General features: G+C 37.5%; 4 protein-coding genes and 1 long non-coding RNA gene across 18 annotated transcripts; 2 read left to right on the top strand and 3 right to left on the bottom strand.

Annotated features, from left to right (window-relative positions):
• The first annotated feature begins 55,155 nt into the window (after positions 1 to 55,155).
• On the top strand, positions 55,156 to 59,579 carry LOC107801512 (adenylyl-sulfate kinase 3-like). The gene is made up of 7 exons (XM_016624851.2): positions 55,156 to 55,854; positions 56,494 to 56,634; positions 57,656 to 57,805; positions 57,901 to 58,019; positions 58,119 to 58,203; positions 58,877 to 58,923; positions 59,262 to 59,579. The coding sequence occupies exons 1-7, from the start codon at positions 55,545 to 55,547 to the stop codon at positions 59,358 to 59,360; spliced, it is 951 nt and encodes a 316-aa protein (XP_016480337.2). The 5' UTR covers positions 55,156 to 55,544; the 3' UTR covers positions 59,361 to 59,579.
• Positions 59,580 to 63,182: 3,603 nt separating this feature from the next.
• LOC107801514 (ADP-ribosylation factor-like protein 8a) lies at positions 63,183 to 66,848 on the top strand. Its single transcript, XM_016624853.2, has 6 exons — positions 63,183 to 63,381; positions 65,255 to 65,336; positions 65,448 to 65,480; positions 65,576 to 65,697; positions 66,238 to 66,399; positions 66,607 to 66,848. The coding sequence occupies exons 1-6, from the start codon at positions 63,344 to 63,346 to the stop codon at positions 66,722 to 66,724; spliced, it is 555 nt and encodes a 184-aa protein (XP_016480339.2). The 5' UTR covers positions 63,183 to 63,343; the 3' UTR covers positions 66,725 to 66,848.
• A 435-nt stretch (positions 66,849 to 67,283) lies between these two features.
• Positions 67,284 to 75,595, bottom strand: LOC107801509 (single myb histone 1). Of its 7 annotated transcripts, none has more exons than XM_016624840.2 (7): positions 75,442 to 75,595; positions 74,913 to 75,130; positions 74,452 to 74,684; positions 73,025 to 73,109; positions 70,965 to 71,048; positions 69,548 to 69,894; positions 67,284 to 67,596 (listed from the first exon to the last, which is right to left on the bottom strand). In XM_016624840.2, coding segments are annotated over exons 2-7 (900 nt in total). In that variant the 5' UTR covers positions 75,063 to 75,130; positions 75,442 to 75,595; the 3' UTR covers positions 67,284 to 67,595. The 7 variants fall into 7 exon arrangements, with proteins under 7 accessions (XP_016480326.2, XP_016480327.2, XP_016480328.2 ...); XM_016624841.2 differs by having other exon boundaries at positions 74,913 to 75,125; positions 75,442 to 75,590; XM_016624842.2 differs by having other exon boundaries at positions 74,913 to 75,113; positions 75,442 to 75,582.
• A 12,726-nt stretch (positions 75,596 to 88,321) lies between these two features.
• LOC107801507 (uncharacterized) lies at positions 88,322 to 107,480 on the bottom strand. 6 transcript variants are annotated; one of them, XM_075234327.1, is made up of 12 exons: positions 101,466 to 101,649; positions 100,837 to 100,993; positions 100,699 to 100,763; positions 100,412 to 100,567; positions 98,454 to 98,893; positions 96,597 to 96,782; positions 96,081 to 96,188; positions 95,022 to 95,225; positions 93,078 to 94,948; positions 91,848 to 92,791; positions 90,322 to 90,491; positions 88,322 to 88,833 (listed from the first exon to the last, which is right to left on the bottom strand). In XM_075234327.1, exons 4-10 carry the CDS (start codon positions 100,485 to 100,487, stop codon positions 92,233 to 92,235), a joined length of 3,444 nt encoding a protein of 1,147 aa, XP_075090428.1. In that variant the 5' UTR covers positions 100,488 to 100,567; positions 100,699 to 100,763; positions 100,837 to 100,993; positions 101,466 to 101,649; the 3' UTR covers positions 88,322 to 88,833; positions 90,322 to 90,491; positions 91,848 to 92,232. The 6 variants fall into 6 exon arrangements, with proteins under 6 accessions (XP_075090428.1, XP_075090424.1, XP_075090426.1 ...); XM_075234323.1 differs by lacking the exon at positions 101,466 to 101,649 and having other exon boundaries at positions 98,454 to 98,905; positions 100,837 to 100,954; XM_075234325.1 differs by lacking the exons at positions 100,699 to 100,763; positions 100,837 to 100,993; positions 101,466 to 101,649 and adding an exon at positions 107,363 to 107,480 and having other exon boundaries at positions 98,454 to 98,905.
• A 10,273-nt stretch (positions 107,481 to 117,753) lies between these two features.
• LOC142171549 (uncharacterized) lies at positions 117,754 to 120,288 on the bottom strand. Of its 3 annotated transcripts, none has more exons than XR_012701212.1 (4): positions 119,677 to 120,288; positions 119,172 to 119,353; positions 118,940 to 119,097; positions 117,754 to 118,755 (listed from the first exon to the last, which is right to left on the bottom strand). It is a non-coding gene; the product is annotated as an uncharacterized LOC142171549 (long non-coding RNA). The 3 variants fall into 3 exon arrangements; XR_012701211.1 differs by having other exon boundaries at positions 118,940 to 119,353; positions 119,677 to 119,905; positions 120,006 to 120,287; XR_012701210.1 differs by having other exon boundaries at positions 118,940 to 119,353; positions 119,677 to 120,285.
• Positions 120,289 to 144,179: the final 23,891 nt, after the last annotated feature.

The following is a 144,179-nucleotide window of genomic DNA, read 5'->3' as shown; positions in this document are numbered from 1 at the left end:
ATCGCGAAGAGGAAATTGTAAGTAGTGAGTTTTACCCTTCGCGTTCGCGAAGATATGCACGCGATCGCGGAAGGTAAACTCCCAGTGCACTGCGAACGCAAGGGACAAGCTGCGATCGTGTAGAAGGAAGGAAGGCATAAGCTAGGCATGTCAATTGTGCTACGCGATCGCACAAGTAAGTACGCGATCGCGTAAGGCTGAGAAAAGGTACTCCGCGATCGCATGACCATTTACGCGATCACGTAGAGTTAAAAGTCTGGACAACCAAAATGTGCTTTGCGATCGCGAAGAGTAAAATGAACCTGGGCAAAGTTTTTCTACGCGACCGCGAACGATTTTTCGCTATCGCGATGAATAAAAATCTGAAAAATAGAACTTAAGTTCTGGAAATGGGGTTTTAACCCATTCTCAACTATTTCCAAATTTTAAGCTCGGGTAAGGCGATTCTTGGGCGATTTTCACAGGAAAACATTGGGGTAAGTATTCCTTATCCTATATTGATTATATTTCATGATTCCATACTCGTTTATATCATGAATCCGTGAATTTATGGAAGAAAAATCAAATTTTTATAAAATCTTCCAAAAAAAAATTAAGATTTTGAAGGTCCATTTGATATCAGAATTGGATAATTTTTATATGGTTGAACGCGGAACGGGTGTTCGGATTGCACGAGTTTTTTTGGGATTTGAGACGTGGGTCCTATTTTTGAATATTTAAATGAATTTCAGAATTTTATCCGAAAAAATTAGTAAATTCATATGGATTTAATTCATATGATTCGTATTGAGTATATCGAATTGTTTGTGAATAGATTTAAAGTTTTTGGAGACAAATTTAAAAGGAAAATCCGTGGTCGAGTAATTGATTGGAAATTGCAAAGCGAGGTAAGTGTCGTGGTTAACCTTGACTTGAGGGAATAGAACCCTTAAATTATTTGTTATGTGAAATGCATGTGAACGACGTATAGGCGAGGTGACTAGTGTCTATACATCGTCAAATTAATTGTTTGCCTACTTACTTGAAAATCATAAATTATTTTAAATCATTAATTAATTATTATAATAATTATTTCTCTCCTATTCTTTGTCAAATATTAATCCTTGAATTCTTGCATTAATTGTTACGTGCTATTTGAATTATGTGTCTTAATTGTTATTTTATATTTAACATATTAAATATTAAACTGCCTATTTTCTCTCTTATTTCCATAATAACTTGATATTTGTCATTGTTTGTTTCATAATTAAATCATAATTATTGTATTCTTGTTGTCTTATAATTTTATATTAATTGTTGTATTTATTGAGGAAATTTCTTCTATAAGAATGGTAAATAAATATATATTGGAGGATCGGGTTGCACGTCGCAACAAACTTATTAAAAGTCAATATTTGGGGGATCAGATTGCACGCCGCAACAAACTTATTAAAAGTCAATATTTGGGGGATCGGATTGCACGCCGCAATAGACTTATTTAAAAGTCAATGTTGGGGGATCAGATTGCACGCTGCAACAGACTTATTTAAAAATCTATATATACTTGATTGAAATAAATATATGACAGACTTGATTAAAAGGAATATATTGGGAGAGCGGGTTGCACGCTGCAACAGAATTGAATGCGAATATATTGTTAGAGCGGGTTGCACGCTGCAACGGAATTAATGGAAATGATAATTGGTTATGACTGTTGAATTGGCTTCAATTATTATAAATGAGTTACCTGATTTATTTCTATTATTTGTTGTTGTTACTAATATTGCGTACAAGTTAATGTTAGTGAACCGCCTTAGACTCGTCACTACTTCGTCGAGGTTAGGCTCAGCACTTACCAGTATATGGGGTCGGTTGTACTGATACTACACTCTGCACTTTTTGTGCATATTTTAGAGTTGGTCCCAACAACGTACCATAAACTTGCTCGGATTTCAGCTACTCAGAGGAAACTTGAGGTATAACTGCACGACGTTCGCAGTTCTGAAGTCCCCGTCTACTGTACTTTAGCTGTGTGTTTGTTTCCATACATCTTTATTTTATTCAGACCTTTATTTGTATTATTCTAGAAGCTCGTGCACTTGTGACACAAATTTCGGGATGGTATTTAGACACCGTTGTTTTTAAGGATTATTCACTACATTTTAGACTTTACTTGCGCATTTGTTCTTTGTTATTAATAAATTCAAAAAAAATTATTTTAAAAATGGATAATATTATTCTAACGTTGGCTTTCCTAGCAAGTGAAATGTTAGATGCCATCACAGTCCGAAGGTGGGAATTTCGGATCGTGACACTTCGCATCCCTGTAGCGTCCGAAATCAGTTGCAGAAATAGGAAGGGCAGTGAACTGCCACCATAGCGCCCAAGTGGGCGTCCGCAAGACTCAACCTTTTTAAAGGCAAATTTCGGGAAGAGAGTATTACTTTTATTTTGGACCAAGTCTTGAAGGTTTAGTGAGAAGGGAGATCTCTATACCATTGGTGCCACATTGAGGTGAGTAATTAATAGGTATTTTGATAGATTTGGTTCATCAATATTATCTTCTAATACTCCAACTACATGGAATTCTTAGATTCTTGAAGAATCTCTTAAGTGTATTTTAAGGACAGAAGTCTTGAAATTCTAGGATTTGATAAGGAGGTAATCCTTAACTCCAATCTTATACATTATACTCCATGGACTTAGTAGAGTATATATATGAAGAAAGATTTGTATTTAAGGATCTATTCATGAAATCTTAGAAAACTACTTTTGAAATTAACAAGTTTGCTGGTAGAGAAGATGAATAGTGTTGGGTTTATTTGAATGATGTCATTTTGAGATTCTAATGGAACGTCTAATTTCCATAACATGTTTAATGGATGAATTAGAGTTAAAACTCAAGGATTGGCCTTCAAATGGTGAAATAAGGATATTTGTGAAACTTGTGAAATTGGACCTAAGTGTTAGACACTTAGTTGATTTGGTTCGTGTTGTTGCGATACGTTATTGATGTATGTGAGCTTGTATATGTAGATTATGGATTGTTGATGTCGTTGAGATTTTGGGTAAGATTTGGAAAGTGACTTGAGGTAAGTTGATTAAAACTTACTCTACTTGAGGGATTTTCTCTAAACATATATTTTGACTTGATACATGAGATTGTTCGTAAATGTCTATCCGTACTAATGGGAACAAGCGAGAAAGGATGTCACCATGTGTTTTTGAGACATGGTGCATATGAAGTAGTGTCATATTGTTTTGAAAAATCTTATTTTCAAAAACTTGTTAGCAAATGGCACTTGAGGCAAACGTTATAAGTTTTATAATAAAAGAAATTTATGTTGATGACAAAGAGATTAAACATTTGCGCTCCATTTCTACATTTGTTTTAATAAAATGAGAAATGTAATATTTCTAAAATCTTTATAATCTTACATAGCACTTGTTAAACCTTTAAGGATTTAAATCTCTTTTTTTATTGCTTAATAAAAAATAAAAAAGGATACTCATTTGATTTGTTCAAACAATTTGGATTGACTATAAATGTCATGATGTGTGAAAATAGATACTTTGAGGCTACTTAACTATGAATTTATTTTTGGAGTATCGAATATTTTTGCAGTTACTTGTATTCATTGAGATTGACTTTGAATATATTGTGTTCGTCATCATGAAACTACACGTGCCGGTGTAGGATTAAATGATCAATTTATGGTATAGACTATGGTAGAGCATCCTCATTGAAAGGATGTTATTTGTGCTATCACTAGCATTACTGAGTTGATTCGTACGACACTGCAATAAGGCGACCTGAGCAAGTAGGGTATATGATACTTGCCGCTAGGTGCATAACCTAGTTGACCTTCTTGTATTAGTGATGGTATAGTACTTTCGGTGAAAGGTAAAATATGATTTTGTTATGCATAGGCTTAATGAGCCGAAAGTGATTTCAAATGACTTAATAAAGTTGAAATAGTTTTGCATGATTTTTTAGAATCATCGGTTGATATAAGTATTTAAAAGTTTGTATCATGTTTTATATTTTACTAGTCTTTTTATTTAAAATAATAAAGTATGAACTAGTGTAAGGGTTTATCACTTTATATAAAGTGTTGGTTGTATATGTTTTGTAAAGCCTTGTCCATGAACTCGAGTTAGAGAGAGTCTATGATACTTATTGAGTACCATGGTGGTGTACTCAACCCTCAGGGCCCCCTCTTCAGGGTCCTGCTTTCTTTACATGTTTTCAGGATGAGGTGTGACATGTGATGGGTCGATGAGGCTAGGTTGACTCTCTTTCCAAGGTATATAGTAAGGCACCATTTTTATTTCGTAGAAGTTGTCGTGTTAATCTTACTTTCTTCTGGTTGGGATTTGCCCCAAGTATTTATTCTATCCTTGCGTCATATAGATTCCATAGAAAATTGTCATTAATTTGGATTGTAATTGAGAGTTATTCATATTGCATGCATGAAAGAAAGGTTGCCATCTTTATGTAAATTCAATTATTGAAATATGAAGGATATTTGTGTAAACAACTATTTTTCTTAAAAATTATGCAATGCATTATAATTTTAAAGTCCCTTAATGCTTGCATTACTAACTCATGCATTACTAATACACCTTATTCCGCACTATTCTTATACACCCTACCAAACGACCCCTTACTGTATTGATGCGTGTCCTGTATCCACTTTATGATATAGTAGTTAAGTGCAAGCAGTATGTATACAGCCTAGTTTAATGAATACATCAATATTTAATGTGTTAGGAAACTTAATAGAAAATTGTCATTAATTTGGATTGTAATTGAGAGTTATTCATATTGCATGCATGAAAGAAAGGTTGCCATCTTTATGTAAATTCAATTATTGAAAATGGTGGATTTAAAGATTATGTTTCATGTATGGTCTTAATTATTTAAAATAATTGTGTTTTCTAAAAAGCTTATGCATGAATCTATTAGGCATATAGATGGGTATTCTTGTATGGGTTGGTCCACTCGGGTTGAGTAGTATGCCGGGTGCCGGTCACATAGTTTTGGGTCGTGACAATATGCATGTCTTGTATCCACTTTATGATACAGTAGTTAAGTGCAATAGTATGTTGCCAATGTAAATACATACATACATACATACATACATACATATGCATACAATCAATGTATACATCATTTCAAGTATCAAAATACAAAATATTTAACAAAATAAACAAACATGAAAGGGCGAAATCAAAATCACAGCATTGACGTTGAATACAATGCTTTGTTTTTTTTGTTAAACGTCCGAAAAAATCTTCTAATTATGGCATGATAATGAGACATGCTTGAATTGATATCGTTTAGGAGTGATGCACACTAATTTATTGCTCTTTCCGTTATTATACAAGTGTACTCCCTATTTATTAGGCGAATTCCCTGACTGTATTTATAAATACAGAAGCGCGAATACATCGAATACAACCGGGTAATTAAAAAGAACGATCTACATCATAAATTTTAATGATGCGTATTTGAATTTATTTTTTTGAGATATTTTAGGAGTGATACACACTAATTAATTCCTCTTTCCGTTATTAAACAGCTGGACTCTCTATTTATTAGGTGAATTCCCCGACTATATTCATGTATACAGTCGCGCGAATATAGTCAGATAGTGTAATGACCCGGCCGGTCGTTTTGTGTATTACAACCCCGTCTCCCTATTTACTGCTCAAATTGTGCTTTTCGGTTGTTATTTGACTTGCCGAGGTAATTGGTTCGAGTCCGGTGAGGTTTTGGAATGATTTGGAACACTTAGTTCCAAGATTTAGAACTTAAGGTGAAAATGGTGACAAGATATTGACTTATGTGTAACGACCCCGGAAAATATTTGCTAAGGAAATTAAGGTTTCGTGGTGCCGAACTCGCAAGCTCGCCGCAACTCGGATCTTTTGGGAGCCGATGAGTAAAGGAAATTTTTTGCAGGAAAAATGTCATTTCCGCGGCCCACTATGCGGTCGCAGAATCATTCTGCAGACCGCATAATGGCCGTAGAGTGAATCAGAAGTGGGGCATGTTTGGAGGAAAGTCTGCGGCGCATTATGCGACAACAGACCAGTTCTGCGGTACATTATGCGACCGCAGAACATGTCTGCAGACCGCATAACAGTCGCAGACTGAAACAGTGTTACCCAGTTCTGAAGAGCCTTTTTGCGACCCATTATGCAGGCCGCAAAAGCATTATGCGACCACAAAGTGTGTTTCAGGGCTTCTTTTTCTAGTTTTATAAACCCGACCCCATTCTTATAAAACACTATTAGGGGTCATTTTGAATGGTTTTATTTGATATTTTAGAGAGAGGTGAGAGAATCTTAGAGAGATAAAGTGAAGACCTAGCCATTTATCTATCAATTCTTGTTCAAGGTTTGAAGATTTCACAAAGATCTTGCTAGGGTTTCAAAAAGGTAAGAAGTTCTAACCCTAGTCTTCAATTTTGATTTTGGATAAAGATGGGTGATTGGGAGTATGATTCTTGGGAGTATGATTCTTGGGTGTAAGAGTATTATCTACCAATAAGGGTTGTGGAAAGATTATTGAGTTCAAAAGGGTAAAGATTGGGTTGACAATGGTAGAAATCTTCAAAGACTTTAATTGAAGATTTGAGGGTCGAGTTGATGTCGGAATTTGGTAAAATTTGTATGTTTGGATGGGCATTCATAGTTTGTAATTTTTGTCTGGTTTCTACGATTTTTGAGTGTAATTTCGAATTTTATTATAAAATTAGTATTTTCATATGGAATTAATTCTTATAATTTGAATTGATTGAATCGAATTAATTGTGACTAGATTCGAGGCGTTCAGAGGCCGATTCGCGAGGCAAAGACTTATTGGAATAAAAAATTACTAGATTGAGGTAAGTAACAATTCTAAATTTGGTCCTGAAGGTTTGAAACCCCGGATTATGTGTTATGTGGTCGGTTTTGAAGTGACGCACATGCTAGGTGACGGGCGTGTGAGCGTGCACCGTAAGAATTATGACTTGGTCAAATTCGATGGAACTGTGTAGTTGAATAATCTGTTATTATCTGTACATTCTCCATGTAGTAGAGAAATTGAACTATAAATCATGTTTAGATAATGTGTTGGCACTATAGGGACCCACAATGGTCGTGTACATGTTGAATTATCTGCTAAATTATTTTCTTGTACTCAGTCACAGTTTACCTGTTTATTTTATCTGAGTCTCTATTGTTCATTATTGATGTATTATATCATTGTTGTTTGGGCTGATTTTCATGATTATTGAGATCCCGAGAGACTGGAGTGATTTATGACTGAGTGAGGCCGAGGGCATGATTGTGAGATATTATACTACATCACGTGAGTTGTCCGTGCGGATCCAGATATTATATTATAGCACGTGAGTTGTCCGCGCAGATCCAAATATTGATACTATAACATGTGAGTTGTTCGTGCGAATTATAGCGCTTGGGTTGAAGGAGCCCATCCGGAGTCTGTACATACCCCCAGTGAGCACATGTACCTACTGAGTACGAGTGTTGAGTGAATGGAATGGCTGAGTGACTATGGTCCTAAGAGGATGCATTTGATTTCATTATTATTGTACTACAATTGTCATATATCACTGTGTTGGAAATTTCTGAAAGATATTATCTCCTGATTCAGTTGAACGTGATATGAAATTACTGTTTGTGCCTTAATTATTAAACTTACAAGCATGCCTACTTTCTTATGTTGCAAATTACTGTAATTGGACTTAGTTGTGAAGCTCGTCACTACTTTCACTTCTTTATTTAGTATTGTTACTTGCTGAGTTGGTTATACTCATACTACACCCTGCACCTCGTGTGCAGATCTAGGTACTTCTGGACACGACGATTGCTAGTTCTTGAAGTTTGATCTATTGGTGATTATCGAGGTAACTGCTTGGCGTCCGCAAACCTTGACTCTCTTTCCTTTCAGTTTTTGTACTGTTCTACATTTTTAGACAGTGTTTTTAGTAGTCAGACTTTGTTATCATCTAGATGCTCATGTACTCAGTGACACCGAATTTTTGGAATGTATCTTATGTCAGTAATTTATGAGACTTTTCTATGGAAATTCAAATGTTATGATTTCTAACTTAAGAGAAAATATGGTTTATTGAGGTTGTCACCTTGCCTAGTATTGAGATAGGCGAAATCATGACATGGTAGGATTTTGGATCATGACACGTTGGTATCATAGCTTAGGTTACATAGGTCTCACGAGTCATGAGTAGGTTTAGTAGAGTCTTGCGGATCAGTACAGAGACGTATGTACTTACCTTTGATAGGCTACCGAACCCTTAGGAAAATTTCACTTTCTTGTATTCGGTCGTGCGGACTTGTTGATTCCGAAAAACTAAAATTTTGTTATTCTATTCTCTCACAGATGGTGAGAACATGTATTATCAGATCGTACGGTCAGCCACCAGTGCCACCAGTTAGGACCGCGAGAGGTCGGGGCCGTGGTAGAGGTGGGGACCGAGGTAGAGGTCGAGGTGTCGCTCGTACAACAGTTGGAGCAGCACCTGTAGCATCACCAGTTGCTCCATCTCAGGAGAAAATTCTAGATATAGTTGAGCCATCGGGACTAACTCAGGAACCAGTTGTACCCATTGAGATTCCAGGCCTACATGAGGCTTTGGCTCAAATATTGACAGTTTGCACTGGCCTTGCTCAGGTAGTTTCGTCTCAGGCCGCACCAGCCACTTCTCAGTCCAGGGGAGGTATTCATAACCATATTGATCGTACTCGAGAGCAGGTAGTGCAGGGACTTCAGATATCTGGGGCACTACCAGCCCAACCGATTGCAGCTGCTTAGGCCCTGGTAGTACCCATTATGGTAGATGATGAGCAGAGGAGACTTGAGAGATTTGGGAGGATTCGACCTCCATCATTTAGCGGTGCTGAGTCAGAGGATACTCAGGGTTTTCTGTATGAGTGCCAGCGGATGCTTCGGACATTGGGTATTTTGGAGACCAATGGGGTCTCGTTCACTACTTTTCAGTTTTCTGGGGCTGCCCTCAGATGGTGGGAGGCTTATGAGAGGCGCAGGCCGATCGGTGCAGTACCACTTACATGTCAGGAGTTCTCTATTATGTTTTTGGAGAAGTTCATGCCTCATTCTCATAGGGAGGAGCTGCGCAAACAGTTTGAGCAGCTTCAGTAGGATGGCATGTCTGTGACCCAGTACGAGATGAGGTTTTCTGAGTTGGCTCGTCATGCAGTTTGGTTGGTTCCCACTGATAGGGAGAGGATTAGGAGGTTGATGGCCTCACGTATCCGCTACGGTTGTTTATGACTAGAGAAAGGGTATCTGGTGCCACTTTTGACGAGATGGTTGACATTGCTCGGCAGATAGAGATGGTCCGTAGCCAGGAACGTGGTGAGAGGGAGTCCAAGAGGCCTCGAGGTTCGGGCGGTTTTGGTGGGATACCTTCTGGGAGACAGTCCTACCACAACATGGGTCACCCTTATAGGCCCGCTCAAATGACTCATCTAACTCATCGTGGTGCATCATCTAGCCACGGTTCTTACAGTGCTCACTTAGGCCAGTATTCATTCAGTGTACTACCAGCACAAAGTTCTCATCATGCCTTGTCCGTTCAGGCTTCGACATGTAATTCCTCGGGTTATCAGGAGTAACAGTTTCGTCAGAGGAGGGGTTGTTTCGAGTGTAGAGAATTTGGTAATTTCAAGAGAGATTGTCCTAGGTTGTTGAGTGGGGCTCCACAACAGAGTTCTCGTCCGACAGCACCAGCACCAGAAGTTACACCACCCGCTCAGCCAGCTCGTAGTGGGGCTCAGCCAGTTAGGGGTCTCCCAAGAGGGGGAGGCCGATCAGGTGGCGGTCAGGCTCGATGCTATGCTTTTCCTGCCAGGCCAGATGTAGTTGCCTCAGATGCAATGATCACATGTATTGTCTTAGTGTGCCACAAGGAGGAATCTATATTATTTGACCCTGGTTCTACTTATTCGTATGTATCATCGTAATTTACTCATTATATGGATATGCCCCGTGAGTCCTTAGTTTACCATGTTCGTGTATCTACACTGGTGGGCGATACTATTATTGTGGACCATGTGTATCTGTCGTGTGGTAACTATTGGGGGACAAGAGACTAGAGTTGATATCTTATTGCTTAGTATGGTTGATTTCGATGTAATACTGGGTATGGATTGGGTGTCCCCATGTCATGCTATTCTGGACTGTCACGCAAAAACCGTGACGTTGGCAATGCCGGGGTTGCCAAAGGTCGAATGGAGATGTTCTCTAGATTATGTTCCCTGTAGGATAATTTCTTATTTGAAGGCCCAACGTACGGTGTGGAAGGGGTGTTTTTCTTATTTGGCCTTTGTGAGAGATGTTGATGCAGATACTCCTATTATTGATTCAGTATTGGTAGTGTGAGACTTTCCGGATGTATTTTCTGCAGACCTTCCGGGTATGCCACCCGACAGGGATATTGATTTCGGTATTGACTTGGTGTCGGGCACACAACCCATTTCTATTCCTCCGTATCGTATGACACCAGTTGAATTGAAAGAGCAACTTCAGGAACTTCTTGATAAGGGGTTTATTAGGCCTAGTATGTCGCCTTGGGGTGCACCGGTTCTATTTGTAAAAAAGAAAGATGGTACTATGCGGATGTGTATCGATTACAGGCAACTAAACAAAGTTACAATCAAGAATAATTATCCTTTACCGCGTATTGATGATTTATTTGACCAGTTATATGGAGGAAAGTTATTCTCCAAAATTGATTTGAGATCAGGGTATCACCAATTGAAAATTCAGGATTCGAATATTCTAAAGACGACATTCAGGATTCGTTACAAAGGCTGCGAGATGATAGACTATATGCCAAATTCTCTAAGTGTGAGTTCTGGCTTAGTTCAGTGGCATTCTTGGGACACATAGTATCCAGTGAAGGAATTAAGGTAGATCCGAAAAAGATAGAGGCAGTTTAGAGTTGGCCCAGGCCATCTTTAGCTACTGAGATTTGAAGTTTTCTCGGCTTGGCCGATTATTATCATTGCTTTGTGGAGGGTTTCTCGTCTATTGCATCGCCTATGACTAAATTGTCCCAGAAAAGTGCTCTGTTCATATGGTCGGATGAATATGAAGAGAGCTTTCAGAAGCTCAAGATAACTCTGACAACAACCCTAATATTGGCGTTGCCTACAGGTTCAAGGTCTTATACTGTGAATTGTGATGCGTCGTATATTGGTATCGGTACCGTGTTGATGCAAGACGGTAGGGTGATTGCCTATACGTCCAGACAATCAAAGGTACATGAGAAGAATTATCCGATCTACGACCTTGAGTTAGCAACTATTGTTCATGCCTTGAAGATTTGGCGGCATTATTTGTATGGTGTCCATTGTGAGATTTATACCGATCACCGAAGTCTACAACATCTGTTTAAACAGAAGGATCTTAATTTGAGGCATCATAGGTGGTTGGAGTTGCTTAAGGATTATGATATCACCATTCTCTATCATCCCGGAAAGGCCAATGTGGTGGCCGATGCCTTGAGTCGTAAGGCGAAAAGTTTGGACAACTTAGCATACTTACCGGTAGTAGAGAGGCCTTTACCCTTGGATGTTCAGGCCTTGGCCTACCAGTTTGTCAGATTGGATATTTATGAGCCTAGTCAAATTTTGGCTTGCGTGGTTTCTCAGTCTTTTCATTATGATCGTATAAAAGAACGACAATATGATGACCCCCATCTGGTTGTCCTTAAGGACACGGTTCAGCACGATAATGCCAAGGAAGTCACTATTGGGGATAACATTGAATTACGGATGCAGGGGAGGCTATGTGTGCCTAATGTAGATAGTTTGCATGAGTTGATTCTCCGGGAGGCTTATAGTTGGCGGTACTCAATTCATCCAAGCGTCACGAAGATGTATCAGGATTTGAGACAATACTATTGGTGGAGGCGAATTGTCAACAGGTGAAGTACGAACATCAGAGACCGGGCGGATTACTTCAGAGACTTGAAATTCCGAAGTGGGAATGTGAGCGTATTACCATGGACTTCGCAGTTGGGCTCCTACGGAATTTGAGAAAGTTTGATGCTGTTTGGGTGATTGTAGATTGGTTGACCAAGTTCGCGCATTTTATTCCAGTTGGTACTACTTATTCTTTGAAGCGGTTGACTGAGATTTATATCTGCGAGATTGTTCATCTACACGGTGTCCTAGTGTCCATAATTTCACATCGGGATACACAATTTACATTACAATTTTGGAGGGCAGTACAACGAGAATTATGAACATAGGTTCAGCTGAGTATAACATTTCACCCTCAGACGGACGGACAATACGAGCGCACTATTCAGATACTGGAAGATATGCTACGCGCTTGTGTTATAGATTTTGGAGGTTCATGGGATCAATTTCTGCCATTGGTAGAGTTTGCTTATAATAACAGCTACCAAACGAGCATTCAGATAGCTCCATATGAGGCTTTATATTGGAGACGATGTCGGTCTCCGGTGGGTTGGTTTGAGACGGGTGAGACTAGGCTATTTGGTACTGATTTGGTTCAGGATACACTGGAGAAGGTTAAATTGATTCAGGAGCGGCTTCGCACGGCGCAGTCTAGACAGAAGAGTTATGACGACCAAAAGGTCCGTGATGTTGCTTACATGGTGGGGGAGAAGGTTTTGCTCAAGATTTTGCCCATGAAGGGTGTGTTGAGGTTCGGTAAGAAATGCAAGTTGAGCCCTCGGTATATTGGGCCATTTGAGGTGCTTAAGAATATTGGAGATGTGGCTTATGAACTTGCATTGCCACCTAGTCTATCAAGTGTTTATCCAGTGTTTCATGTATCTATGCTTCCGAAAGTATGTCGGGGATCCGTCTCATGTTTTGGATTTCAGCACAATGCAGTTGGATGGTAATTTGATTTATGATGTGGAGCCGGTGACCATTTTAGACTGGCAGGTTCGAAAGTTGAGATCAAAAAACATAACTTCAGTGAAAGTGTAGTGGAGAGGCCAACCAATCGGAGAAGCTACTTGGGAGACTGAGCGGGAGATGTGGAGCAAATATCCATACCTATTTGAGACTCCATGTATAATTCTAAACCCGTTCGAGGACGAACGCTTGTTTAAGAGGGGGAGAATATAACGACCCGATTGGTCGTTTCGAGTATTACAACCCCGTCTCCTCATTTACTACTCAAATTGTGCTTTTCAGTTGTTATTTGACTTGCCGGGGTAATTGGTTTGGGTCCGGTGAGGTTTTGGAATGATTTGGAGCACTTAGTTCCAAGGTTTAGAACTTAAGTTGAAAGGGTGACCGAATGTTGACTTATGTGTAACGACCCCAGAAAAATTTTGCTAAGAAAATTAAGGTTTGGTGGTGCCGAACTCGCAAGCTCGCCGCGGCTCGGACCTTTTAGGTTGAACAATGCGCCGATGAGTAAAGGAAATTTTTTGTCGGAAAAGTGTCATTTCTTCGGCCCACTATGCGGTCGCAGAATCACTCTACCGACCGCAGAGTGAATCAGAAGTGGGGCATGTTTGGAGGAAGGTTTGCGGCGCATTATGCTACTACAGACTAGTTCTGCGATGTATTATGCGATCGCAAAACAGGTCTGCAGACCGCATAATGGCGGCATACTGAAACAGTGTTGCCCAGTTCCGGAGGGCCTTTTGCGACCCATTATGCGGGCCGCAGGAGCATTATGTGGTCGCATATGCGACTGCAGAGTGTGTTTCAGGGTTTCTTTTTTCTTTTTAGTTTTATAAACCCGACCCCATTCTTATAAAACACTATTAGGGGTTATTTTGAATGGTTTCATTTGATATTTTAGATATAGGTGAGAGCATCTTAGAGAAAGAAAGTGAAGACCTAGCCATTTGTCTATCAATTCTTGTTCAAGGTTTGAAGATTTCACAAGGATCTTGCTAGGGCTTTAAAGAGGTAAAAAGTTCTAACCCTAGTCTTCAATTTTGATTTTGGGTAAAGATGGGTTATTGGGAGTATGATTCTTGGGTGTAAGAGTATTATTTATACATACACGTACCAATAAGGTTTGTGGAAAGATTATTGAGTTCAAATGGGTAAAGATTGGGTTGAAAATTGTAGTAATCTTCAAAGACTTTAATTGAAGATTTGAGGGTCGAGTTGATGTCGGAATTTGGTGAAATTTATATGGTTGGACTCGTGGTTTGATGGGCATTCATAGTTTGTAATTTTTTCCGGGTTCTGAGGCATGGGCCCCACGAGCGATGTTTGAGTACAATTTCGAATTTTGTTGAAAAATTAGTATTTTCATATGGAATTAATTCCTATAATTTGAATTGATTGAATAGAATTAATTGTGACTAGATTCGAGGCGTTCAGAGGCAATGGCTTATTGGAATAAAGAATTGCTCGAATTGAGGTAAGTTACAGTTCTAAATTTGATCCTGAAGGTATGAAACCTAGGATTATGTATTATGTGGTCGGTTTTGAGGTGACACACATGCTAGTTGATGGACGTGTGGGCATGCACCGTAGGAATTGTGACTTGGTCAAATTTCATGAAACTGTGTAGTTGAATAATCTGTTGTTATCTGTACATTCTTCATGTAGTAGAGAAATTAAACCACAAATCATGTTTAGATTATGTGTTGGCACTGTAGGGACCTACAAAGGTCGTGTAAATATTGAATTATCTGCTAAATTATTTTTTTGTACTCGGTCACAGTTCTTATTTATTTTATCTCAGTCTCTATTGTTCATTATTGATGCATTATATCATTGTTGTTTGGGCTGGTTTACATGATTATTGAGAGCCCGAGAGATTGGAGAGATTTATGACTGAGTGAGGCTGAGGGCCTCATTGTGAGATATATACTATAGCACGTGAGTTGTCCGTGCGGATTCAGATATTATACTATAGCACGTGAGTTGTCTGTGAGGATCAAGATATTATACTACAACACGTGAGTTGTCCGTGCGGATCCAGATATTGATACTATAACACGTGAGTTATCTGTGCAACACGTGAGTTGTCTGTGCGTATTATAGCACTTGGGTTAAAGGAGTCCCTCCGGAGTCTGTACAAACCCCAGTGAGCGTAGACACCAACTGAGTGCGAGTGTTGAGTGCTGAGTGAATGGAATTGCTGAGTGACTATGGTCCTGAGAGGATGCATTTGATTTCATTCTTATTGTACTACAATTGTCATATATCACTATGTTGGAAATTTTTGAAAGATATTATCTCCTGTTTTAGTTGAACTTGATATGAAATTACTGTTTGGGCCTTAATTGTTAAACTTACAAGCATGCCTACTTTCTTATGTTGCAAATTACTGTAATTGGACTTAGTTGTGAAGCTCGTCACTACTTTTACCTCTTTATTTAGTATTGTTACTTGCTGAGTTGGTTATACTCATACTACACCCTGCACCTCGTGTGCAGATCCAGGTACTTCTGGACACGACGATTGCTAGTTCTTGAAGTTTTATCTATTGGTGATTATCGAGGTAATTGCTTGGCGTCCGCAAACCTTGACTCTCTTTCCTTTCAGTTTTTGTACTGTTCTACATTTTTAGACAGTATTTTTAGCAGTCAGACTTTGTTATCATCTAGATGCTCATGTACTCAGTGACACTGGGTTTTGAGAATGTATCTTATGTCAATAATTTATGAGACTTTTCTATGGAAATTCAAATATTATGATTTCAGACTTAAGAGAAAATGTGGTTTATTGAGGTTGTCGGCTTGCCTAGTATTGAGATAGGCGCCATCAAGACAAGTTATGATTTTGGGTCGTAATAGATAGCAACGCGATATTAGCTATAGGAAGTAAATATATATATGGTAATTATAAAAAGTTAATAGCCACTAAATTATAGTAATTTAGGAAGTAAATATGTATGATAATTATAAAAAGTTAATAGCCACTAAACTATACTGAAAAGATCTGATCGACCTAAATTTTATCCTTCCTCTGTAACACACTTCCTGAATAATTATTCTAGTAATCTGACCAGCCTGCCTCTGCTTGCCTCGAAAAAATCTCATATTCCTTTCTTGCCAAATAAAATAGACACTTTCAACCATTGCCATTCTATATTTTTATTATTATAGTCGCACTATAACATTTGCCTTGACAGATTGCCCAGGCAATTCCATTATTTCATTTCGTGGACTTCCTTTGAATGCTTTACCACTTGTGCATCTTTTCGCACACTTCAGCAACATAAACACAACTAAAGAACATGTTCAATACTTTCCTCTTTTACATTGCACAATAAATATACTAAGTTATTTGTCACATGTTCAATACTTTCCTCTTTTACATTGCACAATAAATATACTAAGTTATTTGTCATTCTACGTCTTGCCAATTTATTCCTTGTGCTAAGTTCCCCATATATCCCTAAACACAGATGAATCTCCATTTTGGTGCTCCACTATTGTAGCATACGATTTTATTTCAAGGCATTTTTGTGAAATTACCTCACTTTATGGTATAGTTTCGGAATAGAGAAGATCCTCCTCGCATTACTTCGTCTTTGTAGCACTATTAAAATTATTTATAGTGATGTGCTATAGTATGTATTTCTTTTCAAAATAGATATTAGTTATTTATGTACATGAGAAAGTAATTTTTTGGTCAAAAGTCATACAACCCCTTAAACTTGTTAGAATTTTTGTCTTGAATACATTATCTAATAGCATGTTTGGCAACACTTCTAAAATAGGCTTATTTTGAGAATTGCTTTTCTCAAAAGTATTTTTTGTTTGCCCTAAAATGATACAGTTGAATTTGTAACGTGATTTATAAACACGTGAATTAATTTGATCCAGAAATATAAAATAAGTAAGAACAAAAATAAGATTATAAAGTAACTTAAAGAAATACAAGTTTGGTTGTATGATGAGCCTCTTCGGGAGTGATAATAAGAACAATGTGAGGAACAAAAGAAAGCATGTAATTTTATAAAATAATAGCAAGTTACACCCTTTGAGTATAACTGATTTTTTGTGTCCTACAATGGATATTGATTCTCCTATTTATACCTATATTTAGGGAGACAAGATTCCCAAATCAAGCTCCTCTTGAATGAGAAAAAAACTGTCATTGATAGATGCATAACGATTGGCTATTAATACAGAGTTTCTTCGTAACAAATTCTCATTGAATGTGTCTTTCTCAACTGATATCTTTCTTTCAAATCTTTGTTATCGGTTCTCATGCCTTCAGAATTTACACAGTACCGAACTTATGTTTGTGTTGGATGTCAACTATTAGCTGACTCATATATTACCTGTCTCTAGTTATACATGTTACCTTGTCATTCATCTACATGTCGCTAACCAATTTTATCCCATACAAATAGTCCCCCTTCTTTTCGGTGACAATACTTTAGTGTTACTGGGTAGTAGATAAAACTTTTTTCCTTAGCAGGTAAGTTTCTGAATAGTTTCTGACACTTGAAAGAACGCACGTCTGTTTGCATTTAATGATCCGGACACGTGTTATCCCATTATTTGGCAAATATGTTTGTCAGTTTTCAAGGTAATCATGATTATGAATTATGCCTCTTATAAGCTTCTCCACTACTCTTCAATTTTACTTTTCACTTTTACAAACTCCTCTTCTTCTTTGAATTTCCTTAGAACCCTACTGCAAATTCACATTCTTCTCAGTAAATTTTTCTTACTAAAATTTCTTACCATCATGTTTTCTAATATCGTTATCCTCGGAAACTCTGATCATCTCTTTGGTGGTGGCCCTAAAAAGAACAAAACAAAGGAAATTGATGCCGAATCCGAACCTCCTACCATTAACACCATCATACCCCTTCAACTTAACACCCAGTCAGCCCTTCAAGTCCAAAAAGAACCTGCTAATCCCAAAAGCGACAGACACTGGCTTGTTCGCAGGTATCCTTCTTCCATTCATCTTTCTAGCATTCTCGTCATGAAGGAAGATTGCGATTGGAATAACATTGAAATCTTCGCCCCCAATAAAGTAGAAAGGATCACCTTTTACAAACCAGGGTTCATGTATGTTTATACATACTCTTTCACTTTGGTATTGAGTCAAGGAATTGACCCCATAATTTTAGAATTCTATCATTATTACCAAATCTGTTTGGCTCAAGTAAACCCATTAGTATGGCATACGGTGGCTTGCCTTCGAAAGCTGTGCTCTGAGACTAGGGAAACCCTAACTCTCGCACACTTGATAAACTTCTATTCTCCTAAGATCTTCTGAAGAGGTGTGCTAAAGCTCAGCAAATGCAGCCACCACACCCTTCTTACCACTGTTGATCTGAAAACGTTTGTGGTTTGATGGAATGGTTTGTTATCATTGCTACCAGAGACATTCTTCCGAAAACAACACTTACCATTCCTGAATCTTGAAATTTTACTCGTAAGTCTTTGGATATCGTTTCCTTATTGCATTAAAAAAAACTTCCTTCTTTGCTAATTTTTATTTTTTCTTCTCCAGCTACCAATTGGGAACCACCATCGGTCAAAAACCTGGCCTAATGGGTGCAAATTATTCTAGATATTTCCACACCGGACTCTCAAAAGTGGAAGGAAATGGCCCTCAGATTTGGGTGGAAAGGCAAAAACCATGGGAAGTAAAAATTCTTTCTTTTTCCCTTTCAAACATTCAACATGACTTATAATCAATTTGTTGACTCTTTTTTTCAATACATAGGCCTTCCAAAAGGATCTTCTGTTTGCCCTGCCATTGAGGTTTATGATGACCTAGAGGAAGCCCACCATCAATTACAAAATCTCCTCAACCGAAAGAAGGCTCGTGAAAATGCTTTTTCTTCCGGTGAAGGCTCCTCCTCCCGGAGTCCCCAGCCCAAGAACAAGAACTCCAAAATAATATGTACCTCCATGACTAGGACTCGGGAGAAGACTTTAACTGAAGAAGCACAAGCCAAACCAGTCACAGTGGTTCTTGATAATGAAGGAACCGATGATAAAGCAGCTCCTCTTCAAAGAAGAAAAATATCTTCATCAGATCAACCAGATGCTCAACCGGGAGAGCTTTAAACACTATTCCTAGAAGAAGTTTAAGGACTTTTCTCAGAAATAGAAATCATTGAAAATGTCGAGTCTCACTTTCGGGCTCCTGTTGATGTTTCGGTTCAGAGGGGTTCTACCCCTGAGGTACCTCCACCATCAAATTCTGAGCTAGCTTCTACCGCAACACCTTTTACACTAGCTGCCACCTCTCCATCGTCATCACCCACTCAAAACCCTAATGGAAAATAGAGTGTCATTTTAACAGTTTCAAATGAGTGCCACATACGTTTCAAGCCGGTGGAGGTTGTCACTACCTGAAGCAGCTAGCCACGGAAAAATATTAGAGAAAATTAGACTTTCTTTCTGCTGAGTGTTTGATAAACAACAACATGCACTGTTCGGCTCAAGTTTCAATCTAACCTTCTTATCTTCCCTTTTTATTTGTTAGACTAAACTTTAATAACCTTAGCTTTAACCTCTTTAGGCTAACTTTCTTGCTTCCGATGGCCTGCAAAAGTTGAATTTGGATAAAGAGGAATGTACTATGGAACGAAATCAACTTCAGGCTGGATGGAATCAACTTGTCAAGCGTCTCCCGGTGCTAGAAGCAAATGTTGCTCAAATATGAGAGCTTGAAGCTTGATTATAGAAATCCAAGAAAGATAGAATGGCCCACAACCAAAAAGCTGATCAATTACATGAATATCTTAAGGAGGCAAAGGCCAAGGGGGATGAACTGCATGACGTCGTCACTGCTGCGGCCGGGCATGAATCTGCTTTTATGGATCACATCAGCAACTTAAAAAATTACTTATGCTTGAAAACCAAAGAGGCTAACGTCACCGAGGATAAAAGAGCCAAAATGGAAGAAAGGCTTAGAAGGGCCATGTAGCAAAACCAGCTTTATGCAATAACCAATACTGAAATTGATTCCAATATTAGCATTGTAAAAGCTGAAAATGATAAGCTTCAATCCAAAATCGAGAAACTTTGAGCTAAACTCCAAGATCAAGAAGATTCTTTCCTCCTTGAGAAAACACATGCAATTTATCATACGAGGACAAAAACTTTAGACGAGGCCAAAAAAAGCATTGCAAACATTGATGATCGCATTGCCAAAGCTCGTGGATTAGAGACAACCGCTCGAGAACTCCCTGCTCAGCTCGTAGCTTCAGATTCTTCGAACACTAGCTCCGAGTACTCGGGAACCGAAGGTGAATCTGAAGAAGAAGAATATAAGGATGAAGGCCTTCTCTTGAAAAGGAAAACGAAGATTTTTCTCTCCCTTATGGCTTTGGCACCAAAAATAGTTGATGTATATATTTTTATTTTCCTTTTGTAATTATGCCAAAACATCTTTTTTGAGTTTTGCATTTAAGTAATGAAAGAAATTTTTTGCTTAAGTATTGTGCAAGAAATATTCTTTTTTATTTAATTGACAAAGATCGAGAATTCTTTTTACATACGATAACGTTTGATCCCAGGCATTCACACTTCCATAATATACCCTTTGACTATGAAGGTTTCATAAGAGAGGACCCTTATATTTATGGTGTTATTGAAGAAGACGTTTCATGTTCATTCTGGCACAAGTATTTAAAGTTTTAACTAACTTTCAAACGAAAAATAATTTAACATATCATATGGACAATAAATAAGATAAAAATAAAAAGGTTTTGATTTATTCCTTCCATATTTAAAAGTACATTTACATAAATAATCATTTGTTTAAGTAAATACAGCTGCCAATGCATGCAACTAACTTGTATAACTCATGTCTACGGGGCAAATCATGCAGTCCCCAATTCTGATAAAATTATTTTGCCCCCGGTTCTAAAAGTGGTGGTATTTGTGACACTTTTAATGCTCTACTATGTTATAGTTCCTCCAGTGTTCGGATGCTAAGTATGAGAATTCGAAACCGGAGATCTTGTTATCATTGATGATCCTTTCTCGTAGTATACTTTGCGTTGATGCCTCATTAAAAACCTACCAGAAAAATTCAATTGGGACAAAAACTGATCGTAGGGAAAAACAGTGCAACATATACTTTCATAATTAACAAGGATCTTCAGCAGTAATACCTTTTGAAGTGACTTACATTCTAATTGCTTGGCAATTTAACTCCGTCTTGATTCTCTAATTGATAAGAACCTTTATCGGTTATAGCTGAAATTCGGTAAGATCCTTCCCATGTTGGTCTCATCTTTCCGGCATTAACTGCCTGAGTATTTTGAGTTACTTTTCTTAAAACCAGTCTCCAACTTTGAAATATCGAAGATTTTCTCCGCGGTTGTAATATCTTTCCATTCTTTATTTTTGTGCCACCATTCTCATATACGCCATATTTAGATGTTCTTTGACAGATCCAACTTAATCAACATTGCTTCATTACTCGCCTCCTTATTTATCTGAGAATACCTTATAGTCGGTTCTCCAATTTCCACCGGGATCAAAGCTTTTGCACCGTATACAAGTGAAAATGGAGTTTCACTAGTGCTTGATTTTGTTGATGTTCGATATGCCCATAACATACATGGTTGCTCATCTAGCCAATTTCCTTTAGCTTCTTCTAACTTTTTTTTGGAATTTTGAATTATTATATTGTTGGTCGACTCTGCTTGTCCATTAGCACTTGGATGGTATGGATAAGATGTATTTCGTTTGATCTTCAATCTTTCCAAAAACTTTGTGACTTTGGAACCTATAAATTGCGGTCCATTTTCACAAGCAATTTATTTTGGTACTCCAAACCGATAGATGATGTGATCCCATATGAAATCAATCACTTCACACTCTCTAATATTTGTATAAGCATCAACTTTAACCCATTTAGTGAAATAGTCAGTCAAAACCAAAAGAAATTTTACTTGCCCGGGACCTTGTGGTAAAGGACCAACTATGTCCATCCCCCATTTCATGAATGGCCATGGTGATACCACTGAATGCAAAAGTTTCATCGGTTGATGCACTAACTGTGCATGACGTTGACATTTATCATATTTTTGTACAAATACCTTCGCATCTTTCTCCATCCGGGGCCAATAGTAACCAACCCTTATTAATTTAAGAACTAACAAGTCTGCACCAGAGTGGTTCCCGCACACTTACTCATGAACTTCTCTCATCATGCAGTCAGCCTCTGATGTCCCTAAACATCGAGCCAATGGTCCTTGAAAAGATCTCCTATAAAATTGACCATCAACAAGACAATAACGAGCAACTTTAGTCTTTAGTGCCCGGGATGCTTTTGGATATTCATGCAATTTGCCATGCCTTAAATATCCTATAAACTAATTTCTCCAATCCCAAATTAGGTTGGTTGAGTTATCTTCACAATATCCATCCACGTCCACTACCAAATACAACAATTTAATGAAGGCACCAGAATCAGTTTTTTTCATTTATGTGGATGACCCCAAATTGGCCAATGTGTCTGCCTCCATATTTTCTTCTCTCAAAATATGGATGATCGAGCATTCATTGAATCGGGAAAGCAATACTTGGACCTTATTCAAGTATTGATTCATGTGCCCCTCCTTGGTATTGAAAATTCCATACACCTGGTTCATTACCAGTTGGGAGTCGCACATTATTTCAATTACCTCGAAGCCTAGTTGCAGAGCTAATTCAAGTCCTGCAACCAAAGCCTCGTACTCGGCTCCATTGTTAGTTAATGGTATAGTTCTAATGGCATGTCTCAGGGTTTCTCCCGAGGAGTGATTAATACTATCCCGAGACTAGACCATTTTATGTTGGAAGCTCCATCTGTAAAGAAGATCCAAACACCTGATACAGTTCCTGATACCAACACTACTTCCTTAGCAGCTAAAGGCATCAATCCTGGACTAAATTCATCCACAAACTCAGCCAAAACTTGTGACTTGATCGCAATCCTAGGTTTGTATTCAATGTCGAATTCACAAACTTCGACTGTCCATTTAGCCAATCGACTCGATAATTCAGGTTTATGATGGACATTCCTCAAGGGAAAAGTTATCACAATGGTTGTGGGATGACATTGAAAATAAGGCCTAAGCTTTCGAGATGCGACTACGAAAGCTATGGCCAACTTTTCAAGGTGCGGATAACGTGTTTCCGCTCCAGATAAAATTTTACTAACATAGTAAACAGGAAATTACATACCTTCCTCCTCTTGAATTAGAACAATGCTTACCGCTACTTCTGAAACCGCTAAATAAATTAACAACAACTCACCTTCCTTCAGTTTTGACAACAACGGAGGGATAAACAAGTACCTTTTTAGGTATTTCAATTCTTGTTGGAATTTTGGAGTCCATACGAAATTATTATTCTTTTTCAAAAGCGAGAAGAAATGATGGAATTTCTACGATGATCTTGATATAAACCTGCTTAAAGCTGCTAACCTACCAATCAACTTCTGCACTTCATTCGCACTTGTCAAGTGGTCCGGAATATACTTGATGGCTTTTATCTTATTCGGGTTTACCTCAATTCCTCTTTGAGAGACCAAGAATCCCAATTTTTTTCCAGAACCAACTCCAAAAGCGCATTTTTCCGGGTTGAGCATCATGTTGTACTTTCTTAGGATATCAAACGTCTCATGTAAATGAATCAAATGATCTCATGCATTTACGGGATTAACCAATATGTCATCAATATACACCTCCATTGGCTTACTAATTTGTTGTACAAATATTTTATTAACAAGCCTCTGGTAAGTGGCTCCGGTATTCTTAAGCCCGAAAGGCATCACATTATAGTAGTATGTGTCAAAATTTATGACAAACGAGATTTTTTCTTAATCTTCTAAGGGCATCCTAATTTTATTACACCCATAATATGCATCAATAAAACTCATTAACTCATGCTCGGTCGTAGCATCAATCATTTGATCAATGTTTGGCAAGGGGAAAGAGTTCTTAAGGCATGCCTTATTCAAATCTTTATAATCTACACACATTCTAAATTTATTCTTCTTATTTGTTACTACCACTAAACATTAGCTAACCAATCGGGGTAATTTACCTCTTGAATTTAACCTATATTTAGTAACAAGGTTACCTCTTCTTTGATAAATATGTTTCTAGCATCTGCCATCAATCGTTTCTTATTCCTTACCGTAGGGAAGTTAGGATCCAAACTCAGCTTGTGGACAATCACTTCCAATGGAATACCTGTCATATCTAAGTGAGACCATGCAAAACTATCAAAGATAGCTTGTAGAAAATCTATAATTTTTAATCTAAGTTTGGGACTCAACCTCATTCCTAAACGAAATTTCCTTTGTAAGAACTCTGTGAACAAGGCCACTTGTTCGAGATCTCCAGCGGTTGATTTAGTCGCATCTGTTTCCTCTAGTACCTGAAAAGACCTCGGTACCTGATAAAAATCTGATGACTCCCTTTTTTCATTATCTTCAATCAGGGTGGAAGAGGGCACCGACTCCTGTAATTGCTATCTGCTTATTTATTTTCTCTTGATACTGGACAAGGTCAATGCGTTCATCTCTCTTGCAGTCGGTTGATCTCATCTTATCTGCATGACTCCCTTTGGTGTGGGAAATTTCAGAAATTGATGATAAGTTGACGATACAACCTTCATTTCATATATCCAAGGCCTTCCGAGGATCACATTATATCCCATGTCACCATTTATCACTTCGAACAAAGTGGTCTTCGTTACGCCTTCGGCATGTGTGGGAAGTAAAATCTCTCTTCGGTTCGTTACACTTGTTAAGTTGAACCCGAGTAAAAACTTTGTTGCCGGAACTATATTTTTGGTTAACTTTGCTTGCTCTAAAACTCTCTATTGTATGATATTGACTGAACTACCTAGATCAACCAACACACGTTTAATTTTAAAATCTAAGACATTAAGAGATATTACCAGAGCATCGTTGTGAGGTAAAAGAAGTCCATCAGCATCATCTTATGTGAAAGTGATATTATCTTTTGAAGCTTCTTGGATCCTTTTGCCATGAGTTACCGATATCTTTGTCTTCTTTTCTGCTGAAAATGTCACCCCGTTTACCTTGTCACCACCAAAAACCGTGTTTATCGTTATACGAGGTGACCCTACAGCTGGTTTAGATAGCTCCCAAGTGTTTTGATTTTTCCCATAATTATTTTTGGCCTGATCACTTAGAATTTCTCTAAGGTGACCATTCTTCAGCAACACTGCAACCTCTTCACGAAGGCATCGTCAGTCCCCAGTGTTGTGACCATATGTTCCATGGAACTCACATCATAGATTAGGATCCCTTTGACTAGGATCTGATTGAATAGATTTTGAAAACCTAGCCTCCTTAATGTTTCCTATAGCCGACGCCAACTCTACTAAACTAATGTTAAAGATGTAGTCGGATAACTAGGGATACACTGTATCTTGGGACCCCAATGCTTCTTTATCCTGTAAAGTTTTGCTACTCCGACCACTATCCATTCTTCTATCGGAAGCAAACTTATGCGATGAATGAAAATCTTTACTTCCCTGCCCATCGACCCTTTTATAAGGCTAAAAGTAACCTCTGGAAGATCTCCGATCTGCATCAACATTAGCTTTAAACCGTTCATGATTCTGATCATGATTATGTCCTTTGGAAGACACAGAGGAACTCATTTGATCATCTTCAATTCTAATCTTTGACTCATAGCGATTGTGGACATCTGCCCATGTGGTTGCCTGAAATTCTAACAAGCTTTCCTTCAATTCATCAGAGCTCAATGGGTTGAGACCCTTTGTAAATGCTTCAGCTTCCCACTCATCGGGTACTGCCGGCAATAACATCCTTTCCTTCTAAAACGGGATCACAGACTCTTGCAATAGTTCAGATTCTCCTTAGGCTATTATGAATATGTATGCCTTACTTGCATGTAATTTTCTTGCCCCAACATGAGCTTTAATAGAAGAATCTACAAGCATTTTAAAAGAATCAATGGAATGCTCAGGGAAAAAATAATACCAAGTTAAACTACCTTCGTTGGGGTTTCACCTATTTTTTTCAACAAGACAGATTCTATCTCGTGTTGGGGCAAGCCATTTCCCATTACAGCTGGCTGGGTCCAAACGCACACGTAAGTATACACGGTCAAAAAGTAATAAAATAATGAGAAAGTATCATTCCCACGAGAATTTATGATCAACTATTGTCCAATCTAAACTATTTATAAATTTATTGCTCAAGTGGCTGTGAAGAAAATGGTTGCATAAAATAAGATCGCAAGTAGAGCAAACAAACACTTAGATAGAATTCAATGAGATGGAAATATTCCAGAGTTATGTGATTAATGTCTCTCATATTGCATTCTTCCAATTGATTTAATCACTTGATTTATCTATTTGTTGATTAGCAGGGTTTATTTTGCTCGCGAAGTTCTTTCGATATTTCGCTCGCCTATTCAAGCCAACCTAAGACTATATGTCTATAAAATCAGAATTAACAAGAACTCATGTGTATTTCCTGCAAAAATAACCAAGTAAGGCAACTAGAATATGTGTATCCTAGTCGCGAATCTATTCTTCGATTCCCGGATTTAAGAACTTACTCTATTCAATCTTATATGCAATCTATAGTTCTCACTTTCAAGTACAACTTTAGATTCATCGGTAGTACTCTATTGTTAGATACACAATAGAATAATTAAGTGCAACATTGAATAAACAAATTAATATGATAAAATCAAGTAATATTATCAACCGTCAAACTACAATAGTCAATAACAACCCATAACCCCAGAATAATGAGGTTTTTAGCCACTCATGTTCATTACAATACTCAAAATATTATTTTTAAACATAAAAGCTATGAACCTAGATTGAAGATGGAAGAATGATGAATTCTGTGCTCTGTTCGTGTTCCTTTGCTTTTGCTTGCCTCCAAAATTTACCTCCCTTCACTAATCACGTTTATGGGATATTTATAAGTTAGGGTCGGAGTCCCCAAGACTAAATCCAAGTAGGAAATATTTAATGCACGGACTAGGAAAGGACCAGGCCTTAGAGCTCACGAGTCCTAGTGTGCAGCGCACCCTGGAGTGGGCGACGCCTATTGTATCGACCAGTGTATCACGCCTAGTGTTCTTTTTGTGTATCTTTGGCATCCTTGTGTGCAACCTTTACGGATTTCCCACCTCCAACGCTCCTACGCATAAAAATGTCACAACTAAGCTCAAATGTCGTACATTTGATCATTAAAACATTAAAATGTAAGATAAGAAATGCACTAAAAATATACATTTATATCCAAACATCACTACCCCACACTTAAATGTTGCTCGTCCTCGATTCAACCAATAGATTACATTATTCTTGAGCACTTTACATTTACACAATCGAAGCACACTACAACAATGATCGCGGTTGATTGTAACAATTAAGCTAGAGCATATGCAATTACCAACAATTCCCTTTCTTATGCCATTCTCTAAAGGAATTATTCACAACTAAGACAACATGCTCATAACAATCCTATCCTAAAAATTGACTCAATATCACAATGCACTCATGGCTTGAACACTCAACATCGTAGAAAAGTCTAATAACGTCACATATCCCTCGTGAAACCATGTGCCCTCAAAATACGAATAAGAGAGTAAGTTGAATCCACACATTCTAATCTCATGATCAAATATAATTTAAAGACTTACATATAACGAAGAAAATTTCTCACTCTCACAAAGAAGTCACATGCATACAATTGGTAGCATAGGCTTGTCCTTTACATAAATCTCTACTAATGTAGGCTCGCTCGATCTAAAATCAATTAGGACTTTTTATGATTGTAATGTGGGCTAAGGGCCGAGTAGGCTATTTTTAGGATTAGTGATTCACCATCCTAAATACTTTAACTCATCACATAATAAACTTAAAGCGCAAATTCTTCAATCCACTTCAATTTCACAAACAAGATCACTCCCCAAAAATATTCCCTCTTTCTTTAAGCACTATTTTACTTATACCCCACTAGCAAGAACAAGTCAACCATTTATTCACCTGGATTTTTCCTTCTATTTTTTTTTTCTTCAGATTCTTCTTCTTTTTTTTCTTTTTCAATTTTCGCTAGTGGTGTATTATTTTACAAAATAAGTGCACATTTCTTTCTTTCATTGGTTCCACTCGAAATCCATCCCACATTTATTCCTTACTTCTTCTAGCGTTCATTTCACATTTAAAGTGCTTTCAGAGCTAACAAGATCAAAATAATGTCAATTAAGAATAAAAGGGATATTTGCTAGTGATGTGGGTGCCAAATAAAAGTCTATAGGTTCAAATGGGTTTACTAGGGATATATTTTATTTGTGGTAAGCATTAAGCTCAAATGGATCAAAGAAAGCCTAAAATCATTCTTCAAATCGAGCATCACCTCAAATTTTGCTTCACCTCACATATTGGCCAAGTTCTAGACTCAATTACAAAAAACATGGACTACACAAAATCTCACTTCACACATGGCACATGACTCACTAAGGACTGTCTTATTCTGACTCTCAAACTATGCGAGTATTCACAGAGCCACATGATATTAAGCATTAAGCACAAAGTGAATACAAGTCGAGCAAAAGAGACATAGGCATCACAAGACATGCTATCCAATATATAAAGGCATCATGCTTAATTTCAAAACATAGGGAAGATACTCCACATTTCAAAACCTAAATATGCTACAATCAAACAAGATAAGGGCGTCTAGCAATTACATCATTCTTCCTCCTTTTATTTTCTATATCCCAATTTACTCTAAAAATAAAAACTACTACCCGATTCAAATTACATCCCATAAAAAATAACCAAGGCACAAAGAAAAATCACGGGGGATTATTACTACCTAATGGAAAATAAAAGATATGTTTTTGGATTTTTCTGTTTTTCAAATTTCTTTTGTTAGACTTTAATCCCTCAAGAAAATTTTCTAAGAGATCCATCGTCGGGAAAAGTCTAAATTTTCTAATAATTTTTTTTTCTGTATTTTATAATTTTTTTTATTACTTAATGCCAAATAGAAAACAAAATTCTCAATAAAAATAAGAAACTAACAAATACTAATATATTAATGTACAGTCCACAGAGAATTTCCCACCCCACACTTAAAGTATGCAATGTCCTCAGTGCATATAAAAGCAATTAAAACTCAGAAGGGTGGTAAGAAAACTCCCTGGTCATTCTTCGTGATCATCCTTATCTTCTCAACATGTGGTCGTAATGACCCCACCCTCAAGATCCCAACACACGACCCTTCAACCAAATTAAGGTTACTCGGACATCACCTTTCACAATTTAAGCACGTTAGCATCGTACTCTGGCTGCGGTGAGCCACCCCACACTTACAATTTCATATTAATTAATCTTACAATCTACTAGTGTATCAATCTTGAAGACTCGGGATCCATTTGGGACAAATCTTGCCTTTGAGGCATGCTAACAATACTTAGCGTGCACTAGTTAGATGTAAGCTCTTGAATGGGTGAGGTATTGCCTCACTCTCCTAAATCAGCTTGGGATTTTGAGTGTAAACACTCATGTAATTAACAATCATGTTCCTATGGGGTTCATGGGTGTGTGTGTGCTAGTGTAGGAATGGGTGAACTGAGGACAAAAGAAGAGAAAGTGAAAACTTACCTGGGCGCCGCGAGCTTGGACGCGAGGTCCACTATGCTGCAGAGTGGGCGAAGCCCAGTGTGGGGCGAGATCCAAGCCTAGCGACGCCTAGCGTGGGGCGAGCTTGACCATGTGATGGGCTGGGCGACACCTAGCTTATGGAGATATCCTTCGTGGTTTGAAATCCGTTATCAACTTATTTGACCTCCCATCATGCTCCCGTACCTATTCAAACACTAAAACTCAACCAAAAACGCGTTAGTACCTAAAGACCAAAAGAAGAATCTAATTAAGCTAAATAAACTATGAATTGGGTTACCTCCCATGAAGCGCCTTAGTTAATGTCATGGCATGACGTTTACAACATCACAATGGGTTGCCTCCCATGAAGCACCCAAATAGTGTTTAACTCTTTGCTCTTTGACAAAAAAATGTGTCACCATGTACGAGATCCCTAAGTTCCAGATCGTCATGCCCTTGTAGCACAAACTACCTCAAATGGAACACACCATCAAGGCTGGAGCTTTCCAGGGTCGAGATTCAATCTTAACTACGCACAAGCACAGATTGACCCGACTCAAACTCACAATGTGCCAGGTTCTTATCACGCAACGTCTTTATCTTGCACTTACACAATTTTACATCTTCAATCAACTTAAGCTTTTTAGGATCACTTCTCTTTTCGATGGAATCAACTCTCACATCAACCCCAGGCTCTACTACCTTTGGTTCAATCTTCGAAATCATGCACAAGTCCTCGTAATGCTTGGGCAGGTTGAGCGCCTTGTACACATTAAATGTAACTTCTTCACATGCACTCTCATATTTAGCTTGCCTTACCTCACATCAATAAGTGATCCTCCAGTGGCTAAGAATGGTTGCCCCAAAATAATTGAAACTTCCTTATTGGCCATGTAGTCAAGAATAATAAAATCAGCGGGAAATATAAACTTTCCCGCTCGCACCAGCACATCTTTAATTATTCCTTCAGGCACTGGTAATGATCGATTCGTTAAATGTAGAGTTATAGTGGTATCCCTAGGTGCTCCCAATTCGAGCTGCTTGAAAATATATAAAGTCATCAAATTAATGCTCGCTCCCAGATCGCACAAGGCTCTACCATCCTCGTGTTTTCCAATTGCCAAGGGAATTGTGAAACAACCTAGATCCTTCAACTTAGGCGTGAGCTTATTCTGTACTCTAGCACTGCACTCCTCAGTAAGTGCAACCGTTTCAAACTCTGTCAATCTTCTTTTATTGGCCACGATGTCTCTCAAGTACTTGGCATATTTAGGAACTTCTTGCAATACTTCTATCAAAGGTAGATTCACCCGCACCTGCCTCAACATATCTAAGAACCTTTTGTACTTGGACTCATCTTTTGACTTTTGAAATCTTTGAGGAAAAGGCGGTGGTGGACTTACCTCTATCTCTTGCAGGTGTTCAATATCTTTCTTTTCAGCTTCTACCTCTGGTTGAGGTACCAATCTTTCAAAAACTTCTTTGGGCACATACTTTCTAGGTAGCATCTCCTCCAATGCTTTCCCACTTCTTAGATTAATTGCTTGTACGTGTTCAATGGAATTTTTCTCAGTATCACTTTGGAGTGCTCCAGTAGGTCGGGTATTTTGTTGTGCAGGTAACTACCCAATTTGCCTTTCTATATTTTGAAAATCAGTCCTCAACTGCTGGTTGTCTATTAAGAGCTTTTTCAACATATCATTGGTGTTTTCTTCTATATGTTGTGGTGGCTTTTTGGGCTGATTTTAGTTCCCTTGAGGCATGTATTGATTTGAGTGGCCTGGTTTCCACCCCATGAGAAATTCGGGTGATTACTCAAGTTGGGACTATAGGTGCTCCCGTATTACGATTTTGGTTCATTGGGCCTCTACTTTGCTGGCCCAAATAATAAATAGATTCTGGATTTACCGGACATTGGTTACTCGTATGACCTTCTCCATAAATTTCAGAACATGTAGACATTTATTGCACTTGTTGCATCGTCATCTTATTTAACTAATTGGCTAACTTTGCTACATCAACTCTCATGGTTGAGAAATCATTAAGTTCAATAACACCCGTTTCTTTCTGTTTAAGTACACTCTATGGTTCCCCGTCTTTTTGCCAATTGTTATCGTTAGCCGTGAAAATGTTTAGCAAGAACTGGATTTTAGTATACGGCCTAACCATGCAACTACCTCCACAGGCCGAATCAAGATTCATCTTGGATGCTTCATCTAACCCATCAATGGTATGGGCAATCTCTGAGTAGCTTTTTTATATCTCTCCCCGACGTGACGTAGAGTCTTGCCATCTTTTTATTGAAACCCCAAAATTTGGCTTCTAGGTGACTTTGTTTTCTTTGTGGGAAAGAATTTAATGAGGAATTTCCGTGCTAGATCATCCCATGTTCAGATTGAGTTTGCTGGCTCTTTGTTCATCTACTCTTTTGGTTCCCCCAACAAAGAAAAGGGAAACAAGGTCAGTCTGACATAGTCCATATGGACGTTCGGATAGTTGTATTTATCCGTAATCTCCAAAATATTCTGTATATGCCTCTGCGGATCTTCACTCGACAATCCCATAAATTGTCTTATGGATTGGATCGGTTGCACCATGTACTATTTCAACTCAAAGTGCTCAGTTATATTAGGCTTCACGATAATCTGAGTCATGTTCATGAGACTAGGCCTTGCAGCCTCAATCACTAGTCTCTCATTATTCTCTGCGATTTCCATTAGCTGTGGTTGGACTAAAATGCCCAACTCTGCAATTCTTGCTCTTTCTTCCGCCTCCCTCCTTAACCTGTGGAGGAGTCTTTCGGGTTCAGCATCAAAATGTGGAGGATCGTTCAAAATGTTACTTCTTCTTGCCATTCAATATGAAAACATGTAGAGTCAGAAACAACAAAACAAATTAAATGTCACGACCCAGAATCACACATGTCATGATGGCGCCTAACGCAGTACTAGGCAAGCCGACAATCACTAATAACCATGCATTTTTAACATTAAAACATAATAAAATAAGCTTAATAGTGAAAATCTCATAAATAACTGATAAGAAAATACCGTGACTCAATATAAATTCCCCCAAAATTTGGGTGTCACTGAGTACATGAGCATCTATATGACAAAATAGTCTAACTACTAAAACAACTGTCTATAAAGATAGAACATTGCAAATAAACCGAAAATAAGGAGAGTCAAGGTCTGCGGACACCAAGACAACTACCTCAATAGTCTCCAACAGATAAAGCTCCAAAGCTAGCAACCATCGTGCCCAAAAGTACATAGATTTGCACACGAAGTGCAGAGTGTAGTATGAGTACAACCGACCCAATGTACTCAATAAGTAATAAGACTAACCTTGGGTTGAAAGCAGTGACGATCTCAAATAAAATTTTAACAGTACAGAAATGAAGACATGCATTCAAGTTTAATTGTTTAAGTTCAACACGGATAAAATATGTCAAGTGTGACTAACATGAGGAATGTTACATCTCTATATCTATATGTCAAATTATGCATGCCAACTGTAATGAACACAGTGATCAAGTCATATGCATACTTTATAAGTGGGGATTTTGACTACTTATTAGCGCCTTTTAGCTTTCGTTTTAGTCCAAAAGTGTTTAGTAGTCTTCCCGAAAACTGATGAAATATACTTAATTGCAAGAATATTAGAAGATGAAATCTCGAGATGAAATCCAATTCAAGAAGGAGTAATCTGAACTCAAAGACAAAAAAGGCACAAAAGCTCAATTGTGCGGACCACGGAATATCATCTCCGGCCGCAGGTTATGATTGAATTTCCATCAGAGACTGGTGCAAAGTGTGGTATGCACATGAATTGTGTGGTCACAAAAGCTGAGCCATAGCAAAGTTCAGAGAAGATGCATTCCAAGTCTCCCATAAGTGCGGCCGCAAATACAATTGTGCTTACCGCAGAAAGAATGCATTGCGGCCGCAGTTCAGAATTATGTGGCCACAGACTTCCAATCTTGTCAAGCTGAAGAAAAGTACGGCCGCAGAACCTCCGAAAGGGCATTTTTGTCCAAATTTTCCAACCCTGTATAAATAGACAAGTTTCACATTTTTAGGTTAACTTTTGACATCAACTGCTACAGTAGCCATTTCCTTTTACTCTTTTAGTAGTTTTTCATATTTTGAGCTATTTGAACATAGATTTTATCATTTTAATTAGCAATATGAGTTTAATTATTATTTCTTCTTTTTTATCCATTTCAAGCACGAGTAACTAGATTTTCACTAGGGTTGTGACCCAACCCTAGTGTGTAAACTTAATGGGTGTTTAATTTAATGCTTGTTTATGGTTGGGTGTTTATTATTTAGCCTTATTCTTGCTTTTATTTGTGGAATTAATGGTTGCAAATATTAGTTCATGCCTATTGACTTTGTCTCTACTTGAGAAAGAGAGACTTAGTCTAGGAAAACTTGGCTAACAAGAAATTGGGTCAATCGAAAGATTGACAATCCCAATTAAAGGGCTGAATCTAGAGATACTAATAACCCGACTTGAGCTTTTTATCAACCTTTTTTTTCAATACCCATTTGGACTTGAGAAAGCCAAATTGGGCAAAATGACTCTCTCACCGAGAGGTATTGAGTGGGTAATTACGTGCTTATAGCTATAATATACCCCGACCAATAAAATAAGCTTTAAAGTTTATATCCCATTAGGCAAACACCTAGGTGAAGGTCATAGCCCTAGGCCTTTTTACAATATTTGAAAAACAACAAAAACAATTTCCTAGTTTTATTTCTTTAATTGCAATCGTAGTTTAATTTAGACTTTAAAACAACCCAATTTTGTGGAAGTGCAAATTTAGATATACAAACTCACGTGCTACAATATATACTACTAACTCCAATACATATAGCTCTCTACGAATTCGACCCCGACTTTTGTTGGGTATTATTATTGCATCGATCATTTTCATAACCTCGAATTGAGGTTTGAACTTGGACGAGATCAATTTTTGACGTCGTTGTTGGGGAGCTAAAACGGTGTTAGCTATATATTTAGGTGTGTTTTTGGGATATTCCTTCCTTGTTACTAACATGTTGAGAAATTGTAGGTGCAATCATGGCAAACAATGAGCTCGGAAGTTTATCTTTGGGGGATGTGGACGTTGAGGATGATCAAATGGATGAGGTCCCTCTTGAACCTCAAGCCAATAGATGAGACCGACCGCCTTATGACAATGTGCCCGTTCCACCCCCACCTCCACCACGAGCGGCTCCACACCGGGTGTTGCCGAATGAAAGGCATGCAAGTGCCATAGTCCCTCACCATATTAGGACAGGAAACTTCCAAATAACCAACGTGATTCTCACTTTTCTTGAGCAACGAGGGTTCTTCACCGGTGCACCAGGTCAAAATGCATATAAACACTTAAAGGGGTTCGTCGATACATGTTGGGGGAGCAAACAAACAAATGTCTCTGAGGATGCTTTGAGGCTAAGACTTTTTCCCTTCTCTCTACGAGGGAAAGCTTTAGATTGGTTGGAACGCTTGCCAAATCACTCCATTCATACTTGGGATGAACTAGCAGAGAAATGTATTTCTAAGTACTTCTCTTCCGGGCACATGGTTATTTTTCGGGATAAAATTCTAGCATTCAAACAAGAGCCCAATGAACCACTACGCGAGATATGGGAAATGTATAGAACAATGGTGAAAGAATGCCCCAAAAATGATATGATGGAGAACATGATTCAACAAACTTTCTATCGGGGGATCAATACAACCAACATATGTATAGTGAATCAACTTGTCGGTGGGAACTTCATGACTACGCCTTATGCAGAGGCGTGCGATATCTTGGATGCGATGTCGGATATTTCATAAGCGTGGAAATCTTGGGCTAATGTTCCACAAGGTGACCCCAATGTGGTTCACCTCCACAAAGAATTGCATGACCATGGGCAAGCCATAACCGAGTTGACTACCACTATGAACCAATCGGCAAAGGCTCAACTTCAACAAGAGCAAAACCCGAGGCAAGTCGATTCAGTGGAGGGAGTAAATATGATGGTGAACAAGCGAAGAACAAGAAGTCCACAAGTGCAACAAAGAGTGGACAATTTTGTGCAAGATGATAATGGATTTGATCAAGATGGTTCTTATAATGACCAAAAGGAATAGGTACAATATATGAAAAACTTTCAAGGGCAAAGAAACAACTTCCAATGCCCTAGTAAACAACAATGGAGACCTTCAAATAATCAAGGCAATTGGAATTCTAACAACCAAGGTAATTGGAATAGTGGAAACAATCAAGGTAATTAGAATAACAACAATCAAGGCAATTAGAGTAGAAGCAATAATCAAGAGAATTGGCATAACAACAATAACCAAGGCAATTGGGGAGGCAAAAATCAAGGCGGGTGGAATAACAATCAAGGAAATCGAGGGTCGGGTGTTCAAAGGCCCCCGGTGTATCAACAATCGAGAAACCCATCTCCTTATCATTCCCATGGTCATATTTCATCCAACAATGAAATGGGCTGTATTGAGAACATGTTAAAACAAATTATAGAGAAGAATGTCGATTCTGATGCCCAACTTGCTTCACACAACACATCGATCTGCAATCTAGAAGTGCAAATGGGTCAAATCTCTCAAGCTTCAAATTCTCGTCCTAAGAGGGCACTACCAAGTGACACGGTGGTGAACCCAAAGGGTGGGAACATCACAGGGCATGCCATGGCCGTTACTACAAGGAGTGGAAGAAGTGGGAATGCACCCACCCTAAGTCAAAGGCCAATTATGGATGATGAACAAGTGGTAGAAGAAGAGGATATCTCGAGCAATGTGTTACAACAAATGATGAAGTGCGGATTGATATAGATGACACGGTGGAAGAGATTCAAGAGGATGTCAACCCATCTAGGGATCGTACGATTGAAATACCAGAACTGGTAGTGCAAAAAGCTAAGGAACCATTGCCTAATCCACCTCCTCCATATCCTCAAAGACTCGCCAAGAAAAATAGAGATAATCAATTCAAAAAGTTTATTGATATGATGAAGAGTCTCTCCATAAATGTTCTATTAGTTGAAGCCTTGAAGCAAATGCCCGGATATGTAAAGTTTATGGAGGACTTGGTGACAAAGAAGCGGTCGATGAATTTTGAAACTATCAAAGTCACTCATCAAGTGAGTGCAATTGTGCATTCAATAGATCCTAAATTGGAAGACCCCGGTACTTTCACAATCCCTTGTACCATTAGAAATGCCAAATTTTCCAAAGCCCTTTGTGATATTGGGGTGAGTATCAATTTGATGCCCTATTCTATTTTCAAGACCTTGGGAATTGGGCAACCAAGACCCATATCTATGAGATTACAAATGACCGATCATACAATGAATAGACCATTGGGGATGATCGAAGATGTATTGGTTCGTGTAGACAAGTTCATTCTCCCGGCGGATTTTGTTATTCTTGATTGTGAAGTGGACTATGAGGGACCGATTATATTTGGAAGAACTTTCCTTGCTACGGGGAAGGATCTTGTTGATGTGAAAGCTGGAGAACTCACTTTACGGGTGGGTGATGAAATAGTGGTGTTCCACGTGTGCAAATCTATGAGGCAAGCGAATAGCAATGAAGTGTGTTCCTTCGTGGACTTGGTGACCAATGTGATTATTGATGATACAAGTGCCACGATTAATGTGGGTGATATGTTGGAGGTCGTCTTGCTCAATTTTGATGATGACGAGATGGATGGCTTCATGGAATGTGTTAATTCTTTGCAAGGAATGAGGTCGTACAACTATGCACCCTGGAAACTTTCCTTGGATCTTGAGAATAGGAAAACTCCCCTATAAATCCTTCAATTGAAGAGCCTTCTATCTTGGAGTTGAAGCCATTTCCTCCACATCTCACGTATCAATTCCTTGGCCCTTGTTATACTTTACCGGTTATTCTTTCCTCTTGTTTGACTAACGTGCAAGTTGACTCTACATTGGCGGTGCTCCACATGAGGAAGAAAGCTATTGGGTGGACTTTGGCGGATATTCTGGGAATAAGCCCCGCATTTTGCATGCACAAGATTAACTTGGAGAAAGATGCCAAAACCTCCATTGAACATCAAAAGAGACGCAATGAAGCCATGCAAGATGTGGTAAAAAAAGGGATTATCAAATAGTTGGATGTCGGGGTGGTCTACCCTATTCCGAAAGTTCGTGGACTTCTCTGGTGCAATGTGTCCCAAACAAAGGGGGCATAACTGTGGTCACCAATGATAAGAACGAGTTGATTCCAACAAGAACGGTGACCGGATGGAGAGTGTGTATGGACTATCGGAAGGTAAACAAAGTCACAAAGAAATACCATTTCCCACTTCTCTTCCTTGACCTAATGCTTGATAGGTTGGCCGGTCGTGCTGTCTATTGCTTTCTAGGTGGATATTCGGGCTACAACCAAATCCTTATAGCCCCGGAAGATCAAGATAAAACAACTTTCACATGTCCCTATGGAACTTTCTCTTTAAAGCGGATGCCATTTGGCTTATACAATGCACCGATGACTTTTTAACGGTGTATGATGGAGATCTTTACGGATAGGGTAGAATACTACCTTGTAGTCTTCATGGATGATTTCTCGGTAGTCGGGGATTCCTTTGATGATTGCTTGGCAAATTTGAATAAAGTATTGGCAAGGTGTGAAGAAACAAACTTGGTACTAAATTAGGAGAAATGCCATTTCATGGTCGAGGAAGGCATTGTCCTTGGCCACAAAATTTCAAAGAATGACATAGAGGTCGACAAGGCGAAGATAGAGGTGATTTCTAAACTTCCACCTCTAACTTCAGTGAAAGGCGTGAGAAGTTTCTTGGGTCATACGGGGTTCTACCGGCGCTTCATAAAGGATTTTTCTAAAGTGGTGAACCCATAGTGCAAGCTCTTACACAAAGATGCTAAGTTTCACTTTAATGATGATTGCATGAGAGCTTTTGGATTGCTAAAGTTCAAGTTGACAACAACTCTCATTATCACCGCTCCTAATTGGAGTATTCCTTTTGAACTCATGTGCGATGCTAGTGATGTAGTGGTTGGGGCAATTTTGGGGAAACATATCAACAATATTTTTTATCCGGTCTACTATGCTAGTAATACCATGAAAGATGCCCAAGTTAATTACACAGTTACTAAAAATGAGCTCCTTGCCATTATGTTTGCAATTGAGAAATTCTGCCCATACTTGATGGGCGCAAAGGTTATTGTTCATACAGGTCATGCAGCACTTCATTATCTTATGAGCAAGAAATATTCAAAATATAGGTTGATGAGATGGGTGCTATTGTTGTAACAGTTTGATATTGACATCTAAGATAAACAAGGGAGTGAAAATCAAGTGGAGGACCACTTGTCTCGTTTGGAGGAGGAGGGGAGGACACATGATGGCCTTGAAATCAATGACTCCTTCCCCGACGAGCAACTCTTGGCTATTTCAATGAAGGAGGTGCCATGGTTCTCCGATCTAGCAAACTTTCTTATGTGTGGAATCATCCCAGATGAGTTCTCTTCAAATCAAAGGAAGAATCTCAAATGGGATTACCTCTTCAGGATTTGCACATATGGGGTAATTAGAAGATGTGTACCGGATGAAGAGCAAATTGTTATTCTTGAGGCTTGACATTCTTCTCCTTATGGTGGTCACCATGGCGGAGCAAGAACATCGGCCACAGTGCTAAAGTTATTATTTCTATTGGCCTACTCTTTACAAAGATGCAAGTGATATGGTGAAGCAATGTGATGAATGCCAACGGGATGGTGGAATCTCAAAGAAGAATGAAATGCCTCTCACTACCATTTTGGAGATTGATATCTTTGATGTGTGGGGTATTGACTTCATGGGTCCTTTTGTGAGTTCTTGTGTAAATACCTACACCTTGGTAGCGGTTGATTATGTGTCTAAATGGGTGGAGATTGTTGCGCTACCCAACAATGAAGTGAGGAGTGTGGTAGCATTCTTGAAGAAGAATATTTTCACAAGATTTGGTACTCTGCGGGCTGTCATAAGCGATGGGGGGTCCTATTTTTGCAACAAGGCTTTTGACACTTTGCTTGAAAAGTATGGTGTCGCTCATAAAGTTATGACTCCCTATCATCCACAAGATAGCGGTCAAGTGAAAGTCTCCTACCAGGATATAAAGAGTATCTTGTCCAAAACAGTTAATGCTAACCGGGCGAATTGGTCAAAGAAACTTGATGATGCACTATGGGCTTATCAGACCACGTTCAAAACTCCTATCGGGATGTCTCCATACTAGTTGGTGTTTGTCAAATCTTGGGATATTACGGTGGAACTTGAGCACAAATCCATGTGTGCTTTAAAGAAATTGAATCTTGATTGGGATGCAGCCACTAATTTGCGGGTTGCACATTTGAATGAATTGGATGAGTTCTGGTACCATGCATATGCAAGTTAGTCATTGTACAAAAAGAAGATGAAGTACCTTTATGAAAAATACATCCGAAACAAGGATTTCAAGGTGGGCGATCTTGTTTTGTTGTTCAACTCACGATTGAAGATGTTTCCCGGAAAGCTGAAATCTAAATGGAGTGGTCCCTTTGAAATTTTGAGTGTGACACCTTTTGGTACATTGGACTTTAAGAACAAAAATGATGAGGTATTCCGAGTCAATGGTCACCGGGTGAAGCATAATTTGGGACAAGTTGATGATGGCCACATGGTGGCATCTATTCATTTGGAGTGATGGTAATCTGCGTCGTGCTGCGACGTTAAATCTGGCGCTTCTTGGGAGGCAACCCATGTTTTCTTTTTCTTTTTCTTTTCTTCTTTTGTAGATAGGTGTTATTTGTGAGCTAACTGGATTTGAAGTGTGTTGCAGGAATGAGTGTGATTTACAGAAACTGTGCGTGGAAAAATTACGAACCGCATGTGTATTGTGTGGACCGCACAATCGTGATTGCTACATCAGAAGGGAACTGCGGTCAGACAATTACAGTGCAAACCGCACAAATTGAGATGGGAAATTGAAAACTCTCTGAATTTTGGTATGTTAGAGAAATGGACAAAGTGCGGCTGTACCACAAATTCTGCGGACCACACCAAAAATCTACGGCCGCACCACTAATTCTGCGGATCGCAGATCAGCAAGGGCATTTGAGCCCCCAGGTAATAGAGTGCAGACTGTAGAAGAAATTCTACGGCCGCACTTCTCCCTTGTTCCTCAAGTCTGACCGTCCAAGTATAAATAGTAACCTTAGGGTACAGTTTTTCCCTCTCTGAGCACTCTAAACTCTACAACTTTGAAATCATTTGTTCAATCTACTATCACACTAAATCAACATATGTGATTACTTATCTACATTACTTCATTTCTGGTATGCTTCCATTACTCATAAATATTTTCAATTTTTAGTTTAATTTACAATTTTTAGGTTGTTTTAGGCCATTTGTCAATAGATTTTAATTTTACTACCATGTGGGGTTTAAACTGTGTTGGGTTAACTTATAATTTCTCTATGGGGAATGGGTGATTTGATTTTCATGCCTAAGTGTTCATACCATGTCAAATTTGTGCAAAATTTTGTAAATCCTAGGAGTCTGATCGATTTTGGTTTGAGATGCACAAGAATTTGTGCAGTACGCAGAAGTTAAGACTAGGGTATTGTAAGTAAGGCTAAATCTGTGGCCGCACTAGAAATTGTGCGATCCACATAAATCCCATCGCAACCGAAGAAAAGTGAGTGCGACCGTAGAATAGCGTAATCTCTGTCATCAGATAGTTGGCACTTTTGGCATATCTAATATGCGGCCGCAATGATAAAAGCATGGACCCTACTTCGAATTTGCAGTAACACTCAAAATTGTGCGGACCACAGATTCATTGTTGTGGCTGTAAGTTCAAATTGTGCGATCCGCACAGCCCAGCTTGTGGTCGCACTTGTAATTGTGCAGACCGCACTTCCCTATCCTGCAAATATGTTTTACACTGTGTGTTCACTGTCCAGAGCCCTCCGAATCTAGTTCATATGCCCCATCTCGGGAAGCATCGAAGGTCGACTCAGTGCAAGAGCAGCCAGTTGTCCAATCATAGCCACATGGAAGGTAGCAACTCCGAGACGAGCCTTCCTCCTCACATAGAACCTCCGAGGGTTCGGAGAGTGCCAGTCAGGCTTTAGAGCCCTCTTCTACACCTGTCCTTGAGGCACCAACGGCTACTGTTGACGATATTTTGGATGATGGCCGAGGGGGTGATACGACAGTTGCCGGCCTTGAGAGGTAGATAAATAAATAGGTCTGGGAGGACCGTTTTGTAAGTCTAGTTGCCTTCACCAGCTTCCGTGGGTGGTGCCCTACGAGATCGCTCACTCTTGAGCGACAATTCCAACTCAAAGATCTTGACAAGTATAATCCAGCAGTATTGAGACAGTTTTGAGAGAGGAAGGGGTGGTTGTGGTTCACCCAGACTATTGTGGATGCCAATGAGTATTTTTTCTGGGAGTTCTACGCCAATGTGGCGCACATCAAGAAAGGGACGAAAGTGACAAAACTAAGGAATCTGAAAGTGAGATTTGACCAGCACACACTGAACTCCTATTTGGGGTTTGAGGATGTGGAACATGCACAGTGCTTGGAGAAGCTAGCGATGGGTGATGCAGCTCACCCATGGCTAGATGAGATTTTTGCAGCCCCGGGGCCACCTTCACCATGGATCATAGCCGGGGTTACTATTCAGTGAAACACCCTAAACTTCGAGGCGAATGGATGGCAGACCTTCGTATGCAGCAAACTAGACCCGTGCCAGAATGAAACAAACCTACCTATTCCACGGGCAGTTCTAGTCGCCTCTATTATGGTTGGGTACCCAATCAATGTGGGTGTTGTGATGTCGTCCAATATGTCCTACCATCACTGGGTATCTTATGGATGCACGGGTGGAGCCACGAGATTTTGACACGAAGGTTCAGGCTAAGAAACCTTTCTCTTGGTATTCTCTAATGGGTGCACACAACCCAAAGAGAAAGGGTCAGCCAATTACTACCGTAGGCCAGTATGATGAGCCATCGGTGGTAGCTTCAGAGTCAGCAGATATGCCTTCCACTTCAGCAGAGCCTTCAGCCAGTGCAGCTACCATGCCTCCACCTTTAGCCTCAGTGCCTTCCACCTCGGCTTTGAATCCGGTACCGATGCCCACTGCTCCACTGACTGCGCTGCGAGTCTCCTAGACACTGGCGAGCCTCAACAACTGGATGCAAATAGCCACTACAAAGTTGTCTGACATATCCAGTCATGTTACAGCACAGTCGTCCATTACGGCACCCCATATTCCCCCCACAGTTGAAGAAATCTTGAAGAAGCTTCTGGAAAATCAAAACACTATTATGGCCACTCTAGTACAGCATGGTTCGTGATTGAGGAGCTGGCCAAGGAAGTGAAGAAGATACGGAAGTCCCATGCCTCCAAGAAGTAAATGGACAAGCTCCAGCGACATGTTACCAAGATTGTAGCAGCCAGAGACATTCCATTTGATATGCTGATAGACCCGCACCACCCAAGCACAGATCCTACAGAACCTACAGCATCAGCTGGCCAGTCTGAGAAGCCCGACACTGCCGAGGCAGTCCGTCAGATGTTCACCAACCCAGCCACTCCTGGACTTGAGGATGATGAGATCTAATTGGATGAGGCTGAGGTCGGTGCCGCTTTCGGGGACATAGAGATAGCCATAAAATCATAGGGAGTTTTCTTCACTCTCACCCTTCTTTTACTCTTATGTTATTAAGCATTTGGGACAATGCTTAGTTTTATTCGGGAGAGGGGTGGAGTTTCTTTGACTCATTTTGATGATTATGTATTTTGATAACTATGAGACATTTGGCATGTAATTAACTTATTACTATTTTCTTCTTCTTTCTCATTATGTATATAGTCTCCTATCTCTCATTATGTATATATTCATTACGCCTTAAATAGCTTTTCTTTGCTTTGTAGCTTCTTTATCTTTATGTTTGTTTTATTTTTGAATTAGTAGCTTCTTGTTGATTTAATAGATTCTTTCTATGTTTTAGTGGATAAATAGCCTTTGGTTTTCTTAATGCCACGGTTCTTTCCAAAGGTAGTTTTTGTGTGAATCAGGTGACTCTTCCCAACGATGGATGGTGTGACATCTTACGGGATTGAGTCCGTTTTTGGTGTTTAGGTAATAATAGTAGTATTAATGAATAAAAGACCTAATTGAGTCATACTCGAAGAGTCAAACATGCTTCACTTGGTACCAACACACTTAACTACGTACTTTTGGTTAAAAACAAGGGTTTTTGGAAAGAAATAACTCTAGTTAGTGACCTTGTGACTCTTGTGTTGATTTAGACAATCATCGAGTGGTTTAATCGAACCATAGTGATTTTTAATCTTGAAAATAGTCGTTTTGGGCCCTCGACTCTATCCTCTTTAACAATCCAGCTGCGTGAGAGGTGAGATGTTATTGTTGCAAGTCCAAGTACCCGTGATAATGGTCTAGAACTTGCCCCAAATGTGTTTCTAGGCGAAATTTTAAGTTTTGCTTGGCTTGAAAAGTGATTGTAGGCTTTCCTTGACCCGTTTGAAGTTTTCCATTTCCCACCAATGTTGTTATACCTAGTCAACCCATTTGAGCCTAAAACCTTTCTCATTTGATAACCATGTTACAAGCCTTTATCCGTTTTATCGTGACCCTCTCTTGGCACCCGAGCTTTCCTTAACACTCTTGTGAAACAATTGGCTAAAAATGTAAGTTTGGGGGAGAGACAAGGAACTTGAAAGAGATATCAAGGAACAAAAAGAGAAAATAAATGAAGAGAAGGAAAGGCAAGAAAAAGAAAGAACAAAAAGAAAAATGTCATGACCCAATTTTTCCTCCATTGGGTATCGTGATGACACCTAGTCTTAGGGACTAGGTAAGCCTAACATTTACCGAATAACAACAATAATTAAATAACATCTAACAATTTTTTATTTTATTTTTTTATAATAAAAATTTCTATAAAATTTATAATTCTCAAAACCGGTAGTACAAGTCATAAGCTCTATTGAGTTACTAGAAAACCTATAAATATAACTGTTTTGAAGTAGAAATAAAACAGTGTGAATACAAAATAGGAAGGTGACTCCGAAGCCTGCGAATGCAGCAACAAGTTTACCTTGAGTCTGCACAGCAAGATCTGTAAAGCTAGCTAACAATCAACTGACTCCAATTTACCTAGCTCTGCACAAAAATGTGCAGAAGTGTAGTACTAGTACACCACAGTCGGTACCCAGTAAGTATCAAGACCAACCTCAGTGGAGTAGTGACGAGGTACAGTCAAGACACTCACTAGTCAAATAACATGTGCCATACAAAATAATTAAAAATAAACAGCAGTGATAGCAACAATAATCCACTAGTGATATAAACAGTAAGGCAGCAAAACACCATAATTATTACTCAAACGAATAAGAAACATAAGTAAAACCAATTAAACAAGTCATTGACATATAATTTCTTCAAATAAATACCCTCCAAATATATTTCTTCAAATAAGTATCCTTCGAATATAAGACTCTTTCAAATAAATATTTCATATCATAATCATAAAATACGGTTCTCGACCTCCTTTTATATTCTCACAGCACCTCGTGACCATATCTCAATCACAACCACACAGACAACTCTCGTGCCAAATATGTCTATACATAAAATCCGCACGATTAATTAATTTTCAATAAAGTAAGGTTATAATTTTTTTTAAACCAAGTAAAAATTCAACAAAGAAATGAGCTTATTTTAGAAATAGTTTGAGTAAAGAAAATGACATTTCAATTTAAATAAAACATTAGATAATCTATTGCTTCGGATGTAAAACTTATTAATTTAAAACATAATAGTAACTTCTTTTATTTAAAACAACTCAGTCATAAAAAACCGGCAAAAACCAGGAATGAATAAATCTTCAGAGTCTCGTACTAAAAAGCCCAAGCCAACACAATACAACAAAGAATAAAAACACATAGTAAAATCAAATACTACATCACGTCATATCACAAGGATTGACCTATCACGAAAATAAAAAATAACCAAAGACAAGTGCAACCATAGAGAGATGTCAACAAAGGGCACTCCCGAGATACCGTCTTGTAGTCCCAAAATTAAATGCTCAACGGGGGATCTCCCGAGGTACCATCTCGTAGTCCCAAAAGTAAATATGCAGGACAGGGATCTGTCGAGGTACCGCCTCGTAGTCCCAAAGTAAATATGCAACAAAACAAGGATTTAGGCAAGACAATTAAAGGATTTAATAAGTGCCAATAATTTTCAATTTAATACATAAGGGCGTCTAAGAATCTTAACCAATGTAATTTGCACATATAAACCAAGTACGTACTCGTCACCTCGCATACATCGTTTGTAATTACACAAATTACACATAAGACTCAATGCATAAGGGAAATTTCCCCCACTCAAGGTTAGGCAAGATACTTACCTTTTTGAAGTTATGCTAATATTCCAAAAATCACCTTCTTGCTTGAATTGACCTCTTGACAGCTCAAATCTATCCAAATTAGTTGTACAACTTCATTAAAATTTATCGGAAACAATTCCGGATAATAATACATCGACTTAAAAATTTATTCCAAAAAGTCAACAAAAGTCAATGCATGGCTAGCCTCTCGGAACCCGACATAATTTTCATGAAATTCGAACACCCATTCCGATATGAATTCAACCATACCAATTTTATCAAATTCTGATATCAACTTAACCCTCAAATCTTCAATTTAAACTAAGAGGATTTTCTAAATCTTCCAACTTAATTCACCAATTAAATGTTAAAAACAATCATGGATTCGGGTAATTTGACCAATATTGAGTTAAAAACACTTACCCCGTTGTTTTCCTTGAAAATCTCCCGAAAATCGCCTCTTCCCGAGCTCCAATTTGGTAAAAATAAAAAATGGGACAAAGTCCCATTTTCAGAACTTAAACATTCTTCCCAGTGATTTCTTCTATGCGATCGCAGACAAAGTCCAGCGATCGCGAAGTGCAATTGCAAGCTGCCCAGAAAAGACTCTATGCGATCGCGGTGTCCTTCACGCTATCGCGAATCACAGGATCCTCAGCCCTACGCAACCGCGGACAGCCACATGCAATCTCTTAGAGCAAATGTGTGGCCCAGCCTTCTGCCTCATTCCTCTATGCGAACGCGGCCTAGTCCACGCGTTCGCGATGCACAATGTTCTCAAGCTACGTGATTGCGGTTCCCTACACGCGATCGCATAGAGTAAAATCTCCACTGCTCACTCAAGCCTACGCAATCGCGGACCTTCTCACGCGATCGCGTAGAAGAAAACCAGACCTGAGCACCAGTCGAAAAATTGATTAGTTAACCATCTGAAACTCACCCGAGGGCCTCTGGACTTTAAACAAATATACCAACACATCCAAAAATACAATAAGGACTTAGTCTAGGCTTCAAATCACGTCAAACAACGCCGAAATTATGAATCGTTCATCGAATCGAATTATGAGTTTTTAAATTTTTCAACTTCTATATTTTGCGCCGAAACGTATCAAATTAATACGTAATGACTTCAAATTTTGCACACAAGTCATAAATGACGTAATGGAGCTATTACAATTTGCGTAATCGAAATCCGACCTCCTTATCAAAAGTTCCACCTTCAGTCGAATTTTTCAAAATCTTTTATTTTCCAACTTTCGCCAAAATGCGTCGAATTGTCCTAAAGACTTCCAAATCCAAATCTGGATACATGCCTAAGTCCGAAATCACCATACGAAGATATTTACATCATCAAAGTTGCATTTCTGGAACGTTTGCTCAAAAGTCAACTCTCTGGTCAACTCTTTCCATTTTTGCTTCTAAATAGGAATTATTCTTTTAATTTAATTCCGCATCTTCCGAAAATTAAACTCGACCAAATCCGCGGGTCATAATACATATTACGAAGTTGATCGAGAACTTAAGTCACTGAACGGGGCGTTAATTCGTAAAACAACAAGTCGAGTCGTTACATTCTTCCCCTCTTAAACATACGTTCGTCCTCGAACGTGCCAAGAATTATTCTGATGACATTAAATTACTGAGTGCATTATTTCACACATACTCACGAGTAATTCTATGTCACCATAAATTCAACAGGGGTCCGACAACATCATCTCAGTGGAGATTATTTCTTTTATTCACACTTATAAGCTTTAAAGTCAATTTTTTTACACTCCAATAAATTTCAAATTCCTCACATCAACACACGGTATTAGTCTCAACCGGCTGTAGCAAATCGTGCCTACGCACACATCATACGTATGTCGATAACCACAACTCTGATCATAATAGTTGTTTATAATTAATTTCAGCATCCTCAATTAATCTCATCTTAACCAAAATCTCATATCTAATTCTTCACAACACTGATGGCAACACGCGAGGCATGAAGGCCTCATAATTACTTACTCGGATTAATGAGTCACATTTAACGCCACCTGGGCACTCACCTCATAGGCTAAAACTCAATGCTTACAACACGAAAATGACTAAATATGCACAGAACAATATACAAGAATTATCAAATAAGCCTAACAAGCATGACTCCATATTATTACTATAGTACAAATTAAATTTCACAGAATTAAAACTCAAAAAAATTTCACCACAAGGACCTTGTCCTTACATAACTTCCACCGCGGCTCGTAGCCTAGTTTAAATATTTCATATCATATAAAAATGTGAGGATCTCGTTCTCAACTCTAAATCACAAGTATTTTGCACATTGTGCCAACTAAAATTTTCAATTTCCTTTCTTTCTTCTTTTCAATAAATTCCGTAAACAATTTTTTTTTAACAACATATAATGAACCCTCATACCAATATGGCATATAATTCATAAAATTGAGATCAGTTATTTCGAAATCACATCAAAACCCACTATAGTGAGTAATATAAAGTTACTTTTGAACTTATAGCCCTCAGTAGTGTACAAAATAAAAATGATAAACACGGGCTAACATCTTCAAATCTCCCAACAGGGATAAACATATAAGTGGGTCACAAAATTACGAAGCTTACCCATAAGCGGAGCATATTAGAAGGACTCGCCTCAATATTCATAACCGAATCAAATTAAGGAAAAATATCCTTTTATAACAAATCGGGACAGTACCTGTAACGACACCATCTGGTGTAGTGGCCTCAACCACACCATAGCAAATATATCAACGGGTTGGGCCTCCCCTCTAGGGCGCCCACTACCAGCCCGTCCTGCACCTCTTACTGGCTGTGCACGTGGAATATTAACTGGAATAAAGCCTGTAGCCTGAGCATTTTGATGAAATTCGCCTCTTCCAAGTACGGGACAATCTCTTATGATGTTCCTAGTATCATCACACTTATAACAACCTATCTGAGGTCGCGACTGCTCGTGCTGAGTCTGTGCCGGATAGCTGAAATACCCACTTTAAGAATCTTGTGTTGGTGGTGCACTAAAAGTATTAATTGGAGCACTACGAGTACTCTGAATTGCGGACTAGGCTGACTGGCTGCCTGACTGCCTGAGCCTCCGCATGATGAGTAATAACTGCATAGTAGAATCTACTAAATCCTCTAGAGTTCCGAGACTTTTTGGCCTCTTTAGACTCCTTCTCCTCACTTCGAACATATTCTAACATCTTGGAAGTCTATACTACTTGCTGAAATGGAATGTCAGTCTGCAACTCTCGAGCCATACATATTTTAAAATCATAATCGAGCCCTTCAATGAATCTACAGACTCACTCTCTAACTGTAGGAACCAAGATAGGTACATGACGGGCTAACTCACTAAACCTGATAGCATATTCTGACACCATCATGGTGCCCTAAAGCAACCGTTCAAACTCTATGTGCCATACATCTTGGAGAGTCTGGGGAACAAACTCTTTAAAAAACATCTCAGAAAAATAAGCCCAAGTTGGTGGTATGGCATCGACTGGTCTAACTTCTTCATAAACGTTCCACCATTAATACACTGATCCTGACAGCTGAAATGTAGTAAAGGTAACTTCGCTCACTTCCACAATACCCATAGTGCGGAGAATACTGTGACACATTTCTAGAAATCCCTGGGCATCCTCGGTAGCTGTGACACTGAAGGTAGGTGGACTATACCTCTTAAATATCTCAAGTTTCTTTAGTTCTTCTTCTGATGCCTCTGGCTTGACCTCATGCTGAACCGGAATAACAGGATGTGCCGGTAATATACTCGAAAACTGACCAATTGAACCTGCTGCTCTAGAGTACAGGCGGTAAGAGTCTGAGATACTCCCCCAATCTGTGAAATATTTGGTACAACATAGGTCAATCCCGCCTGAGTTAATATATCAAACATATTCAAGAACTATGCTAAAAGTCTCCTGAAGGCCGGGTAACAACATGTGCTACTGATACATGTCCCCCAACTGGTGCTACTGATGGCTTCTCAACTGTTGCTCTGACAGGTTCTCTAGTTGCGGCACGTGTCCTTCCTCGGCCTCTACCTCGGCCCCGACCTATTGCGACCCTAGCAGAATGCACGGGTGCCTGCTTAGCTGACCTGGTAGCATGTGTGCTCACCATCAATGAGAGAAATACAAAGGCTCAAATTCAACAATCAAAACAATTCGCACGACAGGAATGAAAGAAGTGGAAATTCCCTAACAGTTCTGTAGCCTCTCGAAGATAAGTACAGACGTCTCCGTACCGATCCGCAAGACTCTACTAAACTCTCTTATGACTCGTAGCACCTATGAACCTAGAGCTCTGATAGCAACTTGTCACGACCCAATTTTACCTCTGTTGGGTATCGTGATGGCACCTAGTCTTAGGGACTAGGTAAGCCTAACATTTATTGAATAACAATAATAATTAAATAACATCTAATAAGTTTTTATTTTTTATTTTTATAATTAAAATCTCTATAAAATTTACAATTCCCAAAACCGGTAATACAAGTCATAAGCTCTATTGAGTTACTAGAAAACCTATAAATACAATTGTTTTGAAGTAGAAATAAAATAGTGCAAGAACAATATCGGAAGGTGACTCCTAAGCCTGCGAATGCAGCAACATGTTTACCTTGAGTCTCCACAACAAGATCTATACAGCTAGCTAACGATCAACTGCCTCCAATTTACATTGCTCTGCACAAAAATATGTAGAAGTGTAGTATGAGTACACCATAAGTATCATTTAGCAGAAATTGTATGCCTCCAATTATATATAAACCATTGGTTATGAGAACAAAACTGCCAAAATAAAATTTTGTATGTGATGTATTATTTAATATACAATGACACTTGTACGCATCTAGCCAAGTTATGATAAGTTCTCCCTATCACAATTGGTTCAGGGTCAGGAACCAAATAATTTCTATCTAGAAATATGAATATGCTATATGATTTAATTGTTCCACCACAATGCACAAAGATGGATCCCCAAATAAGTCTAGGGATATGTGTTGGTGATTCGAACAATAGGGGAAGAAAATGGGCAGCTGAAAAAGTAATGCATGTAATAAATTATTATGAGTACATCTAGATCCTCGTACGAGAAAATTTGAACTTGAAGTTCAAGTGATAATTCATTTGTAAAATATTGCCAGGCATATTTGCTGACCCAAAGCTAAATGTCATATTCAGTTGCTAATGCTCCAAATAAAATAAAGTTCATAATGAATAGAGTATATGTTCCAAAGATAAAACTCCTTGAAGAAGAAGATGAGCAAATGTTCAAGATGGTCATAATAAGGAGGCAAGTGCTCTAGAAGACCACCACGACATAACATTTCATAAGACCTCATGGGAGAGGCTCAAGTACTTGAAAATAATAAGATAAAGAGATCTCAATAAGTCATGTCTTTATTGGGTAATAGTAAAACCGATATAAAATGATCGTCGACGATATTGTTAATATAATGTAGCGCTCAATATAATTAATATTGACGAGGATCTTGAGCTCAAATCTGTCATGAAATTTGGACAGATAAATGATTAGCCAAATGAAAAATTCGCAATGAAAATTGATTTCACCTGAAAAATATGAAGTTGGACGGATAGTCCCAACACCTGAAAATATAAAGCCAGTGGAGGTATAAATGTATTCCTGTGCAAAAAAAAAAAGGTCAAGTCGATAGACATAAAGATGACTTGTGTCAGAAGAAGATTTATAAATATCCTGGCATTGATTATATAGAGACATATTCTCCTATGGTGGATGTCGCCATTTCAGGTTTTAATCTGGCAATACAAGAAAAACTTGATATGTGTATAATGAAAATCATTGAACGATTTAAATTGTTCTGAAGCATATTAAGGTTTTCAAGAAATTTATTAAATAAAGCTTCAAAAATCTTTAAACGGATTGAAACAATCAGGGCACATGTGTTATAATCGCATGAGTGAGTACCTGTTGAAAGAAGGGTACAAGAATGATTCAATTTGTCCTTGTGTCTTTATAAAAAGATCTGGATCTAAATTTGTTATAATCGGCGTGTATGTTGAAGATTTAATTATCATTGGAACTCCTAGGGAGCTTCCTAAATCAGTAAACTATTTAAATAAAGAATTTGAAATGAAAGATCTTGGAAAGACAAAATTTTGTCGTGGTCTACAAATTGAGTATATGAAAGATGGAATTTTTGTCCATCAATCAACATACACTAAAAGGATTTTAAAGAGATTCTATATGGATAAAGCATATCCATTGAGTACCCTGATGGTTGTGAGATCACTCGATATAAATAAAGATCAATTTTGACCTCATGAAAATAATGAAGAGCTTCTTGGTCCCGAAGTACCATATCTTAGTGCAATTGGTGCACTAATGTATCTTTCTAACATTACAAGGTCTGACATAACTTTTTCAGTTAGTGTCTTAACAAGATATAACTCTGCTCCTACAAGGAGACATTGGAATGGAATCAAACACATATTGCGGTATCTAAAAGGGACTACCGATATGAGATTATTTTATGACAATGATTGCAGTCCCGATCTTATTGGTTATGCTGATACTGGGTATTTATCTGATCCACACAAGGCTCGATCTCAAACAGGCTATGTGTTTATATATGGAGGCACTGTCATATCTTGGTGATCAACTAAGAAATTAATCGTGGCTACTTCATCTAACCATGCTGAGATAATTGCTATTCATGAAGCAAGTCGAGAAAGTGTATGGTTGAGGTCTATAATACACCTTATTCGAGACAAATGTGGTTTGAAGTGTGATAAACTACCCACAATTTTGTATGAAGACAATACAACATGCATAGCCCAATTGAAGTGAGGATTCATAAAAGGGGATAGGACAAAGCACATTTCACCAAAGTTATTTTTCACACATGATCTTCAAAAGAATGGTGATATCAATGTGCAACAGATCCGTTCAAGTGATAATATGGCTGATTTGTTCACCAAATCTCTACCGACGTCAACCTTCAAGAAACTAGTGTACAAGATTGGGATGCGAAGGCTCAAGGATGTGAATTGATGCTCTCATCAGGGGGAGTTAATACGCGTTGTACTCTTTTTCCCTTACAAGGTTTTGTCCCACTGGATTTTCCTTGCAAGGTTTTTAACGAGGCAACCAAAATGTGTATTTCTAAACATGTGTACTCTTTTTCCTTCACTAGGATTTTTTTTTCCATAGAGTTTTTTCCTAATAAGGTTTTAACGAGGCACATTATCTACGGACATCCAAAGGGGAGTATTATAAGAAAAATCAAATTATGGTGGATGTCTATTCTTCCTCCATGATCTTCTCAAATGATTAATGACATATTCAATGACATATTTCTATGCTTAATGACATATTCAATGACATATTTTTCTTCATTTTTCATGCATATATAAATGCCTTGTAATAGATAGGAAAATATACGCAATTGAAGAAGAAATAAGAATCTCTCATCTATTTCTCTTTATATCTCTTAGCTTGTTTTTCTTTGTTCTATATTATTACTTTGAGCTATATTTTATAACAAAATAGAATTTTTTTTAAAAGTACTCTTTTTTTTTAAAATAGTTTGTGTTTGATTAATTAATATTAAAAGTACTTTTGAGCAATAAATTTGTGTTTGGCCAAACTTTTTAAATAGTACTTTTAAGTATCAAATTACGAATAAAGATATAAAGAGATTTACTTAATACTTTAGTATTATATAAGTAAATAAATGATCACAAAAATTTATTATTAAAGACAATAACAGGATATTCTTATTTGGACATCTTGTTTGGGCTACTGGATTTATGTTCTTAATTTCTTGGCGTGGATATTGGCAGGAATTGATTGAAACTTTAGCATGGGCTCATGAACTCTTCTTTACATTTATTATGATTCTTTCTCCATGAATATTGGAATTTGAATAGTTTTATTACTTCAAAGAAGTCCGGTTACTCCTTTTCAAAAAAAAATCAAAGATTCTTCTTCTTACTATAAAGATATTTACTTAATAGTTTAATATTATATAAGTAAATAAATGATCACAAAAATTTATTATTAAAGACAATAAGGATGTTCTTATTTGGACATCTTGTTTGGGCTACTGGATTTATGTTCTTAATTTCTTGGCAGGAATTAATTGAAACTTTAGCATGGGCGCATGAACTCTTCTTTACATTTATTACTATTCTTTCTCCATGAATATTGGAATTTGAATAGTCTTATTACTTCAAAGATCAAAAAAGAAATCAAAGATTCTTCTTCTTTTTCCATTTTATTTAAGTAAAATATAAAAATAAAATTAAAAAGTACTTTAATTCTTTTAAAATAATTTAAATATATCAAAAGCATTCAACAAATATAAAAGTATTCATCCCAAAAACCACTATATATTAGAAAACTATAATAAAAATAAGAAGAAATACTTATACATTAATATCCTAAGTATTAGATTTAAAATAAGCAAGATTATTTTGGTATATACTATATTTTGCTTAAAATAACCTACTTGTTCTTCTTCTCAAAATTAATTTTGCTTCTTCCCAAAAATATTTTTTCCCCAAAAAAAGTTTGGTCAAACAACTCAAGTCTAAAAAAAAAAAAAAGGTACTTTTGAGACTTGGCCAAACAAGCCATTAATGATTCAATATTTAAGATAAGGATCCTTTTAAACTGACAGACAAATCCACTCTCAATCGTGGGTGCGGGCAAGCACCTGCAAGTTCGAAGTTCGAACTAGTAATATATTTCTAATTAATAAGTATTTCACGATTAATGCAACAATTTTTTGAAATATTAGATTCAGGCATTTATTTCACAAAGCTCATTTAATTTTTATTTTGTTATACTGAGGTTGTTAAATTACTTGTATAATTAAAAGGTCACTTCATTTTCGTTAACATCACAAAAAATCACTAAGCTATTTTGTAACAAAAAACTATTCCACTTTACCTACTATCAGAAAAAATTGCTTGGAAGAAGGAAAATGACAAATTGATGATAGATATTATATTGTTTCTACAGTTGAGCGATTTTTTGTTTAAACTTTAATATGAGTGTTTACATGTTGAACTTGGTGATCGCTCGTTTAAAATGTTAAATCTGCTTAATATTCCATACGCGTCCCTCGTGCCATGCTTTACATGTACCTTGATTCCACATTTCAAAGGAAGATCCTCTCTTCGCTATCACCATTTTCTGCTTTGCCCAGAAACCAACGACATATAAATGGAAATGGATCGCCACCATTCACCACCGCCATAAATCATCACCACCATAAATCCGCCGTGAATCCCGCCGCCACCAACTTACATTTTCATTTTCTCATGCGTCCCTCTCTCGCCTCTGTACATATGGGCTAATTAATATTTTTTTTTTCTTTATCTTCATTTTTACTCAATATTTTTTTTATGTATTTATTGTTATTATAAGTGTACATCTTGGAGTTTATTATTGCGAAGAAATGATAGTTCGGTCATTGCGATTCAAAATGACTACGATTGGAAAATGTTCATCGATTTATCGGACTTCACCGGAATTTGATCTCCCGGAGCCGTCGTCCGGGAAGTTAGGGTTTCAAAAGCTACCGGCATGTAATAAATCATTCGGCTTCAGCATTTTCGGTACCGAGGTCAAAACGAGCTTCGTAGCGCCTTTAAGAGCGATCGAAGCTTCTACAACGGCTCATGTCAACGGAAAAGCTGAAAATGTTCGTCGGACAGGATGTGATTCCAACGACGATATGCCTATAAATGATTGCCATGGCTTTTCTGGTAGGCGCTCTTTTCTTTTTCTCTCGATTTGTTTCCTTTTTTTTATGCTTAATAATTCTGCTTAGTAAAGAAATACTGAAATTTAGAATTCAAATATACATTTTTTTGCTAGTTTAGATTGCTGTGCTGGTTTATATTATGCTAAATCAATGTGAAAAGTTGACTTCTGGATTCAATATTGTCATTTGCTGTTGTAACAAAATAGAAAGCTTTTTGCTTGTTGTGAACCCGTGACTTCCTTGTATTTGGGCCACAGTTTTAATCTAATTCAATGCTTCTAATTAATTTATATTTTATCTGACTGCAGCCAGGAATTAATACAAGGGGGTTTTAAATTAGCCATCTTTTAACCCCGTTTGCCACTTCACTAGATCTCTCTTATGTCAGGGGGATTCAACAACTTATATAACCAAAAAAATTGTTTTTGCCCTATTTGCACAGTATAATTTTTCAACGAATTATGACTTCTTAGTTCTTATTTCTAGTGGACGTAATAATTTGTTTTTTCCATAAGTCGTGGCTTATTTCGAGTGTTCATGAAAAGGACGAGGGATTAGTCCATCTTTATTCACATTGTATTATGACTTGCAATTTTGCTTCACGAAAATTTAGTTACTAATCTGACAATCATCTAACTAGGTAACAGTATACCTCAAATGTCTACAATTGGGAATTCGACAAACATTGTCTGGCACAAATGTTCTGTAGAGAAATGTGACAGAGAGGAGTTGCTTCAGCAACGGGGTTGTGTTATATGGATAACTGGCCTCAGTGGCTCAGGTCAGTTTAAAATGCCAGAAGCCTCATATTAGCTCTCAATTTTTTTCTCTCTTCTCTCTTTCTGTGACTCTCTTGCCAGATGTTTTCTATCATGTATTACAATCCATTTTCTAAATTTTTGGGTACTGTTCTGATTAGAACTTGGGCTTTGCATGCATATCTTTGCTCAATAATGCACAAGAGCAACAGTTACTAAATGATTTTCACATCACATGATTACTTCTTACGAATATCGAAGGAGAACAACTCGGTGCAAGCAGCCTTTGCCAAATTTGTGCTTTTATAGGGCAATAGAAACTACCCAATGAAGTATGAAAGTTTTAATTAAATACTCTTGTAAAGCTAGATGCCATTTGTATGATTTATGGGATTCAATCTTCCGTCAGAAAAGATGACATCAAACCTACCAAAAGCAGAATAGCCAAAATCCAAATCAGAATAAGGCCCTCTACGTTACCCCTTTCTTTTGTCAGATTGGTTATTCTATCAAGTTGAGTTAATTGAACTACGATATTAAGAAACGATAAGATAATGTTGAGTGTACTTGCAACATTACCTTTATCTCTGAGTCCTATTAGTAGGTATGCTCGATGAACACCAAATACTGGTTAAGAAGCACAGTTGTCATTAGTTTGACACTATTCAATATTCATCAGGGGAACCTGGAGGTAGAGTAATATGCTGGAAAACATTGTACTTGATTTCAGTTTCAAATGCAGTGTCGATCATACTGCTAAACTGAAATGAACATTATTAGTCGACACGCTATTGCAAGATCCTCTATGAGTTTGCCCTGATTTGGAAGCACCTAAGAATGATTGTGGCAGAACATTTTAATATGAATAGTAATTTCTTCTCTTAATGTTGATTAGTTTCTTTCATGATACTACCTATTATTTAGCATCAGGTACTGCTGTCCTCTTCGCTACTCTTATTTTCAAATTTTTTTCTAAGGCCTTCTCTCTCTCTCTCTCTCACACACACACACACCAACTTTTTTATACATTCAACTTGATTTCAGGGAAGAGCACTTTGGCATGTGCTCTAGGTCGTGGCTTACACGCTAGAGGAAAACTCACCTACATCCTTGATGGTGATAATGTTCGCCATGGTCTGAATCGTGATCTTAGTTTCAGAGCAGAAGATCGAGCAGAAAATATAAGACGTATAGGTTGGCTTCTTTTTTGTCTTTGCTTTGCAAATATTTCCAGAAGCCCTCTCATTTATTCTCTTGGAAACCTAACATTTCCAAATGCTTATAAATAGGGGAGGTGGCAAAGCTTTTTGCGGATGCTGGAATTATTTGCATTGCCAGTTTGATATCTCCCTACAGGAAGGAGCGAGATGCCTGTCGCGCTTTACTGGCAGAAGGGGATTTCATTGAGGTTTGTGATGGGAAATGGTTCTCAAAGGATTAGATTCTCCAGTGAGCCGTTGCTGTTTGGCACATATTATTAGCTGATTGAGCTAGATAACTTTTTTAGGTGTTCATGGATGTTCCTCTGCATGTATGTGAGGCAAGGGATCCTAAGGGATTGTACAAACTTGCTCGAGCAGGGAAAATAAAAGGTATTGTCTGCTATCTCGATCTCTCTTTTCTTTGTTTTTGTGAGTTAGCATTTTATATCAGAAAGCTTTATTTACAATCTTGATGGATGAGGGTGGTCAGTTGAAAGTCCGAGGTTATCAGCAGGGAAGTTCTGATGATCTGCTTTCCTCAATATCAAGTTGCCTGGCTTGAACGTTTTCGGCCCTGTTGCTGCAGGCAGAAGATACTCTTCTTTAGGGATGTTAAACGGGCAAGTTGGATCAAATTTCAATGAAGTCATGAGGCAATATGCCCAAAGTTAGTGTGTTAATTTATCCTAAACAATGGTTCATATTCAACTCGACCGACTCAACCATTTTATGGGTTTGTTTTTCTTATAATTTGTCTAATTACCAAGTCAAACTGCAATCAACTTTTCTTTATAGAGAGAAATGGGAAACCAAACCAACAATTTCTTTTTCTAATTTTTATCAAATTTTTGTGGGTCAATTTTGCTATCTAGATAGCCAATATAGACCAAACTTTTAGATACACCGCCCAACCTTGGACAAGTTGGTGAGCGACACTTGTATGCACTAAGTTTACACCCCTACCTCATCTTCTTCGTTTATCTCTTTCTGCTGGTTTTATTTTTTAGATTTTTATTTCACCTAAAACGTCACGTTATTTAGCATTTCACTTTGTACTTTGCAGGTTTTACCGGTATTGATGATCCATACGAGCCACCCCTAAAGTCTGAGGTAAGGTCAAGTCTGTTCGTCTTGCTTAACATGCTGTACATAAGGGGGTTGATTGTGCTCCTAGATTCTGCTGTCGCCTCCTTTCAGAATATCAGCATTTTTAAACTACAATATTTGACCTACTGTAACAAATTTAGGATGAGTCCGTATAAGCCATTGATACAAGTAATTTCAATCCTCCAATCTCTGAGTTATGTTAGTCTCAACTCTCAACTATCTTTGGATATTCATTTGATTGCATCATGCTTGCTTAAAGAGGATATAATAGCAAATTACTTATCCTCCTCCTCAAAGCTCATATTACTTACATGTGGTCTTGTAATTTTTCCGATGTGCAGATAATTTTACATCAGAACCGAGGGCTATTTGATTCTCCTAATGATTTGGCTGATACAGTGATCTCATACTTGGATGAAAAAGGTTACCTGAAAGCGTAACTGCTCGAGCCTTATCTGCATACCTGCAATTTCAGTTTGTATCTAGGGGTGTTCATTGGCCGGTTTGGTATGGGTTTGAAAGATTCCGGCGGGGTGTTTCGGTTTTTGGTTTTCAAAATGTTATGACAACGCCATACCCAAATAAGTTCGGTATGGTTTGGTTTTCTACTTTTCGGTTTTGGTTTGTGCGATTTGGTAATTTCGGTATTACTCTTCAAAGTTATATTTTACCAATCAAACTTGTGATTGTGATTCATGAAACTGATTGAAAAGAAAAAAAAGAGAGAACAAATTAAACCAAAACGTTAATAATTAGTCATTCTAAAAATGAGACTCTCGTTCGTTGCTTGAAAAAAAAAGTAGAGGAAAGCATCAGACATATTTTTTTTTTGATTGGGAAGCCTCATCCAATTTATTTTCTTTAACAACAACAACAACCACCCAGTAAAATTCCACTAATGGAGTTTGGGGAGGGTAGTGTGTACGCAGACCTTACCCCTACCCCGAAGGAGTAGAGAGATTGTTTCCGAAAGACCCTCGGCTCAAAAAAAGACAAAAGGACAAAAAAGGACAAAAAGGAGACAATATTAGTATCACAACAACAATCATAGGATAAATAGGAACACCATGAAATTCAGAAGAAAGATGCAAAGCAAAGGGAGACAATATTAGTAAATATTAGTATCACCACAACAATCATAAGAAAAATATAAACACCATGAAATCTAAAAGAAAGACGCAAAGCAAAAGTGATAGCTAGTAAATAGGACATGCACCGAAAAGTGAAATAGTAAGCCACAACATTGCCAATAGCTATCTTAGACAAAAACCCTACATGGCTAGTCTCACAATGGTACGAAGTAAGGCACGATTCAACTACCTCCTAACCTACAACCCTAATACTCGACCTCCACATCTTCCTATCAAGTGTTATGTCCTCGGAAATCTGGAGCATCGCCATATCTTGCCTGATCACCTCTCCCCAATATTTCTTAGGTCGCCCTCTACCTCTTCTCGTGTCATCCACAACCAGTTGCTCACACCTCCGTACCGGAGCAACACATAAGACATAATATTACTAAAAGTCAAATGTCATGAACTACCAAATTTAAAACTAATATTTTGTAGCCATTTAACAAATTAAATTGAGGGTAACAAGCTTCGCGTATCATGTTTAATACTAAGGAAATCATGCAATAACTAAATGATTAGAGCAAATTCTTTGATCAAGATTAAAGATACCCATGAACAGAAAATTCTTGGGTTTAAATTTAGAAGAGAGAGAGAGAGAAGTTAATCTGAGGTGGAGCAGTCAATGTTGGAAGTCTGGTTCAAGCTTAAGGGCATTAGAGTATTGCTTTAAAATTCAAAAATTGAATATCGTAAGTGGATTAAGAAAATTTTCACTTCAAAATATATTTGAATTATTCATATATACGAAATTATTAACATTCTACTTAGTGTAAAAAATGAGATCGTATCATCACGAGAATTCCGAAAAAAACATTTATGTAGCTATTCTTTTTATACTTAAAAATAGATTTGAGCTATTCAAATGTATGAAATTATTTTTATTATGTTTAGTGGTAAAATTAAAATTACCATGTGATGATAATTTTAAAAAAATTATGTTAACCTTACAAAAAAAAATATTAATCCAATTTATATGATACTTTTCGTTTTTCGAGATTCAAACTTTTTAATACTCGAACACTCATGACTCATTTTTTTGCTCTTTTGACTGATATTTAGACATAAAATCTTTAATTTTTTTAAAAATAAATTCACATATTTGAAAACTACTTAAAAAGTACTATAAATTACAATAATTTAAAATTTAAAAGCAAATAAAAAAATTACGGTCAAAGAACAACTCATTTGACTCTGAAAGAACACCGTCACGAAAATTGGGATGGAAGGAGTACATAAATTTGTGAAAGTAAAGATGAGTTCAAGATGACTCGAACACCATTATTATAAATAAGTTCAAATAAAAATAAATAATATATATATACACGAATCTTATTGTCGGGCGGATTTAGGCCTAAAATACGCAGTACGTGAACCCATGATCTCTTTGCCAAACTAGGTATTTTACGTGCATATTTTTTAGAATTGGTGTAATATTATTTATTGGCACATATGCTCCAAAAAAGTCTAAGTGGTGCACTTGGTTCAAAACTAAGTTATTTAACTCGAGAAATATAGATCAATTCTCACTTAATAAAAAAAAATTCCTTTCTTTAGTGGTGCACCCATGTTCTAGAAATTGTAGATTCTTTATTGTATAGAATCCAAACTGCTTATATTAAAGTTTTGGTTGAAGACACTAATTTACAAAGTCACTAGTTTAGAATTTAGCTTGTCTTTTATATTTGCCATTTTGTATATAACCATGTGCTTTAATATGGTATTCGGTATTTTGTTTTCCTTTTTTTAAAAGAAAAATCGTATACTGTATGAGCACCAAAATTTATAAAAGTTTATAACAAATATCATATCATAAACCGAAATACTGAAACTGGGCTAATTTTATTTATTTCGGTTTGGTAATTTTATTTTTGCCAAATATGCATACCCCTATCCACGTCCACCATTTTCTATTGTATTAGTGAAATAAAATCTCCTCATTAATTACGAAACTGCACATTTCCTTTGTGTATAAGTGGATTGTCATTTATGCAAACTGAGTTTATAATTTGGCTCCACTTGCCTACCAATTATGATTATTTTATTGTCATCAACGGGCCAGAAGTGGAATGAATAACGTTTGTCATTTGCATTCAATCGTTCTATTATGCTTGCAATGTCAATGTGATTCAATTCTTCAGTTTTTTTTTAAACCCTTCCCAAATTAGGAGAATCTATAATGTTTTCATACTCCTCTCCAGCGTGATTCGAATCCAAGACCTAACGATCCTGGGTGAAGGTACTTTTACCAACTGAGCAAGCCTCACTTGTCTAATTCTGTTGTCTATGTTTTATTTGCCAATCACATAACATATCCGTTTTTGTTTCCAAAAAACAGAATATAGAAATAATTAATATTGCACTCACATAACATATTTTCCTGTCTTGTGATTGTATTACTTTTTCCTCTCCAACACATTTAATTGTAAAAATTAGTTGTCTCATTTTTTTCTCGATATGCCTTCAATTAATAGGTCCTCTAATGAATAGCAACAGACATCAATAACATCATTCTGGAAGAAAGCTCTACCAATTGTCTCACCATAGAAAAGATTAAGTTTATACATTAATAGTGCAAAAAATATTTACACGATTAGATATTTTTGTAAGGTAATTATTAAAAAATTAATTAGTAGCATAATAAATACAGTAACTAATATATTATAACAGATAAAATTAACTAATAATATAAAAATGTTACGCAATTAGAGAGCACCGATAATTAGAGAGCACGCAAATTAGTGCACAAAATTAAACTCCTTCCAAAATCACAGAAATAAAGATGGGAAATTCTACAGTTTTATGACCAATAAAAACCAGACATCAGAAGCACACGCGTGGATTTCACTTGTCGGATTTAACGCGCGTCCATTAACAGACGACAGGTTCACGGACCATGCACTGTCCAATAATCATCAATCAATTTAAAATCTCATTGGTCGTGACCTTCACGCAACTTTTTCGCGAGTGTTCTTCTTTATAACAACTTTATGATATCATATTGGTCCACGTATTCATCATACAGGAAAATATAGCTGCCAATTGCAGTGACTATTTCGTAATTCCATTTAATTTCAAGGGGCAAATGTTATATCAAATTTTGTATTCTTCTACTACAATCATTTCATTCCCATATCAATTTTTGAACGCAGGTACGATAAACAGTAGCCAGGAGAAGAGTAAAGTTTCCTAAAGTCTCAATTCAAAACACACACAAAGGGAGAGAGAGAGAGATCGGTGTTTATAGTGAGATTATATTTGTATATTATCTCTCTCTCGTTTTCGCGTAATCCATGGGTCTGTGGGAAGCTTTTCTCAATTGGCTTCGAAGGTACGTTTTATGTTTCATATAAAGTGGAATGAATTAATGGATATATTAAGATTTATATAGTCGATTTCAACTAATTTGAGAGATTGAGTCTGTAGTTGATTGATTGAGTTGATTAATATTTTGCGAGCTCTAGGTTGTAAGTTTTGACCGTTGAAGAAATTCATATAGGCGCTCCCGACTTGCTTGAGACCGAGACATATCTTCGTTTTGTTTATAATTGTGTATTTTGATTTTTTTGGTATGTTATCAGTTTAACGTCGATTATTTAGTGTTCTCCATGAGTTTTGGTCATATTTGGAATTTGAATGAGATGAGCTGTGGATTTTTTTTTCGGTTTTTGTTCCAGGATGAGCAAAATTTGCCATCAATCACATTTTAGGTTAGTGAGTTTCTTTTTTGTTTGTTACATGATGAGCTGTAATTGTTAGTGAATTATATTTTAATGAGTCTTTGGTTTGCTGAGGTTCCGATGTGAGTTTTGTTCTTAAACTTTGGTAATAATGATCATTAACGGATATGCCTGTTGTATCGTAGAAATTTCTAGCACTAACATCAAAGACATGCGATAGATGGACAAAGAGCTATTATATAGTGGAAAGAAAATTGGAATAGGAGATCAAGAAAAAGTCATTTATTTCTTTTCCCAACTGTGAGTGCATGAACAGGAGATTGGATTTTGTGGCTGAGATTTTAATTGTGTGCAAAAAGGATGGATTTTTCATCTCTTACCAATGAGCTTATCTTACCTTGGCGTTTTCTTCCACTTGGAAAGGAGTTACTGACGGTGCATTGGGTTTTTTGTAAGAGAGAAAAAAGAAGGATCTAAAAAAGGACTCTGCAAACTGCACATTCTTATTGTATTCAATCGTTGTTCACCCAAAAAAAGAACCTATAAATTTGTGATGTGGTTCAAAGTGCTGTTTAACCTTTCACAAGAAGTGAACTCCTCATCAATACCAATGAATTGGTCGTAGTAGAATTCATTTGACTTATTGTCCTGGGATGTTCAAAAAAATTTAAGTTAAGTTGCAACTTGCGAACATGTCTTCCGCACCCCAAAGATATCCTACGAGTTGGAAGTAGTGTTTCTACGCATTAGATGGTCTCATTCTTACTTTTTTTAATCAATCTCTCTGACAAAAACTTTATTCTTTTGGCATCATGTCGTCTTATTTTATATATGTTCCAGATTCGATAATATTAGCGTAATTCTTCACCATTGTTTGCAGATTTTTCTACTACGTTCTGGTTTTTGAATTTAGGCTTATCTTACTCAACGTGTGTGACTTCTTGAGGTTTGTTTCTGTAGACAGTTTGTTGCCTGGTCATCGAGACTGCCTCTTGTTAGAAACACAACGTGTAGTTGTTAGTACAAGATGTTGTGTCACATGGCCGTATGGTTGGGTTACCTTTTTCTAGTCTTAAAAAGGTCTAGATACTGAGAGATAGAAACAATTTGTCAAGAGAATTGTCAGTGGCCCTTTGTTCCTTCTGTACATTTCGGCAGTTGAAAGTTTTCTTTGAGTTCCACCATATGTTTGAAACTCTGAACGTCCAATCAAGCTCAAGAGGTTTGGGTTGAGAACCCCACCAGTGGACTAATTATTGCTTTTATTTTCGTTTATCCGTCTTTCCTCATTGCATAAATAGTTTACACAGTGTGCTGTGTACAGACCATTTACTTGCTATTGGTGTTTGTATAAATTTGTTTGTGTTACTCCAATTTGAATATTCACTTTCGAGTTAGACAAAGGAAACTTACTGTTGTCTTGATTCTAAGCTGGACTAGTATTATAAAACTGTTGAAGTTTCTTTTTGCATTCACACTTGTGTAGCACCTGTATGAGTCCTTATAAACGTCTTCATTTTGCAGCCTCTTCTTTAAACAGGAAATGGAGCTTTCTTTGATAGGGCTGCAAAATGCAGGGAAAACTTCACTTGTAAATGTTATAGCTGTGAGTAGATGACTAACAACCTTTCTAGTGCCAGTATTTACATCTGTCGTTAACCTTTTATGTCCATATACGTGATGACTTACAAAATTTGCTCAACTTGTTTCATTCTAGACTGGTGGATATAGTGAAGATATGATACCAACGGTAAGTTCTTTGATAATAATATGAGAATTACTGTGATACCACTTTCAATGTTACTAGGTTCTTTGATAATAATATGAGAATTACTGGATATTCAGGTGGGATTTAACATGCGGAAAGTGACTAAAGGTAATGTCACTATAAAATTGTGGGACCTTGGAGGTCAACCCAGATTCCGTAGTATGTGGGAAAGATACTGTCGTGCAGTTTCAGCTATAGTGTATGCATCTATTCTCTTGCTTATTCAGTCTCTTTAAGTTGAAGCTGCTTTACTTACCTCACTGAACTTCTGCACTTAGAAGTAAATGAATTCACTTATATTCCAGATTTCTTTTATCAGCTATTCACTTCACCTTGTCTACTTGAGTGCTTTATTCTTATGTATGGTATCATAATACTCTTGTAAGTCATAGGATGGTATGAGACAGCACATAGCAGATTGGAGTCTTTTTGGTCTTGGGTTGAATTTAGTTTTATCCAACCAACATTTCTTTAGGAAAAGCTGTAGATCAGGTTATCGGGCTTTATGGATCTATTTTTACACAGCTTGGGTCGGTAGAATTCCTTGTTTTCAACCATTTCTTAATTCTAAAGGAACAATGCCTAATCATGGACTTCAGGAGGAGTTTTGCCAAAAATTTCAAGGATTTGAAACACTTCTAAAGATGCAATTTTATACTTATAGGCTTGAGTATTATTTTTTTCCAACTATTAGGCTTTAGTATTATGTTTGTGACTTCTTTACTTTCCTTCTCTGCAGTTATGTTGTTGATGCTGCTGATCATGATAACCTTATCATTTCCAAAAGTGAACTCCATGACCTGTTGAACAAGCCATCATTGAGTGGTATTCCACTGCTGGTATTAGGGAACAAGATTGACAAGCCTGGAGCCCTGTCGAAGCAGGCTTTGACTGATGAAATGTAAGCAGAGAAAATTTTATGAGTATGCTTGGTCTTAGTTTTGCATTTGGGTTAATTCGAGAAATGTTTGGGAAATTTACCTACCAAGTACATATCTCTCCCCTGAGAATGGTAAAATTGGAAATGAAGTAATCAAATAAAACGAAAGGCTTACATATTCTTTTTTAATCGATGGACTCTTTTTAAGAACAATTGGCATTTGTGCAGGGGATTGAAATCTATAACTGACAGAGAAGTATGCTGCTATATGATCTCATGCAAAAATTCCATCAATATTGACTCAGTCATCGATTGGCTTGTTAAGCACTCAAAATCAAAGAGTTAAAAGATGACACCCTTTCTTCTGCTACTGAATTTGTATGTTAAATTTGTGAGGCTGTTAAATTGTATTGTAAATTATCTCTAGATTGAAAGAGCTGCTCAGCCGCCTATTTTTACCCCTTTTCTCGTATCGAGCTTGGCTGCCAGATCATTTCTATTCAGAGTAAATTTCATAACGCTTCTTACTTTGTAGTAAGATTGACGGTGTAACATAGGTTGTAGGATAATCGAACTGGTCTATCAAAAGATTTAATGTAAAATTCAAGATAGAGCTAGAATTGGACCAGTACAATACTACTTTTGATCAAATGGTTAATGGTCCTTGTGCAGTACTAACTGCATGCCTCACAACTGAAAGAATTTTGTGCCCTACAATTTGTGGATGAGCATATGCCAATTGAAGTGAGGTTGCTGCTATTAACAACCCATGCACCTACTACTACCATCCCAAATGAATACCGAATTCTTAGCAGATGCAATGGATCAATATATGATGAATTTCCCAGTAATATCGACGTGCAGCCTGAAACCACTATCAAAACAATTATTTTCTGAATCATAGGTTCATCAAGATTTTTTGTGGATCAACGGCAATTCAACCAGCTCTGTTATACAACAACTTCGCACCAAAGACAAAATATTTAAAACTAAAAAGGTTAGCGGCTTTTTGAGGATATACATTTTGCATGTCAACCACCCAAAAAAGGATTTCTATACTCCTTTTGCCTATAAACTTCACTATGACCTCAATGCCATAATTAAGATCACTAGCAATGGACAAAAATAACCACATTTACAACTCTATCCACATATCAACAATAAATTGCCAATTGTACTGAAGATGAAAACCCAAGTGGTGGATCCAGCTAATGTCATCTGCATAAACAAGGAACGGCTTTATAAGTAAATGATACCCTAAAGGCAACTTAATTAAGGTCTTACTGTACATCAATAAATCTTAAATCAATTTCACAGCAACCATTAGTTGTGATACAACATATTGAGAAACTTTTTGGTAAAAAAATATAAGTTGCCCCTTGTGGTTGTCCGAAAAAGTCAGTTATATACTTCACCTTTACGGGCGACCTAATACACACTTATTCTTATTTTTGTAGAATTAATACCACTCTAAAAGCTGATGTGACAAAATAAATAAAAATTAAAAAAAAAAGAAGAGGCGAGCGGGAGTCAAAATTCAAGGTTAAAATAAAAAAGAAACAAGAAAAAGAAAGTGTCTTCCCCTACCCCCCATCGTTCTCTCTCTTCAACTACCCCTCTTCTCCTTGTCACTCCAAAACCAAAAGCTCCTAATCTCCATCTTCTAATTCCGTTAATACTTCTTTAGAGATAAACCCAAATATCAAAACCAAAATATTTTCGAAAAAAAGGGCTTCAATTCATATTTTTTATCTTAATTATCTAACCCAATTTCCCTTTCACCAATTCGAACTCTCGAAGGACCAACAATGGAGGTTTCAAAAATTTTTACCTCCAATCTTCTCCAATCATTATTTAAATTGATTTTGAACTCCAATTAGTAAACACATATGTGATAAGCACAAAATGATAAGTTTGAATCAATTTTCAACGGTGGATATTCCACAGAGACTTGGTGGTATGGCAGGCATAGTGGTGTGGTGGTGTGGCGAATTTGGTGGATTGATGTGGTTATGATTATTGGTGGATGAAGATGCGGGTTTAATGATAGTGCGGTGGCAACGGTGGTGGTGCTATGGCGGTTTGGTGGTGGGTTGTGAAGAAAAAACAATGTGATGACATGGAAAACAATATTTTTTAAAATCTGACATTATACTGATATGGCAGTGACATAGCAATGACACGGAGCGAGTGTAGAACACCTTTCATTATGCAACTGGGTATATCAGTTCCAGGGTGGTATTAGTTCCACAAAAAATAAGAATAGGGGGTATTAGATCACTCGTAAAAGGTTAAGTAAATAACTGACTTTTTCAGACAACTACATGGGCAACTTATGTATTTTCCCAAACTTTTTGCATAACGACGGCATATTGAGAAACTTCAAAAGCACATAAAAAAAGGGCAACATTCAGAAACTACAAAAGTGAACCCAACAACAATTCGCTACCTTGTATTAACAAGATAGCAGTATGGCTGATAGCATTCCATCCTCCAAATTAAGCAAATGTGATAGACTCTTAACATGATGACGCGCGCTAGTAGCTCCTAGAGCAGCATACCAGATACCAAAATTCTATATTGAAAACTTAAACAACAACATACTCCGTGTGATCCCACAAGTGGGGTCTGGGAGGGCGAGTGTATGCAGACCTTAACCCTACCTTGTGTGGTAGATCTATATTGAAAGCTTACAACAACTTAATGAAATTGCCTATCCACTATGCAATCGAGACCAATACTATATATTGAATCAAGAGTCGATGTATAATGTGAGTACGTAAAAATCTGGCCTTCATGCAAGTTTGTGGAAACCTGTGTGCTAATGCACAACAAAAAGCATCTCAAGTTTTCAGCAGTCCCATACAACAAAATAGACATCTAATACTTGCAAAACCCCTAGTTTAGTAAATACGTGCAGCATTTTGAACCCAAAATTTTGCAAAATTGAACATTTTTATTAATGTTCAATATGTTATCAAGCTTGCTTTTTAGTATTTCTGGCAATTAATTAACTTTCTCTCTGTGATATTTTAACACTTAGAAAATCAAACTGCATATCATCACTTAACAGTACAAACTTTTAGATAATTAATAGCTCATGGCTCATTATGGTGCTACAGAGAGTCTCAACAACCACAGTAAGCTGCCTCTCGAAAGATTAGCTTACCAGACAGGGATAGTTTGATGCTGCAATGCCTTCAATGTAACTTCATGAAAACACTGTGCTGCCTCTGCCTCTGCTTCAGCCGCCTCTGCAATCCTTGCTGCCCGTTCCGCCTCAGCAATGGCAGCTTCAGCGTCTGCAACTGCTTGTGCAGCAGCTGCAGCAGCCTCCTCTGCAGTCATGCTCTTCATCTGCTCTAACTCCACATCAATTTGTGCTTTAGTCCGTATTCTAATTTCATTCTTTTCTATCATAGTGGAATCCTCCTTTCCATCCATAAGAAAAGAGAGATGGCCTCCCTTGGTACCAGATGATAATCTACTCGGCGCAATCCTGTATTGATGCCTTACCTATCAATGTGGATGGAGGCGTCAAGATCCAAGATTAAGAAACAGACTAGTACATCCATAATTGGGCTTTCTACTCACAGTGTTTGCCAATTCCTCTACAAGAAAGAAGATAAAAGAACTGAAAGAAAGTAATGTTAAGTTCACACATATTAAATGTTTGCAATTGCAAATCAAGCGACGAATTTTACTCCGCAACCAACAATGTGTGCTTCCAAGCATACTTTTTGAGAATTGTTGATAAAACTCTAACCAAAGTAGCCAAGACCTCAGTGTCAGTCTTGGAACTCAAGAAGACTCATTGTGATTCAGGAGAGGATGCATAACTGAATGAGAATAGCACGACAAACCAAAAAGAATAAATCCAGGCATTTCATTATCTCGTTGCCTTACCCCTTCCTAGCTTAGGCATTATGTGATACTAAAATGAAGCTTATGTCTGAATAGAAGGATGATCTTCCAAGTCTTGAAATGATAAAACACGGCTTCCTTCACTAAAATTGATCCTTACCAATCTTCTTCATGATGCCATCAACGGACACAACCACCTTTCTGTTACTAGTTCTTTTTTTTTTGGATAACCAAGAAATTTCCGAGGGCCAGTGGCGTCGGTTCAAAACTCGATGGATAATGGGCTCGCCTCTCTACCTTTTCCACTTAAATACAAAGCTTTTGTCTGCAGAGCGTTCGATCCCATGATGTGCGCGTACCCCACACATCATTTGTCGCGCTTTTAGCACTAGAGCAAAGCCCTAAGGGCCCTTTTAGTTAAATATTTTGTAGTGCGATGAAACTTACATCTTTTGGGGGCATGATAATCTCATCAGCCAACTTCCATCCCACAGCAACAGGAAAAAAGAACTAAATAATGATAAAGAATAGAACTACAACAAGGACAATTCAACATACAACGCAGATTCTCCTCAGTTACCAGCCATGCACTGATGTTAATGCTATAATAATGGGGAACAGGCATTACATGTCTTCTACATGCAGTATATGCATCTCCATTGAACATAAAGAAGGGTAAGAGAGATTCTTCATCATTTCCACCAGGTTCTCAGGTCGATTACCTTTATCAGTCTTCCTTTATCAGTCAACGCCTTCAAATTTGCTGCCAACAGTCTTTCAAAGTTTGGAGGTGCCGTGTACCACTCCTTCAAACAAACAAAAATTGTTGAGTAATAGGCATCTAAAGTAATGAAAATAATATACCAGCATTTACAAGGTCCATACACTTGTATCATCAAGTTAAACAGAGAGTAAAAAAATAAGGATAGAGTGAACCTTTTTGTCGGGAATTATAGTATAAAGAAATCTTGCCCAAGTGAGCAACTTCACTCTTCATAAGCAAATCCCATCTTAACCTCTCAGAAATAAGCATGCTCACTTACATCAGTCTATGTCGAAAACAAAAGATATCCAGTGTATGATGGACAACCTGATTAGAATTGAAAAAGTGGGAAAGGAAAATTACCACTACCCACCCCCAAAGCAACCCTTTGGCCATCCCACTGACCATGTTGGGCTGGGTTGCATAACCTTTCCTGCACTTCTTTCTAGTTTCCACCTTTTTTTGCTTCTGCTTGGGTACTTCTTAGTTCTTATCCCTCTCTCTAGTAGTTCTCAGAGTGCTCAAGTTTGCGGGATGAAGCATCAAAAGGCATTGCCAACTAGTGAAAAGCGAAGTTAAGAAAATATTCCAGCATAAATATCAGCTACCAAGATACAAACAGCACAGGCATGTTTAACCTCTAGCAAGTCTTGACACCTTTCCTGCACTTCTATCCCGTTTCCACCCTTTTTTTCCTCTGCTTGGGTCCTTCTTAGTTCTTATCCCTCCCTAGTAGTTCTCGGAGTGCTCAAGTTTGCGGGATGAAGCATCAAAAGGCATTGCCAACTAGTGAAAAGCTAAGTTAAGAAAAAATTCCAGCATAAAATCAGCAACTAAGATACAGACAGTACTCAATCAAGCAATCCTGTTTGACACTGGAGTGCCAAGGGAAAGAGTCTCGCTAATAAAAAGGAGAAAGGCAATTCATATTTGTCCTTTTTGTTTTCTTGCTAGATCAAGAAAAAGTTTCACAGTGTTTATCTCCTTGGCTCATAATGTCTCGACATCTTTTTAGCTCCTTGAAAATAACATAGAACAAACATCGGCGAACAATGGGGTTGAACCAGCGCATGGTGGATCCACAATCTACTGCCTTGATCCATGGCTACGTCCGCCCCTACCCTACCCTGCATAGGTTGAAGTTTCTTTCTATGATCAAATCCTTTTTGACTCCCCTATGACCTTATCAAAGAGAAACTTTTTCCTATACTATACTAGCAAGTCTATTGTTGTGTTAGGAAGGGTGTTTCTTCTCATGTTTTTGTGTTCGAGGAGGATTTTGGTTTAAAGAGAAAGAAAATTGTCTTAGAAATGCTTAGCTAGGCAGAAAGTGTATACACGTAGCTAAGAGCCACTTGGCTACATCCGCCCTTATCCCCGCACAGGTTGAAGTCTCTATCTATGATCAAATCCTTTCTGAACTCCCCTATCACCGCTTATCAAAGAGAAGCTTTTTCCTATACTATAGTGGCAAGACTAACGTTGTGTTAGGAAGGGTCTTTCTTCTCACGCTTGTGTTCGAGGAGGATTTTCGTTAATGCTTAACTAGGCAGAACTTAAAAGTGTATACACCTAGTTGCGAACTTAAAAGTGAAAAAAAATGGCAAATTAGATTAAGTTAAAAGGCGATGGTTTTGGGGTCTAACTCAACTCCAAAACTAATGAGGTAAGAATTGTTTAAAACCATATAAGGGGATAACAACTATTTCCTCACAACAATTTAAGATACTCTAACAACTCCCTCCCCCTTCCCCGCTTCTCGAGTACGTCTAGGACAGGATATTTGGAGTGTGGACAACATAACATGGATGACCCAAGACCTAATTCAACCACAAAAACTAACTCATGGGTCATGACGTGAGAATTGTCCAAAACCATATAAGGAGACAACAACCTGCTCCTCCATCAATGTGGGACATTTTAACAAAACAATAACTAAACAAAATATACTAAATCTCCAAAAATTTCCAACTCTCTTTACTCACATAGACTTGTATCAAATATTCTAAGGAAAATTACCTCTATGTAAGACAAAATTGCATTTCGACGAGATCCATGCGGTTCCTTCAATTTGGCTATTGCCTCCAATATAAGATCGTCCAATCTATAATCAATGAAGAAGCACACACAGGTTTGGTACATTATAATATTATAAAAGGCAACTCCCAAAGTGAGTATTTCTGAGAAGGGAAAAAAAAAGAGGCAATTATTAGAACTAGATTACATGAATTCCGAACTTGTTATTTCAGTTTTAAAATTTTGACCAAAAGATATAAAATCAATCTATTATTAAAAAGCTATGCTTCATAGTAGGTGACAGCATCTAATCAAGGACTTAATTTGCTTTTCAAAGAATAAAGAGAATACGAAAAAAGAAAAACAAATTAATGGAAGAGGATAATCAGTTTTACCCACATTTGCACTGTAACACAAAAACGAGAAAAATGAGCCATGTATCTATGTTACAATAAAACAACATTATTTTACATGAAGAATTACTCCAACAATTTCATATGAAACTCCCAAAAAACAAATCAACCAATCAATCAACTACACCTCAATCCCAAATTAGGTGGAGTCTATACTATATGAATCATCTACCCATTGCACTCTATTCAAGTCATATTCAGAAGATTTCACTATAGCTATCTATTTTTTGTATTGGTTGTTAACCTACCGCAACCATCCTTTATCCAAGCTTGAACGCAGTTATGCTATGCTTACATAAACAGAGTTCGCAACCATCAACGGACAAACGAAAAATAGAGCATCATAACATAAACTGAAACTTCAGGCTTTCTCAAGAAAAATATAAACTGGACTTCAGGCTCTAAGCTACAGTAACAGCAAATACTTCCGCTTGAAGCACGATCCCTTTTTCTCAGTTTTGCAAGATTTCCCCCTAAAAAGGGGAACCCACATTTGATTCCAGAGGAAACAAGGAAAGTGATGAATAGAAGGCAGCTGCTACGCATTTTGCCCAAGATACCACTATAAAATATGAACAGAGAGCTCCCATTATCAATAATCAGAAAATACCAAGTTGGTTACAAAACCTTTCCATAACAGAACCAGCTGACTTCCAGTACTATATGGTTTCCATATTAAATTCCTTATTTAAAGGTACTTAGGACACTATTATAATAGATACTCACTTACAGATGTGCTTTTGATGAACAATATTATTAATTATTAAATGCATGAAAGTTGAGTCTCAAAATGTGCTTTGATTGTTTATTTCTAAAAGGTTTGAGTGCTTCAACGTCTCAATTTTTTTGGTTAGATATCTTATGGAGTACACTAATTTCTTAGAAAGTGATTTCAGAATCGAAGAAGTCAACAAATGAATTTTCTCCACCAAACTCTCCAAAAGCACAAGCTTTACGACTTGTGTGGAATCCAAGATTTGAATAAGGAAGATTTAAGTGAATCGGTAGTATAATTACCTACAAATTGTCTTTTCACAACCAACATCCTCCAGTGCATCACCAGACGATGCAAGAGGTTTAGGATCAAGAACTTCTGTATCATTCTCAACTGCGGTGCTAACAAGCAAGGAGTTGTCATCATGCTTCTGCTTAGGCTGGACACTTTTAGAGACAACCCTCCCTTGATGCCGAGACACTTGATGCCGAGACCCCAAACCATTTGCCATGACATGTAGATTTCTCCATTTATCCTGCCCAAGCAAAACTAAGCCCATCAAGGCAACTTTTACTAACCAAAACAAGCGGAAAAAAGAAAGAAAGAAAGAAAGAAAGAAAGAAAGGGGAAGAAAAAAAAAAGCACAACCAGACAGAAGAGACATTCAATGTTACTATGTGAATATAAGACATACTCCAGCCGGCTAAATAAGCTTCCCACAGAATGACAAGACAAGATTTGACAACGTTGTTATGCCTGGTACCTTCAGATCCACATTTGAGCGAGAGCGCAACACAGTAGCAAACTCTGGATCTTTGAGTATGGTGCTCCATTTTCCAACCCCATACTTTGCTACACCAGCTTTAAGGGAAGCTTCTTCTTCTGATGTCCACTTCTGCTTTGGTGCACCCATCAATAGGTCCACCACTTCCTGACTCTGAATACAAAAGTTGAGCTCTCCTATCTAGAGAAGCATCTACTCTATTCAGAAAATGAAAAGCTGAGTTGTGAAAAAAAAGTACTCCAATAAGGATGCATAAATTATTATAAATATTTTTAAGGCCAAAACCTTCGCAAGGAATCTAGAAATAGGACGTATTTGTTCTTCTACCTTACTTTTTAAAAAATACTGGGTACTTATATAAAAAGACAACCAGAATAATACTTGAATATGCACAGAAATTACAATTAAAAAATATTAAAATGTTCGTTCTCACGATTAAGGCTAGAACGACAACATCAAAAAAGGAATCAAAGTTTCTAGAGTCATAAAATTCTGAAACGTGTCGTACCGGGAGAAAGGGCCAGCGCGGAGTTTGTGACGGTGACGGAAATAACTCGCCGGCGAACGGAAGTTAAGCCATTGAAATCAAGGTGAACTGTTGAAGTTGAGACCCCTAGAGATTGAAAATGAATTTGAAACCCTAACAAAAATTATTTCAAGAGTAAATTCCGATTAACCCCTTCTTTTTGGGTTTAGAAAATAACACCGTCAATACCAAATTACATGTATTTTCAAAATATTAAAAATTACCTTCAATTATTTTATGGTTTACTCAAAAATGAAAATAATAACTAATAGTACCCAATAATATTGTATAGAATGAGTAGATTTCATTCAATTTCCTGAATATTTGAGGTAAAAAAGTAATGTATCATTCATCTTTTGCATGAAAAAATGTTTAAGTTACATTTTAAATATCATATCACCTATAAACTATATAATTATTCGAAATTATTATTTTTATGATATCACATATAAACTGTATTACTGTTTGAAATTGTTATTTTTATTTTCAAAATAATTACCAATGAAATATTTTTAAGAATAATTAGACTAGTGGTGGCAAAATGGTTTTAAAAAAACGGGTCAAATATGGATAAGACCATATAAATGGATAATCAATGAGTTTAACTTTTACATTTATAAAGCCTCAAATTTGAAGTTCCTCATGTTTGAGAGTCTAGAATTCTCCCAAAAGTGATCATATTCAAGAAGTCATGGATAATATGGTTACACATATTATTCGCCGGTTAACCCGTTTTTTATTCGTATTAAATATAGGTCGGGTCGGATAAATTATTTATTTTTTTATTACCCGTTTTCGACTCGAACCATATCCCACCCGACTCGCATGTTTGCCACTCCTAAATTAGACCTTTAAATATGTAAGAGTTACGTGAAAATAGAATACAATCTTGCATTCTCTCATGGTGCGATAAAGGACCGCACCCCAAAGGGTAATAATTTTATACAAAACTAACTAATTGAAACAAATTTCAATACTAGCAATATTATAAGTAACAATATGGACCTAAGATTTTTAAAATTTGAAGCTCTAACAAAAGAATTTGCATGAAGCAAAATGAGTTTTAAAAAACTAAAAGAAAAACTACAAGTGAAAAACGAGAGGTATGAAATTTTAATTATGTAGAATATCATTGCTTAAAATTTTCAATTACTGAAAAAAGAACATGTTATAATTCATACTAATTGAGGTTTATTTTGATATTTAGAAATTCTTCTGACGATGCAACTCATTTTTATTTGTCGCTAATTAAGAATTGCTCCATGGATCTTATCGGATAGGTTTGATGCTTCTTGGGACTTCTTTGGTGACCATTGTCACGCCCAACCTCTAGAGGCGCGATCGGCGCTCAACCGAGTGAACCCGGTCGAGCAACTTGTTAGATACTTTCTACCCAACTCACCCGTGATAAGAGAATGCATGTTTTTATTAGCTAAGCAGTAGAAGGACCATATGAATAGACATTACTAAAACATTTCATTTGCTACTTCCGGTTAAGTTTCAAAAGGCATACATTTGTGATTTAGTAGAACAAAAATCCAAAATACAACATAATCCGTTTGACCTTTCTAGCACCCATGTACAACCCACATAGTGTCTACGGAGCCTCTAAAAATATAAAAGAGAGTCAAGATGGTGTCGGCAACAAGGCCCCGACTATACCTCAGAAGTGGCCACAATATAAACAAAAGGTACAATACATGACCCTGGAATAAAATGGGGCTCAATGAGTCTGCTGAGAAGAGGATGCAGCACTATCTGTGATCAACATTGTCTGTTATGCAACCACCTGCATCCATTTAAAGAAGCAGCCCCCCCGGCAAAAGGGACGTTAGTACCGTCGAATAACACTAGTATGTAAATCTAAACACCAACTCAATCGAATGAATAATAATACAAGAGGAACAGTCAAGAATACGATAAGGGCTTCAAATAATATAGAAACAATAATGTTAAGGATCATATACATTTTCAAGTCAATTTTCGTATTATTAAGTTGGGTGACCTTTAGTACCGATATTACACATTTCACAAATACCTCCATATTATTATACGGAGTCCGATCTCGGCCCGATCGGCTAGGCCATCTCATTTGAGACATTACCACAATTTCGTTATAGTTTCCAACACAGTGCCACCATGTGAGAAGCATGGCGTCCGATCACGGCCCGATCGGCTAGGCCATCTCATTTGAGACATTACCATAATTTCGTTATAGTTTCCAACACAGTACCACCATGTGAGCGGCATGGCGTCCGATCACGGACCGATCGGCTAGGCCATCTCATTTGAGACGTCAACCATTTTCATAGTTTCATCCTCAATACCATCGTTTTCTTACACAGAGTCTGATCTCGGCCCGATCGACTAGGCAGTCTAATTTGAAATATTACCTTTTTCAGTCAATCATCTCACATCGTACTCCTTAACAATTACAAAGTCATTCTTGGCACTTGGCCGTATTTTATAGTTCCAATTCCCTTTTCCACATTCAAATATCATTATCATTATCAACATCAATAGAGCTTCCCATTTAAGACTTAATATTCACATATGAGCAATTTGGGAAATCTTAGGCACATAGAGGCCTTTCATAAAATTTGGCGTAACAACTTTTATTTTTGTCTTGACATAAAGTTTTAACATTCCTAACACATATTTCACATTTTGAACATATTCTCAAATGACAAGATGATATGATGAAGCATTTATAATAAACATTGAACAAACACCATTCAACACAACCACATTAGGAATAGCCAGTTTAATAATGATCAAGGACTTACTCCAATTACATGAGCACCACGGGATTCGATTCTAAGAAAAAGGGGGTTTAGCTAACATACCTCAATTGAGTTTTTCAAACTCTAAATGATCCGCAATTCTTAACAACTTCAATCTATTTTAGAAATATAACAAGTTGAACCAGAAATTAGGAAGATGATCATGGTTTTAGCTCATTTGAGCATTTTATCAAACACTATATGAGCATTAAGGTTCTAGGGCTCTTTTGTGAAAGATTCCATCATTTCCCAACCCATTATGTATCATCTTTAGCTCACAATCTTCCCACATACTACAAGGATACATGCATGCAAGGTAAGCACTCACATCCCCATGAATTACCTTACTAATGGCACATTTTAGTTACTTTTTGAAATTAAGAGTTTGAGTAATAGAATCTTACCTCTTAGGAAGAAGATCAAGGTGCCTCTCTTGATAATCTTCAAGGTTTTAAGTGAGAATTGAAGAGCAATTTGATGAATATCACTTCTCCCTCTAGGACCCTCTCTCTCACTCTAAAAATATCAGAAAAATGATCAAAATGGTCCATGGGATTGAAGCTCCGGAACAGGGTCGGGTTTAAAAATCCAAAATTGAAGCTCCGAAACAGGTTATGCGGTCGCATATGCGACCGCATAGTGGTTATGTGGTCTGCTAAATGACCGCAAAAATGGGTGCCAGAGCTGGAAAGAAACTAACCTGGTTTGCGGTCACTATGCGGCCATCGCATAATGCGCCGCATAACGGTTCTTCGGTCACGTAGTGCACCGCAGAACCTCCCTCCGAAAAATCCCAAGGCGCGATATGCGACAAGAATGCGGTCCGCGAAATGGTTATGCGGTCGCATAATGGCCGCGAAATTGAGCATAAAAAATGCTCCAAAAATCTGCCCCACTCTGCGACCAGTCTGTGGTCCGCATAGTGGTTTTGCGGCCGCAAAATGGGCCGCAAAAATGCGTACTTCTGCCCAACATTTTCCTTCAACTCACAGCGCACTTTTCAATACAAAAAAAAGTCCGATATAACCTCTACGCCTATTTTGGCATCACAAAAATCGGGTTTTTAGGAAAAAACTTTACGGGACTTTACAACCATGAAGTCAGCAAATGAATTGCTGAGTAAATAGATCAGATCCGGATGCGGTTGTTGCTCCGCGATGATACAGACTCGACCCCCTACTACCCACTTGGGGGCACCATAGCAGGTCGGCAGATTGAAGCTCCGGAACAGGGTCGGGTTTAAAAATCCAAAATTGAAGCTCCGAAACAGGTTATGCGGTCGCATATGCGACCGCATAGTGGTTATGTGGTCTGCTAAATGACCGCAAAAATGGGTGCCAGAGCTGGAAAGAAACTAACCTGGTTTGCGGTCACTATGCGGCCATCGCATAATGCGCCGCATAACGGTTCTTCGGTCACGTAGTGCACCGCAGAACCTCCCTCCGAAAAATCCCAAGGCGCGATATGCGACAAGAATGCGGTCCGCGAAATGTTTATGCGGTCGCATAATGGCCGCGAAATTGAGCATAAAAAATGCTCCAAAAATCTGCCCCACTCTGCGACCAGTCTGTGGTCCTCATAGTGGTTTTGCGGCCGCAAAATGGGCCGCAAAAATGCGTACTTCTGCCCAACATTTTCCTTCAACTCACAGCGCACTTTTCAATACAAAAAAAAGTCTGATATAACCTCTACGCCTATTTTGGCATCACAAAAACCGGGTTTTTAGGAAAAAACTTTACGGGACTTTACAACCATGAAGTCACCAAATGAATTGCTGAGTAAATAGATCAGATCCGGATGCGGTTGTTGCTCCGCGATGATACAGACTCGACCCCCTACTACCCACTTGGGGGCACCATAGCAGGTCGGCAGATCAAGGGAGTTTATTTTACCTTTCAAAAGGTTAAAGGAATATTACCTTTAACACTCAAAAGGTCAAGGGGGTAAGTGAAATCTCCTAATATATACAATAGTACATAATATTTGGTTTTCAATATTAAAAAATAATCTTCGCATGACTTGTGTACTAATACCTACTTAAGTCATGCAATAATTTTGTATACTATCTTATGTATGATAGCATAAAAAATAAAAGTGTGTGTCTTATCAATACATGACTAGAGTTATTATAGAAAAAAATATTTCTTAAAAATATGATAAATTATTTGTAAAGTCCCGTAAATTCTTTTAGTTAATTCCTACTAATTTTGAGCTAGAAAATGCAATGTAATTAAATTTGAGCTACATGATTATTCGAGTGGAACAAATTTATTGGAATGCTTGGGGATAATGTCGATAGTTAACCATTGAACTAGTGGAGGTTACAAGGTCATTAAATGCATTTAGAGTATATCAAATTTCTATGTCATAAGTGCTGAAATTTTGAGAATTTAATGTTATGTAACCAACTTGAAGAGTTGGAATTTAATATGAAAACAAAAATTTAAAATCCTAGCCTTCAGTTGGAAATGAGAAAGGATTTAAAAAAACTAGGAAAGTTGTTGGCCAACAAAGAGACCAAGGGGGCAAAGATATAAAAAGGGGGACAAGGAAATTAATTAAATAGCAAAGATAAAGGAATAATTAAAGTAATTATGAAAGACAAAAAGCAAGCATATTAAGTGAGAAATGGAATGATTAAAGTTGAAGACCAAAATGTTGCTTTAGTGATGGAATAAATTGGAACCTAGCGTGAGACAGTAAAGTGCAGTGAAGGCGTGCAACTTAGCACTCGAAATTTAAAACCCACAACTAAAAATTTTATAGGCATTTCGTAGAGAGAAAAATTATATTATTTTGGACTTGGTCTTGGAGATTAGAGAGAAGGAGGAGCTCTTTACCATTAATACATATTCAAGATAAAAATTAAATGCCTTTCTTTGATAGATTTGGTTCATTTATTATATCTCTTAACCCTCCAACATCGTGGGATTCATAAATTTTTGAAAATAATCTCAAGGACATTTCAAGAAACTCAAATCTTGAAACTTTTAAGGTTTGACAAAGAGGTAATTTTTTCACTCCAATCTTATGTACTATACTCCATGAGCGTAGTAGAGTATATTTATGAAGTTAGATTTATATTTAAACATATATTCATAAAATCCTAGAAGTTAGTCTTGAAATTGAAGAGTTGGTTGGTAAAGATGATGAATAGTGTTGGGTCTTGTTTGAACGATATTATTTTGAGTTTCTAGTGGAACAACTAGATCCCATAACAAGTTTAATGAATGAGTTGGAGTTAAAATTCAAGGATTGGCCTTCAAATGATGATATGAGGATTTTTGTTAAACTTATGAAATTGGACTTAAGTGTTAGACACTTAGTTGGTATCGTTGTGATACGTTCTTGAATTATGTGAGTTCATAAATGTAAATTGTGGCTCGTTGGCATTATTGGAACATTTGGGGGTAAGGTTGGAAGCAATTTGAGGTACGTTGAAACTTACTACCCTCGGAACTTTTCTCCATACTCATATCGAAACACGATTAAATTGAGTTTCTAAATGTGAGTCCTAACTTGTGGGGACGAGCGAGTTGGGATTGTACCATTCTTGCATCATAAAAGATTTAAGTGCTATGCATATTATTTTCTTGAAATATTTTATCTTAATTTTTTAAAAACTAAATAAATAGGGAATAACACTAGTAGTATTTTTTGAAATGAAAATACATGAGTTGTGAAATATCTTGGATTTAACTATTCTCAAATAGTTGATTTGGCTATAAATATCATAATTGATAAATGTAAAGGTTTTGGGAGTTACTTAAATTCACCGAAATTGACCTTGAATACTTTTTCTCATTTGGTCATGAAACTACACGGGTCGGTGTAGGCGTAGAACCTACCTTACGGTTGAGAATTACGGCATAGTACTTCCCATTAGGGGTACTATTGTGCTACTTTATTAGCATGTTTGAGTCGATTCGTGCGGCACAACGATGAGACGGCCTAGACAAGTAGGGTATATGCTACTTACCGCTAGGTACATAACCTAATTGACCCTCTTTCGTGTCGGCGATGGTATAGTGCTCCCGGTAAATGAAAAATCTAACATGATTTTGCAAAGATCAATGCTAATGGAAGATTTTGAAATATGTTTTACCATATTAGTTTATTTTACTTTCTAAATTGTTAATTGATATGAAGGCTTCTTTATCGATATCAATTGTTAGTGTATCTTATATCTTCTTAAATCTTGTCCTATTTGTTTTGGGGGAACGATTCATGATTCGTACTAGGCATGTGGAGCTTAGGCCTTTCGGTCACATTTCCATTTCTATTTTCATGGACTGGACCCGAGCAGCTTGGGTCGCGTGGATAGGGAAATTCTACATTTCCCGTTGACGTTATTTGGTGAGACTCCACACTAGTATTCGTGGAGGATTTTATTATATTACTATCCTTTTGAGCCACCAGGTTATGCCTTGGTTGACTATTACATTCCGTGTCATAGAGATTCCATAGACAATAGTAGTATTCCTTTTGGGTTATAATCCTATGGTTACTTACATAGCGTGCATGAATGAAACTTTCTTTTATCTTTATGAAAACTTGCCTTCAAAGGAAAAATATTTACTTAAAGACATTAATCATATTTTGTCAGATATCTTAAAATGATTGTAATTGAAGAGGCTTTCGCATCATCATATTAGGCATATAGATATGTATTAATCTATGGGATGATTCACTCGGGTCTGGTAGAGTACTGGATACCGATCAACGTCGTTTTAGGGCGTGACAAACTTGGTATCAGAGCCTTAGGTTCTAATTCGAGTCCTAGGAAGTCTATGGAATCGTGTATGGTAGAGTTCTCTTTATTAGTGTGTTGTGCACCACACTTATATCGAGAAGGCTATATGGACATTATAAGAATACTTAACTCTTTCTTCTTATTCTAGAATCGTGCAATAGAACTAAAAAATATTTCTTAACTTGTGCGATATATCAATTGGCAGAAGATGGTGAACACGCGTGGCAATAATATGAACCGGGAAGTTGCTCTTATACCTGATGCGGCTTCAGGAGGGGTACCCGCTAGACCTAGGGGCCCACCTCTGAAGGTTGCAAGAGCACGGACTGTGCCAGTTCGAATGGCTCCAAGGATGGTCCAGGAGTTCGAGAAGTTGATGAGGCACCTGCTCCACCTCCAGAACCAAATCACTTGGGAAAGACCCTCATTGATATTAGAAAGGTTATGGATACTTTTGTTGACCTCATGGCTATGTAGACCCAATAGAACCTTCAAATGGGTATTCAAGCACTCCAACAAGGAGGGATATGAGCACCAACGGTTGGTGACATAGCATAGTTGGCCATGAAATTTGTGAGACTTGAGCTGCCAGTTTTCACTGGTACAGATCCCAGTGCAGACCCTCAGGACTTCTTGGAGAAAGTTGAGAAAGCTACTACTTTGCTGGGAGTTAAAGACTACCGGGTGGTTCGATTGGCAGCCTACCAGTTGAAAGACATTGCTGACCTCTGGTTCAAAGGGGTAGAGAAAAGTCGACCGGAGGATGCACCTCCAATGATTTGGACAGAATTTAAGAAGATATTCATTAAGAAGTGGTTACCACCAGGAGTGAGAGCCGCCCTTGCGATATTGTTTGAGACCTTAAAGCAGGATACCGTGACCGTCCTTGAGTATAGCATCAAATTTGAGAAGTTATCGCGTTATTCTCCCCACCTCATCCCTATCGAGGATGAGAAGATTGATCGCTTTGCTCGTGGCTTGATTTCGGGCATCAGAAAGGATAGGACTAGTGGGAGAAGAAACACTACCTTTACTAACTTTGTAGATCTAGCAATGGATCTCGAGATGATTCATCAGGAGAGGGCCAACATGAAGCAGAACAAAAAGGCTCGGAATTTTGGCATTTTCAGTGCAGTGCATAGTTCGGGCAAGGGACAGAACAACAAAGGATTATCTGGCCCACCGCAGTCTAGGATGAAGACAACTTTCAGTAGCCCTCCAGTGGCATACAGTTTCGGACAAGGAAGCCAGTTTAGGTTCGTTCAGAGTGAGCATCGTACTGCACAGCAGGGTTAGAGTAGTGTGGGTTCTCATCATCATCATCCTAGTGTTACCAGGGGACCCCGTGGTCCGTGCTATGGTTGCGGGTTGACGGGTCATATCCGAAAGTTTTGCCCTAACGGACAACATGGTTCGAGAGCTCACCCGACACCTTCTATGGCTACTACTTCAGTTGCACCGCCTCCACCTAGGGGTAATAGGCCCCACAACTGGCGCAATGCAAGAAAGATGCCACATACAACTGCTACTTCTCAGGGAACTCATCCTCGTTTCTATGCCATGCCTACTCGCCCTACTGCAGAGGCTTCACATGTTGTCATCACAGGTATACTTACAGTTTGTGCTGTAGATGCTTATGCTCTTATGGATCCTGGATCTACTTTTTCCTATGTTACTCCGTACTTTGCTTTGAATTTTGGGATAGATCGAGAACAACTACTTGAACCATTTCTGTGTCGACTCCGGTAGGAGATTCTGTTATTGCCTCCTGCGTTTATAGGGGTTGTGTGATTATAATTCAAGATCGAGAGACTACGACAAACTTCATAAATGAATGACTTTGATGTGATTATGGGGATGGATTGGTTATAAAGTGTTACACCATTCTTAATAGTCGTGGCTTCGTGCTAAAGTGGTCAAGTTTGAGTTTCCTAATGAGCTTGTTCGTGAGTGGAAAGGAAATATTGATTAGCCTCGAGGTAAATTTATTTCATACCTTAAGGCGAAGAAGATGATCATGAAAAGGTGTCTTTATCATTTAGTCACAGTCATTGATACAACTGCGGATGTAACAAGCATTCAGTATCTGCCAATTGTTAACGAGTTTCTTGATGTTTTTCTTGATGAGCTTCCGGTATTCCACTAGATCGGGTTATCGACTTTGGGATAGATGTGGTGCCAGATACACAATCGATATCTATTCCCCCGTACCGAATGGTTCCAGCCGAGTTAAGAGAATTGAAGGAGCAATTGAAATATTTACTGGGAAAAAGGTTTATTAGACCTAGTGTATCACCTTGGGGTGACCCAGTGTTGTTTGTGAAAAATAAAGATGGTTCTTTGAGGATGTGTATTGACTACAGGCAACTAACAAAGTGACCATCAAGAATAGGTATCCATTACCTCGAATAGATGACTTGTTTGACCAGTTGCAAGGGGCGAAGTTCTTCTCGAAAATTGATTTAAGGTCGGAGTATCATCAGTTAAAAATTCGAGAGAAGGATATTTCCAAAATGACTTTTCGGACCCGCTACGTGCATTATGAATTTTTGATGATGTCATTTAGGCTAACAATACACCCGCAACCTTTATGGATCTAATGAATCGGGTTTTGAAACTATTTCTTGACAAATTCATGATTGTTTTCATTGATGATAAATTAGTCGCGAAGTCAAGAGGAGCATGCCAATCATTTGAGAATAGTGTTGCATACGCTTTTGGAGAATGAGTTATATGCCAAATTCTCTGAGTGTGAATTTTGGCTTGAATCTGTGGCATTCTTGGGTCACGTAGTATCTCGTGAAGGTATTAAGGTTGATCCTCAAAAGATTGAAGCGGTTAAGAGTTGGCCTAGATCAACTACACCGACAGAGATCTATAGTTTATTAGGATTAGCAGGTTACTATCAGTGGTTTGTTGAAGGTTTTTCTACTCTTGCATCTCCGTTAACCAAGTTGCCAACAGGTTTGGGTGACTTTATGGTTTACTGTGATGCCTCTAAAGTTTGGTTGGGTTGTGTCTTGATGCAGAAAAGTAAGGTTATCGCTTATGCTTCTAAATAGTTGAAGATCCATAAGAAAAACTATCCGACCTATGACTTGGAACTTGCCGCGGTTGTATTTGCTTTGAAAATTTGGCGGCATTACTTGTACGATGAGCACTGTGAAGTATACATCGACCATAAAATCTTGCAATATGTATTCAAGCAGAGGGAATTAAACCTAAGGAGATGGTTAGAACTATTGAAGGATTATGATTTAAGCATTCATTACCATCCAGGAAAGGCGAATGTGGTAGCCGACGCGCTAAACTGAAAGTGAGGAGGTACTTTGGCGCATTTACCGATAGCTAAAGAGATTTTTTGAGCCATATCACATTCCTCTCTTATTGAGCGTGTCAAGGCTAAGCAATTTGACGATCCAAATTTGGTGGATATTCGAAATGGTGTACAATCTAAAGATATCCTCGATTTTTCTCTTGACGAGGATGTGGTGTTGAGGATGAACGGTCGCTTGTGTGTGCCAGATATTGATGGACTTCATAATGAAATTATGGATAGGGCACACAACTCGAGTTATTCTATACATCCAGGGTCCATAAAAATGTATTAGGACTTGCGGGAGATCTATTAGTGGAATCGAATGAAGGAAAACATTTCAGACTTCGTGGCTAGATGTTTAAATTACTAGCAAGTAAAAGCTGAGCATCAAAGGCCCGGTGGGTTGGCTCAAAATTTTGAGATTCAACTTTGAAAGTGGGAGATGATTAATATGGACTTTGTGGTAGGTTTGCCTCGCACCCGCTTGAAGCATGACTCTATTTGGGTGATTGTAGACCGACTTACAAAGTCAGCGCATTTCTTACTGGTAAAGATGACTGACACGACACCACAGTACGCTAAGTTGTACTTGAAAGAAATTGTGACTTTACGGTATTCCAACTTCCATTATATCTGATAGAGGAGCCTAATTTACTTGTCATTTTTGGCAGTCCTTTCAAGAGGGATCGGGTACAAGTGTCAATTTGCGTATCGTTTTTCATCCACAGACTGACGGACAAGCTGAGAGAACTATTCACCTGAAACAAACTTTTCGGCTGAAGCTCAGTGCCTTCTTCTTAATTTTTTTTAAAACCAAAAATCACCTGAAACAAAGAAGCAAGACAATAGACATCTGTCAAAGTGAAGGTGTCAAGGTGGAAGAAAACAGGACACATTTAAATGGTAGCAGCCTTCATGAATCTCAACAGATTCAATTTGGAAAAAACAAAAAGGCAAAGTAATTTAAGAGAGTAAAGCATAATGGAACATGCGAAATATACTATCAGAACCTTTTCTGAGTATTTAACTCAATTAATTCTATAAGATCAATAGTTTCACCAAATCTAACAATGTTTGGACAACGGAAGATATAGCTCATCTATGTGCAGGCAAATTCAAACAGACACAAGTACCAGAGACGGTGTGAAAGGAACCTGCTATTTATATTTGTTCAGCCTTACCTATCTATCAAAATCACAATTCTGGCCTTTAAATACTAATTTTGTAAACCATTAATTGGTTTTATCAAGCCAAAAGCTCTCAATCTCAAAATGGCTAGAACAATGTAGGAGTAAAAGAGCTTTCTTGAAGGAAATAACAAAGAGCAAAAAGTTTAAGCTTTTGCACTACCCTTACCTCCTTGTTAGAGCTAACAAATACTCACAATCTTGAAGCAGAAGGATGAAATTTGACCAACAATCATATAGTAAACCATGATAGTACCTTTTACCAAGAGGAGAAGAGTAACAAATATTAACTATGTTGCTCTTAACCTTACAAGAGAAAAAATTATCATAAGAAAATACTAAAAGACACACAGAGAAAGGGTGAATAAGGCTAACAATAAAGTGAAGGAGGTGGAGGAATAAAATGCTTTCGAATTTAAGTGTTTAGAGATCAACTGATATTTGTGCTTTTTTTAGGTTAGTATTTTTCACTTTTCTAAACTGCTGCTTTAAGTTAGCATTTTTGTGGATGAAAAAGAACTTTTTATCAAGTACTCGCACTTCATATAGCGAGAATACCTTGATGCTACCATAAAAACACAGTCAAGAAGAGCTTTTCAATGCAAAATCCAATAGCTCTTTACCAGCTGATTGATTACGCTGTTATTGTACAGAGATATAGCGACGGGAAAATGGCAGACCCACAAAAGAGCTGCATAGCATACCCCTTTCAACCCCTAGTTGCAATAATTGTTTTCAAGGGATATTATGGTTTGATTTTGATACTAAGTATCTTTAGTAAGACTGCTCGAAACTAAAGCCAGAGAACACAGAGCATATATAGAAGGAAACAAAAATGAATGGACTTGGATCTTAGAAGTTAAAAGTACTGAAGAGTTTGATGTGTAACCAGCTGGACTAACCTAATAGTACATCAACACAAAATGACTGTAACAGCATCTAGAAAAAGAGCAACAAAAGTAGTTCCAACCGCATCCAGAACAACTTTAAAGGTGTTTGTAGTAACATCCAAGAAGCAGCAGCATAAGTGGCTTCAACTGCATCCAGAAACATCAGCAGAAAGTGGATCCAGTCGCAACCCAAAATAGTAGCAAAAGACCTTTCACTGGCGAGTGGCGACCAAACCAATAAATAACATTCAATCGAAGCATCTTTTTTAGATTGGCTTACCTTGTTGCAAGCTTGCTCTTTGATTATTCAAAAGTGGAAGACTGAACCTTGTTCGTTGTAAATCTTCTCAGACATATTATAGGCATGTGATCTTTGTACGACTGTATATCAATGGTATATCCAAGGACAAACATTGTATATTCAGCACAAGGTGCATGACACCTGCAATACCAGTTATGGTTTATCATTGTGTAAGACTGTACATTAAAAGGTGTATCCAGGCACAATAAATAAAAGTTATTTCTCTTACTTCGAATTCTGATTCCCCATCTCTAAGAAAAGGAAAATATGCGGAGATACGGAAAAACTTATATCCTAATGAACCTTATGACTTGGACTCAGCAAAACACTTATATCCTAATGAATCTTAAGACTTGGACTCAGCATGAACTCTTTCAGATAATATCCCCGTACAAATTTTTTAATTGGAAAGTGCAGTGACTATTATTTTAACTCCAAAATCTGATGCGTCTAATGTGTGCAACATATTTATATGCCAATCATTCCCATCAAAAGACAAAAGTGCAGCAAATATGGATCAAAAAATTCATTTTGTGCAATTATGTCGGTAATGTTCCTGGCATATAACAACTTAGGACAAAATTCCATGGTTACAAAAGTGAACATTCAGTAAGACTATTCTACTAATCCAGCTTATAGATAATTAAAATTTTAATAGATGTAACATTTTAAGTGAAAGAAAGTCCATATCAATGCACATAAGTCTCCAACTTCTCCAGCGAAAATATAATCGTTATCGCTCCTAATAAAATGTTCTATACAAACTTTGCTTTGTAGTAATTACAGACTCTCTTGTTGATCCTGTCGGGTAAATGACATTATTCATAAGTATATTTTTGGCATATTTACTTCATAATAGGGTAAACTAATTAGGTACTATATTTTATCCTCTAGTAGCTGCTGCAAGTATGTAGGCTTTGCACCTAATCGTTCATACATTAAATACCAACAGTTAATATACTATTCTGATGGTAATAAATACATATCTGTATTTATAATTGTATGCTATCAAGAATTATACATTGTCAAAGCATAAAACTTATACTCATACAAATTAAACTTTTGACAAAGAAGTACAGGCAATCCTTATTCTTTAGATTAATTATTTACTTTTCATTACCGATTACCTGTAAATTGTCTTCTAATTGTGACTGGAAGAGTGACAGTCAATATAGAATTAGAGACTTTGACGAAGTACTTTTGGGCCTTACTTGCTATAGTAGACACACAAAATGCCAATTTGAATTATAGCCATTATATTAACCATGGGCTAGCATTTAATTTGTGTTTGCAGGGGAAGTGCGTGCATCTATCTGAGCGAATTGATTTTTTATAGCAAATTGAGTTCTCAAGTGACCTGTCAAGGTCGCTATTTTTCGTCTCCATAGGCAGCAATGGCTACACCAACAACTATCCTAAGCCTACATTTTATGACACTAGCAAACGTTACTCTCCTGGATCTTTTGCAAAACTTCTCACTGATACACTTTCTCAACAGTTTCAGGCAAGCCCTTCTACATTTGGAAATCGCCACCAAATCTAAGTACAGAATCCATCCTCTATACTCTGAAGATTATGGAACTACATCGAATTTTGAAATTAGAATTTGGATATTTAAAGTATCCTGACCTGTTGTTTTAGATGAAATTAGCTAACACAGTCAACCAAAAGATTCCAACCATAATCAACAGAGACACATGCATTCCACAATCAGAAACCCAAATAAGCCTGCTTCATAGTCCTGACTAATGCTGTGCAGGATTCTCTGCCTACATATGTGATGTCTCTTTTTCCAATTCCTGCAAAGGTGGAAAAGAGGTTGGATTCTCTCAGACAAAATTTCTTATGGCAAGGAAGCAAAGACAAAAAGAGTTTTCACTTACAACTGGAAAGCAGTCACTACTAGCAAAGCAGAAGGTGGTCTTGGTATTAAAAACATAAGAACACAAAACAAGAGTCTTCTAATGAAATGGCTATGGAGATTCAACAATGAAAACCAAGCTTTGTGGAAGGAGGTGGTGATCAACATATATGGACAAAAGGGACAAGGGTGCACCAAGCCTGTGACAACGGCATATGGAGTTAGTGTTTGGAGATCCATTACAGCACAGTGGCCTACTTTTAATGCTAATGTGGGGTTTACAGTGGGTAAGGGGAGAAAAATCTCATTCTGGAATGACAATTGGTTGGGACAAGCCCCTCTAAAAGATATGTTCCCAGATCTTTTCTGTTTAAGCCTAGCACCAGAGGCTTCCATTGAAGACGCTTGGAGCTTACAAGGCTGGAATCTATATTTTAGGAGATCGTTGAATGATTGGGAGGTTATAAGAGTTACTGAGTTACTGAAGGACTTGGAGGCCTTCAACGGCACATCTCACAATGAAGATTTCATGATATGGAAGAGTGATGGAAAGGACTTCACAGTTAAATCAGTATACACTCTTTTAAACTCTACTGGACATCAAAATACAAGCTGGCCTTGGAAAAATATTTGGAAAGTTAATGCTCCTTTCAAAGTGATATGCTTCTCCTGGTTGGTGGCTAGAAGAGCATGCTTAATCCATGAAAAACTACAAAGAAGGGGATTTCAGCTAAAGCTCAAGATGCTTCTTGTGTCAGGAGAATGCAGAAAATAATAACCATCTGTTCTTACACTGCAAAGTGACTGGTCAGCTTTGGCAAATTTTTCTGAGCATGATTGGCCTAAATTGGGTCATGCCAGAGTCTACAATTGAGCTTCTGAAATGCTGGAAAAGGGGGGGAGGCAGGGGAAGGCAGAAGAAATGGTGGAACTCCATCCCAGCTTGTGTATGGTGGACTATATGGACAGAGAGAAATGCAAGGTGTTTTGAAGACAATAGTAACTCTATGCAGACAATTAAGATGAATTGTATACAATCTTTGTATTTTTGGTGTAAAGGAAAATATGTAGAAGATACTGAATCTCTAATGGATTTTCTAGAAGCCTTGTAGTAACCTTGTAAGAAGAACTAGGTTCTATTTTGCTTAATCTACTTTGTAAATATGGTGCCCAGCTTTTCCTTAAGGCTGATGAATATATTGTTACCATTCTAAAAAAAAAAAGCATAGTCCTGACTAAATATAGAGGAAAGCAAGCACTTGAGACGGAAAGAAAGGAAAGAGAGAAAGTTTACCTTTGGTTCCGGTGAAGAGCTTTAAGTAGTCTCTCCTTCCTGACTTGCACTCTTCTCCCACAAGCCTTACTATCTAACCCCAAGTTTCATATCAGATTTAAAGAGCATCAAGAACAAAATGAATTGGAGTATATCTTTGAGAAACGGAAGAGAAGGGAAACAAACGAAGGAATAAGATACGGCTGAGTAAGAAATGAAGATGTGTTGGCTGCAAAAACAAAAGCCACCGCAGGGAGCAATATCAACTAAGTAATTGAAATGACTAAATTGCCCTCAGGTTTGAATTAAATTCCACGAAGCACACACGTCGAAACCTAGCTCTTCTAATATATAGAAATAACTCATTCTGGCTTTAACTAAATACCTGCCGTCTATGGTACTCCACCTAAACTAAAGGACCAATATTAGAAGATTCATGTACAGTGAAGAACTGATCTGTGTTCAGGGGCGTAAGGCTCCAGTAAGCACCATTATTGTCTATACAACAGCTGTGCCATTTGATTTGGTAAGAACCCACAGGAAATGCAGAAACATCTAGCAAGCAGGTTGCAAATCCTTGCCCTTTCTCATTAGGATCAAAAGACACAAATTTATCCACAACTGAAGTCCCTTCAGCACTTCCCATAGCATGTAATCCACCCCTCTTGGGAGACCCTGTTGTAAAGTGCAATAGCTTGTCATTAAGGTCTACCATATGATTGCTTTTCCAAGCCTGACAACTGGACTCTGGTACTTTCTTATCCTCGCTTTCACTAAATACTTGAAAGGATGTTCGTGAGCAAAGGATGCAGTACAACTTCGACACCCGAGACAGCTGATCTGCCAATATATTTCTTAGTTGAATGCACAGAGTTAGAGGGAGCTGAAAGCCTGACAAGACAGATATATTATCTATCCTTTTACCAGCTTCATTTGTTATGAAAAGCTCAGCAGAAATGGGAGGCCTGCCATTTCACGGTTCAATATTAGAATACTATCAAAATTAACGAATGCAAAACTCAAGAATCATTATATTTTAAAGAAGAATCCACTATTATGTTAGATGATCTGTTGCTATATATTCCCACTCGAGACAATTTTAGATAAAAAGGGGACGATGGCATCTGAGCATGAGTTGGCTACCATATGAAATATAAAACAGACTAACAGCAGTAGAATATCAAAATATTTCCAATAATAGCTCCAGATCCTCTTATTGATTGCAAAGTCCACGTAGGGAACTTCAGTTACCTCAATCGAAAAAAGTGTTTGGGAGTCCGGAAAGGGATCTGTATCCACAAGAAAATAATGTTGAACAGCAACTGCAAAGCATCACGGGGAATTTGGGATATACCAGTATTGGCATGTACAGTACTCGCTTGCAAACTAAGAAATCTCTGAACAGAATATCTACAAAGTTTAGCAACATCTCTTGCTTCAACACTAGTGGAAGAAATTTCATTTTGGAATTCTTGCATGGAACAGCTCCTAGAACTTCGACGGAAATCCAAAAGCTGCCGTAAATTTTTGCTAGTCTCTAAGTCTATATAGCCCAGTCTCCTTAATAAGTCATGAACCAGCAGAGTATGAAATTGCTCCTCTGAGGTTTCAAGACCATAAATACTACAATCTTGTTTACCATGGGAACTAACAAAACGACATGTTAATCCAGTACTAAAGGCTAATAGTGAACAACCTAATCCAAGATCAGAAACTATCTTCATACTTTTTCTGTCCATGCCAATGAATGACGCTCCTAAGAGATCAAATTCTCTTGCTAGCCTCATGAGCTGAGAAGAAGCGTGGGCAAGCAATTGCAACAAAGAGCTGAGTCCTTGTGAAGATTCCGACTGTTGAACCAAAATCCTTTCCCCTAGTCGTTCAGTACTTCTGGATGCTTCTTCTGAAAACGAATTTGTTCTCAATAATTTGAGTACGTCTGCTACCGTTCCAACAACCTTTGATCTTATAGTAATAAACCATCTCTGGAAACTAAAAGCACGACCAGAAACAGAGGTACCAAAAGCTTCCTCTAAAGAACAAAGTTTGTTGGAGGCCCCGACAACATTTTCAATTTGATTAACTGTCGTAGTTTCCCCGGCAGTATTTCCAGAAAGAGTGAGCCTGAACAACTGGACTTGCCTTTCTAATTCTGAAAGATGGGATAAGGATTTCAACCACAAACAACAGATATCAGATCGAACCATAGGAATTAGATCCCCAAATATGTAAGCAGCTACCAACCATGCACCATGACATGCCGCATATTTTCCAAGCTTATAAGACGACCAATAGTCTTTTTTATCCAAAATTTCCTTCACACAGTCATTAATGAAACTTTCATTCTGGGATAGGGAACTATCAGCTGAGAGAGAACTACAACGAGATAGACGAAAATTTCTATTAGAAACCGTATCTTCCCCTATCTTCAGCCACATACAGTGATATCCAGCATGGAAGTGCAATAAAAGGTGATATATTAGGCGGATGTAAACAGGAAGTAAGCTGCACCGGTGCACATGCTCAACCAAATGCTCCATTCTGTTAAAGACTTGGGTGGCACCAGCAGTGGAAACTTCCAGCATTTCAAAGCAAGTTATCAGAATCTGGGATAAACAAACCAAAACTCTCGATGCAGTAGATGCATGGTTCTCTTTGTCGAGCTCTGTCATATGATGATCTTCTGAGCCTGAATTCTCCATGCTGGTAACTTCATTGAGCATGCGGACCAGATGTTCGATAACTATACAGATCTTATCCAGTACAATACCAGAGAGATCTCGATGTCTTTCGACCAGATTAACTAAAATAAAGAGTAAACTCTTTACCTCCTGCTCCGCCTCTTTGTTTGGATGAGGATTATCAACCACTAACTTTATTAGTTGGGAGATACGATCGATGGTGAAAGTAATCATGCGAGATGCAACAATTGAAACAATTCCACCAGCTGCATCTTTCGGTATTCCCAAAAGCTTGTCAAAAATACTAGCTAATACATGAACAGATAAAATCCTCTCTGAGATAATTGAAGAATGTAGTTTGAACTCAACAATTTGTAAGAACTTGGAGAAACTAGTGAGGATCTCTGTGCATGGAATTGTCTCCAGGTTGGGCAGCGGCATCTGCAAAGTAAGAGAACGTAAACAGTAGGTGTGTGATGCCAACACCATAAATTTGACAGAACGAAAGAAATACCTTGTATAAAGCTCTTAGAGCTTCAAACTGTAAAGCTGGTGGAAAATCAGACTGATTTATGACACCAAACAACTTTAGAGTCACATTTGAACTAGCATGGAAGTGATAAATTCCTTTGGCTAAAATGAAATGGAGGCATTTTAATGCCAAAGCTTGCAGGCTCAAACCTCTGTCCTTTGCCATAAATAAGAAAAGTAGTTCCATCTGGTAAAGAAAAGTAATTTCATCTGTTACCAAAATCCAGTAATAAATATGCAAAAAATCAAGTAGAAAGTACAATAGATGTCCCTGATTTCGATATTATATAGTCTATGATTCAACTAGCTTGCAGAGACCACCTCAGTCATGATTAATATAGTAATATCGCATGGCCTTACATATTAAATCAATCAATCAACTGTACCTAAATCCCAAGCTAGTTAGCCTAAGTAAATATGATTCTTCTCTATACATTGTGCTTTATTCAGGCCTATTTCATTCTAATATTGGTAAAGAATTGGTCTTAAATTAGGGGTTCTCTAAAGCTAGAGATCCCCTATACTTGGCACTTATGCTTACTCTGGCAGAAGCTTCTCTAAAACCAGCTTCATGCCTAAAATGATATATTTGGAGGTCCACATAGGAGATGGTGAAACCATCTTAGGCAACCTTCTCTCGTTTCCGGTTATGTACTGATTTTTATCATTTTTCAAGACTTGTGACATTGTATAATTAACCTCAAATTAATATCATAAATTCCTAACACCAGCTATACACACCGTTTACCAACATATCCATCTTGTAAGATTACATAAAACCTTAAAATATGGTAGTTGCTCTTCTGTGCTTTTTGGGTCTTAAGTTTCATTTCAAGAAAATTAATTTGGCTCCATCTTATTTTTCTATTTCCTTTATCATCATTGCAGTTCTTTACCATTAATGATTTAGGACTTTGAAACAACACTCAGCTTCCATTTCTTTTCTTATTTTCCTTATCATTTTTGTAGTTCTTGCCTCTATTTGTACGTTTGTTGGCATTAGAGACGATGAAAATCAAAATAAATGAGTAAAATTATATACCTGTATAGGAATTAAAGATGTCCATTTAGAAGCAATTTTGGAAAGTGAAACTAGCATCACCAACGAGAAGTCTTCTTCTGAAGATTCTAGGATAAGCTTCATACCAGTCTGCAATATGAGAAAGGTCCACTTTAGCGCTGCAATAGAAATTTGAACTCACTTCTGCATGTAAGCAAGTGGTTAGAAAATACAGGTGTACCTGGTATCGTTAAAAACCTATTTTATTGAAGTTGTAAGTTGCAACAAGAAACTATTGCAATAGTCATTAATAGATTATAACTAGCGTTTCATGCATACAAAGGAAAAACATTGCATTCACCGTGCATAAGGTTGTCATCTCTATGACTGTTAACAGTATGGTTTCTGAAAAATGTTTTGTTCGAAAAGCAAGCACTTTTAGAGCAAAACAAAAAGGGAAAGAAGGATAAGGGGCCTGTGTAATGCGCCAAAAAGTTGTAATCAGAACGCCTGCATGTGCTTGGTGGAAGAAACACATATTGAAGAGAAATACTGAACCTTATGAGCTCTATCCGCTAGTAAAAGTGAGCACCACATTTTAGCAAAAGCTCGTCCTCCTGCTAACCTTATAACCCTTGATGTTTCAGATGACATCAACAGACCTCCAAGCATTTCCAGAAATACATAAGCAAAGTCGTTCGCCAATTCAGAAAAGCATCCAGCTGCAAACAAAGAAGCCTTTGCCTGTAGATAGATGCAAAACGATTGTATCAGTTATCATTCATGCCAAAAGTTAGACGCAAACAGAAACAATATGTAGTTAGTGTTACCTCAATCTCTGGACTAAAAACAAAAAGAATAGCAACGCAAAATAAGATGATCAAGTATTGGCGACAAAATGAAAAGGCAAAGTTCTCTATGGACAAAGGAGACAATGATCAGAGTGATACCCCTTTCACATTGATTAGGAATATCAGACAGATGAGGAAGGCAGTGGGGACGATAGCGAAGAAAGGAACCATGGGAGGGTCCATAGAGAATGAGATCGCCAAATGCTTGATTAACTCCTTTTGCCCCTTAGAATTTTGATCATGCTGAAACTTCCACAGTTAGTTTAATTGCTAGAGGGAGATTATCGTCTCGGAGCATAATTTTTCATAGGAGGTAAGATGATCAGACCTTTCCCAGGGGCATAAAAAACAATTCCAAACATAAAATTCTTGCAGTTGCCCAATGATCCATCCATAATGCGGTTAAAGGGATTAAATCCCTAATGCTTTTTCAAGACTTAAATTTTTTTAGATCTACTAATCACCTATCTTTTGTCTGTCTTAAGAGCCTTTGGTTAGTAAAGACAAGATTGAAGGATTTAGGAAAGAACTTGGTTTTGCCATTGTTTTCATAACATAAACGGGAAACTGTGAATATTTTTGGACTCCTATTTTGACTATCAGATCATTGAAGATCAAACAAACAACATGCGAGTATTCAGCTAAAACACTCTGAATATAAAACTCTCCAGTTTGTGTTACTTGCATAGTTGCATTTATCACAAATGCACAGCTAGAAGGAGTTAGCTCTAAGGGAGCAGACTAGAGCCTCGGCGGAAAATTCAGAAGGTCCACGGTACATAGAGGGAGACTTAATTTTATATTTTTCCCAGAAGAAAATTTGAGAGGACTGCCTCACAGATTGAGAAGAAGTTTTGATTTATTTCTCGACACCTAGAACCAGATTTGGAACAAGGTGCTTCCTCCCAAAGTCTACTTTTTCATGTGGAGCATTTTGTAAAGTTATACATGGTACCATTCAGATTTCAGATTTTTTGGCATCATGCGTGAGCGTGGTACACGTTCCACAGTACCATGGAGAACTTAGTTATGACTGGCGAGCTAGCTGCCAAAATCTGGAAACTATTCTGAAACCTATTTGGGGTAAAATGGCGGAAAATCTTGATCATTCATATCCTACAATTCTCTTCAGCACACTTGCTCCAAATCATCCCTATAATTGTGTATTGGGAACTGGGAAGCATGGCAGAGCAAGCAGATTTTCCAACCAAACGTGTTATGGACAGGGTGAAACATCTTGTACTCCTACACCTTAATAAAGTCTTCCCTAAACTGAATCTTAACAAGCAGTGGATAATCTGTTGTGATGAAATTCTCTTGTACAAGCCCCATATGGACTGTAAAGTAGTTTACTGGGAAAAAACAGTCAGCAATATTGGGCTAATACAACAACAACAACTATGCCTTAGTCCCAAACAAGGTGGGGTCGGCTATATGAATCGCTGACCACGTTACTCCATCTAAACTCATCTCATGCCAATATTATGCACATATAAATAATATGAATATCAGGTAAATAATGTCAAAATAATATGTAGTGCTGAGTAATATGAGCACGTCTTACCTCTGGAACATGCATAGACACCAAGCTTGAAAGGATGAGGTATCTTACATCAGTACTATCTTTTGCAATATGAGCCCAGCAACCAAATAGAGCTAAAGCCAATGCTCTCTCTTCAATGTCTCCAGTGTCGAATACTATCTTTATTCTACTTAGAAGTTCTCTATAGCTATCTAATTTATCCTTCGAAAGGATCCCCTTATCTTTTCTCCCCTTGCTCCTCAATCGCCTCCTCTGCTTGAGCTCGGACAAGAAAATCTTCACAATGCAAAGCTTCATATGTTTGTCCCCTGACTTAAATGCATCTGCAAGCCTAAGGAGGATACTATTTGCAAATAGCTTATCCTCCCCAGGAATTAAGCCGAATACTTTGTACTCAGCAGCACTAAGATTTGACTCTCTACTCCACCACTCAAGTTTTGGCCCAATATCTAGTATGGCTTCTGCAGATTTACCTAACAATCATGAGAAAGAATACACAAGTATCACTCAGAAACGATTAAGTTATTGCAAAATGGATTAAACCAAACAATGATTCTTCACAACATTTAAGAGACATTGACAATCAAACTGGAATCATCATTGAAAATTGTAAGAGCAAAAGACGTTCTTATAGAAAACGAAAAAAAGGGTGTTTGGGTTAAGCACTTTTTGGCTTATTTTGGTGTTTGGTAAACACCAAAGGTGTTTTTAAGCCAAAAGAAGCCATAAGTTGTTCACCCCTCACTTATGCTTTTCAGTTTACAAGCTCTTTGAGTTTGACCAATTATTTTACTATGTTATCCCTTGAATTTTCTTATAATCTCCAAAATACCCTTCATTTCACACTCTTATTTATTTTTGTTTTTCTGTTCCGGAGAAGCTGTAGTTTTCTTTCTCTTCAAAGGCCAACACGTAAGTGATAATTCCATCCCTTACAAACAACAACAACAAAACAGTATAATCCCACTAGTGGGGTCTGGGGAGGGTAGTGTGTACGCAGACCTTACCCCTACCCTGGGGTAGAGAGGTTGTTTCCAATAGACCCTCGGCATCCTTCCCTCCAAGAACTCCCCACCTTGCCCTTGGGGTGACTCGAACTCACAACCTCTTGGTTGGAAGTGGAGGGTGCTTACCATCAGAGCAACCCACCTTGTCTAATTCCATCCCTTACAATAAGTATTACCATTATCTACAAATATCATCTTGTCATTTGACCAAACATCCAGTTTGAAACAGATTTTTAATTGTGTCGATATTAGATATGAAATTTGCAAGGCTCCCTAATGACAACTGCAAGACTCAAATGGATTTGCATATCCATTGCATTACGTTATATCGTATCCTAAATTGATCGAATGGTGGAGATAAATCAACTAATATATTGTATTTTAACGTGCTCTTATCTTCGAATTTTAGACTCATTTTGTGTTATAATTTTTAATTTAGGCATACATTTGGACAAAGTAGGCTTTATATTATACTTTTTTCTGTGTGATAGTGGTTTAAAGTTTTGTCGTCCTCCAAAATCAGTGAATTGTGCAATTCAACTGTATTTAAGAAGATTAAATTGTAAAGCAGAGAGATTTTCTATATTGCAATAGCATAAACATATACTTCAACTAGGATTACCCAGGATATTAATTATTTTCAAAAGTCTATAATTATATGCCTGGGATACAATATTTTCATGGAAATCAAGACAGCATAACTTATCGCAAAACTATAACTTTAGGATTAAGATTTTCATAATAATAAGCACCTTTTAGTGTTAAACAGTTTTAAGAACACACATCGAACTCCTTATTTTAAGCTTCTAATATTTATATCCTAAGACGTCACCATTTTTTAATAAAATCACCTACTAACACTTAAAAAGTAATTTGCACCACTTGGTGCTTAAAAGCTACTTTTATTCAACTAAGCAGAACGAACTCTTACTTTAATTAACAAAATTATGTAAGTGCAAAATTCTTACTCACCAGGTTTATTAGAACGGAGGCCCTTTTCAAGGTCAATGCTCCACTGCATCGCACAAGCCGATGTAGTTCTCTCCATTCTTATAGTCTTTTATCGTCTCTAGAGGACAATGAGCTTGAGAGGGAACAAAATTTGTCTGAACTCAATCAGTATTAGCACTGCAATAGGAAAAACAGTAGCTTTGTAAAGTCGAAGAGAGATAAGAGTAGAGAGAAAAATATTGTAACTTGTATAAAATCGGAAAGAGAGACAACATGCATCAGAAGAGAGGGGAAAATTTTGTCTATACCTTTTCAAAACTGGGACTTACAAACTCCAGTTTGCTCCGTCGAAAGAGAGGAGGGAGTGGAAACACTTTACAAATTACAAGGATTAGTATTTGCCAAACTTTGGCAAAACAAAAAAGGCAGAATTGCCTAATAGATACCTGTATTTTTACCGATTTGACATTTCGGTCCCTTTACTTGACGAATTTTCAAGTGAATACTTGAACTTGTTCAAAATTGATATTATAAACACCTCCAAAATCTGCCTGATGCTCACTTGGCTAAGGTGGATGACACATCAATGTCCATATCTGATTTCTATGATAAAATAATATTATTTTTTTACATTATTTAAAAAAATTCTAATTTCGTTTTATGTTTCGCTCCACCATAGTTTCGATACATACTTGAAAATTATAGCCAAAGTAAACGATCCCGTCAAATATTTTTACTCAATATTAAAAAAACTTGAATCTTCATTCACTGGACGATAAGAACATGACATTTTTTTTCTGTCACGCCATTTCATGGAAAGAACAAATGGAATCTTGAAAATTGCAGTCAAATTAAACGAGATCCATCAAGAATCTTAACCCAACTTTAAGAAATTTGGAATCTTTATTTACTAGATTACCAAAAGATGAAGAAAAAACGGGTTCTTGCATGTATAATTCAAACTTTCTTCTCCCTTCAATCACAGTACACTCAACCGAATAGAAAAGCTGAGGCATACCCAAATTAGAAATAATGTAAAGATAACTGAATATGCAACCAAGTACGGAATACCCACCAAAAACCTCTTGATCTGAGATTGATAATCTAGGCAAATAAATCCATTTGTTTCAGTATGGATGAAGAGTCAACTCTCACGCTTCTATGTAGTTAAAACAGGAAATCAATTGAATCTTCGGAGGTTCCACTTAAACTCCTTTGAACGAATGGAGGGAGAAAGATCTTTTAATGTGTTTTTCGCTCTAATTAGATCACTGGTAGGAAATAGAATAGCGTTAGAAGAAATGGGAAAATTGGAAACAAATAAGAAAAAGAAAACGAAAAATGGCCAAAATTATCCTTGGCGTATTGAAAATAGCACCCAAGTACCCTTCGTTAATCTTTTGATCTATATATGTCCTTAACGTTTTGTTTGGGTTCGAATATACCCTTATAACTAACGGACCAAACCTTGTCAATTTGGCACTACAAAAATAGCCATATGGCACTTTATAAACTTGCGCTATGTATTATTTTGTATTCAAATTAAACCTACACGTTTCTTAAGTCCAACCCGGTTTGACCCTTTACCCATGGACATAATGGTGATTTGTAGACATTTTCTAATTTTGCTTCTTTTCTTCTTCCCCAACTGATATAAATTCTTTCCGCCGGCAAAGAAGAAGATTCATATGATATGTGATTAATCTATTTTAACTGCAAACTATTAGGAGAGAGCTTTGAAGCTGATCTCCAAAAGCTACACTACATTAATATGTTACTATTCTATTTTTATCAGGTGTAGAAATCTGTTTAAATAAAAATGCCCACTATCTCTCCAAATCCCACTCCTCCGTTCTCTTTCGTATCTAAATCGTTGTGATAGTCCCCAATTTTCATTTAAAATGGAATCGCAAAAGAGAAACCCCGTAAAAAGACGACATTGCTAATTGACGGTGTAGTATACGAGGACGAGCATCATAGATGTAGTGTCATAACCTTTCTTAGTATGCACATCATTGCTTGAATACACCACTTATTGCTTTCTAATCCAATCTCCACCATGATGAAAGATTAAATCAACTAATACCATTGATAATAGGCTACATAATAAGAATAAAAAAAGTAATTAGCTAAATACCAGAAGACAACATAAATACATAGAATATAGAAAACAGAAGTACAACACATTAAAAAAATACTTCAAAACCACTCGAGAATCTCAAGTCTCTAAAGCAATCCGCCTGGCCTCTGATGCTCATACTTAACATGTTGACAGTTTAAGCGCTGAGCCACATACTCTACTATATCTTTCTTCATTCTTCTCCACCAATAATGCTGCCTCAAGTCCTGATACATCTTCACGGCACCTGGGTGAATGGAATACCGCGAACTGTGGGTCTCCTCAAGAATCAACTCGCGCAACCAATCTACATTGGGCACAGAAATCCGACCCTGCATCCTCAACACCCCAACATCTCCAACAGAAGCCTCCTTGGCATCACTGTGTTGCACCGTGTCCTTAAGGACAAGCAAATGGGGGTCGTCATACTGACGCTCTCTGATGCGCTCATACAAAGAAGAGAGAGAAATCACGCAAGCAAGAACTTAGGCAGGCTCTGAAACATCTAACCTCACGAATTAATTGGCCAAGGCATGAACATCCAATACTAGCGGTCTCTCACCAACTGAAATATATGCAAGGCTACCCATACTCTCCGCCTTTCTACTCAAGGCACCGGCCACCATATTGACCTTCTCAAGATGATACAAATTGTGATATTATAGTCTTTTAACAGCTCAAACCATCCCCGCTGCTTCACATTTAGATCCTTCTACTTAAACAAGTGTTGTAGACTCCGATGATCTGTAAATACCTCACAAGACACGTCGTAGAGATAATGCCTCCAAATCTTTAATGCATGAATAATGGCTGCCGACTTTAAATCATGAACGGGGTAATTCTTCTCATGGGTCTTTAACTGGTGCGAAGCATAAGCAATCACCCTAACCCCTGCATCAAGACACACCTAATAGCAATCCGAGAAGCATCACAATAAACCATATATGAACCCGATGCTGAAGGCAAACTAGAACTGGAGTTGTCGTTAGGGTAGTCTTGAGCTTCTGAAATTTCTCCTCACACTCATCAAACCACCTGAATAAGGCACCATTCTGGGTCAATCTAGTCAAAGGTGCAGCAATGGACGAGAAACCCTATACAAAATGGCGATAGTAACCTGCCAAACCCAAGAAACTCCGAATCTCTGTAGTTGAAGACGGTCTAGGCCAACTTTGAAATGCCTCAATCTTCTTCGGATATACCTTGATCCCCTCACTAGACACCACGTGGACCAAGAATGCCACCAAGTCAATCCAGAACTCACACTTGGAGTATTTAGCATATAGCTTCTTCTCCCTCAAAGTTTGGCGTACAATCCTCAGACGTTGCTCATGCTCCTTCTGGCTGCATGAGTACACCAATATATCATCAATGAATACTATGACAAAAGAATCAAGATATTGATGGAATACAATATTCATCAAATGCATGAAGGTTGCTGGGGCATTGATCAGCCCAAACGACATCACAAGAAACTGATAGTGACCATAGCGGGTCCTGAATGTCGTCTTCAAAATATCAGAATTCCAAATCTACAACTGGCGATACCCAGACCTCAAATCAATCTTATAGAACACTCTAGCACCCTGGAGCTGGTCAAATAAGTCATCAATACGTGGTAAAAGATACTTGTTCTTAATTGTAACTTTGTTCAACTACTTGTAATCAATATACATCTGCATAGTACCATCTTTCCTCTTCACAAATAGAACAGGTGCACCCTTAGGTGACATATTAGGCCTAATGAATCCCTTATCAAGTACCTCTAGAAGTTATTCTTTCAATTCCTTCAGCTCTGCTGGTGCCATGCGATACGGTGGAATAGAGATGGGCCGAGTGCCCAACACTAGATCAATACCAAAATCAATGTCCCTGTCGGATGGCATGCCCGACAGGTCTGCAGGAAACACATCTTGAAAATTTCTCACTACCGGAATAGACTCATGGTAGGAGTATCAGCACCAACATCCCTCACAAAGGCTAAATATGCCAGACATCCCTTCCCAACCATCTATTGGGCCTTCAAATATGAAATCACTCTACTGGAAACATAGTCCAGAGAACCTCTCCACTCAACCCTAGGCAATCCCGGCATCGTGAAGTCACAATTTTATCATGACAATCCAGAATAACGTGACATGGTGACAACCAATCCATGCCTAAAATCATGTCAAAATCAACCATGCTAAGCAGTAAAAGATTAATTCTCGTCTCTAATCCTCCAATAGTCACCACACACGACCGATACACACGGTCCACAACAATAAAATCACCCACCGTTGTAGATACATGAACATGCATAACCAAGGATTCACGGGGCATATCCAAATAATGAGCAAAGTATGATGATACATATGAATAAGTGGAAACAGGATCAAACAATACTAAAGCATCCCTATGACATACTAAAATAATATATGTGATCACAACATCGGAAGCAATTGCCTATGGCATGACTGGAAATGCGTAGCAACGGCCCTAACCACCACCTGATCAACCTCCCCCTCTAGGGCGGCCTCGAGCTGAATGAACACACCCCGAGCTAGATGTGCGGTGGTATAGTTACTGGTGCTGGAATCATAGGTTGAGAACTCTATTGTGGAAATCTACCCAACAGTCTGAGGCAATCCCTCTTGAGATGACTCAAGTCCCCGCACTCAAAATAATCCCTTCTCTGGCGAAGCCACTGACCTTGAGGATTTGAATAGATGCTCGTGGAACCCTTTGCATATGAAGCATGGTAAGAACTCTATGCCAGCAACGCACTGAATGATAACTGAGCTGGGCGGGCATTGTAGGAATTATGGCTAACTAAAGAAACACGTGGAACATTGCAAGCTTCCTGAACGGGTCTAGAAGAACGACCTCTACTGTAATGGGACTGACATCCATATGAGGCACTACTGAAATCACCTAAACTACGAGACATCTTGGCCTCCCACTCCTCACGCTCCCGCCTGTGAACCAACTCTAAGCGTCTAGCAATATCGACAGCCTCGTCAAACCTCGCACCCGTCGCAACCTCACGAGCCATAATGAATTGTAATCATAGTTGAGACCATCAATGAACCTCCTAATATTCTCCCTTTCAGTAGGAACCAACCATATCACGTGATGAGCCAATGCTGAAAACTCATCTCATACTGAGTCACTGACATACCCTCCTGGCGTAGCTGCTCAAATTGCCTACGCAACTCCTATTTGCGAGTCTGTAGGACAAACTTATTTAAGAAGAGAAATGAGAACACATGAAATATAAGTGGCGTTGCATCGATTGGCCTACTTAACTCATAAGTCTACCATCATCGGTAGGCTACCCCGGTCAGCTGAAAAGTAGTGAATGAAACCCTACTGGTGTCCAAAATACCGGATATGCGAAGAATCCACTAACACCGGTCTATAAAATACTGAGCATCTTTTGACTCTGCTCCACTGAATTCTAAAGGCTTAAGCCTCCCAAACCGCTCCATTCTTTTTTTGCTCCTCATCACTCATATGGGGACCAACCTTGGCCCTAGCGGCAGCAACGGCTGAACTGGCAATACACCCGTTATCTGGAGTCCTTGAGTAAGCTGCCCTGGAGTACGAGCAGCAGGAGTCTGGACACCTCCTCCGGCCTGTGAAGTAGTTGGTGCAACTAGAACTGAGACTGCATGAGTAAGACTCATACACACAGTCATAATCTGGGTTAAGGCCTCCTAAAGGCCAGGAATCACAATGGGCACTGCTGGTGCCTGAGCTGGTCCCACCGGCTCACCCACATCTAGTACTTGCTCCTAACCTGGTGCAACTGGTGGCTCCACAGGTGCTGCTCTGGATGTAATACGAGCCACACCCCGGCCTCTACCACTGTCATACCTCTTTTTTTCTCGAGGAATGGGCCAAAGGAGTTTTTCCAATTAAAGTACATTATTTGAAAAGGGATTATTTATTTAATTTTAAGAGTCGTCACTTGGAATAATTATTTATGGCGTCCCAAGTCGCCATTTATTTTGAATCCCAAATCAAGGAAAATTGACTTTGTTTAAGTCTGCGAAACACAGAAGACCGGGTAAGAAATTTTGCTAACACGGGAGAAGGTATGAGACATTCCCGAGTTCCGTGGTTTTAGCACAGTTGCTCAACAATTATACCTAATTCAGATATTTTGTATTTATGAGAACTTTATGCCCTTTTGCCTTAAACCGCTTTTAATTGCTTGATTATTTTGTAATTATGAAATTATCTTGAAACGAATCGCGCGTACGTGTATTCGTTTTGTTTGGCGTGTCAAGAATCATGCCACGCATACATGTACATAATTAATAACACTCAATTATTATTAAAATTATTTTGCCAAAGTCGCGCGAACGCATACCTTGCCTTTAATTTTAGAAATTGTAACTATGTCACGCAAACGTATACATAGCCATGACAACTGAATTGTTTGAAGTGTGCTTATAATCATGCTAACGTTGCGCTTTTTACTTAGTTAGGGGGTGATAGAGTTTTATTTATTAGGTACAATTGGGCTATCATGTGGATATTTATTCAAGGGAATGGGCTTGGCAACATTTCAGCTTATTGGCCCAATTTGTTTATTCACTAATTTTGACCCCAAAATTTCCTATATCTCCCGAATCTCTCTGCCTATCTATTCTCAACAATCAAAAATGACTTATTCTTAAAGAATTAAATTGGATCCAACCACATGAAAAGTTTTAAACATTTAAATTATATTAAATAAAGACAAAAACTAATGAAAAGGAAATTAGTCTGGCTAACATGCTTTCAACCCAAAACAAAACGAAACAACGTATAGAAATAAGAAGAAAAAAACGTGAGAAGAGTAAAACAATGAAGAAGAACTGGACCTTTTATAACTTTCAAAATATCAAAGATCTTCCAACTAGTTTATAAGAAGAACACAGCGATGAAGTTGAAACGAACAAACCCGTCACCCGGATACCACGAACGGAAACTCGCCGGCGACCTCGACTGAAAGCTTTACTGTTTCGGCTGGGTTTGGATGGTGGTTGGACACTGAAATTTCAGGTGTTTGGCTGGAATTTTAAATGAGGTTTATGATTGGTTTAACTGGCGTTTCACGGCTGCGTTTTGGAGCCAAGAGTAAGGTTCTTTGGGGTTGTTTTCTGACTGTTTTGCGGTGGAGTTAGCAGCGATTTGAGCTGCTGTTTTGGGGTGGTGTTAATGGAGTTTCACTTCGTTTTTCATGGTTGAAACTACTGCTTTAATGATGGTTGAGGGACTGATTTACAGAGGCCGTTTGGAACTGTTTCTATGGCTGGATTTATGGAGAAAAAAAAGCAGCTCCTCCTTAAAATATTGGACTCCCTCCCTTTCTCAATCTTGTTCTTTTCTTTAAATAGAAGAAAAATTGATGCCTTTCCCCGTGCAAAAGAATTTAAAAAGGATAATAAGGGATATGGGGTTTGGGACTTTGACGCGAGGGAGTGGGGAAATGGGGCTAGAATAGTGGGGAGTTTATTGTGAGGGAGTTGGGGACGTGAGGGATTGAGGGGAAGGGCTATAGGAGAAATCTTTAAATTGCTCAATTTGTTACTCTCTTTTTTTCTTTTTCTTTTCGTTAGTTTTTTAAAAAAATGACTTTTACTTTTCTTTTTCTTTTTTTAAAATGAAGGAAAAAAAATGTAAAATACAAAGCTATATATATATATATACAAAGCTATATATATATATATATGTACTTTAAATAATACTAAGAAAAGATACCATAACTAATTAAAATTCTAATTAAAAGAAACTATTTTTTTTGTAAATTTGTTTTCTTGTAAATAGAAATAAAACTTATACTTTAAGAATGTGGATATTTTTGTAGTTTTAAATTTAATTGTTTTCAAATAAAATCTATTAAGAGTAAGATAAAAGTTTAAAATATCAATATTAGAGCTAAAAGAAATATTTACACTAAAATAGTATAGAATTTGGGTGTGGTAAAAAATTAGGTGTTCGCAACCGCGCCGGCCTGGCCTCCTACGCCTCAAACTGGTGGTACTGGTGGCCGTCCGCCTGACCTGGTCGCACGTGTCCTCACCATCTATGAGAGAATAGAAGTGTCAAGTTTAAAACATCAGAAATAACAAACCCAAACGACAAGAATGCAAGATAGTGAAGTCTCCTAACAGTTCGGTAGCCTCCCGAAGATAAGTATAGACGTCTCTGTACCAATATGCCAGACTCTACTAAACTTCCTTATGACTCGTAATACCAATGAACCTAGGGTCCTAATACTAACTTGTCACGACCCAAAATACCAACCGTCGTGATGGAGCCTAACACACCGGCTAGGCAAGCCGAAACATAATAATAAAGAGCCAAAACAACAGAAATTTATAGAAATAGCATAATTTTGAAACCTCAATACAACCAAATACTATTAATACAAAGTAAATTCCCCAGAAATAGGTAAATATGAAGTCATGAGCTCTACAACAGAATACAAGTCTGAAACTAAACAATAATAACATTATCTGAACTGCAACAACAATATGTAAGAAAAGACAAGTCAAAATTACGACTAAGGATGCAACTCTACCTCGCCTCTCGAAGATACTCCAATCAAGAAAGACTACTGGTGATAACTAGTCACACACCTAGATCTGCACAATTAAGTACAGAGTGTATTATGAGTACAACCGACCCAATGTACTCAATAAGTATCGTAACTAACCTCGGTGAGGTAAAAGAAGCGAGAACTATAAATATACTAGATATAACATGTATAGTCTGAACTTTTAACAGGTACGGAACAATAACGAAACCAAGTCATAAAGCACAGGAAAAAGTATTTGTGTGTGGATGTGTACAGTTACTCAATTACTCTGCCCAGTCAATATTTAGCATATAATGATGATATACAGATAAGTCAGTTAATAATCCATGAAAATTTGCAAGTAGAGATGAAATGCAACTCCAAACAACACTGGCCAGACTTCCTCAACATCCGCGTGCACACCATCAAGAGAGAAATATGAGAGGGTAACCCTAGGGGGTGTATCCATATCCACACGCTACACGGACAAGTCACGTGCTGCATATACAACTCACGTGTTGCACAGACAACTCACGTGTTGCACAGACAACTCACGTGCTAATAATATAAACCACACGAACTCACGTGCTAATAATATCAATATCTGGATCCACAAGGACAACTCACGTGTTGCACAGACAACTCACGTGCCAATAACATCAACCGTACGGACAACTCACGTGCCAACAATCACAATCCGTCCGGCGTGATCACAAGCTACTAGTCCAACTCATAACACAGAGAAAACAAACATACGAGAATACATGTACATGATCAATTTTACCAATTTCATACTCCTAGACTTGTATAAATAGCATGTTATAGTGTAGGGATGTGCAATGTGTTCTATCACAACTAAAAGAGATAAATTCATCATGGAATAGTAGTGCCCAACCGGCAACACAACTTCAATGAAATCCAACATGGTACAAATAGCTCACATAGGGGTACACATAGGAGAAACAACTCAGTTTGAAGCTTAACAATCAATTCAAGGCATGACATAGCCTAAACACTACCCCAGACATGGATAAATAACCTAGTGTTAGCACATGGGTCGCAAACCCCACACATGTGCGCACCCATAGCTCGTAGCTATCATAAATAATTCTGGCAACTAGCGCATCAACCCGTTTAGATAAGATACTTACCTCAAGCAAGCCAAAGCACTCCTCTGACAAGCTTTTCCCACACATATCGACCTTCGAGCGGCTCGAATCTAGCCAAAATAATGTAATACTATCAATAAAAGCTATAGGAATTGATTCCAAATGATAAAGCTAATATCTTTAACTCAAATTTTAAAAAAAAGCCAATCCCAATCTTCCACCTTATAACCCAACAAAATTTGTAAATTTATAACACTCATTCAATTACGAGTCTGATCATACAAAATCATCAAATTCCAACTTCAAATCGACCTTCAAACCTCTATTTTTCATTTTTACAAAGTTTCCACAAAATCCCTCATTTTTTCACTTTAATTCACTAATTAAATGCTAAAAATAAAGATGGAATCATGATATAACAACAAATTTGAGTAAAACATACTTACCCCAATCTAAAATATGAAAATTCCTTCCAAAATCGCCCAAAAACGAGCTTCATAACTCAAAATGTGAAATAATACTCTAACCCTCGATTTGAGATTTTAAAAGTTGTTGCGCAGTCATTACACTTCGCGATCGCAGAAAGTTTCTTGCGATCACGATGAACAAAAATTTCCAGTGGCAAAAACCTTCTTCGCGAATGCGATAGACCAGTCGCGAACGCGATTCCTAGTCACCAACACTTATGCGATCGCGATCAGCCACACACGATAGCGATGAGCATCGCGTGAAAATTCTCAGGCCCCCTCTTCCTTCTTCTCGAACGCATCTCCTCTCCCGCGTTCGCGTAGCACAACCTTTCAAAGCTTCGCGATCACAACCTTAACCTTGCGAACATGTTGAAAAATACTCACATACCAGACTTGATCCTTCACGATTGCGGCCCTCTTCTCGCGACCGCGAAAGAGAAAACTAGATGCCAAGAAATCAACAATCCAACAAAGTCGAAAATGAGTTCGAACTCGATCGGAAACACCCCCGAGGCCCCTTGGACCCCATCCAAATATACCAATATGTCCTAAAATACTATACAAACTTAGTCGAAGCCTCAAATTACATCACAACACCGAAATCACGAATGTCACCCAAATTCAAGCCTAATGAACGAATAAATTTTCAACTTCTAAAACTAATACCGAATCATACCAAACTAACTCTGATTGACCTCAAATTTTGCACATAAGTCATAAATGATACAACGGACCTACTCTAACTCCCAGAACCAAAACTCGAGCCTAGTATCAATAAAGTTAACTCTCGGTCAAACTTCTCAACCTTCCAAACCTTTAACTTTCCAACTTTTGCCAATTCAATCCAAAACGACCTACGGACCTCCAAATCCAAATCCGTACATACGCATAAGTCCAAAATCATCATACGAAACTATCGAAACCATCAAAACTCCATTCCGCAGTCGTTTATAATAAAGTCAACATCCGGTCAATTTTTTTAACTTAAGCTTCCAACCATGGGACTAAGTGTCCCAATTCACTCTGAAACATCACCGGAACCAAACCAATCACCATGAAAAGTCACATAACCACAAATGAACATAAAACAAGCAATAAACAGGGAGACAAGGCTACAATACACAAGACGGCCGACTGGGTCATCACATAACCAAATCTTAATTATGAAACATTTCATCTTCTTATTCAAAATAACCATAAGAACTACTAATATGTGGAGGACAAAGAAAAGAAGACCAGAAAAGCTTTAACAGTAGACCAAAAATCAAAACAAAGTGAGAAAAAACTAACTTTTGTGACAAAACTAGAATTACACTTACCTTAGGCTTCAAACATTTATAGAATCCCCTTCCGGAGTTAAATACAATCGTTGAAGTCAAGTGGTTAGCAATAATGTCATATCGACATCTCATTTGGGATGAACAACTATCTTGAGACATTGACGGGAGAGAGAAATTTGTGAAATATACGAGCCTTAATTTTTCAATAATGGAGGCTAAATAAGCATAGGGAATTATGGGTAGAATTGGGTTGGTATTATTGGGGTCAAGTTTGTGGATATATGTTTTAATCTTATGGGGTCATCTAATGTCGCAGCTAACATGCACAAAAAGTTTGAGGAGACAACTGCCACAATGGAAAGTCGTTAGGGATAAGGTTATTTTAAAAAGGATTGTTAACAGTAGGGGCTGGAATGGACGAAAAGTATAACGAGAGCCAAATGTAAGCAATATGCAATAGTGGAAGGGCAATTCCGGACCTTCTACCAAAACAAAAAAAAATGGATGGGTTTAATTTGATGAGTAAGAGGCAAAGCAAGTTGGATTTAAAAATGGGTGGGTTTAATTTTGTATAGTACAAAACAATATACGTGGCAAGCTTATAAAGTGCCACGTGGCTATTCTATGGTGTCAAAATTGACAAGGTTTGTCTATTAGATACAGGGATATATTTGATCCCAAACAAAATATTAAAGGCATATATAGACTAAAAGGTTAACGAGGGACATTTGTGAGTCATTTTCTATTATGTTAGGGGTATTTCTTTGCCTTTTTTTCGAAAAGAAAAAGAACCATCATGAGTAGAGAATATAGGAAAAGGAGGGGGAGGAGCGAGGAAGAGCAAGAAAAAGAGTTCGAATGGGCCCCGGGGCGTGAGATTCGTTCTAAAGTACTTGTCGAGATACTGAGTAAAATAAAACAAACCAAAGTGAAATAATGAAAGGAATATTGATCGTTAAAAATGAAAATTTCTTATATTTAATTTTATGAAAATTTTAATGAGGGTAAGCCTTTTTTGGGTCAGTTGCGAAAATATTAGATTGAATTCGTATATAGCTGCTTATTCAATGTTTACTATATTTTCCTACTTCATGAAAGTAGTAAAAAAAACTATTTGAAGAAATAAATTCTAATACAATTTCAAATGAAGCTGGAAAGGGTTTACAAGGTTGGTAAAACTTATAAATATAATACTTATCAATTAAAAATTGCATTTATCAAAAATGTATAGTTGCGACGAGTACAAATTATGTTATATGTATACAATATACCACTTACTAATGCAATATTTTTGTGTTCTGTACAATGTCTCTATGTTTGTTACTATCTTTTTAGAAGTTTATAAAATTTATTCAAGAAAAAAATAATTTCTAATTTTAAAATTTATATTTTCCTCTGCGAATTCATCTTGTTTTTATTTGTCTATGATGATAAGAGCTAAAAACAAATGGCAAAAATAACACAATGTCCTTATCTCTCCCGTGAATGTCATCATTTTATTGACCTCAAAACCTATGATTTGTTGTTAGGTATTTCTTCTCAAACTATGTAGAATTTTAGGTCTGACAGCCATTAGTAATTTAAAAACTTCAAAAAAACAATGACAAAAACAGTATAATGGTTCGCCCATTTGGGAGTTCGGAGAGTGGTGAACTTAAATGAAACTATGTAATAATCACCAATGGCACATATCATATGACAGATTGTAAATTGCTACTATTATAGTCATCTCACATCTGCAACTGTGAATTTTACATTTTATGGTCATAGCCATTGGTACCACCTTCTCTGCCTAGCGGTTGTTTCTTTCTTTGGAGCTAAAGGAATCCTATCTGCGTGAGCAACGACCCATTTGCTAAAATTCGAGGAAGAAACAAGCTCTTCCATAGCATGTTATTATTCTGTATTTGTAAAATAATTCTGGAGAAGATAAAATAACATATAAACAGAAATGTAAAAGAAACAAAATTTAATGCGAGCCCACTGAATTCACAGTGTTTCCTTAAGGAATTTAATCCCCTCATAGTACCCAAGGTTGTGGATTATTTCCTCCCAGGATAGAACGAATTACACACTGGTGTAGCGATACTTCAAACCCCAGTGTTTCAGCGAACACAAAGATCGGTAGCAAATCACACTTATTGTTGCTTTCTTTGTAGTTAAAACAATGCAGAAGGAAGGAGGAGAAGTCAGAAATTTGTATAGAAAATATGAGAGAATGGACTGGTATTTATAGCCAATGTTGAGCTCATCCTTGTTGAACATTTTGAAGACCGGCTCACAAATCACGGTTGATTGTGCTATGAAGCGGCTGATGTAATTAAGACGTCCCAAGAAGCTCATCACGTCTTTCTTGTTCTTTGGAGGTGGCAAATCCTAGATAGCCTTGACCTTTAATAGGTCTAGTTCAATTCCTCGGCGGCTGACGATGAATCCTAACAACTTTCATGCGGGACCCCGAATGCACATTTTGCGGGATTCAATTTCAAATTGTACCTCCGAAGCCGATCAAAGAATTTCCTCAAGCCTGCTATGTGATTTGTACTCTTCTTGTATTTGATGATGACGTCATCCACATATGCCTCTATCTCATTGTGTATCATGTCGTGGAAAATAGTTGTCACGTCCCTCATATAAGTGGCCACATCATTCTTCAGACCAAACGACATCATTTTAGAGCAGTACACCCCTCACAGTGTAATAAAAGTTATCTTTTCGGCATCCTCTTCATCCATCTAAATCTGATGATATCCCGCGAAGCAATCCACAAAGGATTGGAGTTCATGCTTGGCGCAGTTGCCGATCAGTATGTGTATGTTGGGTAACGGGAAATCATCTTTGGGACTTGCTTTGTTTAGGTCTCGATAATCGACGCATACTCTGACTTTCCCATCCTTCTTCGGAACGGTCACGATGTTAGCCAACCAAGTTGGATATTAAACCACTCTGAGAACCTTAGCTTTGATCTGCTTGGTGACTTCTTCTTTGATTTTTAGACTCATATCTGGTTTGAACTTTCTGAGCTTCTGCTTTACTCGCAGATACATTGGATTGGTGGGTAGTTTATGAGCCACTATGGACGTACTCAAACCAGTCATATCATCATAAGACCATGCGAAAATGTCTTCATATTCTTTCGTACTTTTAATATAGTATAGATTTATCACTTAACTATAATTATAATATGTATATTTTTCAATTTGATTTTCTATTATTCAGGTTAAATTATTTGGATTTGATATAAATACCGAGTCCCAATAAGTAATGGATAGGATGTTAGTGAGGTCCAAATAAGTTTTTAGTGACCACATCTACTTCGAAAATTATTATTTAATTTAATTCTCCCATCCCTAGAATCTCCACGAGAACCAAACCTTTAAATAGTCAACATATTCCAAACTGATCACGTAATCTCTAGTTTTATATAATTGTTATTCGACTAATTAGCTAATGTCTTCTAATCATATTTTATTATTTCCGAATAAAAAAGATGTTGTATTTGTATCATATGCTCCATGTCAAACTATGAGAGTGTATCTATTTTGAAATTTGTTAATGACGTAATTTGGTAATGAACTGTTGTTGTTCACATGACCTATCATTATCTAATTAATATAATGTATCTTTTATTTGTTCATGGGTAAGTTGGGTAGACGGCATTGTGCAGGCTTGCTCGACCGGGGTATCTAGGTTGAGCGCCGGTCCCACTCCCGTGGTCGGGGCGTGACAACCAAGTCATGTGTACTTTTAAATTCATCTATCTTGCTTTTGCTAAGAAAATTCTCCCATAAAAATATGTTAATAAATCATATATTTGTCAGTTTTTTTAATTTTCACTAAACATATATTTACTTATCGAAAATTTAACAAAGTAAGATTGAAATAATATTCATGTAATAAAAAAACCCCGATAAACCCGAAAATCCGACAAAACCGAACCAATCCAAACCGATATAGTTGGTTTGGTTTGATGTTGATAAAATCGAACCAACCCGGTCCATGTACACCGCTAGCTGAAAGTATTAACTAAAACCGGAATACTCCCTCCGTTCACTTTACTTGGCACATTTTGACTTTTCACGCCCTTTAAGAAAATAATAAATGAAGTGCATAATTTACCATGATACCCATATTAATTGATGCATATTTTATTGGATTTGAGAAAATGATTTGAAATGAGTAATAAATATTGTGGGTATAACAGGAAAAAAAAATTATACTCTCTTGATATGCGTAAAGTGTCAAACAAAAATGAGAATCTATTTTTAATATACATACCAAGTAAAAGTGAACGGAGGGAGTAACTTTTACGGATAATGCATAAACATATGTATATTATAATTAATGTACAAATAATATACATTTGTCAAATATTATTTTTGAAAAGTCCGAAAAAATAAGTACTACTTTGTGATTAAGTTTATTATTCAGTGAAGTTTACTAAGTTCACTTAAGAAGAAATAGAAGAAAAAACATTTATGATTAAGTGAAAAGGGAGCATAACGGTCAAAATGCATATCTATAAAAGGCCGTGTATTCAAAATGAATGTTCAAGCATTTTGAATACAAATCTTGAAGAAGAACATCAAATCTTGAAGGAAAAGAAAGAAAGAAAAGAAGAACAGTCATGAGTGTACGTATTCAAATCTTTAATTTCAAAATTGGTTTTCTATCGTTTTCTATCAACTGATTGATTAATACTACTTTTTTGAGAGTATTGGATTAGAAATTTTTATATATTTTATGTACATTTGATTTGATCGCTATTTTTTGTTTTTTTTTGTACGGAGAAAACTACATTCACGAATCATACATTGACGAAGATATGATTCACGTGGTGAATTCTCATTTAAAGTTCTTAATTTCTGAATTTATTTTTAGATTTGTGAGATCACTTTCTTGGAAATTGGATTTGTGAATCTTTTTCTATCAACTGATTGTGAGATCACTTTCTTGAGAGTATTGGATTAGAACTTTTTATATATTTTATGTACATTTGATTTGACCGCTATTTGTTTTTTGTTTTTTGTTTTTTGTTTTTTGTAGGGAGAAAACTACCTTCACGAACAATACATTGATGAAGATATGATTGACGTGGTGAGTTCTCATTTAAAGTTCTTAATTTCTGAATTTATTTTTAGATTTGTGAGATCACTTTCTTGAAAATTGGATTTTAAATTGTATCTTTTCTAAATATTTTATGTGTGAAATAATTAGGTACCATCTGACAATTTGGAAGGCAACCGTGATGTCCTAATGAATGATGCTGTAAGAGTTGTGCAATTTTTTAATTGTATCTTTTTCTAAATATTTTTTATTTATTTTATGTGTGAAATATTTTAGGTACTATCTGACAATGGATTGGAAACCAACATTGATGTCATAATGATGGATGTGGTAGGTTGGGTCTGATGTAATTGTTACTTTGATTACCAATATACAGTAGTTTTTTGTTACCAATTTATTGATTTACCAAATTGTTGAGGTTAAAGTTACTGGTGACGTGTCCTCCGTCACCAAAAATAGACTTGTTAACCATTTCAAAAAGTTTGGTGAAGTGAGAGACGCTAGTGAATATGAGAATGGGACCATTAAGATAACATATGCAACAGCAGAGTCGGCTAAATTGGCTTCCAGTGCGGTTAAAAGGATTATTGGCGGTCGGCTCTTTGACGTCAGAAGGTAGCTTTTTGGTAAATAGGACTAACCACCTTAAGGTTGCTAGCTACTATTTTGTTTAGGGTAAATACTATCATAGATCATATATTTTGTTTGGGGTAAATATGTGGACAATACTATCATAGATCTTAAATTGGCTACCGCATAGGTTGCTGGATACTGTAGTATATTTTTGGTTTTTGGTAAATAGTGTTGTCTGCTGGACAATACTATCAGTGATGTTACTTGAAATACACATGGTCTTGACTAATGTCATACTGGTTTAAATAATCTACAAAAGAGAATACTATTTTAATTGCTCACCAGAAGTTATTATGCATCCCTTTCATGCGAAGCTACATCACTTTTGCAGCTAATTTTGATTTGCAGTCAAGGCTGGTTTGATAGTTGTCCCATCTTCACCTGTTTTCTCATATACTCGTAAATCTGGTTTTGATTCCTCAAACTCCTGCCTTTGGATTTGAATAATCACAAACATGGCTGGAATCACCACTCTTTTCATGCATAAATCTCCGTCGTTGGAGAACTTATTTACACTAGAGATTGCAGTGGCAATAAGCCCCACATCCGCATTGGATATATTTTGATTTTTCTCTTTGCGCCATGCTAAAGAATCTTTAAGGTTGGGCATTTGCATTTTCAAATGACCATAGGATGGCCAAATTGTCCTCTGTCACTTCAGTCAAAACTTTTGAGGCTCGAGATTTTCTATACATTTTCAAGAGCGGTCCTACTGTATATGACCGTGTACTCTCAGGACTCAAGAGGGTTGCTCTGCTATACTAGCCAAGACTTGTTCTCAAATGGAGGGCCCTTATGTAGAATACAGTGAAAGCACAATTCAATAAACCTGTTTTTCTTGTAGGACCAGTACTCCCTGATCCACCTTCTGGTAAATTGGAAGAGAGGTGGTCTAGTTGGTTAAACAAGTTTGAAGCTGGAACAGTCATTTACTGTTCTTTTGGAAGTGAAACTTTCTTGAAGGATGAGCAGATCAAAGAACTGGCTTTAGGTCTGGAGCAAACTGGGCTACCTTTCTTTCTGGTTCTAAATTTTCCTGCCAATGTCGATATCTCAGTCGAGTTAACTACACAGCTAGCTTTCCTTCTGAATTTAGGAGCAAGGCACAGATTCTTAGAATTCAGACTTCTACGACTACATCATCATCAACAACAACAAAGCCAATGTAATCCCACAGGGTTAGATGTGTAAGAAAAAACCAAAATTAATTTAAAACTAAACTTGATATTCAGAAGTCATTCCATAAAGCACTAAAACTAAACTGTAAAGAAAAACCAAAGAAATATAAAGCAACTAACTGGAATCTTATGGACATTACCTTTCTAGCATAAGTCTGATTTCTTTTGTCTGCAACAGCTTCTTTATCATCCATTACTCCTCGCCTTGTATCGTTGATAGCATGAAGATGAGCATGGGTTGGTGCAGCTTTACCGGAAGCCACAGAAACAGCAAGCTGACTAAGTGAGCCCCAGCATTCTGCTGCCAAGTGCCACCTATAAATAACTGTACAAGTTAGAAAGTGACTGCAATAGAACCATCAAAATGCCAACCTCATCAAGCTTCCGTCCTTCACGATCTGCTTGTTCTTGAGCTCGTCTCAAGGCTTTAAGCCTCCAACTTGCACCTCCGTCTCAAGACAGAAGTTGTATTGTTCCTCCTGAATCATCAGGATAACCACACCTCCACCATCCTTCAAATATGGGTTCAGTTCTCTGGGATTTACTTTTTTCGCCTAAAACAAGAAACATACGGATGTCAATTATCAAGCACTGAACCAAATTACCCTTACTTCATATCCCTTCAATGAATTGAGAGATGAGTAGCAACACTCGGTATAATAAAGATTCATCAGGAAGGGCACTTCAAATCAAAACTTCTGATACATTGGAATAAAGACACAAATACAATTAAAGAACAAATGGAAGAATCATAACATTACAGCTTTTTCAATGTGAACAATATATGACATGTCAACTACTACTATAAGATATGATAAAATGGAAAGAGACTAGCATTCAAAGTCACAAAAGGTTAAGACGTCAACTAGAAATATACCTCTTCAGCTGGAGTTTCCTCAGCTGAACAGCTGGTGTCATTATCTTAAAATTCCATCAAAGAATAATAACTCAATCAATTATTTCATCAGTTAATTTTGGGAAAAGGGCTATTCGAAATTAAGTAGAGAATAACTGGACCTCCTCCGAGCTTTTTTCCTTTGCCTAACACCAAATTGACCACGAGCATCAGAGGCATAAGTATTCATCAGAGCACCCAAATTTGTCAACTAATTTCAAGAAAAACATTAGCAACAATCACACAAAAGAACAAATTTTATCTCAACACGACACCAATACGACTCATGCTACTTCATCCCAAGTTCATACCTTTTCTGTCTGGTCGCGTGGTATGAACTTCATCCCGAAAGCATGCTCTTTATTTCTCACCTCAACACCAAATTCCGTAAAAATTTTACCTTTTCAAACACTATCATGGAAATACAAATCAACGTGGATCCATGAATACGAGGTTTGCTAGGAAACTTGAAATGTTAATTTTTTATCCTTAAACTAGCAGGTATGTCTGGGTAGCAGCAGCTGGTCGGGTAGATTAGATGAGCAGATCTGGGGCATTCTGTCCAGATGGAGCTCCTTTGTATAAAATTGTTATTAATTATTTTTTTTAATTCCCCTTTCCACCCGATTAACAGGTATTCATTTTTTAAAATTTTATAAAATTCAATTTGTACAATATTTTAATAATAACTAACATGGCTCAATGATGTGACATCCTATAAAAATAAATACAGCGAAACATCTTTATAACATCATCCATCTATAATAGTCATTCACTATAAAAGTCAAATTTTTTTCGAACCGATCTGTTGTGTTGTGTTATAATATATGTCATCTATAACAACACTTTACTTCACTGTAGCATCCAAAACATATCATAACAAATGCAGCTGTTAAAAAGAGGTTTAACTATATAAGGAAAGGGCACACAATTTCAAAAGTAATCGAAATTTAGCCACTTTTCATGTAAAGATAAATCTGAACAAAAACACTGTTCAAAATCCGAAAAATATTTCAATATAATATACTGGAATTCCAGCATAATATACTAGAGTTTCAGTATAATGTACCGATCCAGCATAATATGCTGGAAGTTCATACACAAGTGCTTCAATCTCCAGTATATTATGCTTGAATTTTTCGTGTAGCAGCAAAATAGTGGTTACGTTTCAATAACTTTGCAAATATTGATTATTTTTCAATGATCAGTCCGAAAACTGGCTAGTTCATGCTATTTTTCAAAAATTTCGGAAGACTTATTCGCGTGTAACGGGCCACGGTATTTTTAAAATTTTAAAATTCTCTCAAAACAGTTCCTTTTAGACATAAATATCCAAATATCATTCCCTAGAAAGTAGAAACTATTATGATCCGTCACTCAAAGTAAGAAACAAAGCATAATCTTCTGATGGGTTTGTGACTTGATTTCCCTTTGCAAATCAGTAAGTTCCTTCATCCTTTTTTTCTCCAGAACTTTGCTTGATTTATGAAATTATTGTTTTTAGGTTTGTTCGGTGCTTTTTAGGGTAAATCAATGGCGTTTTCTTTTTTATTGTGAATTTCCTTAAAGTGATACTATGGCAAGGATAAGATGCCTCAAGTAAATAGTTCTTCCTGAAATTACTTTGTAGAATTATTAAGTGGAAAAGGTATTCGATTTACTCGTTTTATGTTTTCCTTTTTCCTTGCAATATTTTGAGTTTTTATTAATTGGGACCGAAGATATTAACCGACCCTTTTCGTATCAAATTCAGGTTCCTAATTTGAGTTGGTCCTGGATTTGTATCCCAATTTGAGTTGGTCCTGGATTTGTATCCCAGTTTGAGTTGGTCCTGGATTTGCTTCTCATCTGCTCTATATAAGACTACAGAGAGGTTGGAGACCACATTCACACATCTCGACTCTTTGAACATGGATGCTGCTATTTTCGAAGAGCACCGTCATCATTGCAGGGGGGAAGTAAGCTGCGTAGTTCGACCACTACCAGAATCACCACAGGAATTAAGAATCTATAACCATAATAGTAATAATATTTATGATTTACCCACTTTAGCTCTTCAATTTCACCTTCGTACTCAACTTGACGTTTGGCATATAACACCCCATGATCACCCTCCACAATTCCTATATATGGCTGAATCTCATGAAACTGAAACCAATTCATTTCATCTCAAACTATGTCCTTCTCAATACTCGTCATATGACGTGTTCTACCGTGTCATTGATGGAAATCTCAAGAACTGGGGGGACTGTTACGAGACGTATAGTCACATTCTTATCCATAAAATGATTTGTCAGATACGTAAATTTGTTGATGATGAGTTGAACAAGGGTATTACTTGCCAAAACTTGGAGATGTTTGTTGGTTTAAATTCGAAAGTCGAATATATTTGGGATGGGAGGAAAGAAGAATGGCCGGCGTGGCGCTTCAATGGAATGATGATACCTGCTAGTAAGTCATCCATAATGCAATTGCCGGAAAGAATGGAGATTGATAAAGATCAGTGTTTGAATGATGACTGTGTGATTTGTTTGGAACAACTCGCAAAAGAGAGGAAAAGGATCCTTTGCTTGCCTTGCTCACATATGTTTCATGGAGATTGCATTACTAAGTGGTTAGAAAAGAGCCATTACTGCCCTGTTTGCCGTTATAACATGCCAACTGCGGAAAATTAGACTCCTAGCTAGCTAGCTTTCTCTTTTTATTTATTTATTTATTTATTTATAGTTGCATTAGTCAATGTAATTAAGGAAGCCAAGTTGAATGGAACATTTTGAAAAAGTTGATGAGAATATTCCAAGCTCACTTGTTGATGGTTTATGTTACATTGATATTTTATGGTATAAATTCGTTATAAATTACACTATTCTATTTTATGTGAAGAGCGTATGCTTGTTGAGAAGAAGTTATCAATGGCGGCTCATTCTCACAAAGACGAAGGACAGAACACTCTAGGTTTCAGGTCAAATGACTATCTTTCGGACATATCTAGGACAAAGACTAAGTCCTCTTCTTTGGACTCGTGGCTCAATCCTGGCCTTTGATAAAAAAATATGATAGATTAAATGAGGGCCGTTCAGATAAAGTAATTAACAGTTGTATAGCTTTGGATTCCACATTTACCTCTCTCACATGTGCACCGTGGAAATAGGATAGAGAAGAATATTCTTCAGTTATTTAGTTATTAGATAACAAATAAGAAATAGCCAGCTGTATAGATAATTCTTTATCATTTTTGTTTTTCTTTACACAAATACTTGTATAAATGCACTGCTTCTGCAGATGATGAAATACATTTAGAAAAATTCCACAAATCTATTTTTCATATTTACATTTTATCATGGTATCAGAGCAATAGCTCGTTTCTAGGATTGATCTTCCTTCTCCTTCAACTTTCTGTTCATCACAGTCTCAGTCACCATGACTGATACAACAGATCTTAATGTACCTCAAACTGGTTCCAGCAATGGAGCTAACTTCGATCCAAATCACCCTTCTTGCATTCATCAGATGCTCCAGGAATGAGTCTCGTGAATGCAGCCTTCGATGGAAGGAGTTTTCAAGGTTGGAGAAGGTCAGTTCTGATTGCACTCTCAGCAAAGAACAAACTGGGATTTATTGATGGAACCTGTGCTCCTCCTATTATCACATCTAAGGATTATCGACCATGGACTATATGTAACGATATGGTGACTTCTTGGTTGTTGAATTAACTCTCCAAAGACATTGGAGATAGTGTCATCTACTCCAAATCTGCAAGAGAACTCTGGATCAGTCTGGAACACAGATTTGAAAAATCAAGTGGAGCAAAACTGTATCACTTGCGTAAGGAATTATCTTCTTTAGTTCAAGGAACAAATGATATAACAAGCTATTTTACAAAACTCAAACGTTTATGGGATGAGCTAGACTCTCTAATTTGTGATGTAAAGTGTGTTTGTACTTGTGTATGTTCTGGGAAGCAAAAGCTGGAAAAATCCTTAGAAGATGAGAGACTTATACAGTTTCTCATGGGACTAAATGATGTTTATGGTCAGGCTAGGGGGAACATTTTAATGTTGAATCCTCTACCTAGCATAGATCATGCTTATTCTCTAGTATTACAGAATTAGAGTTAGAGAGAGGTCTATATGAATCCTCTTATTTCTTCTGATTCCTCATCCTTCATGGTGGGAAGTCAGGGAGGTTATGCACTAAGAAACAACAAGCAAATGCAACGGAACACAGGGCAGACTCAATAATTTCAAAAGGGAGGAAACCCCATGCAACTCCAGAAATCAGGAAATAATATGCAGAGATTTGCAAATCAATCACAAAGAAACACAGCTTCAAAACCAAAGAAACAAAGGTTCATTGCAAAAAGATAGGACATATAGTTGCAGATTGTTACAGGATTATTGGATTTCCTAAGGATTTTGAATTCACAAATGCTAAAGGAAGTCAAAATCAGATCATGAGCAATGGAGTGCTTACAGGGGATCAAGCAGATGATGGAGTCAGCAGTTACAATGAAGTGTTAAACCAACACCTATCTAAGGATCAATTTTCACAATTGGTTCAGATGATCAAACAAGTGAAAATTTCAGATGGAGGAAGCAGTTTAGAAATAAATGCAAATGCAGTAGCTGGTACTATTAACAAATATATTGGCTGTTGTTTTTCAGTTTTTAATACCAGTGTTTGGATAATTGATTTAGGGGCTTCAGAACATATGTGTTTTGATTCAAATGCTTTTATCTCTTTAGATCCTCTTCCTACACCTTCACACATAAATCTTCCTAATTCATTTAGGGTAATAGTTACACATAGAGGGAAAGTCCCTATCTCTCCTAATTTCATTTTAGAAAAGGTCCTTCATGTGCCTAGTTTCAAATATAATCTATTATCAGTTAATAGATTTTCTGTTCAGTTTCAATGCATAATCTGATTCACTCCTACTCAATGTCTATTGCAGGCCCCTTTAATGAAGAGGCCTCGAGTTTTTGGTGGTACAAGTGAAGGACTCTACCTGTTCCGGTCTAGTCTTAAGGAGAAACTTGTTTCACCTTCAGTTCATAGTGTTTTCAATCAAATTTCAATTGTCTTTCCATTTTCTGCTAATATGGTTACATATGTAAACCTTTGGCATATTAGATTAGGGCATATGCCTTTTTCATCAATGAAAAATCTTAGTTTTGTTTCATTGCCTTCCAATTCTGATTGTCTATGTGATATTTGTACTAAAGCTAAACAAACTAGGATTCCTTTTTCTTTGAGTCAAATCAAATCCAAAAGAGCATTTGAATTAATTCATGTGGATACATGGGGCCCTTATAAGGAACCTACTTATAATGGCTTTAAGTATTTTTTACTATTGTGGATGACTATAGCAGGGGTACTTGGACATTCTTGTTAAGCACCAAGAGTAATGCTTTCACAGTCTTAAAGAATTTTTTAACAATGGTAGAAAGGCAATTTGCAGTCAAGGTACAGAAATTGAGAATAGACAATGCCTTTGAATTAGGCAAAGGATCACAGTAAGCAGCTTTTCTCAGCTCTCAAGGAATAATACACCAGACTTCTTGTGTATCAACACCTTAACAAAATGGCATAGTTGAAAGAAAACATAGACATCTTTTGGAAATAGCAAGGGCTTTGCTTTTCCAATCTAAGGTGCCTATCAGATATTGGGGAGAGTGTCTATTAACTGCAACCTACGTGATAAACATGCTACCTTCTAAGGTTCTTCAAGGAAAAAAACCCTATTCTATTATGTTCAATCAGTCTCTTTCTTATAATTCATTAAGGTCATTTGGATGTCTTTGTTATGTTTCTACCTCGTCTAGTGGTAGAAATAAACTTGAGTCAAGGGCAAAGAGTTGTGTATTTTTTGGATATCCTTTAGGTCAAAAAGGGTATAAAGCGTTGGAATTAGATACTAAAAGAATTCTTGTGTCTAGAGGTGTTCACTTCCATGAAAACATCTATCCTTTTGCTTCAACCACCACACCACACTCAGTTTTGTTTAATCCAGATCTTATATTTCCTACCCCTTCTCCTATGGACACAATGTGATGACCCAAAATATTATCTTTAAATTTAATAGTTAATTTTGTGTTCTAAGACCTCGAAAAGCACTATTTATCATTCCTCAACTTGCGTGCGCAGTCCATAAAATTTTCCGGAAAGTTTTCAGGTGAAAATGGATTAAAATATGAATTAGAGCTTTAAATCTTTGGTCAACATTTTGACTAAACGGACTCGGATAAGTGTTTTGACAGTTCCGGTAGGTCCGTATCGTGATTTGGGACTTAGGCGTATGCCCGGAATCAAATTTCGAAGTCCCTAGCCCGAGATATGGAATTTTGATGAAAAGTTTAAAGCTTAAGTTCAAATAGTGATCGGATGTCGAATTATGTGCAAATGACCCCGTAATAGAATTTTGATAATTCCAACAGCTCCGTATGGTGATTTTGGACTTAGGAGCGTGATCGGAATTTTATTTGGAAGTCCGTAGTGGAATTAGGCTTGAAATGCCGAAAGTTGAATTTTTGGGAAGTTTGACCGAGGGGTTGACTTTTTGATATCAGGGTCGAAATCCGATTCTGAAAATTTTCATAAATCCATTATGTCATTTATGACTTGTGTACAAAATTTGAGATCAATCGGAATTGATTTGATATGTTTCGGCGCAACATATAGAAGTTGGAAGATTGAAAAACTCATAATTCGATTCGATGCGCGATTCGTAATTTCAGCGTTGTTTGGCATGGTTTGAAGCCTCAACTAAGTTCATATTGTATTTTGGGACATGTTGGTATATTTGGTTAAGGTCCCGAGGGCATCGGGTGGGTTTCGGAAGGTTAACGGAATGGATTTCGGACAAAAAGGAGCTGCTGGAATTTTTCTGCTGCAAAAGCTATTTTTGGACAGCAACTGGTGCAATCGCAGAGTTGACTTTGGAAGCTTATATCTCGAAATATATAAGGAATCTGAACATTATCAAAACATGAAAGTTGTATCCCTTTGATTCTAGTTTCCAGAATGATAAACCATTTATCATTCAGACATTTATACAAAATGTTATGATCGATTGACTGAAGCTGGTACTGCAGATTTTAGCTACAGCAGTGTGCATCGCCAGAAATTTCTGCTGCACAGGGCTGACTTTGGGAGCTTATATCTCGCAATCTATAAGGAGTTGAGCGATGAGAAAAACATGAAAGTTGTAGTACTTTGTATCTAGTTTGCAGAACTTTAAACCGTTTGGCAGTTGGATTTGAGTACAAGAAGTTATGATTGATATACTACAGGCTGTCAAGGAAGAGTTTGATGTTTTCAACATAAGCATGTAATGATCCAAAGGTCCATTTTTAGTTCTAGAGATCGAAATTTGATTTTGAGACTTTCGACATTTTGATAATGAATTATAGGAGTGATTTGGAAAGTTTGGTCTAATTTCATCAAGTCGCGAAATATGAGTTAATTGTTTAACGAGCGAAATTGGTATCACATTGAGAAAATGAGCTCCGAATTGGGTTTCGATTGAACGAATAGGTTCGTAGTTTTATTTGTGACTCATAGGAACAAGAATCGTCGAATTCCGAGTTTGTATGATGGAGTTAAAGCTTTTTTAGTGAAATAAAACTGCTGGTGTAAACAGTCCTGGTGTGCACCTTTAGTGACCAGATGTGACACTTTTAGTGACGGGATTGGACTTTTAGCGAAGGGATTGGACTTTTAGCGACCGGAATAGTATTTTTGGGGCAAAAACTTAAGGACCAAAAATGGTCATCTCCTTCATTTCGTTTTGGAGTTTTGGAGCACGGTTCTTGGGCGATTTTGAGGATTTCTTCAAGACTTCAACTTGGGTAAGTGTCCTATATCCAAATGTGATTATATTTCATAAATCCATGGTCATATTAATCATTTATTTCGGATTTAATGGAAGAAATCAAGATTTTTGTAAAATCTTCCAAAAACAAAAATTTAAGATTTGGAGGTCAAGTTGTTATCGGATTTTGGTAAAATTGGTATGGGTGGACTCGTAATTGAATGGGTTGTCGGATTTTGTAAGTTTCGTCGGATTCCGAGATGTGGGCCCCACGGGAAAATTTTGAGCTAATTTCGGATTTTTAATGAAAATGTAATATTTTCTTATGAAATTGATTACTATAATTTTTGTTGACTGTATCAAATTAATTATGACTAGATACGAGTCGATCGGAGTCGGAAATTCGAGGAAAAAGCATAATACTTGGTTAAATTGGAGCAAGTCGAGGTAAGTGACTTGTCTAACTTTGTGTGGGGGAAATTTCCCTAGAATTAATATGAATGTGATTATTAAAATGTGTTGAAAGTCGTGTACACGAGGTGACGAGTGTGTACACGGGCTAAATGTGAAAGATTATATTTTTAAATTGTGTAGATACTTGTTGCGCATTTATTAAATTATTTTATCTTGTTATATCCTTCATCAATGATATGAGATATATACTTCAAATTTGTTTGACCTTTTTCTACTAATTGTTTTACCTGTTTAGTTGAAACTTGGTTTCTTTTATTCTGTGCATTATTTGAAGGTTGATTTTCTTTAGATTAAATATTATTAATATGAAGTAATTGGCATTTTTAAACTTGATATTGAAGCAACGTATTAAAGATTTTGAAATATTATTTTTCTAAATTATTTACTCGTGAATATTTTTGTACTCATTGTGATGGAGCAGTGAGCTCTTTATTGTGGAAGAATATTATTGTTGAATTATTTAGACATGAGCTGTGTGCTCTTTATTGTGGAAAAATATTATTGTTGGATTATTTTGGCATGAGCCGTGAGCTCTTTATTATTGAAAAATATTGTTGTCGATTTATTTTTGGAAAAATCAAAATATTGGGCACTTGAGGTGCAAATTGTGATATATTGTAATATTGATACGCATGCGGTGGTATAAGGTTTGGGTGTTGAAACGCATGCGGTGAGATAAGGGTGGCTTGATACGCGTGGTAGTAGGGGAACTACTAGAAGTCATGCGGTGTGATAAGGATGGCTAAAACGCGAGATGCTATTTCGGAAAAAAATATTTTCTTTAAAATAAAGTGTGAAGGCTCCCGCGGTGAGATAAGGAAATGAGATATTGTGAAATTATTTATAATTTGGGACTACGAGGCGGTACCTCGGTAGTGCCCTTGTTAATATTGATTTATGGCCATGGTTGCCTTCGATTAATTGTTGTGATTTTCATAAAGTTGAAGGAAATTCTGTTTTGATTTCACGAGATATTATTTGCAATTATTTGGTGTCATTAAATGTGACATACTATTTGATTCATTTCCAGTGTCATTTTATTTTACTATATTGTTAAACATTTTACCATTCTATTATTATATTCTAGTAGGGCCTCACCTGACCTCGTCACTACTCTACCGAGGTTAGGCTTGGCACTTACTGGGTACCGATGTGGTGTACTCATACTACGCTTCTACACATTTTTTTGTGCAGATCCAGGTATATCTTATCAGACCAGGCATCAGTAAACTAGCTGTACGAGGAGACTTCGAGGTATATCTGCCAGCGTCCGCACACTCCGGAGTCCCCTTCTATCATTTTATGTTGCTTACTTATATTTTATTTAGACCTTGATATATAGAGACATAGAAAAAAAATTCTTAGAAGTTTGTGACTTATTTCTACCGGGTTTTTGGAGTTGAAATTGTTTTAATTGTAGTTTATTTAATTCAGATATTTATTATTATTCCGCATTGTTAGGCTTACCTAGTTTTAGAGACTATGTGCCATCACAACATCCTACAGAGGGAATTTGGGGTCGTGACATGTAAGTATCAGAGCCCTAGGTTCATAGGTATCATGAGTCACAAGCAGGTTTAGTAGAGTCTTGCGGATCGGTATGAAGACGTCTGTACTTATCTTCGAGAGGCTATGGAACTATTAGGAAATATTCACTTCTTTGATTCCTTATCGTGCAGTATTGATTTAGCTTGAAACATATATCTTATATTCTTTTGTATCCACTCGTGTATGATATTGCGCACTCGGTATCAGTTGTGCGTCGACGGTTCGTGATGCTGCAGATGGACTACGAGGGAGCCAAAGATGCTCAAACATTGCCTCAACGTGTGGTTCCGACTGAAGATGCATGCGTATTGAAAGATCACCTAGTGAATCATGTGGGGGATGCAACAGACGTTTGCGTCTGGTTGATTTATACAAGCTGTGAATGTTATTATTGTGGATCATCGAACGTTGTGACCTATGACTTCGTGCCGAGTGGGGGGTGTCCACTATCAATGGGTGGATTGCGGGGTCATGTATTATATCCGTTTTGGCCTGAAATATATATATGTGGTACTGAAAGGTTCCCTAAAATTTAAACATATTTAAGACCTGAGATTTTGTAGAGGATAAGGTTGGGACTTGTGTTATGTCCGCCTCCTTAATAATCCTATACTTCAGTACCAAAGGAGTTATAGAAACAACTCTAAATTTATAGAAAGTCTACTCAGCGTGGACGTCACAGTTGCGGATTTTGGGGTGCTTTGGAGGAAGTATAGTTGTTGACGAGACTCTGGACTATGTGGTTCGTGCCAAGATTTGTCTGTATGGAGCTCTACTTTTATGATCATTGTGATTCAGAACTGAGGACGAGATCCTCATATTTTTATATAAATTGATATGTTTAAATCGGGCTACGAGTTGCGGTGGAAGTTATATAAGGACGAGGTCCTTGTGAGGAAAATTCTTGTGTTTAAGTTCTCCCTTGTGAATTTTAATTGTACTATAGTACTAATAGGGAGTCATGCCTATTAGGATTATTTGAAAATTCTATATGAAATTATCAGTGCATACTTGCCAATTTTATGTTGTAATTATTGAGTTTTAACCTACGAGGTAGGTTCCCGTCTAGGTGACGTTAAAGGTGACTCATTAATTCAGGTAAATAATTATGAGGTCTTCATGCCATGTATCTCATTATCAGTATTGTGAAGGTTTAAAACGAGATTTTTGTTAACATGAAGTTAATTGATGATTTGGTAATTGATTATGAACAACTATTAAGACCAGATTGACCCAGAAGGGTGCTCCGTTCATATGGGCCGAGGAATGTAAGGAGAGCTTCCAAAAGCGCAAGACAACTTTGACTACAACCCCAATGTTGGTATTACCTACAGGTTCATGGTCTTATATTGTGTATTGTGATGCGTCGCGTATTGACCTCGGCACAGTGTTGATGCAAGACGGTAGGGTGATTGCCTATGTATCCAGAGAGTTAAATATGCATGAGAAGAATTATCTTGTACACAACCTTGAGTTAGCAGCTATTGTTCATGCCTTAAAGATTTGGCGGCATTATTTGTACGGTGTCCATTGCGAGGTCTACACCGATCTCCGAAGTTTACAACATTTGTTTAAACAGAAGGATCTTAATTTGCGGCAGCGGAGATGGTTGGAGTTGCTTAAGGATTATGCTATCACCATTCTCTATCATCTTGGGAAGGCCAATGTAGTGGCCAATGCCTTGAGTCGTAAGGCGGAGAGTTTGGGCAGCATAGCATATTTACCGGTAGTAGAGAGGCCTTTGGCCTTGGATGTTCAGGCCTTGGCCAACCAGTTTGTCAGATTGGATGTTTCCGATCCGAGTCGAGTTTTGACTTGAGTGGTTTCTCAGTCTTCTTTTTATGATCGTATCAGGGAACGTCAGTATGATGACCCCCATCTGCTTGTCCTTAAGGACACAGTTCAGCACGGCGATGCGAAAGAAGTCACTATTGGAGATGAAGATGTATTACGGATGCGGGACATGCTATGTGTGACAAATGTAGATGGTTTGCGCGACTTGATTTTCCAGGAGGCTCACAGTTCGCGGTACTCCATTCATCCGGGTGCTGCAAAGATGTATCAAGACTTGAGACAACACTATTGGTGGAGGCGGATGAAGAAGGACATAGTGGAATATGTAGCTCAGTGCCTAAATTGTCAGCAGGTGAAATATGAGCATCAACGACCGGGTGGATTGCTTAAGAAGTTGGAAATTCCAGAATGGAAATGAGGGCGAATCACTATGGATTTCATTGTTGGGCTCCCACGGACTCGGAGGAAGTTCGATGCAGTTTGGGTGATTATGGATTAGATTGACCAAGTCAGCTCATTTTATTCCTCTTATTACTACTTACTTTTCAGAGCAGCTGGCTCAGGTATATATTCGCGATATTGTCAGACATCACAGTGTACCGGTATCTATCATCTCTGACCGGGGTACATAGTTTATCTCATGGTTTTGGAGGGTTGTACATCGAGAGTTGGGTACTCGTGTGGAGTTGAGTACAAAATTTTCACCTTCAGATAGACAGTCAGTCCGAACGCACTATTCAGATACTGGAGGATATACTTCGTGCGTGTGTAATAGATTTTGGGGGTGCTTGGGATCAATTCTTACCACTTGCGGAGTTTGCTTACAACAACAGTTGCCAGTCAAGCATTCAGATGGCTTCGTATAAGGCCTTGTATGGTAGGCGGTGCCGGTCCCTAGTGGGTTGGTTCAAACCGGGCGAGGCTTGGCTATTGGGTACAGACTTGGTTCAGGATGCCTTGGAAAAGGTTAAGTTGATTCAGGATTGACTTCGTACAACCCAATCTAGACAGAAGAGTTATGCGGATCGGAAGGTTTGTGATGTTGCATTCATGGTTGGTGAGCGGGTATTGCTCTGGGTTTCGCCTATGAAGGTTGTGATGAGGTTCGGGAATAAAGGCAAGTTGAGCCCTAGGTATATTGGGCCTTTTGAGATTCTTGAGAGAGTTGGAGAGGTGGCTTACAAGCTTGTACTACCACCTAGTCTCTCTGGGGTTCATCTGGTATTCCATGTTTCCGTGCTTCGAAAATATCACGGCGATGCGTCTCATGTGTTAGACTTCAGTTCGGTTCAGTTGGACAAGGACCTATCTTATGTTGAGGAACCAGTGACTATTTTGGATAGGCATGATCGAAAGCTGAGGTCAAAGAACATTGCTTCCGTGAAGGTTCAGTGGACGGGTCATCCGGTCGAAGAGGCGACTTGGGAGACCGAGCATGATATGTGCAACTGTTATCCACACTTATTCACCAGCTTAGGTACTTTTTTCTAACTTCGTTCGAGGATGAACGTTTGTTTTAGAGATGGAGAATGTGATGACCCAAAATGTCATCTTTAAATTTAATAGTTAATTTTGTGTTATAAGACCTCGAAAAGCACTATTTATCATTCTTCAACTTGCGTGCGCAGTCCATAAAATATTCCGTAAAGTTTTCAGGTGAAAATGGATTAAAATGTGAATTAAAGCTTTAAAACTCTACTGAGTTGACTTTGGTCAACATTTTGAGCAAACAGACTCGGATAAGTGTTTTGACAGTTCCGTAGGTCCGTATCGTGATTTGGGACTTAGGCGTATGCCCGAAATCAAATTCCGAAGTCCCTAGCCCGAGATATGGAATTTTGATGAAAACTTTAAAGCTTAAGTTCAAATAGTGACCGGATGTCGAATTATGTGCAAATGACCCCGGAATAGAATTTTGATGATTCCAAAAGCTCCGTATGATGATTTTGGACTTAGGAGCGTGATCGGAATTTTATTTGGAAGTCCGTAGTGGAATTAGGCTTGAAATGCAGAAAGTTGAATTTTTGGGAAGTTTGACAGAGGGGTTGACTTTTTGATATCGGGGTCAAAATCTGATTCTGAAAATTTTCATAAATCCATTATGTCATTTATGACTTGTGTGCAAAATTTGAGGTCAATCGGAATTGATTTGATATGTTTCGGCGTAAAATATAGAAGTTGGAAGATTTGAAAACTCATAATTCGATTCGATGCGCGATTCGTAATTTTGGCGTTGTTTGGCATGGTTTGAAGCCTCAACTAAGTTCATATTGTATTTTGGGACATGTTGGTATATTTGGTTAAGGTCCCGAGGGCCTCGGGTGGATTTCGGAAGGTTAACGGAATGGATTTCGGACAAAAAGGAGCTGCTAGAATTTTTCTGTTGCAGAAGCTGTTTTTGGACAGCAACTGGTGCAATCGCAAAGCAGCTTTGGAAGCTTACATCTCGAAATCTATAAGGAATCTGAACATTATCAAAACATGAAAATTGTAGCCCTTTGATACTAGTTTCCAGAATGATAAACCATTTATCATTCAGACATTTATACAAAATGTTATGATCGATTGACTGAAGCTGGTACTGCAGATTTTAGCTACAGCAGTGTGCATCGCCAGAAATTTCTGCTGCACATGGCTGACTTTGGGAGCTTATATCTCGCAATCTATAAGGAGTTGGGCGATGAGAAAAACATTAAAGTTGTAGTACTTTGTATCTAGTTTGTAGAACTTTAAATCGTTTGGCAGTTGCAGTTGAGTACAAGAAGTTATGATTGATACACTACAGGCTGTCGAGAAAGAGTTTGATGTTTTCAACATAAGCATGTAATGATCCAAAGGTCCATTTTTAGTTCTGGAGATCGAAATTCGATTTTGAGACTTTCGACATTTTGATAATGAATTATAGGAGTGATCTAGAAAGTTTGGTCTAATTTTATCGAATATATGAGTTAAATATTTAACGAGCGAAATTGGTATCACATTGAGCAAATGAGCTCTGAATTGAGTTTCGATTGAACGAATAGGTTCGTAGTTTTATTTGTGACTCATAAGAACAAGAATCGTCGAATTCCGAGTTCGTATAATGGAGTTAGAGCCTTTTTAGTGAAATAAAACTGCTGGTGTAAACATTCATGGTGCGCACCTTTAGCGACCAGATGTGACACTTTTAGTGACGGGATTGGACTTTTAGCGACCGAAATAGTGTTTTTGGGGCGGAATCTTAAGGATAAAAAATGGTCATTTCCTTCATTTCGTTTTGGAGTTTTGGAGCACGGTTCTTGGGTGATTTTGAAGATTTCTTCAAGACTTCAACTTGGGTAAGTGTCCTATATCCAAATGTGATTATATTTCATAAATCCATGGTCATATTCATCATTTATTTCGGATTTAAATGGAAGAAATCAAGATTTTTGCAAAATCTTTCAAAAACGAAAATTTAAGATTTGGAGGTCTAGTTGTTATCGGATTTTGGTAAAATTGGTATGGATGGACTCGTAATTGAATGGGTTGTCGGATTTTGTAAGTTTTGTCAGATTCCGAGATATGAGCCCCATGGGAAAATTTTGAGATAATTTCGGATTTTTAATGAAAATGTAATATTTTCTTATGAAATTGATTTCTATAATTTTTGTTGACTGTATCCAATTAATTATGAGTAGATACGAGTCGATCAGAGTCGAAAATTCGAGGAAAAAACATAATACTTAGTTAAATTGGAGCAAGTCGAGGTAAGTGACTTGTCTAACCTTGTGTGGGGGAAATTTCCCCTAGAATTAATATGAATGTGATTATTGAAATTTGTTGAAAGTCGTATACACGAGGTGACGAGTGTGTACACGGGTTAAATGTGAAAGATTATATTTTTAAATTGTGTAGATCGTTGTTGCGCATTTATTAAATTATTTTATCTTGTTATATTCTTCATCAATGATATGAGATATATACTTCAAATTTGTTTGACCTTTTCCTACTAATTGTTTTACCTGTTTAGTTGAAACTTGGTTTCTTTTATTCTGTGCATTATTTGAAGGTTGATTTTCTTTATATTAAATATTATTAATATGAAGTAATTGACATTTTTTTAACTTGATATTGAAGCAACGTATTAAAGATTTTGAAATATTATTTTTCTAAATTATTTACTCTTGAATATTTTTGTACTCATTGTGATGGAGCAGTGAGCTCTTTATTGTGGAAGAATATTATTGTTGAATTATTTAGACATGAGCCGTATGCTCTTTATTGTGGAAAAATATTATTGTTGGATTATTTTGGCATGAGCCGTGAGCTCTTTATTATTGAAAAATATTGTTGTCGATTTATTTTTGGAAAAATCAAAATATTGGGCACTTGAGGTGCAAATTGTGATATTGATACGCATGCGGTGGTATAAGGTCTGGGTGTTGAAACGCATGCGGTGAGATAAGGGTGGCTTGATACGCGTGGCTAGTAGGGAAACTACTAGAAGTCATGCAGTATGATAAGGATGGCTAAAACGCGGGATGCTATTTCGGGAAAAAATGTTTTCTTTAAAATAAAGTGTGAAGGCTCCCGCGGTGAGATAAAGAAATTAGATATTGTGAAATTATTTATAATTTGGGACTACGAGGCGGTACATCGGTAGTGCCCTTGTTAATATTGATTTATGACCATGGTTGCGTTCGATTAATTGTTGTGATTTTCATAAAGTTGAAGGAAATTCTGTTTTGATTTCACGAGATATTATTTGCAATTATTTGGTGTCATTAAATGTGACATACTCTTTGATTCATTTCCAGTGTCATTTTATTTCACTATATTGTTAAATATTTTACCACTCCATTATTATATTCCAGTAGGGCCTCACCTGACCTCGTCACTACTCTACCGAGGTTAGGCTTGGCACTTACTGGGTACCGCTGTGGTGTACTCATACTACGCTTCTGCACATCTTTTTGGGCAGATTTAGGTATATCTTATCAGACCAGGCATCAGTAAACTAGCTGTACGAGGAGACTTCGAGGTATATTTGCCAATGTCCGCAGACTCCGGAGTCCCCTTCTATCATTTTATGTTTCTTCCTTATATTTTATTTAGACCTTGATATATAGAGACATAGAGAAAAAATTCTTAGAAGCTTGTGACTTATTTCTACCGGGTTTTTGGAGTTGAAATTGTTTTAATTGTAGTTTATTTAATTCAGATATTTATTATTATTCCGCATTGTTAGGCTTACCTAGTTTTAGAGACTAGGTGCCATCACGACATCCTACGGAGGGAATTTGGGGCCGTGACACACAACCACCAGTCACCTTCCACCAAACACCTCTTTGGTTGAGCCTACACCACCTTCATCACCTAGTATCACCGGGATCCACTCACCTCATTTTTCTCCCTCACCATCACCTCACTTTTCTCATCCTCCTTCTCTCATCACCACTGGTTTGCCCACTACATCAATTTCTACACCAGGAATCAGGAAGTCTACTAGAGTTTCTAAATGGCCTTCTCACCTCAAAGATTTTGTTTGCTCTAATGTTTATTTGACTGACCTCACTTCGTCCTCTTTTATTCAGCCATGCCAGCCTAATGTCTTTAGCTTTGGTGCACTTTCTGCTCATAACAAGCAGATGATGCAATCTCTTTCAGAGATTTCAGAACCTACCAGCTTCTCTCAAGCTTCTGCCCATCCAGGATGGATGCAAGCAATGCATTCAAAAATTGAAGCTTTAGAAGCTAACCACACATGGGATGTGGTTCTTTTACCACAGGGCAAGAAAACCCTACTTTGTAAATAGGTTTACAAGGTCAAGCATAATTCAGATGGAACTGTGGAAAGACTCAAAGCACGATTGGTGGTCAGGGGGGACATTCAAAGGGAAGGAATTGACTACACGGAGACATTTTCTTCTGTTGCCAAAATGACTACCATCCGTTGTTTAATGGTTGTTGCAGTAAAGAAGAATTGGCCTATCTATCAATTGGATGTTAGTAATGTATTTTTATATGGTGACTTACAAGAGGAGGTATTTATGAAGTTTCTAGCAGGTATACCCCCACCTAGTCCCAATCATGTATGTTTACTTAGGAAGTCACTTTATGGTTTAAAATAAGCTTCACGACAGTAGTATGCTCGGCTTGCTGGTGCTTTAAGTTTTAAGGGTTATTCCTCCTCCTTAAATGACTATTATTTATTCTTCAAAAGGACAAACAATCTAGTTTCTATAGTAGTTGTTTATGTTGACGACATTCTCATCAGTGGAGATAATATAGAAGAAATAACCACACTCAAGTCTTTCCTTCAAAGTGAATTCAAAGTCAAAGATTTGGGTGATCTTCATTATTTCTTAGGTATGGAAATACTTCGAGAAAAATAGGGGATTATAGTATGTCAGAGGAAATATACCTTAGATTTATTGAAGGAGTTTGATGTTTCTGCTCTCTCCTCAGTCTCTTCTCCGCTTGAACCTTCATCCAAGCTTCATGCTGATGGAGGTCCTTTGCTTCTTGATCCAACCATCTATCGGAACCTTGTAGGGAAATTGAATTACTTCACCCATACAAGACCCGATTTGTCATTTGCTGTGCTGAAGTTGAGTCAATATATGCACCAACCCAGACACTCGCACTTCTCCGCAGCCCTTCGTGTCCTACGCTATTTGAGTTTGGATCCAGGATAAGGAATTCTTTTGAATTAAGACCCTTCTCTATCTCTTCTGGCTTTTTGTGATGCCGACTAGGCTTTGTGTCCTGACAGCCGTCGGTTGGTGAGTGGTTTTTACATCAGCCTTGGAAGCTCTCCTATCTCTTGGAAATCCAAGAAACAGGTCTCAGTTTCATTATCATCTGCTAAAGGGGAATATCGGTCCATGCGCCGGGTAGTACCGGAACTCACTTGGCTCACTCGTCTTCTCTCTGACATCTCTGCCGGTGCCAGTTTTCTCCAATAGTAAGGCAGCGATTCACATAGCCGGAACCCCGTGTTTCACGAGAGAATGAAACATGTAGATCTGGACTGCCACTTTGTCCGGCAACAATTTCTCTCAGGCTTAATCTCTCTTTCCTATGTTCCATCATCTTCTCAGCTGACAGATTTGTTCACAAAACCCCTTTCAGGGCCTTCTCACACAGTTATCCTTGGCAAGTTGGGAGTCACTTCATTACCCTCCAACTTGAGGGGGGATGTTAAGAAGAAGTTATCAATGGCGGCTCATTATCACAAAGACGAAGAAGGACAGAACACTGTAGGTTTCAAGTCAAATGACTATCTTTCGGACATATCTAGGACAAAGACTAAGTCTTCTTCTTTGGACTCGTGGCTCAATCCTGACCTTTGATAAAAAAAAATATGATAGATTAAATGAGGGTAGTTCAGATAAAGCAATTAAAAGTTGTATTTCTTTGGATTCCACATTTACCTCTCTCACATTTGCACCGTGAAAATAGTATAGAGAAGAATATTCTTCAGTTATTTAGTTATTAGATAACAAATAAGAAATAGCCGGTTGTATAGATGATTTTTTATCATTTCTATTTTTCTTTATACAAATACTTGTATAAATATACTGCTTTTGCGGATGATGAAATACACAGAGAAAATTTCCACAAATCTATTTTTCATTGTTACATTGGAGTTAAATACGTATATCTTTTTTGTTGCGTAGAAGATGAAATTTAGCATTCTAATACACACTAGTATTGTATTCTTGAGTTTCATTACTTGGATAGTACAACATTATTACAATATAAAGATGATTAACATAGTAATGTCCCCCTACTCCACTGCAAAAATATAAAGAAAGACAGAAATTTAATCTTGTAGACAAACTACTTTGCATATTCTCCACAAGTATCTGAATCCAAAAGACCAAGAATGATTCCAACAAATTCTCAAAGGCAATTATCATGGAATATATATATATATATATATTTAACTACTGGACCAAACACTAGGAGAAGATGCTCATATTGGAAAAATGTTCTTTACCAACAGCAACCTAGTTTCTTTTCCTATTACAAACAATGTCTCGTGTTATTTAACATTTCATTGCCTTATGATCACAAACAAATTCATCTATATACAAAAGATGAACACTAAAAAATAATTCTCAATCTCACATGTCTAGAATATTAGATAAAAAGAACAAAGAATGTTGTGAAATAGCACCCAAAATCTTATTTACAAGATGGTGGAATAGCTCATTCCTTGGTCTGGTTTGACACTTTTGGATGAACCAAACTCGGTACTAATGTGTTGCTGTGACGAGTTCTTAGAACCCTAGTTTCATGCGCTCCTCGAATTTTTGTCTTAAATCTTCTTCTTCAGGAACCTTCCCACCACTCTCCAACGTTTTGCGCCGCCAAGTAGTTAGTTCATCCTGTAAAGAATTAGAAGCTTATTTCATATTTAGAGTCAGTGAATTCAAAGTGACCGCTATATATTAGCGCACATAAAAGAGTCAAGTAAAAACAACATCAGGACAACTAGATGCAACATCAAATTAGCATAATCATGCAGCCACGTAAGCAACTGAATATGATGTTTCCTGCAAACATGTTATTTAATCTTTACATTTAAAAGTGATTAATTCCCTAAAGAGAAGAAGAAAAACCAAGTACTTAACATGATAATAGCCTCACTTTCATCATTTGATACAGGGTATGGGCAGCCCGGTGCACTAAGCTCCCGCTATGCGCGGGGTCCGTGAAAGGACCGGACCACAAGTAACTATTGTACACAGCCTTACACTGCATTTCTGCAAGAGGCTGTTTGATGCAGGGTATAGCTTTCCAAATAAAAAGATAGAACAAAAATGGTTAACTAAGCATGATGATAACCTTAGCTTTCCCTATGTCTAGTTGAATTAGGAACCATCATTTGATTGCCCAGAAAACAAAAATTATCATCGACAGCTCCATAAAAAAAACTCTGTATAACGGATAACTATAAAGTATATTACCTCCAAAAAGTCCTGGTTGGAGACATATTGGCTTCCCACAAAACACTCGACTCCACAGACATTTACTGATATGCTGTTCCTAGAATCTCTCAGATTTTTCTCCTTTTACACCTACGGATTTCAGAAAAGGAAGATTATTGACAAGTGTAAAAAAACAAAGATAACAATCCGTTCTGCATTGAAAGGCAGGGAAAAAGTTTGTAACGCAAACTATAATGAAAGCTTACCAGTTATGCATGCAACATAGTATCCTGTACCTCCTCGCCCTGCTTCCCACTTCCCTAATCGTAAACGCAGGAAAAGCCCATCCAAATGTGATAGTGAAGTGTTAGAGTTCATCCAACTGAGGAAACCAAAATTCAAAACGTAATTAGACTGAAAAAATCAATAGGTATATATGTAACAGAGCGACACTAGCAGTAAAGAATGCCAAATAAATTAATTTGGGACAAGTAGTAAAGCTTTAGAACCTCTATTGCCCAAACTAAAAATCATACATTACCCGAGTTGTGATAATAGACCGATGATGCTTATGCAGAATCTTATATATGCGACCGCATCTAACTCTAGCCTATCTGTTTTGTGGAAGCTTTACCTAAATCTACGTCTAAAGAAATAACAACTTGACATTAATATACTAACTTGCAGAACATGCTTTGCTTACTTGAGAATATCCACACGAGACAATCGGAGACCCCTGATGACATCAAAAATTCCTTTCGGGACATCTGTTATCTCCGTACCAACAAGATTGGAAGAAATTATATTTTCTTTTAAACTGTTCTCCACAGGAGAAGTTCTCTTTTTCTGAATTTGATTGGAACCAGAGGTTCTTGCAAACCAAAGCTGATTTTTACTGTGATAAGCATGATTAGCAAGTTCAAGCCGTTGACTTTGTTATATTTCCACAAGGCTAGATGAACATTCATTGCCTGTGAAGAGCTGCAAACTATCATTCCTGTTCCGGTTTGGAGATGATGTTGGGCAGGAAATAGCCCAATGATCAAGTTGAAAACATCTAATGCACAGACAAGTAGATTCCTCAGTCCCATTATAGGCCCTGATGTTTTTAATAAGAACTTCTAACTCAGACTCCGTCACCTCTGAACAGTTGCGTAAGTCGTGGCCGCTTCTGCCGCAGAAGAAACAAGTTGTTCTTGTGTAACTGTACTCACCTCTAGTTGAAGAAGGTAGTATGTGTTTAAGGGCATCCAATCTCCTGGCAAATAGAGAGGCCAGCGCCTCGGATTTCTTGAACTTGGCGGAAGGTATAATAGGATGTATATTACTCTGATTGATCTCTTTTGAGCTGGCGGCAACATCATCGTCTTCGTCTCCAGACGAAGTCTCCCTTGCGCCTGAGATTTGGTGTTCAATCACACACTCTACACTCGTTTGAGCTTGAGGATTAGGCTTTCTGCATTCCGTGGAAACTTTTCAGAAGGGCTGTTTGTGTAAAACGACCATAAGTTAAATGGCTTTTACAAAAAACAAAGGGCATATACTATTCTGTTGGATTTAATGTTAAACAGATAAATAACATTTCTCTTAATACCCATCAAAACTTTTTCCTCTTCCAATATGAGACAATGTCCCTTTGTCAAGGAGGGAAACTCAAATATTTTCAATTTCCCTCCATTTCTCATTCATCCTCTTTTAAGCTACATTTAAACTTAAAAACCCAATAATCCCCCAGATGAATGGGGAATGACTATCACGGAAATATGCATGAAAAATTGTGTGATTCGCAAGCAAGGATTAATTGCATATGGATAAATAGGTTTCCCTTTGAACTTTCCGTAGTGAACTTATGTCTGATATACTCGGTCAATCGATAGATTTGATATCTTTGAACCGTCGAACTTTGGTGTATACCTATATAACCATAAGTCACACAACCAACCCTTAACCGTCTTTGGCTCTCATTATTGTGTTCGTTTCAGCCATGAACACCGCCTGATTTCATAAATGCGTAGAGAATTGGCCTTACAAAATTCTCCTTGAAGCGGATAACACTTCACACTTACATAGGTGATTCCTAAACGTGTGATCCCGTAGATACACTATTTGATATACCCCGTATCAAATTTAGAAATTATTAAAAATCCTTAATGCTTTATCCTTTGTACTAAACATTGTCTCATCACGAGAATGAACCAAACTTTTAGTTGACAATGTTGAACCGTCATTAATGACTTTGTTTGATCTCCTTGAATCTAGATCTTGGGATCTCCAGTCTTCTACGTAGAGTTACCGCCACAATGGCTTGTTCTCGGCCATAGTCCCATTCCCCTCGATGATTTCTTAACTGCCTCTCTAGTTAGGCCTTTTGTAAGTGGATCCGACACATTATCGCTTGACTTTACATAGTCAATTGTGATAATTCCTCTAGAGAGTAATTGTCGAACGGTTTTATGTCTTCGTCGTATATGACGAGATTTACCGTTATACATCACGCCCCCAGCCTTTCCTATTGCCGCTTGACTATCGCAATGTATGCATATTGGTACCAACAGTTTGGGCCAAAATGGAATGTCTTCCAAGAAATTCTGGAGCCATTCAACTTCTTCACCGGCTTTATCTAAGGCTATGAACTCAGCCTCCATTGTAGAGCGGGCAATACAAGTTTGCTTGAACGAGTTCCAAGATACCGCTCCTCCACCAATAGTGAATACATATCCACTTATGGACTTAGAATCAGTTGAACCAGTGATCCAATTTGCATCATAGTATCCCTCAATCACCGCAGGATATTTATTTTAGTGCAAAGCAAAGTCCTGGGTATGTTCTAAATATCCCAAAACTTATTTTATTGCCATCCAATGAGATTGGCCTGGATTGCTCGTGTATCGACTCAATTTACTTATAACACAAGCTATATCTGGTCGTATACAATTCATGATATACATTAAGTCTCCCAACACACGAGCATAATCCAATTGTGATATGCTTTGGCCTTTGTTCTTTGCTAATGCAAGATTCACGTCAATTGGAGTCTTTGCAACTTCAAACCCTAAGTGCTTGAATTTTCCAAGTACTGTCTTAATATAATGAGATTGTGAAAATGCTAGAGCATGAGGAGTCTTATTGATCTTAATCCCTAGAATTAAATCAGCAACTCCCAAGTTCTTCATATCAAACTTGCTAGTTAGCATACGCTTAGTCACATTTATGTTGGTAATGTCATTACTCATTATCAGCATATCATCCACATATAAGAAAACAATGACTATGTGATTTGGAACATTTTTAATGTACACACATTTATCACATTCATTTATCTTAAAACCATTTGACAATATTGTTTGGTCAAATTTCGCATGCCATTATTTGGGTGCTTGTTTTAGTCCGTAAAGGGACTTAACAAGTCTACATACGTTATTTTCTTTACCTTGAACCACAAACCCTTCAGGTTGTTCCATGTAGATTTCTTCCTCCAAATCCCCATTTAAGAAGGCAGTCTTAATGTCCATTTGATGAATTTCAAGACCATAAACTGCAGCTAATGCTACTAACATTTGTATGGACGTAATTCTTGTAACTGGAGAGTATGTACCGAAATAATCAAGACCTTCTCGCTGTCTATACCCTTTGACTACAAGTCTTGCCTTATATTTATCAATAGTGCCATCATTTTTCATTTTCCTCTTAAAATCCATTTAGAACCTAAAGGTTTATTTTCATAAAGAAGATCAACCAATTCGCATGTATGGTTGTTCAATATGGATTCTATTTTACTATTGACTGCCTCTTTCCAAAACAATGATTCCGAAGAAGACATAACTTCTTTAAATGTTCGAGGCTCATTTTCCAATAAGAAAGTCACAAAATCTGGTCCGAATGAAGTAGACGTTCTTTAACGTTTACTACATTTTGGATCCTCCTGATTAAATGTACTTTCTTTTGTTTCTTCACGA

The sequence above is a fragment of the Nicotiana tabacum genome, chromosome 17 (genome assembly GCF_000715075.1).
Source record: "Nicotiana tabacum cultivar K326 chromosome 17, ASM71507v2, whole genome shotgun sequence".
NCBI lineage: Eukaryota > Viridiplantae > Streptophyta > Magnoliopsida > Solanales > Solanaceae > Nicotiana > Nicotiana tabacum.
Note: the sequence above shows the minus strand (reverse complement) of the source record. Positions and strands in the feature narration are given on the sequence as shown.

Excerpts from the sequence above, each read along its gene's own strand:
- LOC107801512 (XM_016624851.2), top strand. The coding sequence starts at position 55,545 with ATGATAGTTCGGTCATTGCGATTCAAAATGACTACGATTGGAAAATGT. Across the intron at positions 57,806-57,900 it reads AGAAAATATAAGACGTATAG|GGGAGGTGGCAAAGCTTTTT; the intron begins GTTGGCTTCTTT and ends GCTTATAAATAG. Across the intron at positions 58,020-58,118 it reads CAGAAGGGGATTTCATTGAG|GTGTTCATGGATGTTCCTCT; the intron begins GTTTGTGATGGG and ends TAACTTTTTTAG.
- LOC107801514 (XM_016624853.2), top strand. The coding sequence starts at position 63,344 with ATGGGTCTGTGGGAAGCTTTTCTCAATTGGCTTCGAAG. Across the intron at positions 65,337-65,447 it reads CACTTGTAAATGTTATAGCT|ACTGGTGGATATAGTGAAGA; the intron begins GTGAGTAGATGA and ends GTTTCATTCTAG. Across the intron at positions 66,400-66,606 it reads CAGGCTTTGACTGATGAAAT|GGGATTGAAATCTATAACTG; the intron begins GTAAGCAGAGAA and ends GCATTTGTGCAG.
- LOC107801509 (XM_075234328.1), bottom strand. The coding sequence starts at position 74,982 with ATGGAGCACCATACTCAAAGATCCAGAGTTTGCTACTGTGTTGCGCTC. Across the intron at positions 74,699-74,843 it reads AGCTTATTTAGCCGGCTGGA|TTTTGCTTGGGCAGGATAAA; the intron begins GTATGTCTTATA and ends TGATGGGCTTAG. Across the intron at positions 71,049-73,024 it reads CAATTTTGTCTTACATAGAG|GAGTGGTACACGGCACCTCC; the intron begins GTAATTTTCCTT and ends GTTTGTTTGAAG.
- LOC107801507 (XM_075234325.1), bottom strand. The coding sequence starts at position 100,487 with ATGGAGAGAACTACATCGGCTTGTGCGATGCAGTGGAGCATTGACCTT. Across the intron at positions 98,906-100,411 it reads CCTCCGTTCTAATAAACCTG|GTAAATCTGCAGAAGCCATA; the intron begins GTGAGTAAGAAT and ends CATGATTGTTAG. Across the intron at positions 96,189-96,596 it reads TAGCGGATAGAGCTCATAAG|ACTGGTATGAAGCTTATCCT; the intron begins GTTCAGTATTTC and ends CTCATATTGCAG.